The sequence below is a fragment of the Aquarana catesbeiana genome, linkage group LG10, assembly GCF_042186555.1.
Source record: "Aquarana catesbeiana isolate 2022-GZ linkage group LG10, ASM4218655v1, whole genome shotgun sequence".
Taxonomy (NCBI): domain Eukaryota; kingdom Metazoa; phylum Chordata; class Amphibia; order Anura; family Ranidae; genus Aquarana; species Aquarana catesbeiana.
In genome coordinates this window covers 111,866,167-112,010,345 of record NC_133333.1, presented here as the reverse complement: position 1 = coordinate 112,010,345, position 144,179 = coordinate 111,866,167, and the positions used below count along the sequence as shown (strand labels likewise).

At 45.0% G+C, this 144,179-nt stretch overlaps 3 protein-coding genes across 4 annotated transcripts; 2 read left to right on the top strand and 1 right to left on the bottom strand.

The window, feature by feature from the left end:
* The first annotated feature begins 13,695 nt into the window (after positions 1 to 13,695).
* On the top strand, positions 13,696 to 18,502 carry RPS25 (ribosomal protein S25). The gene is made up of 4 exons (XM_073602452.1): positions 13,696 to 13,840; positions 16,890 to 16,985; positions 17,688 to 17,871; positions 18,360 to 18,502. The coding sequence occupies exons 1-4, from the start codon at positions 13,838 to 13,840 to the stop codon at positions 18,452 to 18,454; spliced, it is 378 nt and encodes a 125-aa protein (XP_073458553.1). The 5' UTR covers positions 13,696 to 13,837; the 3' UTR covers positions 18,455 to 18,502.
* An 11,153-nt stretch (positions 18,503 to 29,655) lies between these two features.
* On the top strand, positions 29,656 to 47,165 carry LOC141110813 (large ribosomal subunit protein mL43-like). The gene is made up of 3 exons (XM_073602451.1): positions 29,656 to 29,916; positions 36,506 to 36,612; positions 46,589 to 47,165. Exons 1-3 carry the CDS (start codon positions 29,786 to 29,788, stop codon positions 46,819 to 46,821), a joined length of 471 nt encoding a protein of 156 aa, XP_073458552.1. The 5' UTR covers positions 29,656 to 29,785; the 3' UTR covers positions 46,822 to 47,165.
* A 7,371-nt stretch (positions 47,166 to 54,536) lies between these two features.
* CENATAC (centrosomal AT-AC splicing factor) lies at positions 54,537 to 118,527 on the bottom strand. 2 transcript variants are annotated; one of them, XM_073602448.1, is made up of 11 exons: positions 118,338 to 118,526; positions 118,092 to 118,258; positions 106,240 to 106,338; positions 94,761 to 94,827; positions 94,602 to 94,664; positions 75,512 to 75,576; positions 73,786 to 73,876; positions 61,545 to 61,575; positions 60,256 to 60,345; positions 57,552 to 57,684; positions 54,537 to 54,827 (listed from the first exon to the last, which is right to left on the bottom strand). In XM_073602448.1, the coding sequence occupies exons 1-11, from the start codon at positions 118,455 to 118,457 to the stop codon at positions 54,764 to 54,766; spliced, it is 990 nt and encodes a 329-aa protein (XP_073458549.1). In that variant the 5' UTR covers positions 118,458 to 118,526; the 3' UTR covers positions 54,537 to 54,763. The 2 variants fall into 2 exon arrangements, with proteins under 2 accessions (XP_073458549.1, XP_073458551.1); XM_073602450.1 differs by lacking the exon at positions 106,240 to 106,338 and having other exon boundaries at positions 118,338 to 118,527.
* Between the last annotated feature and the right edge of the window lie 25,652 nt (positions 118,528 to 144,179).

Sequence of the window (144,179 nt, the reverse complement as noted above, 5' to 3'; positions counted from 1 at the left end):
ATTTTGTCACCAAAATCACTAAAGATATCATTTATAAAAAACAAAACAAACTTTCTAAAGATAGATTAGCCTTCATGGATGGTTTCGCATATCACTGGCAGTCATCTGCTCAAAAAAGAGGGTCTAGAACCAGAAACCGTACTGTGAAACATCAAGATAATACATTATATACAACAGATGATGATACTGAATCTGATTCCTCTCTCTTTTCTTCACAGCCTCCTTCCAAGAAAACCAACCCCACGACTCATCACTCACATCTAGGAGCACGTAAGCGGGATCTTGGTGGTGGGTCTTTCACTCCTTATGTCAAAAGACGTCCTCCGTTTGATAACTCTTCTGCTCACAAAAAACCCTCATTAGACACCTCTCTGAACACTGACACGAATACACACCCATCTGGCAAATACCTGGGAGCTACGGCCCTACAGGCGATCCAGCTTCTAAACTCACAACCACAATCACATAACTTGTCGGTAACTGCGACTTCATCTTCCATAATCAGTGATATGGGCAGACCCCCTACACAGGGGACCACTACTGTGGAAAATATACTACCCACACCTTCAAACACTCTTGGTATTAATACACCAAATACACAACTCAGACAGAGCACACTAGATCCACACATTTCACAAATGAGGAATCCTTCACAAAATTTTCAGGTGTCAGAGCACAAACTGCCACTCACGTAAATACCAACTTGAATATCTGTAATCTAACCCCCTACTCTTTGAACACTCAGCAAGTAGAAGTTCTCCAGCTTGGTTTAAGCTTCTGTCCATCTGCTGAAATAGACAAATACGAAACCATTAAGGATCTATACTTATTCTCTCGGAATCTTACATACAAATTCTTATTCGATAAAGATCGGGTGCGATCCATACAGGACAAACAGATTTCCGAACAAGTCAAACACTTTACGATGGAGGACTTTAGAGCCCTCCGAGATTTGATGCTACTGCTAGACGAGAGTGACCCAACAAACCATGAAGAGACCTCTGTGACTTCCAACTCTACATTCACAGAAATCCCTCTAGTCAATCGATTCAGGGCTAAATCTCAACGTTTCCCTGACCTGATGACCAATCCTAGTATCTGGGCCTTCCTGATGGGCACGGTCAATGACGTCAAGAATATGATTGTAACATCTAAACACAAAAATTTAACTAAAGCTCAAACATTAGCAATTAAGCAATTACAAAATCACCCTGATTTGGTGATAAAACCCGCCGACAAAGGCGGTAACATTGTTCTCATGACCAAAGCCGATTACAAACAGATGGCCATGAACATTTTATGTAACAAGACCTGGTACAAACAAATTGAGTCGAGAGAAATCGATCAATATAAAGCAGAATTTCTTGACGTCATCGGCTCTGCCCATCAGGAGGGCCTCATTGATCAGGACCTCTATAATTTCTTGAATGTGCGCCATCCTAGGATGGCCACATTCTATGCACTCCCCAAAGTACACAAAAATCAGACTACACCTCCGGGTAGACCAATAGTGTCAGGTATAGGGTCTCTAACAGAAAATGCCAGCCGATTAGTGGACTCAATTCTTTTACCACATGTACTGGCCCTACCCTCATATATCAGAGACACAATGGACCTATTAAAACAAATTGAGGGGATGGTCGTGCCTCCTGATGCCCTGCTCGTGACCCTAGATGTCGAGGCTCTTTACTCGAGCATCCCTCACGAGCAGGGCGTCGGGATAGCACGTACCTTCCTTCGTGAGCAAACGCATCACCGTTGGGAGTATTGCGAATTCATCTTGAAGTTGTTACATTTTATTTTGACGCATAATTGTTTTACGTTTGACGGATCCCACTTCCTCCAGGTACAGGGTGTGGCTATGGGCACTTGTTGTGCACCCACTTATGCCAACCTGTACCTGGGGGGGTGGGAACGTTCAATTTTCTCAGATGACAGCATATCACACTTGACTAGTCAGGTGATGTGTTGGATGCGCTTTATTGACGACATCTTTATCGTTTGGTCAGGGTCTATGGAAAATTTGAACACTTTGGTCAATAAACTTAACTGCAACTCGTTCAATTTGAAATTTACAGTATGCAGTGACCATTCAACCATTACCTTCCTTGACCTTACAATCTGTAAAGATAATGATGGTAAACTGGCCACCTCTTTGTTCCGCAAAGAGACAGCAGGGAATACTCTGCTACATGCGGAAAGTACCCACCCATATACTCTGATACGCAGCATACCATATGCCCAGTACCTCAGACTCCGGAGAAATTGCACCTTTACAGAGGACTTTAAACTACAAGCTAAAGCACTCAGTGAGCGTCTAAAAGCAAGGGGATACAGCAAATCATTACTCCGTCGTGCATACAACAGGGTATTGCGTCAATCTCGTAACACTTTACTGTATCAACAAAAAGCTCCAAAAGTAAACACGATGGTTAGATACATCACAAAATACTCCCAACAACATGTTGAAATACGGAATATCTTATTTAAACACTGGTCGCTATTACGCGAAGACCCGATCCTGGCCAAATACACAACCCCCACTCCCACCATTACTTTTCGAAGAAGCAGATCCCTTAGGGACAAACTCACATCCAGCCATTTCAGTTCTACAACACAATCCCACCCGATGGGAATGACCAGATGTGGTAGATGTTCATTCTGCCCCTGGATCCGTACAGGGACCAGATTCCAACTTCCCAATGGAGAAACATTTACTCCTCATTTTCATGCCAATTGCGAAACTCAGGGCCTAGTTTATCTCATGACATGTGAGTGCCAAGCCTTCTACGTCGGAAAAACTATCCGACATTTCCGTTCACGTATCAAAGATCATGTGTATTACTCTGGAGGAGGAAAAATGATCACATCTGTTAGTAGACACTTGGACCTCTACCATAAATTTGACACCTCGGTGGTCTCTTTTTTTGCCCTTGCGGTTATTCCCAAAAGCCCTCGTGGTGGCGACTGGGACAAACAAATTCTAAGGCAGGAAACCTTGTGGATAGAGCGTTTAAATGCGACTCGGGCCCCTGGCATTAATGAATCACAGTCTTATAAACCCTTTTTGTAACTTCCATTGGGTTGCTTTTTGGAAGCGTATGCCCCCTCTGGCTAATCTGAACAGACCTATACGGGCCCAAAATCCATCTCAGAGACATAGAGGTCAGTGTGAAGGTCCATATACAGTTCTGTATAGAGCAGATATATCAAATATAAATATGGAGGTATTTATATGCAATAATAGAAATTTCTGTATTGCTCCATTGTAACTTAACATATGTTTTGAATAACCCTCCCTTTTTTAAGGTACATGTGTATAATTTTTCTTTGTGTGCTTAGCTCTACGGATGACGGTGTGCGTTGGCGCCACCTGGTGGTGCATTCTTGATTGCTATGCGGCCGCCCAGCGCCGCATTGGTCCCCTCCGATGCGGCGCGCGCATCGGCTGGCTATTCTAGCCGGCGGATGCAGCTCGCGGTGGGCGTGCGCCGCCCTCTTGCTGGAGGCACCGTTCGGTTTGACGGCCCTTCCGGCTGGTGGGGGCGCATGCGCACGGAGAGCCCTTGGCCGGTCTGGATGACGTCACGTCGGCGGTTGCCGATTGGACGTCGACGGACGGGACGGGCACACAAATAGGACAGTGTCCTGACTCAGTGTGCGTTCCGCTCCAGGATCAGGAGGACTATACATGCTACAGGCTCCCCCTTCTCCATATTCAGGTATTCTGTTTGACCACGGCATCAATTGGATTATGGCATATACTGCTGGATGGTGGCTTTATATTATTAACCGAGGTTCCACTCTCCCCCTCTCTTTTCCCTCTCTGTTTCTTTTTCTTCCTTGTGCTCCTGGCTCCATTCATATTCTAGGATTTATACCTAAGCTCACACTGGGTATTACAACAGTGATACTGCGTTCTATGCCTGCTTGTACTCCATGGTGAAACTCAGAGGCACATAGACTACAATTCTCGATTTGTAAGACTAATAGTGGTGAGTGTCTCAGACCACAGCAAGGAAATAGGTTACTTTTAGCACATATATAGATATATAAATACTTATGTCTGATACATATATATAAAAAAAAAAAAAATCTTTCTTTTCTTTTTTCTTTTTTTTTAAAAAAATGCATTACCTTCTCTACTTCAGGAACAGGCCCATATACATATATAAGAAAATAGCAAACATACTGACTCGGATACGTAAAGCTCTACTATATGGTCAAGTCACTTGGTTTTTTCTTGCTAGCGGACTAATACCCCCCTTTAATATTTCATATTGGTTTTAAATGTAAGTATCTTTTTCATAATTTACCTTTATTACTTGTCTGTGCCACTAGGGGGCTACCAATGCTATACCCCCCCACTCTCTTCCTCCTCTTTTCTCTTTTTCCCTTCCCCCGCCTCCCATTTCCCTTCCCCCCCCTTCCCCCCCCTACTTCCCCCTCCTCCTACTTTCCTTCCTTTTCCCCCCCTTCTTCCCCCCCCCCTCCCTTCTCCCCCTTCCCCCACCCCTCCCTCCCCTTCTTCCCCTTCCCCCGTTTCCCCCCCCTTTTTCTTCCCCTCTTATCCCCTCCCCCCCCCTTTCTTTTTCCCCCCACCCTCTTTCCTTTTTTTCTTTCTTCCCTCTTTTCTCCCCCCCCCCTCCCCCTCCCCCTTCGTCTTTTTCCCTTCCTTAAATACCTGACCGGGGTTACAAACTTGAACACATTGTTTATACCACCTATAATTATGTTGTGCACGCCCCCATAGCAGTCCTTTAGTATCGCTTGGACGTTGGCGCCCACCACCACTCCGTTATGAGCAAGCACACAATTGTTCTTTTTGGTACTAGATATGTGGCGCCCCTGTAGACGCCTGCTTTCTATCTATGTGTATATGTACTGATAATTAACTGCAATGTTATATACCTTGATAGCTACATCATATACTACTATTGCTCTTGAGGAAGCGTAGTCCATACGCGAAACATGTCGAGCATCGATCAATCTCAACATATGAACTGACTATGGAACTGCTATACAGCCACTTCTTCGGACTGATCTACATGGGAAGCTATTCCTCCTAAATGCCCGAAGAATTTCATACTGTAGACGGTGCTGTATAGCAATGATTCAAGTACAGACACATGTTGTGTTTTAAACTATACTATTTTTGTTTTGTTATGTGTGTTTTTTGATATCAAATAAAATAAGGAATTTTTATCTACTATTTTGTGGTGCCTAAAAAGTCCATAAGTCCCTTCTCCCCCTGTTTTTGGTATACGTAATTGATAGGACGCGGCACGGTATTACTTTTAGTGTATCCACGGCACCACTCCGTGTGATGATACACATTTTCATACATCTTTCCCAATTATGTAATGCTATCCATCCTCTGCAGAATGGGTGTGCTTAGCACTTTTAAAGATCCTTTTCTTCTTTTTTGCTCTAGTGTGCACCATCAAAGGGGACCACTAGTTCTCAGCTTAAAGCCTTTGACTTTGGGGCTCAGCCAAATCGTTCAGCTGGCTGATGGTATGCACAATTATAATGTTGTGCTGCTATCCATCCTCCGCAGAATGGGGGTGCTCAGCACTTTAATCGATCCTTTTCTTCTTTTATGCTCGAGCGTGCACCATCAGACGGGACCACTAGTTCTCAGCTTAAAGCCTCTGACTTTGGTGGCTCAGTTGACACATTCAGCAGGCTGATGTTGCTACAAGGCTAGATTCATGACCCAGCTGTAAGCCCTCCTCCTTTCTCAACTCGGACTTGGGACCGGCCACGGTGGAGTTACCAAAAACACTGTACACTGAAAATGATTCCCTCTCCATCTTCTTTGCCCTCTTTGTCCATCGCACCCCGCAGCACTTTACTAGTCCATTTTCTTCTATGCTCGAGCGTGCACCATCAGACGGGACCACTAGTTCTCAGATTAAAGCCTCTGACTTTGGTGGCTCAGCCAACATGTTCAGCTGGTTGATGCTGTGTACAATTATAATGATGTGCTGCTATCCATCCTCCGCAGAATGGGGGTGCTCAGCACTGTAATAAATCCTTTTCTTCTTTTATTCTCGAGCGCGCACCATCAGACAGGACCACTAGTTCTCAGCTTAAAGCCTCTGACTTTGGTGGCTCAGCCAACACGTTCAGCAGGCTGATGTTGTGCACAATTATAATTATGTGCTGCTATCCATCCTCCGCAGAATGGGGGTGCTCAGCACTTTAATAGATCCTTTTCGTCTTTTATGCTCGAGCGTGCACCGTCAGACGGGACTACTAGTTCTGAGCTTAAAGCCTCTGACTTTGGTGGGTCAGCCAACACGTTCAGCTGGTTGATGCCATGCACAATTATAATGATGTGCTGCTATCCATCCTCTGCAGAATGGGGGTGATCAGCACTGTAATAGATCATTTTCTTATTTTATGTTCGAGCGTGCACCATCAGACGGGACCACTAGTTCTCAGCTTAAGGCAGGCTGACATCCGTACACTGATTGCTGCAGCCGTTTGTTCCTATCATTGATGCATGCTGTTTTAAGCTTCAACTGATGACTACATGCCTGAATGCCTAATTCTGAAGTGACCATTGGGAGATGTTTATATGTGAAGGAAATCCCACAGATGTTGTGGTCTGATGAGGGGTTCCAGTGGGCTGGATTTTCTGGATGCTATTGAGAATTTATTATCTATGCCTAATCCTTAACACCTTCTGGTAAGCAGACTACATTACCACATGGTGACGAGTGACTCTTTCTGCATCTGCACAATATATTTGGTGATTGGATTCCTCCCACTCTTCAATTTCATTTTGAACTTTTCAGCGCCACAATAATTTTTATGCAAGTTCTCAGCTTAAAGCATCTGACTTTGGTGGCTCAGCTGACACATTCAGCAGGCTGATGTTGTACAAAATTTTAATGATGTGCTGCTATCCATCCTCCGCAAAATGGGGTTGATCAGCACTTCAATAGATCCTTTTCTTCTTTTATGCCTGAGCATGCACCATCAGATGGAACCACTAGTTTTCAGCTTAAAGCCTGTGACTTTGGTGGCTCAGCCAACACGTTCAGCTGGTTAATGCTGTGTACAATTATAATTATGTGCTGCTATCCTTCCTCCGCAGAATGGGGGTGCTCAGCACTGTACCATCAGACGTGACCACTAGTTCTCAGCCTAAGCCTCTGACTTTGGTGGCTTAGCCAACACATTCAGCAGGCTGATGTTATGCACAATTAAAATGATTTGCTGCTATCCATCCTCCACAAAATTGGGGTGATCAGCACTTTAATAGATCCTTTTCTTCTTTTATGCTCGAGCGTGCACCATCAGACGGGACCACTAGTTCTCAGCTTAAAGCCTCTGACTTTGGTGGCTCAGCCTACACATTTAGCAGGCTGATGTTGTGCACAATTATAATAATGTGCTACTATCCATCCTCTGCAGAATGGGGGTGATCAGCACTTTAATAGATCCTTTTATTCTTTATGCTCGAGCGTGCACCATCAGATGGGACCACTAATTCTCAGGTTAAAGCCATTGACTTTGGTGGCTCAGCCAAAACGTTCAGCTGGTTCATGCTGTGCACAATTATAATTATGTCCTGCTATCCATCCTCCGCAGAATGGGGGTGCTCAGCACTGTAATAGATCCTTTTCTTCTTTTATGCTCTAGCGTGCACCATCAGGCGGGACTACTAGTTCTTCGCTTAAAGCCTCTGACTTTGGTGGGTCAGCCGACACAGTCAGCTGGTTGGTGCCATGCACAATTATAATGATGTGCTGCTATCCATCCTCCGCAGAATGGGGGATGATCAGCACTGTAATAGAGCCTTTTCTTATTTTATGTTCGAGCGTGCACCATTAGACAGGACCACTAGTTCTCAGCTTAAAGCTTCTGACTTCGGTGGCTCAGCCAACACGTTCAGCTGGTTGATGTTCTGCACAATTATAATAATGTGCTGCTAACCATTCTCTGCAGAATGGGGGCGCTCAGAACTTTAACCACTTGCCGCCCGCCATATAGCAGAATGCAGAATGACAGCAAACTAGGTATGATATCCTGACCACAAAGAGAGAGAGAGTAGCGCCTCTAGTTAAAACTGCTTTATTCAATGCGGTAACAAATACAGTAGCCACTTACATATCAGCAAGGAAAGATGCTCTCTGTGAGTCAATGGCTAGAGACAGGCTGCAGATGGAGCACAAGCTGGTGAGAAGCCGGTATTCCGTGGCTGCAAGCGAGGGCAGAGAACCGCAGAGAATATTTAGTGTTAAAGAGGGGACTAAAATGGGGGAATAGTCGAGTGTACTCAGAAAAAATATGCGGCAAGAGATTATAAAATAGTGTTAATCTCAAGTTCCTCATTTAAGCCATTAGGGGCAAGTGTTGAGGTTCAGATTAACACTATTTTATAATCTCTTGCCGCATATTTTTTCTGAGTACACTCGACTATTCCCCCATTTTAGTCCCCTCTTTAACACTAAATATTATATAATAAACAATAATTGTCCTCATATTTCCCCTACATGTTGCTGTTTCACACATGGTGAATGCGGGTACCTGCATACCTACATATATTGAATTTATTTTAAAAATATTACTACTCATAAATTCATATTGTGCACCTAGTTGCCAGCTAGAGGTTTGGTCTTCAGCCAAAATTTCTTTGGTCATCCCAATTATATATTGTCTTATCTAGCAATGATTAATTATTACATCTTATTTTATGTTAATTTCGTTCTTAATATTAATTTTACATTATTATCAACTATTGTTATTTATTTTATTCACTCATACTTTTATTTTTCACTTATTATCTTTATTTAGATTAATCTTCTATTTTGATTATGACTTTGATTCCTCTGTATATGTTCACAATATGTGTATCAACGTTATGTTATTTTGGGAAGGTCAGTGAATTCCCTGTCATACTTTTAATATTAATTTTATTATTACTGTTATTTTATTTTTATTGTCACCGCCATATTTTTAATCTCTATTCTACAGTTATATCTTGTTATAGATAATTGGTTTTATCACACCCTGTAACACCTAGATTTGTTAATGCCATACTTAGAGCTCTTTTGGTTTAGCCACTAGTGCGTTGTCTTGTAGCCGGCGCACACACATATAAGCTCTCCCGTCTATGTCCTATCATTACACTTGAGAAAGGAGCGCGCATGTGCCCCACGGCCGCTGCACATGCTCTGAAAGGCGTTGTGTTTCCATCCATCCGGCTGACGTCACACGCTGATTCAGCGAGCTGCCCGTTCCTTCCCTGCATGAGCGGCAGTTCTAGCCATTAACTCACAGAGAGCATCGTTCCTTGCTGATATGTAAGTGGCTACTGTATTTGGTACCGCATTGAATAAAGCAGTTTTAACTAGAGGCGCTACTCTCTCTCTCTTTTTCTCATGGATGACTCCAAGTTTGCTTCACTCCGAAGAAGAGCTGCCCTGTGCTGACTGCGATACTACCTTCTTCCTTACCAGCCATCTACAGCTTTTAAAAGACCTATCTATGGACCCATTGTTTTATGCACCATTTTAGAATGTCCTAGAGCTGTTCCTGCCTGACTGTTGTGGCCCGTCAGGTATTCCGAGCGCCTTTCTTATATGTTTTTTTATGATATCCTGACCGGACTTTATATGATGTGATCAGGATAGCACATATTTGGCGCACGCTGGTGGGGGTGCGTATCTCGGCGATCGGAAGTGCTGTATGTCAGTCTGCACACCGCAACTCCGATCGTGGTATAAAGCCTCTGACAGAGGCTTCTTTTTATGTGATCAGCTGTGACCAATCACAGCTGATCATCTCATGAACCAGGAAGTGCCGGTAAAGGTCTTTCCTCGGGTCACGCTGACAGGGAGAGCCGATCGGCAGCTCTCCTTGTCAGATGGGGGGGGGGGTATGTGCTGATAATCAGCACATTGATTATCAGCATAGCCCCCATCAAAAGGTGCCCTTCAGCTGCCAATCAGTGCCCAACACCTGCCAGCCTGTCCCCATAATAAACGCCTGTCAGTGCCTACAACAGTGCCAATAAGTGTCACTCAATAATGCCTGTCAGTAGCTCCTCATCATGGCTGCCTATCCAGTGCCACCTATCATTGCCCATCAGTGCCGCCTATCAGTGCCCATCAGTTTTTGTTTTTTTTTAAATTGTCAGTCTTTTTTCCTTCATAGCGCAAAAATGAAAAACCCCAGAGGTGATCAAATACCACCAAAAGAAAGCTCTATTTCTAGGAAGAAAAAGATAAAAATGTGATTTGAGTACTGTGTTGCATGACCGCGCAATTGTCATTCAAAATGTGACAGCACTGAAAGCTAAACATGTTATTCTTTCAGTAAGTGAATATACATATACATACAATAATCCTCTAAGTATTAAAAAAAAGTTCCATAATTCTTCAATATACAAATAAACATATAATATTAGTTTCTTGACTTTGCCTATAACCTCCTGCGCTAAAAGAACATCTTTAGTCAGCCATGGTTTCTCTCCACTAGGGGCACTGCAATCACCCCTGGCGCTCCACTCACTGCCGAACTGCAGACTGAAGCTTCCTCAGTGCAACCCTCTTCATTATCTCTCGCTCTGTGGTCGGCCAATCAGCTACGAGCACAACAGTCGTCAGAGCAAGCGCCGTTTCTTAAAGCGGAGTTCTGCTTAAAAAAAAAGAAATTAAAAGTCAGCAGCTACAAATACTGCAGCTGCTGACTTTTAGTAATCGGACACTTACCTGTCCCAGGGTCCAGCGATGCGGGAGTATGAAGCCCCGATCGTCTCCCCTTCCGCACAGCGGTGCCGGCATTGTAATTGTGGGCGCCCGGCTGTGGCTTCACAGCCGGGCACTCACTGCGCATGTGCGAGCCGCGACTTTGCGCGCAATCATCTGGGACCTGTGCCATGTCCCAGATGATTGCCTAGAGGGAGGGGGGAGAGGTGATCTCCCTTCCGGCGCCGAGGGAAGTGACGTCAGGATCCCAGACGCTGAAGGAGGCAGATTTTGAGGGACCACATAGCAACAGGCATAAAAAGGTAAGTAAAAAAAAAAATTTCTCCAAATGTTTTTTTTTTTTTTTATTTATTTGATGGGCATTAATGACTTTTTTTTTTTTGGGTGGAACTCCACTTTAATTGTATGTGTGCGGCCCCGCCTCTCTCCAGCTGCAGGCCCGCCCCTTCAATCCCATGTGTTTGTTAGTTTAGCAGGGTGCGATCTCTTGGTCCCACCCACTTCCCTGAAAACCAATCTTAATTTAATGTTTATCAGGTAGGAGGAGCAGGCATATCTCTAGCTGGAGCCGGCCCCACCCCTGAAGTCTTATTGACTACCTTTTGCTGTAGAGAATTCAAATGCATTGTAATTATCGCCTGATATATTGATAATAGGATGATATGGGGTTGGGTGTCCTTCTATCCCTTATTACAGATGTCTGCTCTCTCCTCCAAAACACTATATCCACCTTCTCCCCTTTGAGCAGTTGGACGTGTTGTACACATAAATCTGGGCTCAGCAGCCTATTACATTTCACGGAGCGCAGACACACTGAACCGCTCCTGCGGGTGGCTCTCTGCCTACTGATCGCTCTCTGAACTCAGTGCGCTTATACCCACTCTGCCCCTCTGTGACATCACTCACATTCTTCACCCTTTAACTCTAGAATATTTAAACATAATGTGTCATCTAATCATCGCCTGCTATAGGCTAACATGATGTTATGGGTGTGGTTTTGTTACGTATCTCACACCAGCTTTGCTTTCCCTTCTTCCATTACTGTAAATGGCCGACTTGGCTTCAGAAGTGCCTGCCGCTTCCCTCGGAATCTCTTAGTAACGATTTGATAATTTGACATGTCAGATGAGCAAACCCGCTGTTTCATAACATATGGCGACCCATCACATTTGGCTACCCGCTGGAGTGCGCATGCGCGACGCCGCCATATGCGTTTCAACACTTATAAAACTTTTGTCACTTTTAACACTTTTTTAAAAGTGTTTAAAAAAAAATAAATAAAAAGTGTTAAAAGTGTTTTTGTCACTTTTAAAACGTAAAGTTTTATAAGTGTTGGAACACATATGGCGGCGTTGCGCATGCGCACTCCAGCGGGTAGCCAAATGTGATGGGTCGCCATATGTGACAAAACATTGCCAGGTAAGAGAACGTGCTGCTCTATAAAAATAGAGCCAGCTGCAGCCCCACCCCTTCAACCCAATTTCTATGTTAGCTTATCAAGTGGCGATCGCTCGGCCCCGCCTCTCACTCAACCTGCCCATTTCTCTAAAATCCAATCATGATTTAATGTTTATCAAGTAGGCGAAGCAGACACGCCTCTAAGTGAAGCCGGTGTTCTGCCGAGAAGGTTCCCCCCGGCGGATAAGAACTCCCCTGTACTGCGCATGTGGAGCGCTTGCGCAGTACGAGCTGCCGAAAAGAGCCGGAGCTGAACAGCTGAGAGTCAGCTGTACACGGCGCCTGTGACAGGGTCCCTCGCTTCGCTCGCCACACTTCGGGCATGGCCTCGGCATAGTTTTATTCAGACTCTGTGTCCACTTGAATGGTGGGGCTTGAACCGGGACTCAGGTGCCGTGTAGAGCTGACGATCAGCTTGTCAACTTCCGAGTATTTCCATAGTCGTTTGTACTGCGCAAGCGCAGTACAGGGGGGTCCTTATCCACCGGGGGAACTTTCTCTGCAAGACATCGGCCCGCTCCTAAAATCCTATCTCCCACCTTTTGCTGTAGACAGAGAATAATAAATATAATGATGTAATGATAATACGATGATATGCAGGGTGTCCAGATCCGTCATGTTCCTTCTATACTTCATCAAAGATGTCAGCTCCCCCCTCTTTATCCCGCAAACCGCTATATCCGCCCTTTTCCCCTCTCAGTAGTCGGACATATTGTTGTACACATTAATCTGGGCTCACACTGTTACATGTCACAGAGCTCACACACACTAAACCGCTCCTGTGGTCCGCTCCCTGCTTACTGCTTGTTCTCTGACCTCAGCGCGCTTATATCCGCTCTGCCCCTCTGTAACGTCACCGGTTTACCTCCTTTCAGCTCGAGGCCCCGCCCCGCCCAGTCCTATTCTTCTGTCAAGGGTTTGCGCATACACAGTGCGTAGGATGCATTTTTCGACGGGAGGCATTATTCGACAGAACACCGGGAGTTATAGTTCAGTTGTCGGAGGGCTGTACCGTCTCTTGCACTCTCTAGGCATGCCAGGAGTTGTAGTTCAGTGGGGGGGGCTGTACCGTTGTTCTGCCGAGAAAGTTCCTCTTGGCGGATAAGGACCCCCTCTACTGCGCAGGCGGAAATAGCCGAAGCGAAATAGGGAAGAAATCAGCTGTACACGGCGCCTGTAAGAGGACCCCTCGCGGGCTCGCCACGCTTCGGGCACGGCCTCGCTGCGCTCTGCACTTTTTTATTCCCCCTCTAGGTCCACTTGAATGGTGGGGCTTCAACCTGGACCTAGGGCGCAGGCGCCGTGTACAGCTGATTGACGTTTTTCAGCTTCGGCTATTTTCGGCGGCTCCTAGTCCTTCGTACTGCGCAAGCGCAGCGCTTGCGCAGTACAGGGGGGTCCTTATCCGCCGAGGGAACTTTCTCGGCAAGACACCGTCTCTTGCACTTTCTAGGCATGCCGGGAGTTGTAGTTCAGTGGGGGGGAGGGCTGTACCGTCTCTTGCACTCTCTAGGCATGCCGGGAGTTGTAGTTCAGTGGTGGATATGCTGTGTTCCGATGTTAGGCGGAAGTTCACGCCCTCTATGGGGTTTCCTGAGCTGTTCTGGAGGGGCCTCTTCCTTTCTGTCCGACATCTTTGAGACAGCAGCAGCATGGTGAGGCTCCGGGTCCGGGGTGAGCGGTGTGGGTTGGATTGAACGGGCAGACTTCTCTCCGGGGTGGGGGAGGGGGGTGTGCCGCACTGTGTGTATTATGGGATGGATCTGCACACATCCCGGGGAGAGGTCCGGCCGCTCCTCCGGTGTGTGTTGTCCTCCTGTATGTCGGTGTGCTCGGTTGGTTGGATTTGGTTTAAGCAGGGCTTTCCTTGTGCCTGAGTGGAGACAGACTGCGGATTATAAATAAAACAAACCTTACTAATCCTTTTATATCTTTTGGTTTTGTAGTTGGATGACAGTAACGTGTGAATGAGCCGTGGTGGGATCTTGTGTTTCCACAGTCATTATACACTTTTTTTAAGCTTAAAAAAAAAAAATCCCCCCCCTCCCCCTCCCAGGGTCAGAGAGTCTCTGGTGACGTCACTGCGCTGCCTCCTATTGGCTCCAGATCTGTGAGATTGGAGCGATCCAATGGGCACTGAGCGCCGGTTCCCCCTGGAGGAATGGGACCTCATCTACACCTCCGGGGGGGGGGGGGGACTGAACTGTCCTTTTTGGTTGTCTCGGGACAGTGGAGTGGGAAGGGTAAAACCATTGTCAGATTTGTTGTCACTTCCTGTCTTGCCAACGCAAAAGGAAGTGAAAGTAAATCTCCCCAAAAGACATAGGTGGTTGTCAGAGCAACAAGTGTCCCCATAGGAAGATTCCCATCAATTCCTGTTCTGATGGTAACCTGGATTTTATACACAATACATATTTTTTTTGGTCATTTCCATTAAAGTCATGAGGCTAAAATGTGCTCCACACCACCAAAAAAAAGCACCGACACCATTTAAAAGAATGTGATGGGAATGGGCACTATAGAGATGAATGTAACTTCCATTGTCATGTAGTACTATTGGGAACGTACTCATGTGAACGGGGGGCTAAGGGGCACACAAGACTATAGTGAGACCCCAACAGTGATCTGTCCTGTCTGTCCCAATCTGTACTAGAACATTTGCCTTCAGTTACACTTCAGTGACTCCATTGCTGACATAACATGCAGTCTGGTAAATGCTAAATAATAGTCAGTCCTATGTGAGTTCAGTTCTGGCAGCTACAAAGGGTGCTGAGATCTTCAACATCCAAGGCCCCTTTCACACAGGAGGACCAATAGGGGGTCTGCTTGTCAGGGGTGGGTTTTTTTTGTTCTGTTTTTGTACCCGATCAGACCTTTCATTGCCCTCTTTGAAGCTACGGGTGTCAACAGATGTGTCCTGTGACACCTGCCAATATCCAATCCTATCTGCTAAAAACCAGACAGATGGGAGATTTGTTTCTCATCCGCCAATCGGAAGACAGTTCGATGGAAATGAACAGGCGGTCTGTTTCCATCCAACTGCCCATAGAGGAGCGCAGTCTGTGTCCGCTCTACATATACGTGGAGCATACACAGACCTGTCACCCGCCTGCTCAGTGGAGATCGGTGGATGGATTCCTCACGGACAGACTATGGAAGTGTATCGCCCGTTCAATGTGAAAGGGTCCTAACACTTTATGGTGTCCCCCAACTCCTCACTATGGTCCACAGCCAACTGCTGTCATTAGTGTTCCCTCCCCGGACACACCAGTGATGTAGAGACCGGTGTTAGGAGCCCAGTGTATTGTGGGGAATGTTTTCAACCTTTGTGTCTACATAGAACATCAGAGTTCAGTAAAGTGCATCTAACGATTTATATCAAAATAAATGTTGACAAGGGATAGAACCCCCCTTAGAAAAGTCTCCAGGGTTTTCAGCAGTCACTGGAACAGAGTGGAAATGGATCTCCTCACTTTCTGTTGTGACCCAAAGCAGGAAGTTGAAGAAAATCTCCCCAAAGGGACACGGCATTTAAACATGTCCTTTCGCTATCTGAAACTGGCTTTCGTGTTGTGTTTTTTTTTTTTTTTTTTTTTTACACTTTGATCAGTAGCCTTGAATCAAGAGAGGAGCAATAAAGCACAATGATTTTATGAAACATTTGGTGCATACGGCATTTTGCTGATGGGGGTTGAAACGGCAAAGGTATGAGACACTAATACATTTTCTTCCATGTGGACATGGCATTGAGCCCCTGTTCACATCGGTGCGATTTGACAGGTCAAATCGCATGTTCAATCAGAGCCTATTGCCGGCAATAGGAGCGTCCCAAGTGGTGCAACTTTGCAGCGCTGCACCACTTTCCAAAAGTAGTTCCTGCACTACTTTTGGCGATTTCAATAGACATCTGTACATGAACCCGTACAGATGTTTTTCAAGTTGCCCCCGAAGTCGGCCTAAAATGCAGCCTTAAAGGGGGTTGTAAACCCTTGTGTTTTTTCATCTTTATGCATTAAGGGGAAAAAACTTCTGTCACGGACTAGCCCCCCCCCCCCTCCGGGCCACTGGGTGTACCTACTCCTGCAGTCATCTGGACTCCCTTGGGAAGATTCCCTTTTAAAGTGATACTAAAGGCTCGATACTAAAGTCTCATGTTTATTTTTTAATGGAAAGAGAAAAAAAAAATTATACTTGCCTGCCCTGTGTAGTGGTTTTGCACAGAGCAGCCCAGATCCTCCTCTTCTCGGGTCCCTCTTCGGTGCTCCAGCCCCTCCCTCCTGTTGAGTGCCCCCACAGTAAGCAGCTTGCTGTGGGGGCACCTGAGCCGAGCCATAGGTGTCTGTGTCCATTAAGACACGGAGCAATGGCCCAGCCCCACCCCCTTTATTTCCTCATTGGCTCACTGTCTTTGACAGCAACAGGAGCCAATGGTGTCGCTGCTGTTTCAGCCAATCAGGAGGGGATTCCCAGGCAGCTGAGTCTCTCGTGCAACATCACTGGATGGAGATGGGGCTCAGGTATGTATGAGGGAGGCTGCTGCACACAGGGCTTTTTCTCAATGCAAAGAATGCATTAAGATGTAAAAGAAAAAAAATCTGCCTTTACAATCGCTTTAGGATTACTGAAAGTAAAAAAAAATAGAAATAACCTTTTGAAAGTCTAACTTTCAGTACAGCCTATTAAATGTATTGTTCTCTTATCCAGCCACCTAAAGACGACAAGAAAAAGAAGGATGCTGGCAAGTCTGCCAAGAAAGATAAGGACCCAGTCAATAAGTCTGGAGGCAAGGCCAAAAAGAAGGTAAACGTCTGCTCATTTGTCTTTTTGTAAACAGATTGGGCAAAAATCTGCCAGTAAGAGAATCAGTACATTATAGGAGTGTAAGGGGCTTGGTGCAGTGTGCTTGTATAGGATGAAGACCCAAATATTTTTCCCAGCTTGAATGGATAGAGCATACCACCTGGATTGGTAATGGAAACACTTAATCAAAAGACAGCAATACCAAATGTTTAACTTTATTTCTTAGATCATGTGACCCAGGGCTGGGCCGCAGGGATTACCTCTCATAGCAGTATACTTAAAGGATAAGTTCGCCTTTTGTAACATATTACAAATGTACCAGCCCCCCGCTGACAGGTATCGCCTTAGGAAGCTGAAGTTCTCCTGGTCTGGTGGCCTGTTTTGAAATGCAGCTGCTTTGCTTCTCCCTGGCCTCTGCATGTATTCAGTACTTCAGGTTGGTCAAATGACCTCCTCCCCAATTCCCTGCAGTGACTCCTTGTGGTGACGGTCACTTTAAGCAGTGTTCTCTTCTATTACACTGTTTTGCATTAATCATTCTTGGACGTTTGTGGTTCTTCTATTCAGCTGAAGCAGTGGGAGATGCCAGAAGACTTATTTTCATTATAAAATTGAGTGTAGGTAATAACTTTGATCAAGTGAGTTAAGGGCTTAATGATAAAACTGCATATGACCTTTTTTATTTTTTTTTTCCTCAAGTAGAAGTGGTCAAAAGGAAAAGTGAGGGACAAGTTGAACAATCTTGTGCTCTTTGACAAAGCCACTTATGACAAGCTGTGTAAAGAAGTTCCCAACTACAAACTCATTACTCCAGCTGTGGTGTCTGAGAGGCTGAAGATTAGAGGCTCACTGGCCAGGGCTGCCCTCCAGGAGCTGCTCAACAAAGGTAAGCATTGGACTGCGTTGTGTTAAAGAGCTATCGAGATTATATTTATATTGTTTGCTTATTTTGTGCTATAAGTTGTAAAGTATAAAGAACGAAATATAAAAACGTAATGTCCTCTTCATAAAACATTGAACTTGCAGGGCAAACCGACAGATTCTTTGATCCTGTGCATACTTGCTCCTCCTTTTGCTTTATATTCTACAGACGCTCTGCATGCTTTTCCACATTTAAGACCCCCTCAGTCATACGTAGCCTTGTGATGTTGCTCATCACCTCTACTTTTAACGTATCTAGTGAGGAAACCAGTCCCTTTGGGCTAAACCCACAGCTGTCATTATAACCAGTACAGTTTTGGTACCAATATCCGCCCTCAATGAATTTTGCAGAACTGTTCGTGAGCTGTTTATCTTTTTGTAGTAAAATAGGTCAAGAAGCCTTCACACGAGATTGAAATTCATTCACCTTTTATGTAACTTTTCTCTTCGAAGGTCTGATTAAGTTGGTGTCCAAGCACAGAGCCCAAGTCATCTATACCAGAAACACAAAGGGTGGAGATGCACCTGCTGGAACTGAGGAAACGTAGGTTGTGTGTGTCTGTGTGGTGTGTTCCTCACCCCCCCCCAATGTGTTCTGGGCTAACTCCCAGCCAAGACTTCAAATTTGGGAAGGGTTGAGCTTTGGATGTTTCCTCTCTCACTGAGATAGGAAGTGAGGAATCTGATGTCAGGTTTTTGCTATCTGTGACCCTTGCTGTCCTGGTGATACCCTGTATGCCAGAGTATGGGCACAAATAAGGTGACACTTCCGATGGGGACAGATGGCAACAAAATACCAGAAAAAAACATGGGCTAACAACAAAATGCAATGTTTTATTAAACATAATGTTATCCATTATGACTGGTCAGATGGGGATATTTGGCATGAAAATGTTTTTTCCTTTTTAGGGCACCCTATAGTTCTGCATTTTAAATGCTTTTGTTCCATTGTGTGTAAATTTTGAGTCATTGGTTGTATAAACAGGCCCTTAGAACAGAATGTTTTTGTTAAAGTGGATGTAAACCCTCCTATTTTCAGTCAAGGAAGCTGCCATCTTGGCCTCTGTTTAATCTTCAGCTGCCATGGTTCTGCACATGTGATCAGTTATGACACCAGCCATTGGGATGGTTTGCAGTTTCGTTGAGAACACAACCAATGTGACAGTTGCATTCCTGGCACGTGCCAGAAATGTAACTGTTTTTTGAAACTTAAATCTATGGGTTTGCTTACGCTTTTTGGCCCCTTTCACACTGGGGCAGTTTGCAGGCGCTATTGCGCTAATAGTGCCTGCAAACCGACCCGAAACAGCCGCTGCTGTCTCTCTCCAGTGTGAAAGCCTTGAGGGCTTTCACACTGGAGCGGTGCGCTAGCAGGATGGGGAAAAAAGTCCTGCTAGCAGCATCTTCGGAGGGGTGTATACACCGCTCCTGCCCATTGAAATCAGGAGAGGCGCTTTGCGGTGGTTTTTAACCCTTTCTCGGCCGCTAGCAGGGGTAAAACCGCCCTGCTAGCGGCCGAATACCGACGGTAAAGCACCGCTAACAATAGCGGCGCTTTACCGCCGACCCCGCCCCAGTGTAAAAGGGGCCTTTGTGTAACAATGGATAGATTTATTTGAAGGAGAACCAAGTTTAATTTTTATTATGGCAGCAAGGCATGTCACAGCTAACGAGGAGCCAGTCATAGAAATATGGAAGCTGTCCTTCCTGACACTTGACCCTGGCTTGTTTGTTTTCTGTTCAGTTTCCCACCAGCTAATAAGGGGTGAATAAAGATGTCTCCCGACTATGTGGCTTCAGAAACCACAGTGGCTGCTTCCCATATCCTGATACCTGTCTTTTTTTTTTTTTTGACTTACCTTTACACTTAAATGTATGTTTAACCACTTCCAGTCCTTGACTTTCAGTGGGGATATCTGCAGCTACAGGCATCATTCAGATATATATGCTGGTGATTCTGTGCACCATAAGAATGATCATAGCAGCATTTCAGCCACTTGATCGTTCTTACAGGCGAAGGGAGGGGACATCCCCTCCGGTGCTTCTCCGGGCTCTCCTGTGCCATCGGGGACCCACTGGATGAAGAGCATAGAAACTTCCAGGGACCAGATGGTCACCAGTCATCTCTATGACTGTCAGAGGCACGGGCATTTAAAAAAAATAGTTGCGCAAATACCGTGCAACATAAAGTTGCAATGACCTATTACCTAGGGTGTTTGCTAAAAAAATATATGTTTGGGGGTTCTGAGTAATTTTCTAGCAAAAAATCATGATTTTTACATGTAGGAGAGGAGTGCTAGAATAGGCCCAGTATGGAAGTGGTTAATACAGCGACAAGAAAAAGTATATGAACCCCCTTGAAATAACTGGTTATTTGCCATAAAATGTGATATGATCCTCTAAGTCACAACAATAGATACACAATGTACTTATACCACAAACAATTGAGTTTTTTTTTTTTTTTCACATCCTTGAACACATCCATTAAACATTCAGTGTTTGAGGAAATTGTAAGTGAACCCTCAGAGTTATTAGCTGGTCAAACCTCCTTTAGCAGCAATGACTTCAAGCTCAGACCTGCACAATGTTCAGGAGGAATTTTTGACCAGTCCTCTTTACAAAACTGCTTCAGCTCAGACACATTTGTAGGATGTCTGGTGTAAACGGCTTTCTTGAGGTCATTTCACATCTCTATGGGGTTAAAGCGGAGTTCCAATAATAAAAAAAAAAAAAAAGTCAGCAGCTGCTGACTTTTAATAATCAGACACTTGCCTTTCCCAGCCCCACTCGTCTCCCCCTTCTCTGCGGCGCTGGCATTGACACTGTGGGCGCCTGGCTGTGGCTTCACAGCCGGGCATGCACTGCGCATGCGTGAGCTGTGTTGTGACTGGCTGGGCAATCATCTGGGACCTGTGACATGTCCCAGATCGCTGAGAGGGAGGGGGGAGAGGTGATCTTCCTTCCGGCGCCACAGGTGTGCCAGGAAGAAGTGGGATCTGGAACCCTCTAAAAAGAGGGTTTCCACTCTCCCCAGAGTCCAGACCTTAAAGCGGAGTTCCACCCAAAAATGGAACTTCCGCTTTAAGAGAAGGTGACCCCACCCCCCACCCCCCCAAAAAAAGGTATGTCGGGGGGGGGGTCACCTTCTCTTAAAGCGGAAGTTCCATTTTTGGGTGGAACTCCGCTTTAAGGTCTGGACTCTGATTGAATCACTCTAAAAGGCTCATTTTCTTTTTCTGAAGCCAGTCTGGTGGATTTACTTCAATGCTTGGGGTCATTTGTGCTGCTGCATGACTTGACTACTACTAAGCTTAAGCTAGCAGACCACTGCATACATTATCCTGTAGGATATTTTGGTAAACTTTGGAATTTTCCCCCTCAGAGATGGCAAGTGGTCCAGACCCTGAGGCAGCAAAGCAAGCCCAAATCATAATGTACCCTTTTACCATTGGGATTTGATTTTGTAAGCTGTGCCCTTTATGCGCCATACATAGTACTGTTCTTCCTGTACAATTCAAATTCAGTTCAGGGAGCTCTGAGAACCAATCGATCGTCAATGTTCACTCAGTTCTCAGTATTTGAGGCTCCAGGGGACAGATGCAGCATCGACTTGGTGCTGCACCCACCTAGGCGAGTGTGATTCTTAAATGAAAACCCATAAAGTGGTTGTAAAGACAGAAGGGTTTTTTTTTTTTTTTGCATGAAGATAGTCTTCTGTGTGCAGCAGCCTCCCCAGTACCCCCTAATACTTACATGAGCCCATCTCGATCTAGCAATTTTGCACGAGAGACTCTACTGTCCGGGACTCTCCCTCGTTGGCTGAGACTGCAGGGAAGTGCTATTGGCTCCCGCTGCTGTCAGTGGGCCAATGAGGAAAGAGAGAGAGGGGGGGGCGTGGGCTGCGGCTCCGTGTCTGAATGGAAACACAGAACTGGGGTTCGGGTGCCCCCATAGCAAGCTGCTTGCTGTGGGGTGGGCCAGGAGCACAGAAGAGGAACCCAAGAAGGAGGATCTGGGCTGTTCTGTGCAAAATCACTACACAGAGCAGGTAAGTATAACATGTTTGTTATTTTTAACAAAAACACTTTAAGCACATTGTGATTTATGATGTGGACCAAATCCCATTTTATGCAAAAATGCTTCAGAAAAAACAGTGGTTCACATACTTTTTCTTGTCACTGTCATGGGTGTCTTTTGTATAGTGAATCTTGCATGCATGGGAAGCCTGACTGATCACTGATTGGCTGTCTGTGCTCATGTGATCAGGAGCCCAGCTGAATCTAAGACTAAGCAAATTTTAATGTTAAGAAATAGAACATCTTGCCTTAAGTTCTCTATCATTTAAGGATATTGATCTCCAAATGGATCTGTAAGCATTAATACATGTTCTTTCATTGCAGGGCCTAATGGAAGGATCCAACTTTTCTATGTACATTAACAGAAATAAATCCGTATAAAAAAAAACCTGTGTTCTATTTTTTTTTTTTTTTTTTTTTTTTTTTTTTGTTACTTTTAAAGGATACGCTTTACAGCCAAAAAACCCATGGGACGATGTAACAATATTTTAAGGAAAGTCAACTTTTAAATATCTAAACCTAAAAACGCATATATTACTGCTAATCAGTTCTTGGACACACCTGCCATTCGGCCATCTGTATCCGAACAAAAAACTAGATGGGATTACAGAACCCTGCCCTTTTTTGCTATTGTTGCTAACCTAAAGGGGTGTGGTTCTGTAGTCCTTGTCTCACGGTCTTTCCAACAAGATCAGTAGGTATATTTTGAACTTGTTGAGCATACATAACCAAACCTTTTTCAATTTAACACCAAAGTACCAAATGGGAAGTCTATTGTTAGTTTGCATGATTACTTTTGGCTTGTTGTAGCAGTAAAGTGTCTTGGGGATTTCTTTAAAGCGGGGATCTCCAAACTACGGCCCTCCAGGTGTTGCTTAACTCCCATGAGGCATTGTAAATCTGACATTCACAAACATGACTAGGCATGATGGGACTTGTAGTTTCTGAACAACTGGAGGGCCATAGTTTGGAGACCCCTGCTTTAAAGCATATCTAAAGCAAGGTAAAGTGTGTGGGCTTTTTTTTTTTTATTATACGTAGGGGATGATGAAACCACCACTGCCTCCCCCCACTCTTCCTTTGACAGTTATCATAGGCACAAGTGTTCCATCAGAAGATTTTCCATTCTATTACTGTTAAGTTGGAATATCAAACCCCTCACTTTCATTCTTGGAGTTATTGGTAATCAGGACAGTCAGAGTGATTGGATCTACTAATAGGGGACACAGGCTGGTTTCTGACAGTGGCTCGAATACCTCCCTAGTCAAACTAAAAAAAAGTATGCCTTTCCAAAGTCAAGGATTACTAAACTTTCTCTGACTTTTTGTAATGCCTGTTTTGGGTCACTAAATGGATAAATGAAATTTGTCAGTGTTGCCTGCATACATGGTTCTATGGGAGTCAATCATTGTACAATTGCCTAGTTGTAGTTTAGATGTAGGGTGTTGATTCAAAATTCATAAACAGATATGTGAAGCAGTGTGAGTGTTATTTTTCAATGTCTCACAATGTACCACTTGGTAATGAGATTGTTTGTTTAATAGATCAAATATAAACAAATTACCAGCTAGCCTGCAACAAACCTGAATTGGTCCAGTCTAACAGTTCACTTTAAAAACAAGGGGTTTAGTTGTGCACATTTGCAAAGGTGTGTAAGCCACGGTGGCCATGTCAGGACACCCCAGTTTTCTGTGGTCCTAACTATCATTTTGAGTCTCCCTAAAATTGGAGCACATATATAGCATATAGATTAACTGCTTCCCGCCCGCCATATGACGTTCTTGAATTTAAGCGGTGATAGCTGGATGATGCCTGCAGTTACAGACATCATTCAGATATCATCTTTTTCAGCCAGTGATTCCCTACACCCTAAGAACAGGGATCTGCTGACCATAGAGCTTTTCGGTGGACCAGATGGTCCCCGGAGACTATCCTCATTCAGGCAATGTAATGCGCAACGTCACACCCAGCCTCTGCATTCGAAAAAAATGCTGCCGCCTTGGCTGGGTATCTGAGATTGTGTTTTTTTTTTTTTTTTTTTTTTTGTTATAAATATTACAGGCTTCCCAGCCTAGAGGTGGGGACTTACTGACCCCATATCTCACTGTAAAAAGGACCTGTCATGCTTATTTATATTACAAGGGATGTTTACATTTCTAGTAATAAAAGTGGTAAAAAAAACTGTCAAACTAGTAAAATTAACAATAAAAATTTAAGTGTCCCTGCGTGTGCAGAAGTGAACACAAACGTAGGTTGTGCCCACATATGTAAACTGTTCAAATCACACAGGTGAGGTGTCACCGTGAACGTTAGTACCATGTTTTTTTTTTTCTATAAGAATAACAGACTTTACAATCACTTTAATGTGTAAGTTCACCTTTACAGAAAAATCTGTAAGGTGAAATTACACAGGACCCCCCCCCCCCCCCCCCCCCCCAGTCCTGCTGGACCATGCCAATCTCCCACTCTGAGCCCTGGTATATCTCCATCAGGAGCCAGGGCTTAGAAATCCCCTCAGCTGATCGTCCAAAATGTACCTCGTCACATGGGTGGTGCCGACCAGTCAGAAGCTGCATAGCCTGTCCTGTCTTCTGGGAAGAAGACGCGTGAATGCTGAGGGGATTTCTAAGCTCCGGACTCCTGCCGTGGATATACCGGGACTCGGAACAGGAGATTGTCGCAGTCCAGGTCTGTGGGAATGGGGGATGGAGAATGAGGAGGGGGTCCTGTGTAAGTTCACCTTACAGATTTTTCTGTAAAGGTAAACTTACCCTTCAAGATAGAAAGCCTTCAATGTGCAGCAGCCCCTCTTTTACTTACCTGAGACCCCTCTAGCCAGCGATGTCCGCAAGTGTTGTGGCCATCCAGGACTCCCTCCTGATTAGCTGTGACACATCAGTGGTGCCATTGGCTCCTGTTTCTGTCAAAGTCAGTTAGCCAATCGGGAGAGAGAGGGGGGGGTGCGCGACCGAACCAGGCCTCCGTGTTTGAATGGGCACAGGGAGCTGCGGCATGGCTCAGGCTGCTTGCTGTGGGGGTACTCAACAGGAGCGGGACCTGAGGAGAGGAGGATCTGGGCTGCCCTGTGCAAAATCACTGCACAGAGCAGGTAAGTATAACATGTTTTCTGTTATTTTTATAGAAAAAAAAAAAAGGATTTTACAATCACTTTAAAGGCCTGAGAGGACAAACTATCATCTACTGTATTTCAACAATCGCCCAACTGTAGGAGGCACAAGATGGAGCCAACAGGTGAATTAAACTGAAGCCTTTGCCCTGCAGTGTCCCCTAGTGGCAGCAATGCATATTTTTCTTGTTAAAGTACATTACATGATTTGCTTGTCTGACTTCAGCTGAGCCTGCAGGAAGTTGCAATAATTTAAGACTTCACATAAAGTCTCAGATCTTTCATTAAGGCCTTTATATTATATAGTTTGAATACCATGATAGATATATTACTTATTGTATTGAACCAAACTGATCAGAGGTATGGAGGAGCTCACAGAAGTGGGCCATATAATGAACTTGGTGTTGAGTTATTCACTTTATGGTCATCACAGAGGAAGAGATTTAATCTCCAAATTTGTAAAGGTTTCTTCACAGTAAAGGCCCATACACGCGATAAGAAAATCTGAAGTAAATTTTCATCCGATGAACCATCTGCTGACTTTTGGATCGCTAGTATGGTACTTTCAACAGCTGATTCTGAATTTTCGGGTTGCAAAAACTGGATGTGCAGGCTATAAAATTTTTGTTGTATGTGAACACAATGTCCGATTTTCGTTTAATCAGTACAGTTTTTGTCCGAAAAAAATCGTAAGAGCAAGACTACGCATGCTCAGAAACGAAAGAATACATACAAAACAATTTAACACATTACATCACTTCTGAAGTTGAATTCGGTCGTACGAGAATTTTCATATGTTGAGTAACCGCTTCACTTTCAATATTGAGACTAGCATGCAACAAAAAACCTGACGAAAATTTGTCTGATAATCTGATCGTGTGTAACAGGCTTCAGAGTTATTAAAATGTGGCATAGGCTCCCTCAAGAGCTGGTTCTGTAACATATTCCACCCCCTCCTTTTTTTTTTTTTTTTTTTTTTCCAGCAAAAAAACGGCTTTGTAAAGAAACTGTTTTTTCCCTGGCCTCCCATCTCTAGGTGGACCTAATCCTGGGGTAACCTAATTGTAGGTGTTGGTTCCTTTTTAGAAGGTATAGAACAAACACTCCTGGAGCAGGTATGGTAGTTTGAGCCGGGGGTAGCCATGCCTTCTATACTGTACCAATGGACATGTTGCAGTGGAGCAGCTAAGTTCAGGGTATGAGGTAAGGCCTCAGGTACTCACAACCCTGACAGCCAGTCAGTAAGGTTTAGATGGCTGGAAATTACTGTAGATGGGCAGTATATACTATTTATTTAAGGTATTTATATAGCACCGACAATTTACGCAGCACTTTACAAATATATTGTACATTTACATCAGTTCCTGCCCTCAAAGGATCTTACAATCTAAAGTCTCTAACTCACATTCATACATATACATACAAAGGCCAGTTTAGACAGAAGCCAATAAACCTACCAGCCTGTCTTTGGAGTAGATACAGACTGGAGATTAAAGTTCCTTGTAGCCCTTTGCAGGAACAGTTTACCCATTGTTGAATGACAGAAAAGAGAACGTGTGACACTCCACCCAACCGATAATGTCAGCACTCAGGCCTTCAGCATTAACCTCTTCAGTAAAACCAATGGAAAGTGAGGAATTCAAAGGCATGCAGTGGTACAAACAATGCGCTCTTGGAGCTCAGCCCAATTGGCCCACTTACAGCGTTAGGCACAGTTTCTGATTTCAGGCAAAAATTTGGACCTGAAACTGGGACGCACCGAACACCCTGCTGTGCCCTGTGGTCGTACATAGTGTGAACCCGGCCTGAGTCTTTGGGGACAGGGCAAGCACTGAAGTCAATGCCAGCAGCTCTAGACTTGGGAAAGTGCTCTGTTATAACGTGTTATGAAATAACAAGAAGAGCCCAATGTGCAATCCAGTGCCTGAAGGTCACTTCCAGGCTAGCCCTGCAGTGCCCAATCCAGTGGAATCTGGGTGATGATCAAGAAGTGATGTAGCAAAGAATCTCCATTGAGAAAATAAACTATTCACAATAGGGCTAAGGTGTCCTTCCTCCTAATATTCTAACAAAAAACTGAGAATCCCAAATCCTACCAGAATGTACTGTAGCACAGAGCTGGAGCATTTCCTGTTCTGGGATCTTTAACTTTCCAGGAATCCTGTAGTAAGACCCAAGGACATCTCTAGAGAGCCTATAGGAAGCAATTGAACGCTGGGGTCTACGTTTTTTTTTTCCCGCTGGTTTATGTTTCTTTTTTGTTTATTCTCTCTTTTATTATGCAAACAAGATACAAGCAATAAAACTCTCACTGCAATATCCATATTATATTTTTACAATGTACAATTATTCTCCCCCTCCCCCACCAAAAAAAAAGGGCAACCCCCCCTCTCTCCTCCCCCTTAACCCTTAGACCCTCAAATTGCTCCAACCCTCGGATTAGGTTTATGTTTCTTTAATGTTTTCTCTTATCAATTTGTTGAGCCTGCACTGTGCTCTATGAGTTAGTTTGACACTTGTATGGGTTGGGAATGCTGCTCTTTAGTCAATGTACAGGGGTGCCATTAATTCTTAGTGGCACGATATGAATCAGGAAAACTCCTGTGATTTTCACACACAAAACCACATGGTGCTGCAGCGGTATGCGATTCCATGCAGGGTGATCTTAAAAGCAGGATCCTGGACTTTTTTACTAGTGTTTCTATGGTTAGGACAGCCCTCTGAACGCGCTGCTCTACTTGCAAAACACGGGTTGCATCAATGAAATAGAGCATTAAAAGAGAAGTTTGGGATTTAAAAAATAAAAAATAAACATTTACACTTACCTAGCTAGATGCACCATCAATCCGATGCTGCATCTGTTCCCCTCCGCCTCTGCATTGAGAACTGAGTGATCAAACACTGCTGATCGCTCAGTTCTCCCCTCCACTCTGAGCAGAGAGTCAGGACTATCAGTCATCGGCTTTCTGCTCTCCCCTCCAGTGATCACTGGAGTGCAGGGCTGTGGAGGGGGCAGGAGGGGCTGGCTCAGGCTCTCGGCGGATCACTGACAGACTGGGCCAGGTGCCAGTCCAAGCTTGTGGGCGGATCCTGACCGGCTGAGTGACATCTGCTGAACTGCCCTCCTGTGAACCATAGGAGAGGTATAACCTAAATAGCTTTGGCCATACTTCTCCTTTAATTCAGCAGATGCACAATCATTACTAGGATTTGAATGTTTCTGAATTCGTCCCCACTAAGGTTTTCTTGGCACTGACATAAAAAAAGCAATATTACTGGACCATCATATACATTGAAGTACCAATAGAAGCACATCACTCATTTCTAGCTATAGCAGTTCCCCGACGCCTGGCCTGTAGAAAACTCAGACTCCCCAGCTAGTGGAGCATATTGAACATACGCAGTGCGGGCCTGAGAAGCGGGAGCGTGCACACAGGCACTTGATGTACTCAGGGATTTTCAAGTTCTATTACAACGCTCTAGGGGGGTGTTCTGTCAGATTAGGCGACCCATCAGAATTGGTAACAGAAATTAAGTTTCGTTGCCATCTTGCTACACCCCGCACTCCTCCACAGTAACGATACACCGAGAAGGGGGTGTAACAACATATTCGGCGACCCATCGCAGTTTGCTATGGACGTGACGTTACGTCACGTCGCCGCCATCTTGCTACACCCCACACTCGTCCACAGTAAGGATACACTAAGAAGGGGGAAAGCGGACATGTTGTTACACCCACCGGAGCTTTGCATTTTACGTGTATTTATAACAGTAAAGTGAGTTTATATAGTGAAATACAGTGCTTACAACTCCGTCTGACTACTTAGATCTTGAATTTAAAAAGCAGCGGCAACCCTGCTCATCTCACAGGTTTGCTAATCTGACAGAAGTTCGCTGCTTTTAAAATGCAACATCTAAGCAGTCAGATGGAGTTCTAAGTACTGTATTTCACTATAGAAACTCACTTTACTGTTATAAATACGTGTAAAATGCAAAACTCCGGTGGGTGTAACAACATGTCCGCTTTCCCCCTTCTTAGTGTATCCGTACTGTGGACGAGTTTGGAGTGTATCAAGATGGCGGTGACGGAACGTCACTTCCGTAGCAAACTGCGATGGGTCGCCGAATATGTAGTTACAGGGGCAAGTGGACATCTTGTTACACCCACCGGAGTTTTGCATTTCTCAGTTATTTATAACAGTAAACTAAGCATATATGGTGAAATACAGTATTTGGAAATCCATCGGACTGTTTGCATGTTGAATTATAAAAGAAGCGTTGTTCTGTCACATTAGCAAAACTGTGAGATCAGCAGGTTTGCCGCTGCTTTTAAAATTCAACATCTAAACAGTCCGTCCGATTTCTAAATACTGTATTTCACCTTATAAGCTCCGTTTTCTGGTAAAAATAACTGTGAAATGCAAAACTCAGGTGGGTGTAACAAGATGTCCGCTTGCCCCCTTCTCGGTGTATCCTTACTGTGGAGCAGTGCGGGGTGTAGCAAGATGGCGGCGACGGAACGTCACTTCCGTTACCATTTCCGACGGGTCGCCAAATCTGACGGAACACTGGTCTACAGAGGAACTAGTGACTTGCCATTACACAACATGGCGGCGGTGTGACATGCTGATAGTTGTTGCCAGGTCACCCCTGCGAAGGAGAGGCGCTCGATCACCATGACAGCCCGAGGTACCCCCAGCCGCTTCCTGAAGAGTGTCCTGCAGAATGGAGTGGGTAGATATGTGTGCCAGCTCAAGAGACTCACCCTTACCTTCAGCAAGGATGCCCAGCCTTCCCGGGGAGCCAGGTAACCCGCTGTGTGCACCCTGGGGGGGGGTCATAGTACATGTGGAGGAGTGCCCAGGGCTTACACATCATACTTCTCTGTATATATAATATATATGTTCTATTACTCTGTGCACATCAGTGGATGTATCTGCTGCACTCTAGAATTACTTCTGTTCTGACACTCACACCTTCCTCACCATATAACCCAACATTATACTCCTCCTATCAGCCATAACATGATGACCACTGACAGGTGATGTGAGTAACACGAATTATTATCTCATTAGAATAGCATGTAAAAGTGAGTGGGGTAGATTAGACAGCAAGTGAACATGTTGTTCCTGAAGTTGATTTGTTTGAAAGCAGAAAAATTGGACAAGAGTAAGCCCCGGTTCACACAGGGGCGGCACGACTTGCAGGTCGCCTCACTGAGGTGACCTGCACACGACTGCCACGGCGACTTGCAAAACGACTTCTGTATAGAAGTCTATGCAAGTCGCCCCCAAAGTCGTACAGGAACCTTTTTCTAAGTCGGAGCGACTTGCATCGCTCCTATTCATTGTACAGAACGGGAGGCGACTTGTCAGGCGGCTAGGTCGCCTGACAAGTCGCCCCTGTGTGAACCGGCACTAAGGGTTTTAGTGATTTTCACAAGGGCCAAATTGTAATAATTAAATGACTGGGTCAGAGCAACCCTGAAACTGCAGCTCTTGTGGGATATTCCCGATATGCCGTGGGCAGGACTGACCAAAAGTGGTCCAAGGAAGGAAAACTGGCGACAGGATCATGGCCAGCCAAGGCTCATTTAATGCAGATGGGGAATGAAGACTGGCTTGTGTAGTTTGATCCAATAGAATAGCCACTGTAGCTCAAATTGCTGAAAAAGTTAAAGGACACGTTCATCTTTCGTAAAACATTACACCCATATTCAGGGTGTATTATGTTATTGTTGCAGCAGCCTCCGCACTCCTTTCCTGATCCTCTGTTGTAACAGAGAGTGGAGGGATCTTCTCCCCTCCCCCCCCCCTCGCTGTCACAATTTAAAAAAAGGTGGCCATGCGGGGCTCCACCCACCCGGCTGTGTCATTTCATTTATTCAGAGATCTGTGAATGTGACCACAACAAGTACCGACTGCCTCGTCAGCTTGTAGTCCTCAATGAACTACCAGGGCACTGTTGAGCGCTCTAGGTAGTTCATTGGCTAAAGGTATGAGCAGACGGCTTATACTGACAGTCTGCAAGAGCGCGGCATTAAATCTGTGATATGCTGATCGTGGGTGCAATGCTTTGCAGGCTCCTAGTAAAAATAAATAAATGCATCTTTTTACAGGTAAAATAAATGTGCCTTTATTATTTTTTTTACTCTACAGCCTGTAAGGCAATGCACCTCCCTTCAGAAGATCATGGGTGCAAGGAAGGCTAGGCTTCTGCAGACTGTCAGTAATCTGTCTGGCTGTACCTCTGATACAGACAGGCAGTTACTGAATAGCAGGAAAAACCAATGAACTACAAGAACGCTCACCAGTTGCCTCGCAGTTCATTGAGAACTACAAGCCATCACCTGCGGTAGCTGACTGTACTTGTAGTTCATTAACAGGACTCTGAATGACAAAGCTGTGTGGACAGAGCCCATCATGGCCGTATTGTTTTTAAATTGTGACAGCAGATGCGGGGAGAGAATTTCCACCTGCTGTTCCATGTTCCAAAGGTGAACTTAACCTTTAATGCTGGTTTCAGATAAAGGTGTCAGAATACACAGTGCATCGCAGTCTGTTGTGTATGGGGCTGCATAGTCGCAGACCGGTCAGGGTGCCCATGCTGACCCATGCCCACAGCCAAAAGCGTCTACCATGGGCACATGAGCATCAGAATTGGTCCATGGACAGCCTGGTCTGATGAATTCAAGAATGGTTAGAAGGACACAACGTTTGAGATGTTGACTTGGCCTCCAAATTCTCCAGATTTCAATCGAATTGAGCTACTGTGGGATGTGCTAGAAAAACAGTTCTGATCCATGGAGGCCCCACCTCACAACTTACAGGACTTGTATGCTACTGGTGGCCTGGTGCCAGATACCACAGCATACCTTAAGAGCCCATTCACACAGGGACCGCCTGACAAGTCGCCTCCCGTTCTGTGCTATGGAACCGTTCTAAGGGGAGCGACGCAAGTCGCTCCGACTTAGAAAAAGGTTCCTGTACGACTTCGGGGGCGACTTGCATAGACTTCTATACAGAAGTCGTTTTGCAAGTCGCCCGGGCAGTCGTTTGCAGGTCGCCTCGCTGAGGCGACCTGCAAGTCGTGTTGCCCCTGTGTGAATGGGGTCTTAGAGATCTAGTGGAGTCTATTCCTTGAAAGGTTATGGTGGGCGGTCGTAATGTTATGGCTGGTTGGTGTATATATTAATCAAACAAAATAACAGGATGTGTCACTTGTTGCAGTATTGCAGTCTCCTATAGTGTCCATGTATACCTAAACTACTAGCAAGTCTCACTTTTTAACCACTTTCCGACCATACTATAGCTGAATGACGGCTACAGTGCGAGCTTCCAGTGTCGGGAGGGTGCCAATAGATGTCCCCTTGTGATCGCACTGCTCATGTGCCCCCTGGGGAGCACACTGAGATCACTGAGTCCTTTGGACTTGGCGGATCACAGAACAGGGTAAAGGGGCAATCACAGCGGGCCCTTTACCACGTGATCATCCAATGACAGCTGATCAGGAAGTTAACAGGAGCCGTTTACCAGATTTTTTTCTTTTTCTCCTCATGATCAGCGCGAGGACAAAGAATAAAGCGTCTGTTAAGGGACATCAGTCCCGATCTGTGCTGCTAATCAGTGCCCATGAGTGCCACCTTTCAGTGCCGCCTCATCAGCGAAGGAGAAAAATTACCTGTTTGCAAAATTTTATAACAAACTATGAAAAAAATAAATTTCAAAATTTTCGGTCTTTTTTTGTTTCTTTAGCAAAAAATAAAAAACCCAGTGGTGATTAAATACCACCAAAAGAAAGCTCTATTTTGTGTGAAAAATTTTTTATACAGTTTAGTTTGGGTACAGTGTTGTATGACCGTGCAATTTTCATTCAAAGTGCGACAGAACTGAACGTTGAAAATTAGCCTGGGCAGGAAGGGGGTTTAAGTGCCCAGTAGGCAAGTGGTTAACATTTTGCAGAAATGTAATACCTGCTCCCATGTTAATAAAATAAAAAATAGCATTTATTCAATTTTTGCATTCAAGCCAGCAGAGCATTGCAAGCACAGTCAGGTGTGTTGTAGGTCTAATGCACAGGCTCCTTCTGCATTGTTTACATCCCGGGTCTATACAAAGGTAAGGACCTTCTATCCTGTGTCTGGAGGAAGTACACAGTGGGCTATAAGTGGAGTGACATCACTCCCAGTGCAGTTCACATGGCCCTGTGCCTCAAGACAGATGGGGCAGAAGTCTTGACTATCACATATCGTCCTTGTGAATGGATGATGCGTCAGTCATGGCCACACTGAATGCAAATATCTAAAAGACACTCCAGGGAAAAGCATTTCGGGTGTCTGGGCAGTTTGAGGTGGGGGGTTCAGGAATTTGACTATATTACAACCTTAAATATGACTAACATGAATCCTGATCAGAAAAATGCACTAAGCCTTTAAAAAGCAGAGCTCCAACCTTGCCCATAAACAAAATGACTGCCACATCCCCCCAGCATATGTAGAATACAATGCTCTTTTTGTCTAAGAGGAATTTAATGCCAAATATTTATTTTCTTAGTCCATGGTCCTGCAGTCCTCACTTGACTGGTTCAAGTTGTGTTGATCAGTCCCCTGAAGACTATCTTGCTGATCATCGGGGACAGTTTAAGTCGCGGAAGGGAGTTTAACAAGACTTGTGACCACTCATTAAAATTAGAAGAAAATTGGTTTAACCTTAAACTATGTAGAGGGTTCTTTATTGTAAGAGTGGCAAAGATGTGGAATTCCCTTCCACAGGCGGTGGTCTCAGCGGGGGGCATCGATAGTTTCCAAAAACTATTAGATAAGCATCTGAACAACCACAACATACAGGGATATACAATGTAATACTGACATATAATCACAAACATCGGTTGGACTTGTGTCTTTTTTTAACCTCACCTACTATGTAACTATGTATTGTGTGAAGTCACTAATGATGTAGAACAACCGCCATGCTTACAGCTGGCAGAAAGCAGGTACTTTAGCCAGCCAAAGCTTCGGATTACAGGACAGTGATGGTGTCTAACACTCCCTCAAATCTGTTGCCCCCATGTGACAGTGGTCGGGCCTGAGGGACAGTGATGTGGGTCACCCAGGTGAAGCCATGAAACTGGAAGGTGGACTCCTTAAAGCAGAGGAGGGATAGGTGCACACAGCAGAAACTAATACTTTGCCCCAAATAAGCAGGATTCAAATCTATACTTGCCTTATGTCTTCTTTCCTGTCTGTTAGCATGAGATGTTGGCTCTTTCCATATTTGTGTGTATATTCACACACCGATAAATGGTAAAAGGCAAAAAAAGGATCAGAGGATTGTAGTACCTGATAACCTGAATCCTGCGCTTCTAAAATAGAACTCAAGTTCACCCATTTTTTTTTTTTTTTTTAGTTTCCCCACCGTATGCTTCTGAATTTGTATTGAAAGGCAGTGCAGCAGGTACACTTCCCGTGTTGTGCACCGCTTCCCACAAGACCAACTGACTGTCATGGACACTCCCCTAGGGCAGCTGAAGGAGTCAGTCACTGCTATGTTCTTTGTGGTGCATAGAACTTCTTCTATAGAGCCAATTTCATCTGAATGAGAAAGGGTTAGCTGCAGAGCCTGCCGCTTCCCTGGGCATACGGATTCATAGGACTCAGATACCTGTGTTTCATTTGGTATGTTGCTCAAATCAGAGGGTGTGTAGTTTGATGCATGTGCAGGATCTTGTTTATACAGATGAGAAAGGGTTGTGCCAAGATCCCCATTCTTCCTACACACTGAAGTGCAGAACTCTGGAACTCCTCTGCAGCTGACAGTGTACTGTATGGCGTTGCTATGTATGAATGCAGTATTGTTTATCAGTGAGCATTATAGCTGACTTTGGGCTTGTTCACAACTGACATGCTGAAACACTGCAAGCTGGTGTCTGTTGTGAATGCATCATACAGTTCCTTTTTTTTTTTTAAACTTTAGTTAGCTTCACAAAATGAATCCATTCAAGTCTGTAGCATGGTGAGTTGCAATGCATAAAAGCACATTATTGTTCAGCACACCACACCTAACTACAGTGTTGTCATATGAACAAGGCACCTAGAAAACAATTGTTTTCTATGTCTACATAAAGCGAGCCATAGATGGATAAAATTTCACATTTTTTTTTTTTAAAAAGTCCTAGACCACCAGAATATTTCCTTCAAATGCCTCCTTTTGAAGTGTCTTGCATGCATCAGAAACGCCATTATTTACATGCAATCAAACAAGCAATGGAGGATATCGCAACATAAACAATATTGGAGAAAAGATGCATGCGGGATATGGGTTCAAGAGGAGGCATCTCAGCGCTATACCACCTGATTTCCACACCACCACATCAACTGGCATGGGAAGTGGAATTAGAAACAGAAATATCTGAGGAGGACTGGTCAACCAGGACATATAAAGGGATGCCCAGCACAACTTTAATAGAAGCAAATTACAAAATGTTATATCCCGTTGGTACCTAGCCTCGTCAAGGATTGTTTGAGATCGAGGAAAATTTGTGTGAAAAGTCTTAGAACGTTTAAATGTCGCTTGATAGTTTTAGTTTGCATTTAACACTTGATTTTGGAATGAATCAGACTTTACTGTTCGAGAGAGGTTTTCCATACTGCTCCTTTTGAACTTCCTCTTCACTGCGGTCAAAAACAAATATCAGTATGACCCACTAATGCTTAGAAAAACTAACAAACTTTTTCTTAAATTCTTTTCCCAAGAATTTTTATTCAAAATTCTACCCATCTATGGCCAGCATTAGCGGTGAGATTGTGTTCATCAGTACAGCTCAGTGTGGATGGTGTGAACGAGCCCTTAATGTATAAGGTGATAATGTGAGCTGTATTATCCACTTTCACATGATCAGTAGGAAGTGGAACTCTTGAGTAGTATGCTATGAAGTGTGATCTGCAAACATAATAACACACAGCATGTCGTTTTCTATCAGGTACTGATCACATTTAGCCAAAGCATTATGTATTAGTTTAGATGATGCAATGTCTGCAAAACGTCAATCATTGAGGTAAAATATCAGTCATGATCTGCTCGCTCCACCCGACGACTCCTTTCAGCCAGTGCAGAATAAAAAAGAAGCGTGGATGGTTGTGACCCTTATTTATTTTCAGTTTGGGGGTAGAGAACCTCAGATACTTTGTAAAAACAAGTGCGCAAGCTGTGAAGTGGGTGGGGTGGAGCAGAGCATTAAAAAAAAAAAAAAGATTGCTGCATAGAGGAGTTCTGTTTTTTATCTTTTAAGTTTATGAAGCGGGGGGGGGGGCCTTGGGGGGGCTGGGGTAGTTCTGGATAATGGATGAGACAAGTTGAAAACCAATTTATTGCCTGTATTTTTTCCATCTCTGATTTTAGGGAGTTTATTGAAGAAAAGATAATCGACTTTGCCAAGCAGAATCCCAGTGTTGTTTTGTATGTGAATCCCAAGCCATGCAGAGTACCCAAACTGGTGGGGGAATACCGTAAGTACTGATAAATACATTGTTTATGCTGTCAGTAAAAGTCAGGGGTGTCTTATGAATCCTAGCAGATTCAGTTTAACCACTTAAGGACCAGCCTCGTTTTGGATTTTAGGTGTTTACATGTTTAAAACAGGTTTTTCTGCTAGAAAATTACTTAGAACCCCCAAACATTATATATGGTTTTTCTTCTAACACCCTAGAGAATACAATGGCGGTCATTGCAATACTTTTTTTTGCACCGTAATTGCGCAGCGGTCTTATAAGCGCACTTTTTTTGGAAAAAATTCACTTTTTTGAATAAAAAAATAAAACAACAGTAAAGTTATCCCAATTTTTTTTTATATTGTGAAATATAATGTTACGCCAAGTAAATTGATACCCAACATGTCATGCTTGAAAATTGCGCCCGCTCGTGGAATGGCGTCAAACTTTTACCCTCAAAAATCTCCATAGGCGACGTTTAAAAAATTCTACAGGTTGCATATTTTGCGCTACAGAGGAGGTCTAGGGCTAGAATTATTGCTCTCGCTCTACCGGTCGCTGTGATACCTCACATGTGTGGTTTGACCACCGTTTTCATATGCGGGCGCTACTCGCGTATGCGTTCGCTTTTGCGCGCAAGCTCGTCGGGACAGGGGGGTTTTAAAAATGTTTTTTTTTATTTTTATTATTTAATTTACAATATTTTATTTATTTTTACACTGTTTAAAAAAAAAAAAAATGTGTCACTTTTATTCCTATTACAAGGAATGTAAACATCCCTTGTAATAGAAAAAAGCATGGCAGGACCTCTTAAATATGAGATCTGGGGTCAAAAAGACCTCAGATCTCATATTTACACTAAAATGGAATAAAAAAAAAAAAAAAAAAAAAAAGTCATTTAGAAAAATGACATTTGAAAAAATATGCAAAATATGCCTTTAAGAGGCGTGGACGGAAGTGACGTTTTGACGTCGCTTCCGCCCAACAGTGTCATGGAGACGAGTGAGCGCTATCTTGGCCTCACTCGTCTCCAGACACACCACAGAGGAGGACGCGATCGCCTCCGCCGCCGGCTCCGGTAAGCGGCGGAGGGCACCCTCTCCCGCCACCGATAAAAGTGATCTCGCGGCAAATCCGCCGCAGGGACCACTTTTATCTGAAAGCCGGCCGCCGCACGAAAACGGGGATACCGGGGTTATGGCAGCTAGCTGCTGCCATAACAACGATATCCCCGTTCAAACTTAGGACGTACATCGTCGTGCGGCGGTCGGGAAGTGGCTAGAGAAAGTCACAAGCAGTTCTAGGCTTTTATGGGCTGCAGCCCATGCTATCCACTCTTATGCCGCGTACACACGAGCGGACTTTTCGTCAGACTGAACTCCGAAGGACTTTTCAACGGAGTTCCGATTTGACTTGCCTACACACGATCACACCAAAGTCCGATCCTTTCGAACGTGATGACGTATGACCGGACTAGAATAAGGAAGTTCATAGCCAGTAGCCAATAGCTGCCCTTGCGTCGTTTTTGGTCCGTCGGACTAGCATACAGATGAATGGATTTTTCTATAGGAATCGAGTCCGTCGGAAAGATTTGAAACTTGTTCTATTTCTAAGGTCCGTCGGATTTTTAGACAGAAAAGGTCCGATGAAGCCCACACACGATCGAATTGTCCGACGGATTTGTTCCGTCAGACCTTTGATGCCAAAAAGTCCGGTCGTGTGTACGCGGCATAAGGCTCGATGCACATCTATGCATGTTGCTTTTTAGCGTTTCTGCAGTGCCTGCCTCGTTTTTGGACACTCGTTTTTACTGCGATTTTGTGGGGTTTTTTTTACACTGTATATAGCTGGTTGCTGAGGGGGGCGGGAAGCCAGCCACTGCGTCCTTAACAACCGATGAGTCATCAGTTGTCAGCGGGCTTCCCACTGAATGTAAAAAAAAAAATTGCTGGCTAAAAAAAAAATCAAGAGAAAAAAACAGCGTGGGGTCCCCCCCCCAGGTCCATACCAGGCCCTTGGGTCTAGTATGGATGCGGGGGGGACCCCCAAACACCAAAATTTTAAAAAAATTGCGTGGGGGTCCCCCCAAAATCCATACCAGACCCTTATCCGAGCATGCAGCCCGGCAGGTCAGGAAAGGGAGAGGACAAGTGATCACCCCCCCACCTCCTGAACCATAGGGGGCCGCATTCCCTCAACGTGCCCTCTGCGCCCCCCACCCCAAAGCACCTTGCCCCATGTTGATAGGGACAAGGGCCTCTTCCCGACAACCCTTGCCCCGGTGGTTGCCAGGGTCTGCGGGCGGGGGGCTTATCGGAATCTGGAAGCCCCCTTTAACAAGGTGGCCCCCAGATACCGCCCCCCCCCCCCATGTGAATGAGTATGGGGTACATTGTACCCCTACCCATTCACTAAAAAAAGTAGTGTAGTGTTAAAAAAATATAGTAGACCATTTTTGACAAGTCTTTTATTAAACATCTTCTTCTTCTCCGATTCTTCCTCCGGTCTTCTCCTTCTCCCCTTGCTTCTTCTTCCGTCTTTGTCCGGTGTTCTTCTTCCTCTGCCGCCGCTCCAGCCGACGACCCTCCTCCGATTCTGCATCCCGCTGATCCGTCGGCGCCGATGTCCTGCATTTCTTAAATAAAGATGGAGGCGTGGCAATCGGATTACGTCATCCGGAGGCCATGGACCCATCATGCCCCGGGCGGTGATGTCACAAGGGGGTGTGGCCTCTGGATGACATAATCCGATTGCCACGCCCCCATCGTTATTTAAAAATGTAGGACATCGCGCCGACAGATCAGCAGGGCGCTGAATCGGAGGAGGGTCGTCGGCAGAGGAAGAAGAACACCGGACAAAGAAGACAGAAGAAGAAGCAGGGGGAGGAGAAGACCGGAGGATAAAGATGCGGGAGAAGATGGAGGAGGAAGCCCCATACTCATTCACATGGGGGGGGCAGGACCTGGGGGCCCCCTTGTTAAAGGGGGCTTCCAGATTCCGATAAGCCCCCCGCCCGCAGACCCCGACAACCAGCGGGTAAGGGTTGTCGGGAAGTGGCCCTTGTCTCCATCAACATGGGGGCGAGGTGCTTTGGGGTGGGAGACACAGAGCCCCCACTGCCCCAAAGCACCCATCCCCCCATGTTGAGGGCATGCGGCCTGGTATGGTTCGGGGGGGGGGGGGGGGGGGGGGGGGCTCGCTCGCTCCTTCTAGTTTTTTAAACTATAAACGTTTTAATATAGTAAACACCTTGTTCTACGGATTCACGCTATGAGGTTCCATCTTTTCCTATATACATTTGGATGCCCGTTGATTTTTTTAAAGTCGCATTATTGAGGTGGAAGGTGATTGAAGACCACATCAGAGCTGTGTGAACCAGAGGGAAATCTCGGCACGGGGGATATTTCTAGTTGGATACAACTATTACCCCTGCAGGGGTAAGGCGCTCTGGTGAGTGCAGACATAAGAGGGGGATACTGAAGGAGGGGAGCACTAGCAGTCACTTTATTTTACACCGCACTGATCACTTTGTATAGACTGTTATTCATTTCAAACTACACACTTACTATCTAAATCTGTTTTCTTTTGGATTTAAAAGGTCGTGATTTTTTTGGGACTAATTTATGCATGTTTGGAAATAGCACACATCATTTTAGGTGTATTTTTGGATACAACACATGTCATCTTATATTTTGCACTATTGCTCACGGACTTTGTGGGCATATTTTACACTTTGCTGTATTTTTACATATGATTCATATTTATTTTTGTATACACATCTTACTACAATAGGAGTATTTGTATTGCCTAATTTAGGTCATAACGTATACCCCATTTTCACATATAGATTATATATATTTTTTATCACAGGATTCATTGAAGTTTGACACCTCTGAACAGCGCCAGTTTACATATCCACTGAATTATATTACATGCAGAACGCTGCATTTTGTGGGAAAAAAAAGTCCCCGACCCTTTCCAAAAATGCAGAGGCACAAAAATGCATTGATGTGAACATGTTCCATAGGAACCCATGTTAAAAAATGTCCCTGCGTTTATGCAAAATGCATCAAAAAATGCATTGGTGTGAATGGAGCCTTAAGCTGGCAGCACGCTGAAGATTGGGTCTCTGCTCTCGCACAGCACAGTGGTGTGGATCTCCAGCAGTTCTACACAATGCTCCAATCAACAATAGTCAGGGAGTGTGAGTATTGTCAATTGGAGCACAGTAGTTGTGACTGGACAGGTGCATGTCAGATACTGGATATGTGGACTTCTGTACTCTGTGTGAGGCACTGGGGAGTTCAGCATGGGCTGCAGCGTTGACAACTAAAAACATCAGAAGCATGCTTTCATTTTTAGTCCACCTGACTGCATCACAGTAATAGAAAACAAAGGTTTAACTGGGCTTTATTAGTTGTGTTGTTATTGAAAGCATGTGTGTTTGTTTTTTTAACACAAGTATGTTATCACTACCCTGAACTAAACCTGTGGTTTGTGCATGCCTGGAAAAGCAGGTTTAATTTGATGACCAGCATCACATAGTTGTGTGACGAGCACTGGTGATTGGACATTTAGTCATCTAGCATTGTCCCAGGGAACAGCCCTGCGTGATATCCAAGTCACAATTTTGGAACAGTGTACACAGGCATTTAAGATGGTAATGCAGTTGGATTTTGCAAAAATAATTTAAAACTGTTTTTCGTAACAGCTTGTTACAAAAGTTGTCTGCAAGTACCAGGGAGAACTGTACAGTAGGTTTTAGGTGACAAAGTAAAGGGTTGTCAACAGAATTTATTCCAAATGGGCTACAGTTTACTGTTGTATTTCGCGCTTATAGCAGATAAGTCAGGGAAAATAGATAGTTTTACATCAGTTTACTTGTTCCCAGGGCCGCCATCAGGGGGGTACAGGCAGTACTGAAGTAAGGGGCCCGAGTGTCCCAAGGGGCCCAGCTGGCCAGGGCCCACTCCACCTACAACACAGCAGCACATTTATCTATCAACTGCACCCCCCCGGCCGCTATAGAGAAAGAAGCCTCCTTTCAATCGCATCCTCCCCCCCCCCCCCCCCCACCCGTGATCGCGGGCAGCACTAGCTCCCCTTCTTTCCCTGCTGAGGCAGAGCCGACTGCCTGCTGCTGGGTTAGTTTACACTGTGATTGGCCAGGACAAGGTCAGGGGGTGTGGTCAGCACGGTGACCCAGCCCTTAGCCCTATCAGGTGCATGCATTGCAGATACCAGAGAGCAGCATGGAGGGTAAGTCACAAAAGTTGTGTGTGTGCTGCTGTGCCCCTGTGCTAGCAAGCTGGCATGATTGAGTTGAATTGTAGAAAATAGATGAGGATGGCTCTGGGTGGAAATGAGTTACATTGTTTAGAACCTCTTCATTATGTACCTGTAACTTATCCCCACCCAGAGTCATCCTCATCCATTTTCACAATGCAACTTAATCATCTTCATCCATCCCTCTCCACCATGCATCCCCATCCAGCACCATCTATTCATCCATCCCTCTCCACAATGCATCCCCATCCACACCCAGCACCATCCATCCATCCCTCTCCACAATACATCCCCATCTACGCTCAGCACCATCCATCCATCCCTCTCCACAATACATCCCCATCTACGCTCAGCACCATCCATCCCTCTCCACAATGCATCCCCATCTACGTCCAGCATTAAAATAGTGTTAAAATAAAAGTGGGTGCACCAAAGGACTCGGGATGGCCAGTGGGCGGATTCGGTGGAATGGACAGTGGGCGGGCCCTGAGGAATGTTGGTGGTCAGGCCCCAAAATTTCTGATTGCTGCCCTGCTTGTTCCAGGTCAGCATCAGCAATGGCTACCACCTTGTGTGCCTCATAATAAACATCCTTTAAAAAGCAGGACATTACCTATAAATATTTAGTAAGAACGTACATCGATCACACTGCCAAAAGTGTGTGCTGTAAGACCCCTTTCACACTACAGCGCCGTGGATTTTAACTTAAAAAAAAAAAAAAAAGTATTAAGTCCCATTTTGTGGCGCTTTGGAAGAGCTGCCTATTAATTACAATGAGCAGGGGCATTTTGGGAGAGCTGTTTACAGCGCTCCCAACCTGCCCCAAAGATGCTGCTTGCAGGACTTTTTATAACGTCCTGCAAGGGCACCCAAACCCATACATTTAATGGTTTTAAAAAAAAAAAAGTTACATTCTTCGAATTGCTAACGGTCACATTTGCTTGTGTCCTCAACCAAACTATGGCTGGTGTTAGAACTGATCACATGTGCAGTACCATGGCAGTTGCAGATCAAACAGAAGCAGCTTCCTTGGCTGTAAAGAATAGGAGGGTTTAATTCTGCTTTAAGGCTGTCAGCCTCTACAAACTCAGTAGTGCCTAAAAAAGAGAGCAACTGAGCATGTGCAGAGCAGGGTGAGACAATGTATTACTGGATGTTAAACAGTATAGACACTTATTTTTAATGGGGGCCAGCCTGAAGTGATCTAGCAGGATTTCATTTTCTGACAAAAGTTGCACTTTAAATCTGTCCTGACTTATGATTTTGATCTCCCCTACCCTGGTCCTGGACCTCCTTGAAGCGGGGTTCGGAGCCAGGGTTTTATCAGATCATTCACACTATTGGATCACCCTCCGTCCCTCTGACTCGCATATGGAGGCTAAACCCATTCTGGCTCACACTCCTCACGGACTTGGAGGCCATACAGCGTAAATGGACCCACTACCTTCTCTCCAATGCGGGATCAGCTTCTGTTGGGTTGGTGTGGGAGGCATTCAAACTACATGCCCGCCCAATCCTTTCTATAAGGGTGAACAGACACAAGGCCTCCTCTAAATTAATCCTGCAGCAGGCTGAGGGAAGACTTGGCTCCCTTGAGCAGGTTTTCCTTGCAGACCCCTCGCCCTCCAATTGCACCCAACTTCATCAACAATCTAGGCTCACAGACCATCTACACTTCGAAAAAGCCAAAAGAGGCATATTCTTTAGCAAACAAAAAACATTTGAGCATGGCGAGTGGGCTGGGAAACTACTGGCATGCATGGCCCAATTGGCTCATAGCCCCCTTGTGGTGGTTCAACTCCGCTTGGAGTCTGGATCCATGCTTACAGATCCTGCACAGGTAGCTCAAGAATTCAGGCGATTTCTATTCTGACCTATACACCTCAAAGACCAACTGCTCCCTGAACAAACTGTGTTCCTTTCTGCAGAGCATAGACTTTCCTTCCCTTACTGATCCCCAAATAAAGCTTTTAGTTTTATTCCCAATTTCAAGAGGTTATTCTCCCCAAGCTACAGGTCCTTTATTCCCATATTTTTGATTCAGGCATCCTCCCACGCTCCATGGGTGAAGCCCTTATCGTCCTCATCCCGAAACCAGGGGAGGACCCCTTATACCCTGAATCATATCGCCCCATCTCCCTCCTACAATTAGACGTAAAAATATTAGCTAAAATTCTTGCCCTAAGACTCAATAAAGTGATATTAAGCCTTATCCATGCCGATCAGACCGGCTTTATGCCTAACAAAAACACAGCATTTAACCTCAGGAGATTGTTTATGAATCTTCAAGCCACGCACGACAATGTTGGGTCCAGGGTGGTGGTTAGCCTGGATGCCGCTAAGGCATTTGATTCAGTGGAATGGGGCTACCTGTGGGAATGTCTCCACAGATTCGGCTTCGGTCCTAAATTCATCAGGTGGCTCCAACTCCTTTACCAGGCTCCCACCGCCCGGATCCAGGTCAACGGCAAGACATCCGATCCTTTCCCCCTGACCCGCGGTACCTGCCAAGGATGCCCCATATCCCCTTTGCTATACGCACTAACTGTAGAGCCTCTAGCTATCACCATTAGGGCACATCCTGACATTAAAGGCCTCCGCTTGGGACAGGTGACCGAGGTGCTCAACCTCTATGCAGATGATATGCTCTTATATTTAGAGGATGCAGGTCCCTCCTTGACAGCGGCATTACACCTGATCCAGTGGTTCGGCACCTCTTCAGGACTGCAAATTAATTGGGCCAAATCTCAGATCCTCCCCATAGACCTCTCTGTCCCCACGGCTGAAGAGGTGGCCCTCCCCTTGGTGAGAACTAGCAATTTCAAATACTTAGGCATACAGTGCTCACGTTCCCTTACCGAATACGCACCCCTTACTATAGAACCGATTTACAACCTCCTTAAAAATAAAACCCAAGTCTGGTCCAGACTCCCCCTTGGAATTATGGGCCGCATTAACTTAGATAAATGATTCTTTTTCCCAAATTACTTTACTTATTCTGGCACTCCCCTCTATACATTCCTGCCCACATATTCAGATCTATGGAATCTATCCTTAACACGTTTGTGTGGGGCTCCTCCAGGCACAAGCTGTCATGGCGTCCTGTACATTTAGGGGGCACTGCCCTTCCCGATCTAGCAATGTACTATATAGCTTCTCAGCTATCCAACTTTTATTACCTCAACTGACATGACAAGCTCCGCTATTCTACATTGGTGTGCATATCGGCTACTGATGTTGTGGCCCACCCCTTCCAGATACTCTTTTGCAGGCATTGGGGTCCCTCCCGCTCAAGTCATAGATGCCCTATGCTAACCCACGACTGTAAAACTTGTCAAATATCGCAAACCATCATCGGGGCTGCCCCCCTACATGCCCACACGCTGCTCTGGGATAACCCTTAACTACCTGAATTGATGACTATCCCCGATCATAAGATGTGGGTAACCGGGAGAATTATATTTCTATCCCAACTAATTGCTGGGGTGAGAAGAGGAAGAGTTCAACCTCCCCAACCATATGTTCTTCCGCTTCCTCCAGGTCCGCCATGCCCTCCAGTCCCAATTCGGAGCCTCAGTCCCTAATCTAGAGTCAGTTACCCTGGCAGGTGTGATCCTCGGCGAGGACCCTAAGAAACTAATCTCCACACTATATAATCAACTTCTTCTGCCATCGGTCACCTCACATGCATACCAACTAAAATCAAAATGGGAGGGGGATCTGGGGGGGTTGGAGGATGAAGAATGGGAGGAAATTTTGAGTTCTTGCAAAAGAGTATCCCCTAAACTTTCAGACCGCCTTACTCACCTCTATATTCTCCACAGATCATACCTCACTCCATCTCGCTTATGCAAGTATAAGCAAGATACCAACCCGACGTCCCAGATGCGGAAACGCAGACAGTACCTTCTATCACTTAATTTGGACCTGCCCACCTATTCAACAGTACTGGTCGCAAGTTGTTAAATTTCTCCACGACTGCATGGGCTCTCCTCTGACGTTATGCCCACGCCAATGTCTACTTGGAGGAGGAGAAATATTTGTCAACATTTCTACGGGAAACACTAATTTACAGCTAGAATGCAGATAGCCCGTCTGTGGCTTAGAGCCACCTCCCCTACCATACAGCAATGGAAAAGGGCTGTCAACCTCACCCTCCCATATAAGAGTCCTCTACTGTCATCGAGGATGCCTGGGTAAATTCCACAAGATTTGGAATAGATGGGTTGATGATTCCTCCACTTGTACGGACTAAGTTTGAATGCATTTTGTTAGCTCGCTATGTCTGCCCACTACATGGCTCCCCTATCTGCACCCACTGTGAACATATGAAGCTATGCCTCACTTGTATTAAGCCGCATAAATTAATGTCAATACCACTACAGCATGTCAGACAAAGTTTTTCTTCCTTTTCTGGTTTAGTTTTGTTTTCTGTTTGATGCTAATTGCACCACATTTTCTGAATGTAACCTCCTGTATGGTTGTTTATATTCTAAACTTTATTTCTGATTAAAAAAAAAATCTGTCCTGACTGCATTGTAACCACCAACTGGAATATGACAGTGGAAATCTTAATGATTCAATCTTGTGCCTTTGGTATAACAGACAGTTTTAAATTTCAAGACTCATTGTTGTATGTGGCAAGTCCATGCAATCAGATGAATATTGTTCTAGAATAAATATTGAATGCTTTTGTTCCTTCTTTTAGTGAATGGGACTGTCAGAGAAGAAGCCATTAACAGCAAAACTGCAGAGCAAATAACAGAGCTGGTGCAGAAAATGGCCAACCAGTCTGGTCTGGAGATCATCCGCATCAGGAAACCTCAACACACAGACAACCCCAGCATTCAGGGACAGTGGCACCCCTTTACCAACAAACCATCTTCCATAAACATACACTTGTTTGATGCTGTTAGCCAACAGGCTGAATCCCAGCCATAAATATTAACCTTAACAGAATATTGTCATTTCTTATAGAACTGGTCTATACACAGCCTAATCCTTGCAAGTGACACTTAGTTTGGGCTTTCCTGGGGTGGAAACAGCCATGAGCAGGTTAATGCACTTAGAGAATTTCCACTCTTTTAGGACATCTCTGTGAAAAAGGTGCTTTTGGACAGATAGCAGAGAGTCTAGTAGCACAGGGATATGTAAAAGAATAGACAGATAATGCCTACTGTTCTCAAGAATACCTCTGTGCCTGTCTACTTTTGTACAACTGGACTAAAATGTTGAATGCATAATGTTACAGGCATGTTTGTGTATAATAAAATGTTCATAATACAGTGTGTGTTATATAGTATGCATTTATGCAAATTAATTTTGCCATACAAATAATCTGAGCCTGCTGTGCTGGCATTCAACCAATGCCAACTCAGACTTTCTAGATTTGAGTTTCAATGACATCTCCAAGCAATATTTGCTATTTGCAGTGTACAGATTGTGGTGGTGACTGCAAGCTAAAAATATTGAAGAATATGCACAATAGCTTAATACACTAAACAAATTATTCCTGCACAAAATTCAATCATAGCTGATGGATTTGCATGTTTTAACAATGGCATCCCTGCCACCCTTTAAGTGGAATTTAATGTCCATGAAGCATTGTGGGTTCTGTATCCTGGGATTAGCTCTCAGCAGTCACATAATTGGGAGTCCATTCTGCACAGTTCATATAAAAAGGTATCTTTAACCACTACCCGCCCGTAGGATGTCATATGACGTTTCTTAGGTTGAAATGGTGATATCTGGATAATGGCTACAGGAATCATCCAGATCTGTTTGTTTTCAACCAGACATTTCCCCCTCCCCTCCAATGTGATTGGGAAGCTAAAGATCTGATGGTGGCGCTGGTTTACCATATAGCTTGGCATGGACCGGATGGTCCCCGGTCATCTCTATGACCCTGAGAGGCCGGAAGTGATGTCATGACTTCATTACCGGCTCTGACAAATGTAAACATTGACTGTTTTTTTTTTCCCCTGGAAAGCAGAGATTGATTGTTTTTTTTTTTTTAAATCATGTTTTTCAGGGTAGAGATGTCTCTGATCCCAGATGTCTCCATAAAGAGGACCTATCATGCCTCATTTCTATTACAAGGGATGTTTAAATTTTTTGTAATAGGAATAAAAGTGAAAAAAAAAAGTGTGACATTAAAGAACCCCCATGCTCACATGCAGAAGCACCTGCATATGTAAACGGCGTTCACACCACATGTGAGGCATCACTGCGAACGTTTATAGTGAGAGCAATAATTCTAGCACTAGACCTCTAACTTTAAACTGGTAACCTGTAAATATTTTTAAAGCGTAACCTATGGAGATTTTAAAGTCCTGAACTTTGGCGCCATTCCATGAGTGTGTGCACTTTTAAAGCGTGACATGTTAGGCATTTGATTAATCAGCCTACGGTAACATCTTTATATAACCCAATTTTTAGTAAAATATTCATGAATTTTAATGCTAATAAACTGTAGTTTCTCAAGTCATCTTCCAGGACGGCACACCTGAGAGATGAGAGGCTCCTCCCCACAGGAAACACAATCAATCAACAGCTGTTTTAAGTCCACACCCTTCCCACTGATCCTCAGTTTTTGATTGTGTTTCTCCCTACACGGCGAAACTGTTTGTTTTTTTCCAAGTGACCGAAGCCTGGGGCTGGTGGTCTCCCCCTGGGAGCCGGACCAAATGCCTGGGAAGCCTCTGGGTCTGGCGGGATATATTTATCCTTCCCGGGGGGGTTCCCCTATCCTTTCCTCATGGGGGGGGCAGCAGAAACTGGGAAAGCCCCCCTGAGAGCTGAAGGCCCCTGGGTACAGTGGTGTCCCCAGAACTTCAGGGGCCTTTATCCTGTCTCCCCCCTTACCTGTCCGGACGTCCGTTCAGACGGGGGTGCTGGCCGTCGGTTCTTTCCAGGGGGATCGTATCCCCTGACTCCTGGGTCCCTGGTAGCTCGCGTGGGCTGCTGGGGAGGGCACCGCCTGAACGACCCGCGTTCTTACCCAGAAGGAAAGGCTGAGAGTCAGCAGGAGCAGGCGCCCACATCCTCCCTTCGAGGAGGCACCAGTTTACTATGGTGAATGTCTGCCTAAACCACCTCATGGGAATGAGGAACGTACGGCATTGCCCCCCCCCCCCCCCCATGTGTATATACTGACTGGACAGAGCAGGACACAGCCTAACCTTGCAGCTCCCTAAAGGGACAGCAGTTGTGGGGGGGGGGGGCACTTTGGCGGCTATCCTCCTTGCGTGTGGACCATAAGGATGGAAAAGCAAGCCCGGTGGCTGTGGAAAAAGGGGAAGACGACAACGGTGAGTCAAAAATCCCCAATCCCAGCCAGATGGTTTCTGGGCATTTGAGATAATCTCCCCTGGGGTCTGGATTCAAATAGCCCAGAAGCTTTTGCTAAAGACACCAGCCACAGCTCCCTCCTACATCAGAGATGCTGTATGGTGGACAAGTGGTGCAGAGGAGCGAGTGTGCCTAAACCACCTCAGATGGGAAAGAGGTAGGTAAGGCATTTTTTCCCCTTCCACCTGTATTTACTGAGTGGTACAGTGGAGGACCTGGGGTCTCCATAACAAAATAGCCCAGAAGCTACTGCTAAAAACCACCAGCCACAGCTTCCTCTTATAGCAGAGACACTGTGGTTATCACAACAGTAGGTTGCCAGCCTCTCCCTACATACCCGGTTGTGGTACATTAGTAGGGGTGAATACAGCAAAGAGGGTGACCTGGTAGAACAAAGAGTTCCTTACTGGCCAGGTATACCACTGAACAAGTTATTAATGGTGCAATGGTTGAAGGATTCAGGAGTAAGCTCCCTTGCTCAGCAGGTGCACTAGGTTATCTGGCCCTATTAGCCCAGCTGCTAGGAATCTGCTTAAAGTTGCTCCAAGATGCTTAAAAGCTGACCTAACTTTCAACAATGTGGCAGGGACCAAGCTTCTGTGTGGCACAGTAGGGGTTCCCTTGTGACAGATCCTCCTTTTGGGGGTTGCTTGCTATGGGTAACTTTTCATAAGCTCCAACCTCCCACTCCACTGTTACATTGTGGTTATATTTTAATGCAGGGGGTAAGAAAAACCTTATTGTTGGTTTGGGCTACAGTCCACTCAGTGACAGATCTAAAAGCGATTTACCATAAATCGTTTTTCCTATATCCTTTGATTAAGGATTTTCTGTGCAAACATATGCAAGAGCTAGATGGCTATATGATTGCTTCTTTAAGGGCTGCAGGTGGCTATTTACCTCCAGGCTAAATTGGTAACCACCCTTTTTAGAGGTCTTATATTGGTCTCTAGGGCTGGGCTCATTGAGACTTTAGTTACTGATCAGCCCCACCTGTTTATGAGCTGGCTAGCGTTTGCGCAATCTACGGAGGTAAGGTAGGACAACAGCTACTATAGTAAGGTGTCCAACCATTTTAGGATTGGTTCCTTCACTGGTGGTGAAGGATTAGTATCTACAGCCCAGGCTATGCCTATGAAATAATTTGCTCCTGTTTGGTTATTTCATAAAGGGATACACCATGACTCCTTCTTGGCTGCTCACCAGTAGACCTCAGTAGTGAAGGTTTGTCCTTGCTGGGGTGTTTGGTGGCACAACTAAAGTACACATTGAGATTTGTGACATCTCTGCTGAAGATTGTTGGGTGTCCTTTATATCCTAAAGGTAATGCTTTGTTTGGCTACAGATCAGAAAATACAACAGGGAAGGTGGTCTGTACTTTCTGGTTTTGTGCCGCACGCCAGAAACGCACATCATTGAGTCTGGTGATGACATTGCTGCACATCAGACCTACACAAGATTGGGGTCTGTCTGTGGGGTTTTTGTGTCCTGTATTACTGCCTTATTGGTTGCTTATCAGAAAGGCAGCAGGAAAGATTGATGGCAGGGGTAGTACATATACTGCCTTTGGTAATCGGTACAGCACCACAAGGTGGCATCGTGCTGATTCAGACAGTGCTATTAACGGCAATAGCTGCCGCTTTTAGGCATGCGATTTGACATGTGAGTCGCATGCCAAATCGCTTCAATATGGATGTGCTATCTCTATTCAGAATTGTTAGATTGTTGCACATTAGAGAGATACACGATTGAAGTTTGTCTGTGGGTCCTCTATTACTGCCTTATTGGTTGCTTATCAGAAAGGTAGCAGTGAAGATGGATGGTCCTGATTTTGTTGGAAAATACAAAATTGAACCTGTGCCAGGGGTAGTACACATACTGCCATTGGTAATCAGTGCAGCACCACAAAGTGGCCCGGGCTGATTGACAGTGCTATTAACGGCAATGGCTGCCAATTTTTGGCATGCGATTTGACATGTTGAGTCACATGCCAAATCACTTGAATATGTATGTGCTATCTCTATTCAAGATTGTTGTTGCACATCAGACACATACAAAATTGAAGGTTTACTGCCTTATTGGCTGCATATCAGAAAGGACACAACAGTGAAGGTTGTTTGTCTTTTTCTGATTTGTTTTTGCTGCTCAGCAGGGAGACACATTGAGGGTAATGACATCTCTGCTCAGTATTGGTATATGCTACACATCAGACATACACAAAGATTGAACATTGTTTGTGTCCTGTATGTCCTATATTTACTGACTTATCGTCCGTATATCAGAAAGGCACAGCAGTAAGTGGTGTTTCTCATTGATCTTCCTTGCCGTTTCTTAGGTATACACAGTAGGGGGTTGTTGGCTGCACTCCTCCAGGGAGCCACAGCATGGGGACCCCTTGTTTGTTCGACCCGAAAACTGCTTTTCCTGCGACCTGTGTAATCTTGAGGTCTGTGGTTCCGTAAGCAGGGACTGCTGGATACGCTGCGACCTGGAGTCGCACAGTCACAAATGATACCCTTTGGAAGCTATAGTATGACTTCTCATGCGTCTTGCAGTCCCAAGTGGCAGGTTGGGTCGCACGGGTGTGGGAACCCTAAGCTTATCTGTCCCTTCTGGTTCAGGTTTTGCAGTGCTGCAGGAATACTCATTGTGGAGTTATTGCCTTATTTTGCAGTAGACCAGAAAGATCGCAGCTGTAAAGGCTGTCTGTTGTTTGTTTTTATGTTGCTGCACAGCAGAAGTACTCAACATTGAAGCTTGTTGGTGCTTTCTGTTTCATATTGCCTTACCTTATGGCACTTCAGAAAAACACAATGCTGTAGGTTGCTTGTGTTCTTTCTCTGTTGGTTCTATGTAACTGCACTACAGAACTGCATAACAGGAAGGATTGTCTTATAACTGTACTTGGTGGTTCATCATAAATACGCAACATAGAAGTTTGGGTCTTTCTGTCTTCTCTTTATAGCCTTGTTTTGCTGTACATCAGTAAAACACCACTGTAAAAGGGGGTTCCCGTCCTTTCTGTATTTACCAGTTATGACCTAGCTAGCTGCACTTCAGAAGTGCGCAGCATTTAAGGTGTTTGTGTCTTAATGCTTACATATTGGCCGCACATCAGAAAACCAGACTGTGAGGTTCAGATTTGGGTCTCTACCCATATTTGATATTTTGGTTTAGCTAGTCACACTCAGATACACAACATTGATGTCTATGCTTGTGTCCTTTCTGTCTAAATCTATTGTGCTATGTCCACAATCTATGATTTTTTTTTTTATTTGCGATATTAATAATACATGTATCACCTTTTTGTATTTCAGCCTTCTCTTCCGTGAAAGGGCCAGGAGTTCTGGTGCAGATGTCACATGTCAGAAAGCCTCGACCCCTTACATTCAGGGATGCCAGAGCCATTTCCTAGGGTTGAAGCCCAGCAGAGTTATGGGTCACTGGAGGAAGGCGATAATGAATCGCCCTGTTTAATAAGAACTTAGGAAGTTCGGTTCAGAGGAGTTTTATGGCCTGAAGATGAAGTATAAACATGTATACCCGACCAAATAGGTTACAGCTCGGTGCATGGCCTTCATTTTGCCCTTCTAGCAAAACTAGATGTAGCAATATGAGTGTTCTTCTCCTGCTATAGATGTTAATCTCCTGAGTAGGCTCTCAGGCGTAAGTAAAACTATAGATTGGGCATGCCTTAAACCCAGGGATTAAGTTTGTTAATCTATTTCCCTTAAGTAGGTTTCCCTTCAGTCTTTGCTGACGTAAAGCTAAAAATGAACAAAAAGGGGTTGTCTGTCAGGGGCCCCCCCTTTTTTGGCAGTTTTATTTCCCTGGACAGGGTTGTGTTAAGACAGGCCCCCTTATGGATCAATGTAGTGTCCTTGTCTTACAACACAGGTCTCCGATTAATCTTTTTAGTGGTTCTAAACAGCACCTATAGGCAGAATAGGCCATTGTTGGTAGATGTGTGACAGGCAACATTGATAACCTACAAGTTTAAAATGTTTTCTGATTCCATCTTTAAGAGCCCACTCCACCTAGATCCTGCATCTGAAACAGAGAAGGCAGAGACACCGGTGGAGTAGACCGGCAGATCAGCCGCATGATCCAGCTAAGATACCTTCATCAAGCATATGGAGTAAAGGTAAAGCTTACTGCAGAACCGAGGTTCGCCAAGAGTCTTGCAGTGGTCCCACCCTAAGGTAGGCCTGAGGTACTTGATTATCCTCTCAGGTGTGCCGTCCTGGAAGATGACTTGAGAAAAGTACTAGTTACTTACCGGTAACTGTCTTTCTGGGAAATCTTCCAGGACGGCAGGCCTACTTCCCACCCGTTGGAGGAGGGAAAATTTTAGAACACTAGAAGGTGAGTGCCTATGAGGAATGATTTCCCTTGTGAACCAGGTTCAGGAGTTACTTCTCTACAAACTGAGGATCAGGGGGAAGGGTGTGGACTTAAAACAGCTGTTGATTGATTGTGTTTCCTGTGGGGAGGAGCCTCTCATCTCACAGGTGTGCCGTCCTGGAAGATTTCCCAGAAAGACAGTTACCGGTAAGTAACTAGTACTTTTTTTCCAAAAAAAAAATTTTTTTGGGCGCGGGGTCCCCCTTAAAATCTATACCAGACCTGAAGGGTCTGGTATGGAATTTAGGGGGACCCCCACATCTTTTTTTTTGGTTCGGGGTTCCCCTGTGGGGAATTCCCATGCTGTTTTTATCAATGAACTTCTATGTGTATTGTCGGACCGGCAATGCAATAGCCGCGAGTAGTTTTAAATGGCTTTTTTCCTTTGAAATATCATTTTGCTGTCAGACTGTTCTAAACACAGGGAACATGCGCCCCTTTACAGGCATACTATAGACACCCCCCAGCTACAAAATTTAAAGGGATATTACACTTTTATTGTTTGACTTTAAGCATTATTAAAATCACTGCTCCTGAAAAAACAGCCGTTTTTAAAAGTTTTTTTTGCATTGATCCATGTCCCCTGGGGCAGGACCCAGGTCCCCAAACACTTTTTATGACAACTTGCATATAAGCCTTTAAAATTAGCACTTTTGATTTCTCCCATAGACTTTTAAAGGGTGTTCCGCGGCATTCGAATTTGCCGCGAACACCCCAAATTGTTCGCTGTTCGGCGAACTTGCGAACAGCCAATGTTCGAGTCGAACATGAGTTTGACTCGAACTGGAAGCTCATCCCTAGTTCTGAGTAATTTTATAGCAAAAAAAATATTAAACATGTAGGAGAGAAATGCTGGAATTGGATTGAACATCTTGTGTGAAAAAAATTAAATACCCATGATCTAGAAAATAAAACATTTATCAAGCTTACTTTTTCACAAAATGTACAGACACATGACAAGAAAATAAATTTAAGAATCTACTGGAAAATTCCAATGTCGGCACTGGATTTTGTAACACTTTAAATTAAAGAAGTATTTTTACAATGCAGTTTGCATCCTTCTAATATTCACATCACATTTACAATTAAATACAGGTCACACAGTATCAAATAAGGAGTGTCTTGAAATTTACATATCTTCATTGCGTTTCCTTTTTGTGCCAGTATTGCCAGACTCTTTTCTGTATTGATGCCTGGGAGACAGAAAGAAGTCAGAGGTATGGAGTTAAAAGCGCATAACAAAAGATCTCACATTAATTGTGGTTTTGCTCTGCTTTATGTGTATGCTCACAATATTCTCTATGGAACATGGATGATTTTCAGCTAGCTTCTGTGTGCCAGAAAAACCAAGAGCAAAATATGGTGGAATTGCTTAAAAAATGATTGTTGCCTGGCTGTGCTAAAGATTACCATACAAACCAGTGCAGTGAGCAAAACATGAAAATTACACCTTTCGTTAAATTGGAACTAAACACTGCAGTCCACCACAAATCAATCTGAAAGTATATATGCCCTAAACTATGAAGAAATGCTGGAAGCATGAAGATGGTTAGCCACATCATACAGATGACCACAGTTCTCCGTAAACATTCTCCCATAGAAGCTGGTATCATCTTGGATACAGTCATATGCATAAGTTTAGGAACCCCTGACAATTTCCATGATTGTCATTTATAAATATTTGGGCGTTTGGATCAGCAATTTCATTTTGATCTATCAAATAACTGAAGGACACAGTAATATTTCAGTAGTGAAATGAGGTTTATTGGATTAAAAGAAAATGCGCAATATGCATCAAAACGAAATTACACAGGTGCATAAATTTGGGCACCCTTGTCATTTTGTTGATTTGAATACCTGTAACTACTTAGCACTGATTAATTGGAACACGCAATTGGTTTGGTGAGCTCATTATGCCTTGAACTTCACAGACATGTGCATCCAATCATGAGAAAGGGTATTTAAGGTGGCCAATTGCAAGTTGTTCTCTTTGACTCGCCTCTGAAGAGTGGCAACATGGGGGCCTCAAAACAACTCTCAAATGACCTGAAAACAAAGATTGTTCTACACTATGGTTTAGGGGAAGGCTACAAAAAGTTATCGCAGAGATATAAGCTGTCAGTATCCACTGTGAGGAAATGGAAGACCACAGGCACAGTTCTCGTTAAGACCAGAAGTGGCAGGCCACATAAAATATTGGAGAGGCAAAGGGAAGGATGGTGATAACGGTCAAAAACAGCCCACGGACCACCTCCAAAGACCTACAACATCAACTTGCTGCAGATGGTGTCACTGTGCATCCTTCAACAATTCAGCATACTTTGCACAGGGAGAAGCCTTTTCTGCACACACGCCACAAACGGAGTGGCTTGAGGTATGAAAACGCACATTTGGAATAAGGTGCTGTGGACTGGTAAAACAAAGATTGAGTTATTTTGTCATAACAAGAGGCGTTATGCATGGCGGCAAAAGAACACAGCATTCCAAGAAAAACACTTGCTACCCACAGTAAAATTTGGTGGAGGATTCATCATGCTGTGGGGCTGTGTGGCCAGTGCCGGTACTGGGAATCTGGTTAAAGTTGAGGGTCGCATGGATTCCACTCAATATCAGCAGATTCTTGAGAATAATGTTGAGGACTCAGTCACAAGGTTGAAGTTACGCCAGGGCTGGATATTTCAACAAGACAACGACCCAAAACACTGCTCAAAATCTACTCGGGCATTTATGCAGAGGAACAAGTACAATGTTCTGGAATGGCCATCCCAGTCTCCAGACCTGAATATCATTGAACATCTGTGGGGTGATTTGAAGCAGGCTGTCCATGCTCGGCAACCATCAAACTGGAGATGTTTTGTAATGAGGAATGGTCCAAAATACGTTCATCCAGAATCCAGACACTCATTACAGACTATAGGAAGCATCTAGAGGCTGTTATTTTTGCTAAAGGAGGCTCTACTAAATATTGATGTGATTTTTCTGTTGGGGTGCCCAAATTTATGCACCTGTCTAATTTCGTTTTGATGCATATTGCGCATTTTCTGTTAATCCAATAAACCTAATTTCACTACTGAAATATTACTGTATCCTTCAGTTATTTGATAGATCAAAATGAAATTACTGATCCAAACACCCAAATATTTATAAATGACAATCATGGAAATTGTCAGGGGTTCCTAAACTTTTGTATAAGACTGTATATCCCAGCATCTACTTCCTGCATAGATTCTCCCATCCACCATGGATCCAATGTTGTTGTGGGGCTAAAAGCTCAGTGACATTGCTAATCACATGGGAAAACAGCCAACAGGCTGGCACTGATGTCAAAGGGAGGGTAAGATTTCGGCAAGGCACTGATCTTGGCATAGTAAAGATGCTGTGAATGCAGTATAGACTATGCATGCACAGATCTGCATTATCATCTGATGTAAAAATGACATCTGAAATGGTAAGATTTCTGAAACCTTGGCAAGTATAGTTTGCTATTATGTCGGATGCTTGGTACGGGACAAACATTGAATAGGGAGTTTAGTTCCTCTTTAAGATGTACCACCTTTGGTTAAAACTCAAACTGCTGCTAGAGAGAACAACGAGATTACAAACAAAAAACTGTCAATTAATTTTAAGGATGGACAAAAAAAAAAAAAAAAAAAAAATAATAATCATGATCACCACAAATGCCGATCTAGATAAAAGGTAATACTGATAGGAGAGCGAAATTATTTTTTTTGTGACTTTATAGGTAGCACATTTATAAAAACTGTAAAAAAAAAAAAACAGCAGTATGAAAATTATATATATATATATATATATATATATATATATATATATATATATATATATATATATATATATATATATATATATATATATATATACACACATACACATACACACACACACACACATATATTCACCTGGACTGCCACCTCCTCCCACTATTCCACACCCTACCAAAGGAGGGAAGCCAGCCCTCGTCAGTTGGGGTATTGTGATCGAAGTTTGCACCCACTCTCTTTGGAGGGAGTTTCTTCAGCGCCATCTTCTCTTCTGTTAAGAATATAGAAAAATGTGACAAATTTCTGAGGACCCTGAGAGGTATAGTTAAGATCCATTTTAATTCAAATAAAGTACACTTTTAAATTAAATGTATTCATTACTAGAGGTCTACATTAATTTGTATCAGTTATATCTGTCTAGTGTTCATCTTTAAATGTGAATGCATTGTGCACAATTCTGTTAACAGGGCCTATTGGAGATAGCATAGTTTAGAATAAATTAGGATTTTCAGTTTACCTGTAAAATACTTTTCTTGGAGTACATTGCAGGACACAGGGATCACGCCTCTCTTGCTCCTCATTGCTTACTACAAAACTGAGGCTTAGCTCAGCTGGGAAGGGTTATGCATGGACAGGGAATCCTACTTTTTTTTGGCTGCATAAACCAAGTATTCATGCATATGAAGTGACCTGTGTCCTGTGATGTACTCCAAGTAAAACGATTTTACAGGTAAACCAAAAAGGAAGTTTGACATTAAATTAGAATTTTACAGCAGGGAAAACATTGAAGTTTTACTAGATCTCCAAATAAAGGAACTTTTACCTACCTGTAAATTCCATATCTTGGAGTACAGTTACAGGACGCAGGATTTGTAGTCCTAGACCCATAATTTATATGCAGATACCTTAACGTGAATGACCACTGGCAAAAGATTTGCTGGAAACATCCCCCAGTGCACCCCTCATAACCCCATCCACTCTGTGGGACTCCAGTTTTGTAGCAAGCAATAAAGGAGAAACCTGTGGCCTGTACGATCTTCCAAGATACAGATTTTACAGGCAGGTCAAAATTCCCATCATCTTACTCGTACAGTACAGGACAGAACACAGTCTATAGACCATGGAACAGCTCTAAGCAGATGACGATTTGATGTACCTTGTGACTAAAGCTTGCATTAGCAGAGGCATTGAGATCCACCTGATAAAACTGAGAAGGTAGTAACATAAGATGAGGTGACAGCTTTATAGAACTGTGAAACAAATGCTTGATGCTGAAAAGACCAAGAAACTCAGACAGATCTAATAGAATGAGTCCCAGTAGGAAAACAAGGAACCCCTTTCCCTTTTTATAAGCTCTGAAAATGAGCTGCCTGAGCCACCTAGCAATGGTGGAAGAGAAAGCAAATACAAAATCTGTGCATTGCCTCAAAACTAAATTGGAATATACAAATCTAATAATAAACAATATTAGAGCTGCAGCAGACACTAGTAATATGGTAGTAAAAACAGCGTTGTGCTAATCACAAATGCACGTAAAAGTGCCTTACACTTCAATACTGAGAAGTTATACCAATTATTGGAATTAAAACAAAATAATTAACCACTTGACAACTAGCAACATACTAGTACGCCGCTGGACTTCAAGTGGTTATATTGGGATGATGCCTGCAGCAAGAGGTTGAGGTTCAGGGTAATACTCCTGAATAGATTCAGGTGGTAGAGGCAGAAGAGCGCCGTTGAGCCCTGGAGACTGAGGGTTCTAGAAGTGAAGAGAGTTTTTCAAAGAAATCAGGCATGCTTGCAGTGAAATCTGCCTTAGTCAGATAGGCTTTCTATTTCAGGCCTGAGAGGGATCTGGCGTAGGGAAACTGCTGACTGATGTTCTATTGCTGTGTCCCTGGAAGGTAGGCAGTCGGAGATCAGTCAGCATGCTCCTTGCAGTCTCAGGGGAAATGGCTGGTGGAAGTGCTTCAGCTGGAAGATGGATTGCAAATACGTCACCACCCAACTAGCAAAGCTGAGTTAGAAACCTGCCAAATTTAAACAGGTGAACATTGGAAAAAGATTACCTACCGCTTTAAGAACACCCCACATGTAAAAACAGAATTGGATCAAAAACTACAGAAAAACCCAGTAGAACTTTATCCATGATGCATGTTCCTGGGTGGGAAACGAAACTTCACCCATCATGGTGGGCATACAGCAGAAGGGATCTTTCAGGTATGGGTACCATAGGCATGAAACATGGCCCTAAGCCTGTGTAGCCCTCTGCGGCTAACTACATTTGATGCACCATGTGCCAAGGTGAGCGCTGAATGCAGGATCCAGTGGCCGGGTCCAGTTCGCAACATGTACATCGAGGACAACCAATCAAACAAACTGCTAATTAGCCCTGAGGCAATAAGCAGTTGGATATTGTGTAATTCGAGGAGGTGAAGAACAATAAAAAATAGTTATAAAAGCTTCTCTGTAGGAAAAGGGGTTAATCACCTAAGGACATCGACAAAAGAAACTAGAGTCCCATTGAGTGCATGAGGTATTATGAGAGTGTACTGGGGATGTTTCTGCAAAGCTTTTTTCAATATCCAGTCACCTGAAGGTAGTGGCATATAATCCATGGTCTAGGTTTACAAGTCCTGTGTCTTGTACTATACGATTAAGACATTAAAACATTTTATTTATCCCAACACTCACCAAGTGAATGTTTTCCCCCATAATTCCGTAACATATGCACACAAATGTAAAATTTCTAAAAAAAATTTTTGCTATATTAGAAATAAATTACCTTGTTTTAGGAAAGCCTATATTTAGAAATATATTTTACTGCATTAGGGATACTTACTGTGTTTTAGAAAGCCTTCTAAAGCTGGTCCGATCTCTTGTTGTTTTATAGTGTCCTTTTCATCACAGATCATCCATGGAGGGACAGCACCTTAATATTAAGAACACGATATTATGACATACTGTATATGCTTTTTAGAATTTCAACCTGAAAAGGATTCAGTGAATACCAGGTTCCCCTAAAATTTACATCGGTAACATAATGTTCAGTGTGCTGGTAGAAATTAAAACCCACAATTCCACTAATATACTTTAAGCTTTTAAGTTTTAGTAATTGTACATTATTATTTTCTATTGTAGGTCTGCTCACTTTTTGCATTCCATGCAGTTGGATATACAATATTTAGGTTCGCCTTTTGTACCATGTTACATATTCGGGATGTAACATGTTACAGATGCACTGCCCCCCTCCCCCCGATCCCCACTTTTGACAGCGAGCGGGGATCTTCTCCCCCCGCTCGGTGTCACAATCTAAGAAAAGCTCAGACGGGTGGGGCTCCAGTGTTCTATAAAATGTGAAAACTACAAGCACTGACAGCCTTTGCCGCTGTCGGCTTGTAGTTTTCAATGAACTACCATGGTGTTGTTGAGTGCTCAGGTAGTTAATTGAGCTTCCTGCCAGAGGATAACCGTATGCCTGTATCAGAGGTATGGGCAAACAGCTACAGTCTGCAGGACCATGGCATTACACTCACAATCTGCTCGTCATTGGTGCAATGCTTTACAGGCTCCTGTAAATAAATAAATGCAAATTTTTTTGGATTTATCATTTTTTTTTTTTGTAAAGGTGAACTTATCCTTTAAAGACCTACTAAACCTTATAATTGTTTTAGTTTTTTGATAGGGTAGGGAAAGATTTAAACCTCGTCTGATTTGGGGATTAGCGCATGCAGACTGCTTGCACAAATACTTGTGTGTGGTCTCTGGATCCTGGTGGCACATCTCACTGGTTGCAGGATACTGATGAGTAAGATGTGTGTGTATCTCACTGGTGGTATGGTTACTGAGAAGCTGTGTGTACTGGAGTGCAGATTGTATTGGTGAAATAGATATAAGGTAACGAGCTGTGAGTACTAAACTGTAGATCTCACTGGTAACAGATACTGAAGTCAGCTGTGTGTCCTGGAGTATAGAGATCACTGGGAAGTGAGCAGAGTATGTGCTGAGGCTGAACACTGGGGAAACAAAATTTGTCCTAAATCAATGTTACTACTATATATAAAATAGGAAAGAATATACAAGTTATGCACAGAGTACACACATGCCTACACCCCTATCCAATCTCCTCACCTGTGTGAACGTTGCCCTCATTATGAGCCACCTATAGGAGGAATGACAGCAGATTAATATTTTAGTTGAGCAGTTACATTTTTTCCTTTTAAATTTCTATTTTTAAATTTTGTTAATTTCCCCCCCCCCCCCCCCCACATTTATCGTTTCAGCTATTATAATGGGGTGAACAAGCCCCTTTGTGATAGCTTTGGACAGTGACAGGTACTCCTTATGGAGACATCAGGGACATTAGACCCGATATCTCCCCTGCCCTTCAAAGCATCTGATCAATACACAGATCAGGTAGCTGTACAGTGCTGTTAAAGTGATTGGGCGGCCAAATCACTTTTACTAGAAAGCTGGCTCAAAAAAAAAAAAAAAAAAAAAAAAAAAAAATTGTACTGGGATCATTCGCTTTAGTCTGCTTTACAGATTCTAATTTCTTAAACATTTGAATTTCATACTACAAAAAGTATTACTTTTGCTGTCCTAGAAAGAAGACCCTAAAAAGGATTCTGTACAGTGGAATAACGGTCCGGATCCAGACTGAGTCATTGTCCCATCCGGACCCACTGCAGTTGCGCCACTTAACAGCCAACCCCCCCCCCCCCCACCAATACTCTCATTTTCACAGCAGAGTGGAGAGTGGGAGGCAGGACAGTTCTGCTCTCTGCAAGAGCAAGAACTGCCCGGGTTACCCTTTCACATTAGCCAGCTGGTTATTGGTTGCATGGTGGCCCTAGCGACCAATCACCAGCTTGTTAATATGAAAAGTTAACTCCAGCAGCTCCTGCCCTCTGTCTAGAACTGTCCTGCCTCCCGCTCTCAGCTCTGCATGAGGTAGAAAAGTGAAGGGAGCGCTAGGACACTGGTGTGTGTGCGTCCGCATGATGTGAAGGGAGCAGAGAAGAGGGAAGTTGTGATGCAAAGGAGCTGTGATGGGGGGGGGGGGGTTTGCTGAGCACACTGATGTTACAATGGGGTTAGTTAGGATACAAGAGGAGAGGGGGGCTATGACTTTAAAGATCCGAGTCAAACAAGCAATTCAGGCCTCTGCTAAAAGAAAATTTTACTGATTGGACGTCCATGAATTTCAATACCCCTACTGTACAGGGTTGGCCCAAACCAGGTTTGATAGTATTCAATGTAATCATAGGGTGCAGCAGCTCTCTGGAGTGCTGGAGAAATCTACAACTGGGTGCTCCTTATAAAAGTGTGCTTACTATGACAGAAACTGAAGGGTAATCCCTATTGCTATAGCAAATTAGTTGATTCGGGAAAATCTTCCAATAGACAGACTTTGGATCGATTTTCATACCATAAAATAGTAGTATAAAGATGCCGCACTACCTCTTAAGTGATTACATAAAAGATAATTACATCAAACACCATTCGATGCAAGCTGTAACCCATCATTGATGTCACACTAAAGTGAGTACACCCATCACATTTTTGTAAATATTTTGTTATATCTTTTCATTTGACAACACTGAAGAAATTACACTTTGCTACAATGTAAAGTAGTGAGAGTACAGCTTGTATAACAGTGTAAATTTGCTGTCCCCTCAAAAAAAACTCAACACACAGCCATTAATGTCTAAACTGCTGGCAACAAAAGTGAGTACACTCCTAAGTGAAAATGTCCAAATTGGGCCCAATTAGCCATTTTCCCTCCCAGGTGTCATGTGACTTGTTAGTGTTACAAGGTCTCAGTTGTGAATGGGGAGCAGGTGTGTTAACTTTGGTGTTATCGCTCTGATTCTCTCATACTGGTCACTGGAAGTTCAAAATGGCACCTCATGGCAAAGAACTCTCTGAGGATCTGAAAAAAAAAGAATTATAGCTCTACATAAAGATGGCCTAGGCTATAAGAAGATTGCCAAGACCCTGAAACTGAGCTGCAGCCAAGACCATACAGCTGTTTAACAGGACAGGTTCCACTCAGAACAGGCCTCACCATGGTCGACCAAAGAAATTGAGTGCACGTGCTCAGCGTCATATCCAGAGGTTATCTTTGGGAATTAGACGTATTTTACTGCAGAGGTTGAAGGGGTGGGGAGGTCAGCCTGTCTTTGTTTAGACCATACGCCGCACACTGCATCCAATTGGTCTGCATGGCTGTTATCCCAGAAGGAAGCCTCTTCTAAGGATGATGTACAAGAAAGCCTGCAAACAGTTTACTGAAGACAAGCAGACTAAGGACAAGGATTACTGGAACCATGTCCTGTGGTCTGATGAGACCAAGATAAACTTATTTGCTTCATATGGTGTCAAGTGTGTGTGGCGGCAACCAGGTGAGAAGTACAAAGACAAGTGTGTCTTGCTACAGTCAAGCATGGTGGTGGGAGTGTCATGGTGCTGCATGAGTGTTGCCGGCACTGGGGAGCTACAGTTCGTTGAGCGAACCGTGCATGCCAACATGTACTGTGACATACTGAAGTAGAGCATGATCCCCTCCCTTCAGAGACTGGGCTGGAGGGCAGTATTCCAACATGATAGCGACCCCAAACACACCTCCAAGAGGACCACCACCAGGCCTTGCTAAAGAAGCTGAGGGTAAAGGTGATGGACTGACCAAGCATGTCTCCAGATCTAAACCCTATTGAGCGTCTCTGGGGCATCCTCAAACAGAGGATGGAGGAGCGCAAGGTTTCTAACATCCACCAGCTCCGTGATGTTGTCATGGAGGAGTAGAAGAGGACTCCAGTGACAACCTGTGACGTTCTGGTGAACTCCATGCCCAAGAGGGTTAAGGCAGTGCTGGAAAATAATGGTGGCCACACAATATATTGACACTTTGGGCCCAATTTGGACATTTTAACTTAGGGGTGTACTCACTTTTGGTGCCAGCGGTTTAGACATTAACCACTTACCAACCGGCCCATAGCCGAATGACGGCTGCAGGGCGGTTGGATAACTCTGGGTGGACGTACTATGACGTCCTCCCAGAATTCCCCTCTCGCGTGCCCCCTGGGGAGCGCACCCGAACACATCCGTGACCGGTAATCCCGGTAAATGGCCGCGGCCGTTTACCATGTGATCGAGCCGTCAAATGACGGCGCGATCACATGTAAACAGACCGGCGTCATCTGATGACGCCGGTTCCTCTCCTCCCCTCCTGTGTACCGATCGGTACACTGTGAGTGGGGAGGGGGATGGATGGATGTCTGCAGCGCTGTGGGCTGTATGTGTAGTGCCCACAGCGCTGCACAGAGACATCCATCCATCCATGCTCAGCCATCCCTCACTACTAATGCTGTGCAATACTCTGCAATACCAGCACAATACAATACTCTGCCATGCCCCCCGCCATACTCTGCCATGCCCCCCGCCATACTCTGCCATGCCCCCCGCCATGCTGAGCCATGCTCAGCTGTACTCGGCCTCTGTATGTGACCAGGCTGTGGAAGTCTCACACATGGGGTATCGCCGTACTCAGGAGGAGCAGGAGAATCTATTTTGGGGTGTCATTTTTGGCATGTACATGTTATGTGGTAGAAATATTGTATAAATGGACAACTTTGTGTTAAAAAAAAAAAAAAGGCGTTTTAACCACTTCCCGCCCGCCGGCCGTCATACAACGTCCTTGACTTTGTGCGGAGATATCTGAATGATGGTTGCAGCTACAGGCATCATTCAGATATCAGCTTTTTCAGCCAGAGATTCCCTACACCATGAGAACGATCATAGCAGCTGTTCCACTGCTTGATCGTTCTTACGGGAGGCGAGAGGGGACGTCCCCCCTTCCCGCCGCCTTGCGGTGCTCCTACCGACTCACCGCTACGATCGAAGCCAGGATCTTTTTTTTTTTAATTTCAGGCTTCCCAGCCTAGAGGTGAGATGTGGGGTCTTATTGACCCCATATCTCACTGTAAAGAGGACCTGTCATGCCATATTCCTATTACAAGGATGTTTATATTCCTTGTAATAGGAATAAAAGTGGTCAAAAATTTTTTTTTTTGGAAAAAAGCATCAAACTAAAATAAATAAAGTAAAATGAACAATAAAAAAAAAAAAAAAAAAAAATTTTTTTAAAGCGCCCCTGTCCCTGTGTGCTCGCATGCAGAAGCGAACGCATACGTAAGTCCCGCCCACATATGAAAACGGTGTTCAAACCACACATGTGAGGTATCGCTGCGATCGGTAGAGCGAGAGCAATAATTTTGGCCCTAGACCTCCTCTGTAACTCAAAACATGTAACCAGTAAAAAATTTTAAAGCGTCGCCTATGGGGATTTTTGAGTAGCAAAGTTTGGCGCCATTTCACAAGTGCGTGCAATTTTGAAGGGTGACATGTTGGGTATCTATTTACTCGGCGTAACTTCATCTTTCACATTATGCAAAAACATTGGGCTAACTTTACTGTTTTGGTTTTTGTAAAGCACAAAACATTTTTTTTTCCAAAAAAAACGCGTTAAAAAAATTGCTGCGCAAATACCGTGCGAGATAAAAAGTTGCAACGACCGCCATTGTATTCTCTAGGGTCTTTGCTAAAAAAACATATATAATGTTTTGGGGTTCTAAGTAATTTTCTAGCTAATAAATGATGATTTTTACATGTAGGAGAGAAATGTCAGAATTGGCCTGGGTGCTCCAGAACGCCTGAAGGTGCTCCCCTGCATGTTGGGCCTCTGTATGTGGCCACGCTGTGTAAAAGTCTCACACATGTGGTATCACCATACTCGGGAGTAATAGCAGAATGTGTTTTGGGGTGTAATTTGTGGTATGCATATGCGGTCTGTGAGAAATACCCTGCTAATATGACAATTTTGTGGGAAAAAAAAAAGTAAAAAAAAAACCTTGATTTTGCAAAGAATTGTGGGAAAAAATGACAACTTCAAAAAACTCACCATGCATCTTTCTAAATACCTTGGAATGTCTTCTTTCCAAAAAAGGGGTCATTTGGGGGGTATTTGTACTTTTCTGGCATGTTAGGGTCTCAAGAAATTAGATAGGCCGTCAGTAATTCAGGTGTGATCAATTTTCAGATATGCGCACCATAGCTTTTGGACTCTATAACTTTCAAAAAGACCAAATAATATCCACCGATTTGGGTTATTTTTACCAAAGATATGTAGCGGTATAAATTTTGGCCAAAATATATGAAGAAAAATTACTAATTTGCAAAATATTATAACAGAAATGAAGAAAAATGTATTTTTTTTACAGATTTTTCGGTCTTTTTTCTTTTACGGCGCAAAAAATAAAGAACCCAGCAGTGATTAAATACCACCAAAAGAAAGCTCTATTTGTGTGAAAAAAAGGACAAAAATTTCATAAAGATACAGTGTTGCATGACTGAGTAATTGTCATTCAAAATGTGAGAGCACCAAAAGCTGAAAATTGGTCTGGTTAAGAAGGGGGTTTAAGTGCCCAGTGGTCAAGTGGTTAATGGCTTTGTGTTGAGTTATTTTGAGGGGACAGCAAATTTACACTGTTAGACAAGCTGTACACTCACTACTTTCTATTGTAGTAAAGTGTAACTTCTTCAGTGTTGTCACATGAAAAAATATAAGATATTTACAAAAATGTGAGGGGTGTACTCACTTTTGTGAGATACTGTATATGTAATATTAGAGCACAAGTGCTAGTGCAATAGTACTGGTAGTGGTAATAGTAGCATTGGCTATAGCTACACTTTAACCCTTTAGCTGCCAGAACAGTTTTTGCATGTTTAAAAAAAAATCATTTTAGATCTGAAGTTTACCGAAAACCCCCAAATATTATATATTTTCTGAAAGCAGACAAACTGTAGAATAAAATGTTGGTATATATATATATACACACACACACACACACACACACACACACACACCTAAATGCCCTTTTAACTTATCTTAAACTGCAGTCACATGAAGCTCTAGTCATGAGTTTTATCCCCCTTTTATTTACATAAGGCAGGGTCCATCCTTGGGTATCCACATCACTGCCTGCATGATGTGGATACTTCCTAATGGCTGTCCAGCGACAGGGTTCTCTCAGGATCCAGAAGAGAAAAGTGACATCAGCAGAGAGGACTGCCCAGTATTCAGCACTCAATTAGAAGTCCCCTGCACCAGGAAACAGCACCATTGAGAGACCCCTGCAGATTTTGTAAGAATACAGTTGTGCTCAAAAGTTTGTATACCCTGGCAAAAATTGTGACATTTTGGCATTAATATTGAATATGACTGATCATGCAAAAAATCTGTCTTAAGGATAGCAATCACATGAAGCCATTTATTATTGGGAATGCTTTAGCAGTCCCACTACTGTTATTCGATTTTATTTAGTGGGACTGCTTCAGCAGTCCCACTATTGTTATTCGTTTTTATTTATTTTTAATTTTATTATTTAATTTTATTCCGTATGTTTTTTGGCTCTGCGTAACTTCTGCATACTTTCAGCTATTAAAACCATTCAACTATTAAAATGTTTGTCTCTTTCAGCTGATCATGAGACTTTTTCAACTTTTTTTCTGCTATTTATACTTTTTAAAACATTAAGCTTTTTAACACTTTTTTTAACATTGAAGTCAATGGGAGCATGCTTCAGATCCTTAAAATCTTCTTCCGCTCCCAAAAGTTTCAGCTCCATACTTTCACCTACAGACACCAAACAAACTTTAAAATGTTCACAAAATATTCAGCTATCTGGCTATATCTTTTCGGTTTGATATCTTTTACAGTTTTTGTGAAAAAGCTGTTTGTTTAGTGGTCATTTCAGGAAATTTTAGCCATTAAACAGAGTGTACTGTGTTGCTTTTGTTGCCGTGGTTACCAAAGCTTCTGTTATACACAGGGGGAGGTGGCTGAAGCATCTCAGCTCTGATTACAGAGCCCGGGGAGGGGACAGACACACCATGTACTGATTTATAATAAAGGAATATGATGGGGCAGTTTTGATGGGACAATTCTAATGGGGCAGTTTTGATGGTGGCAATATGATGGGGCAATTCTGATGGGGAAGTTTTGATGGTGGCAATATGATGGGGAAGTTTTGATGGCGCAATTCTGATGAGGCATTCCCACGCATTTTCCCCAGGAAATGCATTTTCTAGTTAGTGGGACTGCTTTAGCAGTCCCACTATTGTTATTCGATTTTATTTATTTTTAATTTTATTATTAGTGGGAATGCTTTAGCAGTCCCACTATTGTTATTCGTTTTTTTATTTATTTTTAATTTTAATTTTATTATTCCGTATGTTTCTTGGCTCTGCGTAACTTCTGCATACTTTCAGCTATTAAAACCATTCAACTATTAAAATGTTAGTCTCTTTCAGCTGATGGGACTTTCAACTTTTTTTCTACTATTTATACTTTTTTAAAATATTAAGCTTTTTAACACTTTTTTTAAAGTCAAGTCAATGGGAGCATGCTTGAAATCCTTAAAATCTTCTTCCGCTCCCAAAACCCAAAAGTTTCAGCTCCTTCATACTTTCACCTACAGACGCCAAACAAACTTTAAAATGTTTACAAAATATTTAACTATCTGGCTATATCTTTTACAGTTTTTGTGAAAAAGCTGTTTAGTGGTCATTTCAGGAAATTTAAGCCATTAAACAGAGTGTACTGGGCTGCTTTTGTTGCCATGGTTACCAAAGCTTCTGTTATACACAGGGGGGAGGTGGCTGGAGCATCCCAGTTCTGATTACAGAGCCCGGGGGGAGGTGACAGACCCACCATGTACTGATTTATAATAGAGGAATATGATGGGGGCCGTTTTAGCAATTCAGCTATTCAGCATTCCCACGCATTTTCCCCAGGAAATGCATTTTCTAGTTTTTATTATTAGTGTGAATGCTTTAGCAGTCCCACTATTGTTATTCGATTTTATTTATTAGTGGGAATGCTTTAGCAGTCCCACTATTGTTATTCGATTTTAATTTTATTTTTAATTTTATTATTTAATTTTATTCCATACGTTTTTTGGCTCTGCGTAAAGTTTCAGCTCCTTTATACTTTCACCTACAGACGCCAAACAAACTTTAAAATGTTCACAAAATATTCAGCTATCTGGCTATATCTTTTCAGTTTGATATCTTTTACAGTTTTTGTGAAAAAGCTGTTTAGTGGTCATTTCAGGAAATTTTAGCTATAAAACAGAGTGTACTGGGCTGCTTTTGTTGCCATGGTTACCAAAACTTCTGTTATACACAGTGATGGGCGGTGGGGGAGGTGGCTGGAGCATCTCAGCTATGATTACAGAGCCTGGGGGAGGGGACAGACACACCATGTACTGAATTATAATAGAGGAATATGATGGGGCAGTTTTGATGGGGCAATTCTGATGGGGGCAATATGATGGGGCAGTTTTGATGGGGACAATTTAATGGAGTAGTTTTAAAGGTGGCAATTTGATGGGGGCAATATGATGGGGGCAATATGATGGGGCAATTCTGATGGGGACAATTTTAATGGAGTAGTTTTAAAGGTGGCAATATGATGGGGCCAATATGATGGGGCCAATATGATGGGGCCAATATGATGGGGCCAATATGATGGGGCCAATATGATGGGGCCAATATGATGGGGCCAATATGATGGGGCCAATATGATGGGGCCAATATGATGGGGCAGTTTTGATGGGGACAATTTTAATGGAGTAGTTTTAAAGGGGGCAATATGATGGGGGCAATATGATGGGGGCAATATGATGGGGGCAATATGATGGGGGCAGTTTTGATGGGGGCAGTTTTGATAGTGGCAATATGATGGGGCAGTTTTGATAGTGGCAATATGATGGGGCAGTTTTGATAGTGGCAATATGATGGGGCAGTTTTGATGGCAGTATGATGGGGGCCATTTTAGCAATTCAGCATCCCCACGCATTTTCCCCAAGAAATGCATTTTCTAGTTAGTGGGACTGCTTTAGCACTATTGTTACTCGATTTTATAACTATTGTTATTCGATTTTATTTAGTGGGAATGCTTTAGCAGTCTGCAGTCTGTTGCTGATCCTGTCTCCGCCAGTATCCAGGGGTCGTGACCCACCACCTCCACCTGCTTCTACAGTCCAGTTCTTCCAGTGGATCAGCTCTACTCACCTGTATCAGCTACTACGGATCTTACAGGCACTCCTACCTCACTGCGCTCTCGTAACCACTGTTGCAACCCCAGTGGTCCCTGAGCCAGGGCTGTAAGAGAGGTCTCTTTCTACTGTTGGGCTCTGATACCAGGTATGTGACAGTTTGGCCTTGGTACAGACACCGAAGGTTAATTTCCCACATTTGTGGCTTTTTAAATCACAATTAGTGTCTGTGTATAAATAGTCAATGAGTTTGTTAGCTCTCACATGGATGCACTAAGCAGGCTAGACACTAAGCCATGAGGAGGTAGAAAAGAACAGTCAAAAGACCTGCGTAACAAGGTAAAGAAACTTTACAAAGACGGAAAAGAATATAAAAAGATATCCAAAGCCTTGAATATGCCAGTCAGTACTGTTCAATCACTTAAGAAGTGGAAAATTTGGGGATCTCTTGATACCAAGCCAAGGTCAGGTAGATCAAGAAAGATTTCAGCCAAAACTGCCACAGGAACTGTTCGGGATACAAAGAAAAACCCACAGGTAACCTCAGGAGAAATACAGGCTGCTCTGAAAAAAGATTGTGTTGTTTTTAAGGAGCATAATACGATGATACTTGAACAAAAAAGGAGCTGCATGATCAAGTTGCCAGAAAGAAGCCTTTACTGTACAAGTTCCACAAAAATGCCTGGTTACAGTATGCCCAACACTACCTTGACATGCCTCACTGGCTTTTTTGTGGCATTGGCACAGTAAAGGCTTCCTTCTGGCAGCTCTACAATGCAGCTCTTTTTTGTTCAAGTATTGTTGAATTGTGCTCCTTAAAAACAACCACACCGTCTTTTTGAAAGCAGCCTGTATTTCTCCTGCGGTTACCTGTGTGTTTTTCTTGAGCAATTCTTCCGCCAGTTGTGGCTGCAATCTTTCTTGGTCTACCTGACCTTGGCTTGGTACCAAAAGAGCTCCTAATTTTCCACTTCTTAATAAGTGATTAAACAGTACTGACTAGAACAAATCAATAAACTTGAAGTCCTAATCCTAACAGTACGGAACCAACAAGAACGATATTCCAAGACAAGGTCACTTTGAAACATGTTTGTCTATTCTGTGGAGGGTCGCAATTTGGAAGCTTGATCTCAGACTAAAAAGTAGTAGTACGACAATGTCGTTCATGTTAGAGCTGGACAAATTGATGTCTTACCACCTATTTTCTTTCCTTTTCCCTGTTGTATTGCTTCTTGTAAGTTCTGTACACATTGATACAATGTTTATTTTATGTCAAGGGTCCATGGACCTCTCCCTTTGATTAAATAAAAGATTTGTAAAAAAATAAACAGTACCGACTGGCATATTCAAGGCTTTGTATATCCTTTTCCATCTTTGTAACGTTTAATTACATTGTTACGCAGGTCTTTCGTCTGTTCTTTTCTACTTCCTTATTGCTCAGTGTCTAGCCTGCTTAGTGCATCCATGTGAGAGCTAACAAACTCATTGACTACTTATACACAGACACGAATTGTGATTTAAAAAGCCACAAATGTGGGAAATTAACCTTTAATTGCCATTTTAACCTGTGTGTGCCACCTTCTGTGTCTGTACCAAAGCCAAACATTCCAGGGTATGTAAACTTTTTATCAGGGCCATTTGGGTGATTTCTGTTATCATTATGATTTAAAAAGGATCCAAAAAACGATGTGATAATAAATGGCTTCATATGATTGCTATCCTTAACCACTTCCGGACCGCCCGCCGTCGTTTTACGTTGCTACTTTGAAGAAGAATACCGTTGTTATGGTAGCAGCTAACTACCATAACCCCGGTATCCTCTTCTTTAGCAGGCTGTCTGCTTCAAGATAAAAGTGGCCTCTGCGGCGGATTCGCCGCAAGATCACTTATCGGCGGCGGGAGAGGGCCCCCCTTCTCGCTGCTCTCTGGTGCCCTCCGCCGCGGCGGAGGCAAACGGATCCTTTCCCTAGCCTGACATGGAGACGAGTGAGGGGAAGATGGCCCCCACCCGTCTCCATATCATTGCAGGGCAGAAGCGACGTCAAAACGTCCCTTCCGCCCAATGCTCTTAAAAAGGGACATTTTTTATTGCATTTTAGTGTAAATATGAGATCTGAGGTCTTTTTGACCCCAGATTTCATATTCATATTTAAAAAGTCCTGTCATGCTTTTTTCCCCTATTACAAGGGATGTATTGTATTAGGAATAAAAGTGACCCCCCCCCCCCTTTTTTTTTTTAAAAGAACAGTGTAAAAATAAAAAAAGTAAAAAAAAAAAAGATAAAATAAGAAAAAAAAAAAAAAAGTTTTTTTAAACGTGCCCCGTTCCGCCGAGGTCGCGTGCAGAAGCGAACGCATACGTGAGCAGTGCCCGCATATAATAACGATGTTCAAACCACACATCTAAGGTATTGCCGCGATCGTTAGAGTGAGAGCGTAGTTAATTCTAGCCCTAGACCTCCTCTGTAATTTGTCCCCATTCCACGAGCGGGCGCAACTTTGAAGCGTGACATGTTGGGTATCAATTTACTCAATGTAAAAAAAAAAAAAAAAAAAAAAAAAAAAAAAGGAGGGCTAACTTTACTGTTCTCTCATTTTTTTAATTTTAAAAAAAATTATTTTTTTCAAAAAAAAAAAAAAGTGAACTTGCAAGACCGCTGCACAAATACGGCATGACAAAAAGTATTGCAACGACCACAATTTTATTCTTTAGGGTGTTATTCTTAAGGAAAAAAATATATATAATGTTTGTAAACACCAAATCTTAGAAAGAGGCTCGGCCTTTAAGTGGTTAAATAAAAGACAGTTTTTTGGCATGATCAGTCATATTTTCAATATTAATGCCAAAATTTCACAATTTCTGCCAGGCTATGCAAACTTGAGCACAACTGTATATCTTGCTTCACAAGAAAAGAGATGGAGATGGGGTTTCATTTTGATCAGCTACTGTGCTAGCTTTAAGCTGCAAAAGTACACTGATAATACTGATCAAAGACAGGGGCACAACTGCTTTTTATATGCATGAACTGATGTTAAACTATTTTCTACAGAAGGGAAAAAAAAAAAAAAAAAAAAAAAAAAAAAAAGGGATTTTTTTTACCCTCTCTCAAAAAGGCATTACATATAATAGAACAGAAAAGAAAATAAAAAAAGCTCCAAATATATATTTAGAGAAAAAACACTGAGAAACGTCTAAAAACGGTAAATACTGTATTTACAGAAATGAAAAAAGGGCGAGAGAGTTCAGACTACCTGTTGACCGATGTATGTGAGTGATGTAGATGGCATCACAGATGGGTTTTCAAGTACACTGGATACACTGCCGGAACTGGATGCTGTTGCACTGGTGAGACATAAATCTATTGTCACTGTATTGTCATTTTGCCGATACTGGAGTCATCACTAATAATTCTAAACAGGACACTTTAAAACACCGTCTATCCCTTTTTTCATTGTAGTACAGTCTATTTTAATTATTAAAGGACACCTCAATAACAACCTATTAACATTTTAAAAATACAAACATTTTAAAATTAAAATATTGATGCATTTGTAAACATTAACGTGATTATTTTAACAAGTGTTACATGCATGCAAAATGGTACCAAAATGCAATGCAATGTACACTAAATGCATATGAAAATAAACATTAAAATTGATGCGTTTTCAAATGGTGTTTTTTTTCCATTAGTGGTACAATGAATTTGTAGTGAAATATAAATTAAGTTGTATATACTAGAGTTTAATCCCCTTACAATGGCATAACACATAATGTGACATCCAGGAGGTGCGATATAAATCTGGGCACTGCATATATATGTGTTCTTCTATTTGTGCTGGGAGCACACCCGATGGCACACTTCCAGCACTGAGACTAGACTGTAGGCGACAGCCCCAGGTCTCTTACCAACGATTTGGACACGAGATTCAATCACATGATCGCTGTGATAGCTTCTGGTTGGCGATCACAGTGATCATTATATTCTATAGCCCTTAGGGTGGAACATATAACATGTTCCAGCTCCTGTCTTTTCTGCCCCCCAATCCCCCCTCCCTGTGACAGTGGGTGGGGGATCCTCTCACCGCACCAGCTGTCACAATTTAATAACCGCATGGTCGTGCGGGGCTCTGCCCACTTGGCAGCATCATTTATTCACAGTTTCCTGTGAATGAATGCCTACAAGTACAGTCAGCCATTGCGGCTGATGGCTTGTAAGTTCTCAGTGAACTGGAAGGGCACTGGTGAGCACTCTCATAGTCTATTTGTTCTTCCCGCCATTCACAAAGTGCCTCCTGTAAGAGGAATGGGCAGACAGGTTACTGCCTCTGTCTGCAGGAACCAAGCATTGCACCCACAATCTTCTGAAAGCGGGTTCAACGCCTTACAGACCGCAGTGAAAAAAAAAAAAAAAAAAAGAAGGTTTCAAATTTATTTTGCAGGGTTTTTCAGTGGTGGTACATAGTAATGGCAAAAAAATAAACAACTAAACTTTTTTTTTTTTAATTATAGATTTACGATTTTGGGTCAGTTTTCCTTTGATAATGCATTAAAATCGGGATATATCCATACCACCAAATGAAAGCCTAATAATATGTCCTGACAAACAAAACATGATATAATCCACCTGAAGACACTAATTGTAACTCAACCAAGACTTTACACTTTGGATAGATTGAGGAAGGTTTTTCCCTTTGCTTTTGTTCCCAGTAACATTACGGTCAGTGAGATTAGTAGCGAGGAAAAACTGAGCAGATAAAAAGTGGCTTTTTATAATGTAAGAATTAACTGAGGTTTGCTCAGTGGCAAGCTTTAAAATCAGACTCGATAATAACTTACAGGTATTGGAAACTTGAAAAAATTAGATTGAAAACTTTATAACCATTTCAGATTCATGACCACAGTAAGACAATTCAAGTCATATTTTTTTTTAGGTAAACCACCACTGTTAAAATAGCCACAAGAATGGAAAGTCCTTACCTGCATTGCAAATACACACTGTTGTCCCAAGACTCCTCTTCAGCTCCTTCATCATGTTGTATTGGCTATGCGATTCAGGAAAATGTTAACAGTTTCATTTATTTAAAAAAAATAAGTTTTATATTTTTTAAGGTCTATCTAGAAGTATCAGGTCTTTCTATGTAAAACACATGTACAAGCAATAAGCAGAGCATTGACAAGAACAGAGCAAAGCAAACCATACATTTTTCCTTGGTAGATAAGTAAAACGTAAATACTGTTAGTAGGGAAAACAAAAGAAAACAACCCCCCTTTTACCCGGCTCTCTCTCCTTTACTCCTATCTGAACCCTTGCAAATAGTTGTTTCAAAACACTATTTGATACTTTCAGGGTAAAGGAATATGTTCCATAAACACATTTGGGGGGCAAATGTGAAAAGTATTATAACAGTCCAGAGTAGATCATTTAAGTGCATTCAGTTCTGAGAAAAATAGTTCATAGAAATCCCTGCACATCCCTCTAGCACTGAAAATGTAAAGAGACTCCTTCAAACTGTTAGGAGCGATATTCCTAGCTGTAAACTATCACTGGACTACATCCACAGTAGTATCCCTGAGGTCAAATGTTGAGTGGAAGGCTTTATGATAGATGAGAAACTAACCAACATACTAACAGGTTCACACTCAAAATTTCTTAAAATTATGGCAATTCAGTGTCTAATATGCTAATCTATAGTTGTGCTCATAAGTTTACATACCCTTGTAGAATTTATGATTTCTTGGCCATTTTTCAGAGAATATGAATGATAACGCTAAAACTTTTCTTTCACTCATGGTTAGTGTTTGGCTGAAGCCAATTATCAATCAACTGTTTTCTCTTTTTAAATCATAATGGCAACAGAAACTACACAAATGACCCTGAACAAAAGGTTTACATAGCCCAGTTTTTAATACCGTGTATTGCCCCCTTTAACATCAATGACAGCTTGAAGTCTTTTGTGGTATTTGTGGATGAGGCTTGTTATCTTCTCAGATGGTAAAGCTGCCCATTCCTCTTTGCAAAAAGCCTCCAGTTCTTGTAAATTCTTGGGCTGTCTTGCATGAACTGCACATGCAGAGTGGCTCGATGATATTGAGAGGTCAGGAGACAGATGGCCACTCCAGAACCTTGACTTTATTCTGCTGTAGCCAATGACAGGTTGACTTGGCCTTGTGTTTTGGATCTTTGTCGTCATGTTGGTTTCTGGGTAGCTTTCTGGGTGATGAATGCAAATGTTCCTCCAGTATTTTTTGATAACATATTGCATTCATCTTGCCAACATTTTTGACCAAATTTCCTGTGCCTTTGTATCTCACACATCCCCAAACCATCAGCGATCCACCTCCGTACCTTTTATCATAGGCCTTGTTAACTCCTCTCCAAATGTAGCGTTTATGGCCAAAAAGCTACATTTTGGTCCCATCACTCCAAATGACTTTTGCCAGAAGGTTTGAGGCTGGTCTCTGTGCTGTTTGGTGTATTGTAAGTAGGATACTTTGTGGCATTTGCGTAGTAATGGCTTTCCTCAGGCGACTCGACCATGCAGTCCATTTTTCTTCAAGTGCCTCCCTATTGTGCATCTTGAAACAGCTACACCACATGTTTTCAGAGAGTCCTGTATTTCACCTGAAGTTATTTGTGGGTTTTTGTTTGCATTCCGAACAATTTTCCTGGCAGTTGTAGCTGAAGATTTAGTTGGTCTACCTGACCGTGGTTTGGTTTCAACAGAACCCCTCATTTTCCACTTCTTGATTAGAGTTTGAACACTGCTGATTGGCATTCTCAATTCCTTGGATATCTTTTTATATCCCTTTCCTGTTTTATACAGTTAAACTACCTTTTTCCCACAGATCCTTTGACAATTCTTTTGCTTTCTCCATGACTCAGAATCCAGAAAGGTCAGTGCAGCACTGAATGAAAGATGCAAGGGTCTGTCAGGAGTCCAGAAATGCATTGACCTTTTATACACACACACACACACTAATTACAAGCAAACAGATCACAGGTGAGGATGGTTACCTTTAATAGCCATCAAACCCCTTTGTGTCAACTTGTCTGCATGTTATCAGGCCAAAATCACAAGGGTATGTAAACTTTTGATCAGGGTCATTTGGGTAGTTTTTGTTGCCATTATGATTTAAAAAGAGTAAACACAGTTGATTGATAATAAATGGCTTCAGCCAAACACTAACCATGAGTGAAAGAAATGTTCTTGTGTTATCATTCATGTTCTCAGAAAAATGGCCAAGAAATCATAAATTCTGTCAGGATATGTAAACTTATGAACACAACTGTATATTTGGTCATTGCAGACTCCATGGTAGCCAGAGTTCCTAACATAGGTAAGTAAGCTCATGTTCAGAATTAGTAAACTTGTTTACTGTCCCCTCTCACTTTTTTCTTCATTCTGAAGAATCCGTGTTTTAGGTTAACAACTAAATCACCTCAGGTAATCAGCCAGTTTTCCTGGCTTCTAAATCTAGATTAAAATATTGCATCATATTTCAATGCCGAAATTCACCACACAAGGGGAAGCTGCCAGCCATTTTAAAATTAAAAAGGTCCTGAATAGAAGCATGTACCATAAGCTTAAACACCAAGGCTAGGTTCACACCTATGTGAATTTCACCACATCCAATTCACTTAGCAGGAGAATATGACTGGCTCTCTATGGAGCCAGTTCATGTCCCCAGGGCGCCTGCGGAGTGCACTGCATAGAAATGCTGTGCGTCTTTACCTCTGTTTCAGGACCGAATTCAGGCAAAGATTCTGCCCCGATTCGTCCATGAAACGGAGAACAAGGACGGACAGCGTTGCTGTGCGATCCCCGGCCGGTTTAGTTGTGAACCAAGCCTTACTCTAGGTTGGGAATCTCATTATGGAATGAGTACCAAACATCCTGTCAATTTAGTTCAATATGAGTTGATCAGATACGGCTTTAAATAGGCATTGTAATCACATAAGCCATGTTCTGATATACAGAATTTTTTTTAATTCGTGTTTATAAATTGATATCCATGTGTACTTTAAGGCTCTGAAAATGCTGCATGCATGACTTGAATGCACACTGCATGAAACTGAATTTGTCATAATGTGAAAAACAAATTAGAATATTAAATCAAAATATGTAGAACAGAAATACTGAATGTTAAATATAAACTCCCAGGTGCTGTTTTTCTTCCCACGCATGCATCAACAGGTTTTTCATGCTTGTACTCTTAGCCTAGATTCGCACCAGTGTTATTGCGTAATTGTGTTTTTCAGTGCAATTTTAAATGACTTATTATAAAGCTTTATGCTTTTTATTTTTTGTAGCAGGTTCTAAAGGCAGGTTTTTTTTTATCTTACTGCAGTCTATGCAGTAAGATAAAAAAACCTTCTGTGCTGCAGCCCCCCCGAATACTTCCCTGAGCCCCATCTTGGTCCAGTGACAAGGTGGATTAAAATTGATGACCAATTTTTTTTTTTAATCAATTTTATTTTAATTAAATGCTTTTGGAGTAAAAATCTATCTAAAGATAGTTTTCTAATTAAAGATACATTAATAATTTAGTTTATTCAGCATGAAATGGAGCTTAGTTATGTAGCATGAGGCTGTATATTCTGCAATAATTACATTTTTGGTAAACTCATTCAATGAATCCAAGCCTTGCAAGCTGAGATAACATGCACTGCATTGATGCATTCACGCAATTTCACAGTAGCCATGAGATAAAACAAAGTTCAGGAATATTCCTTTATCCCATTGTTTTGCAAATCTATGTACACCACAAACTGTGCAATTGTTTGATGAGAAATGCACATGTACCAGGCTCTAAGCGTGAGGAGGAAGGGCAAGCAGTAAAAATTAAAGTGAAAACTTCTAAGCAGCTTATAAACCTTGTGATATTTCTGCACATAGCTTGAAGTGCTTTATTTCTCCCTTGAGGAGCAAAATGGCAGCAGGCTGCAAAAGAGACAGTTTGGGAATATTTTAATGAAGTTCCTCTACCTATGGGTAAAGCAGGTATGCGTGCAAAATGCAAGCAATGCAACAAAGGGATGCAAGGCCTGGTGGCCCGAATGAAACATCATGAGAAGAAGTGCAGTGAGGAAAGTACCAGGCTTGAAGTTTTTTTATGTGGACCCAGCTGATATATTTAAGTTCTTTTGTTTGCTTTTTAACCACTTCAGCCCCGGAAGAATTTGCCCCCTTAATAACCAGAGCATTTTTTTGCGATTCTGCAATGCGTCGCTTTAACTGACAATTGCGTGGTCATGTGACACTGTACCCAAACAAAATTGACGTCCTTTTTTCCCCACAAATAGAGCTTTCTTTTGGTGGTATTTAAACACCTCTACGTTTGTTTTTTTTGCACTATAAACAAAAATACCCCATCAATTTTGAAAAAAAAGATACGATTTTTTCGTCACACTTACCTGTAAAATCTTTTTCTTTGAGTACATCATGGGACACAGAGTCAGGCTAATATTCATTACCCGCTGGGACGTCCCAGAGCAATGGCCTTGAGAAGAGGGAGACACCCTGCCAAACAATAGCCATCAGAACTTATACGGCAGCCCGCAGTACACTGAGGCAGAAAGCCGAATCCTTGGCTGCTCAAACATCCACTTGGTAACATTTTGTGAACGTATGCATTGAAGACCAGGTAGCAGCCTTACAAATTGGAGCCACAGATACCTGATGGCGAAAAGCCCAGGAGGTTCCTACACCCCTGGTAGAATGAGCTCTCACCCTAAAGGGAGGAGCTTTACATTTCAAAACGTAGGCCTGAATGACCAGTTGACAGACCCAATTTGCAATGGAAGCTTTGGAAGCTGCCTGCCCTTTCTTGGGTCCTTTTTGTAAAACAAAAAAGGAGTCTTATCCTCGGATCTCTGAAGATCTAGACAAAAAAACCTTGACTGCTCGGACAACGTCCAAGGCGTGCACTAGTGATTTTAATGAAAGGCTGACACCACTTTTGGCAAAAAGGATGAAACAGGTCGTAACACGACCCTGTCGTGGTGAAGGATCAAGTACAGTTCCCTGCATGAGAGGGCCGCCAACTCCGACACCCTTCTAGCCGAGGTGATAGTCATCAGGAAGTCTAGCTTGCGTGACAGCAAGTCTAATGGAATTTCCGTGATAGGTTCAAATGGTGGTTTCTGTAACACAGACAGCACTCAAGTCCCAAGGACATATAGGTGACCTAATGAGGGGAAGCAAGCAAGTTGCCCCCTGCATAAAGGTTCAGACCAGTGAATGGGAGGCTAAAAGCCTTTGGAAGAATACTGATAGGGCAGAAACTTGACCTCCGATTGTACTCAAAGCCAATTTGATTTCCTCAGCTGACTGTAGAAAAGAGAATTCTCCCAATCACGTATTTCCGAGAATGCCATTTTTTGGCTTCACGCCAAGCAATACAAGTCTTACAGACCTTATAATAGATCTTCCTAGTGACAGCTTTTCCAGCATTCACTAGGGTAGACACCACTGGTCCTGAGATGCCACGGTCCTTTAACACCCTGGCTTCAATAGCCCTGCCGTCAAATTTAGAGACTGTAAACTGGGGTGGAATATAGGACCTTGAGGAAGAAGATCAGGCGATGTGGAAGCGTCTATGGCCTGTCTATTGTCAGTCTCACAATCTCTGGGAACCAGGGCCTTCTGGGCCAGGCTGGTGCCACCAGAATGACTGGAACCCCCTCTCTATGAATCCTGCGCAACAAATGTGGAAGGAGAGGGATCAGAGGGAAAGCATAAATCAGGGAGTACTGGCTCCATGGAACTACCGGAGCATCTGCTCCGATTGCCAGAGGATCTCTTGTTCGGGACACAAACTGCTGTAGCTTGTTGTTGAACCTGGATGCCAGTAGGTCAACCTCTAGCCATCCCCAACGTTGGCAAAATTTCCTGGAACACCCCTGGGTGTACAGACCATTCTCCGGGCAGATCTGCTGGCAGCTGAGATAATCTGCCTTCCAGTTCTCTACTCCCGGGATATGGACTACCGATAGAATCAGCACATGTCCCTCTGCTCAGGCTAGTATGTGGTTCACCTCCTTCAGAGCTGAACGACTCCTGGTACCGCCTTGGTGGTTTATATAGGCCACTGCAATGGCATTGTCAGACTTAACCCTGATAGGGTAGTCCTGAAGCTCCACCGTCCAGGACCGTAGGGCCAGTCGTACTGCCCATAATTCCAGGACGTTGATGGGCAGGATCTGTTCTTTCCTTGACCATTTCCCCTGAGCTTCTAGGGATGCTCCCCAGCCTGAGAGACTGGCATCTGTAGTCAGTACTCTCCAAGTTACCGGGAGGAAGGATCTTCCCTTCGCAGGTTCTGATCCTGGAACCACCAGTTTAGGCTTAAGCATGCCTGAGGAGATAAGAACATTGGATAATCCAGGGCTTGTCCTCTCCTGTTCCAAGCCAACAAGATATCTTGTTGTAGAGGAATGGAACTGGACATAGGGCACCATCCTCCCTAGAAGACTCATACAGAGCCAAATGGAGGGTTGTCTGGTGCCCCTTATCTGACGCACCTGATTCTTCAGGGCACGGATCCTTACGGGTGGCAATATTCTTGCTTGCACCGTATCTAGGATTAGACCTAAATACTTTAGACCTTGAGCTGGTTTCAAGGCTGACTTTGGTATTTCTGATCCAGCCTAAGCTTTTCAAATACCGCACTGTGCATGTTATACTCTATTCTAGAGCCTGTAATGAGTGATCTCTGAGCAGGAAGTCATCCAGATACCCAAGCACCAGGATCCCCTGGTGCTAGGACCCTTGTGAACACCCGGGGAGCTGTAGCAAACCCGAAGGGTAGAGCCACAAACAGAAAATGACGTTCCTCTACTGCAAATCACAGGAACCTCTGATGAGGCTGAAAGATAGGTATGTGTAAATACGCATCTTTTAGATCGATGGAGGCTAAAAAGTCTTCCATCTGGAGCGAGGCTACAACTGAGCGGACAGACTCCATCCGAAAGGACTGGATTAATAGATACTGGTTCAGGGATCTTAAGTCCAAAAATGGGCCTTGTGACCCAGTTTGGTTTTTAAACCATAAAACAGGTTCGCTCTTTCGGATAGAGGAACCTGTACAATCACTGCTTGATGCACTAAATGATGTAGTGCCTGAAGCAATAAGCCTCTTTTTGGAGGATTCGAGGGAACGCTGGATCATAAAAATCTGATGGGGAACCCCCCGCAACTCCAGCTTGTAACCGCGGAATATAATTGAGGTGACCCACTCGTCCTGAATTATCGTTCTCCAAATGTCAGCAAAGTGCAGCAGCCTTCCCCCCCACCCGATGGAGTGGGGGCATCTCCTCAAAAGGAGGGCTTGGTGCTGGGTTTAGAAGAATTTTGAACCCAGGGCTTTTTCTGGCCCTGGCCTTGCAGCTTGCCCCTGGCCCCAGCGCCCTGTTGGTGGCGGAACTGCCTTGGCACTGAGACATTTAAGGAAGCAGTCCCTGAAGTTTTAAATGAGACGCCTGGTGCTTTTCTTCACAGGAAGTAGAGAACTCTTCCCTCTGGAAATCTTTTGGATATATTTGTCCAAATGATCACCAAATAAACGTTCCCTATGAAAGGGGAAATCTGCCAATAAATTTTCACAAGGAAGCTCGGCTGACCAGTTCTTAAGCCACAAAAGTCTGCGCATATGTACAGACAAGGGAGCCAAACAGGAAACCTGCTGTATTTAACCCTTTTAAAGGCGTCAACAGCAAAAAACACAGCACTCGAGGAATATGTCTTTTTTTCAGGCAGATCATCCTCTTGGCTAGGCACGTCAGCCCTTTTGACCTGATCCTCTATGGACTGGCAGATACCAATTGCTGCAACAGCTGGCTGAATAGCTGAACTGGCCAAAGAAAAGGAGGCCTTTAATAATAACTCCAATTTCTTGTCAACAGGGTCTTTCAAGCCCTGTGCGTTATCTACTGGACAAGTTAAGTTCTTGTTTAACCACTTCAGTCCCAGAAGATTTAGCTGCTCAATGACCAGGCCATTTTTTGCGATACGGCACTGTGCGCTTTAACTGACAATTGCGCGTTCATGCGACGCTGTACCCAAAACAAAATTGACGTCCTTTTCCCACAAATAGAGCTTTCTTTTGGTGGTATTTGATCACCTCTGCGGTTTTTATTTTTTGCACTATAAACAAAAGAGCGACAATTTTGATAAAAAAAAACAAAAAATATCTTTTACTTTTTGCTATAATAAATACACCACTCCTCAGTTTAGGCCGATATGTATTCTTCTACATTTTTTTTTTTTTTAAACCAAAAATATCGCAATAAGTGTATTATTGATTGGTTTGCGCAAAAGTTATAGCGTCTACAAAAATAGGGGGATAGATTTATAGCATTTTAATCATTTTTTGTTTTTTCACTAGTAATGGCGGCGATCTGCGATTTTTATCGGGACTGCGATATTCCGGCAGACAAATTGGACACTTGACACATTTTTGGGACCATTGAGAATTATACAGCGACCAGTGCTATAAAAATGCACTGATTACTGAGAGAGAGAGAGAGAGAGAGAGAGAGCGAGAGCGACTCATACGATCTGTCTCTACTCCCCTGAAAATAACAGGATTTGTGTGTTTACACACACAGTTCTTGTTTCTCGCTCTGGCATGAGCGATCGCACCCGCAGGGCACACGCTGCGGGCATGTGCGCTCTCCCGTAGTGGCCAAAAGGCGAAGCGACGCAAGGTAACGTCATTTTGCCCAGCCGTGCCATTCTGCCGCAGTAAAACTGCGGCGGCTGGTCGGCAAGCAGTTAAGGAAGAGACTGCTGCATCTACGGCTGGCATGCTCTCTTTTTTAACAAACTTTTCATCCATCGGATACAAAAAAGTGAAAACCTCTTAAGAGGAACAAAATCCTGTCAGGATGTTCCCAATCTGCATACACTGCCTGTTCCAGCAAGGAGGTGTAGGGGGAAAGCCTGTGTGGCCTGAAGAGGCCTCAGGGATCCCAAAGAGGACCAGGGGGGCTCAGTCACCTCTGCAAGAGGCAACTTAAAGGCAGAATGAACCATTTTGGTCAGACTCAGTATGAAAAGCCTCTGCGACTGAGGCAGACATCAACTAGATATCTTCTTGTCCAGATGACTCAGAAGCAAACTTATCCGCCAGGCCCTCCACAGAATCCTGAGCTTTTAGCTCTTTCCCATTCTCAAACCATTCCTGCTCCAAACTAGGAGGCTCCAGGGAGGGGAATCTGTCACGCTTCTTGCCACCCTGCGGGACGGAGGCCATCATGCCAGCAATCTTGTGCGCTAACCCAGCTAGGACCGATGACAGTTCATCCTTGGTGATAAAGGGTGAAGCAGCAGCGTTGACTGTAAGCACAATACCAGATAGGCGCAGCGGCTCAGATTGCCTGGAAGCCTCTGGTCTTTCAGGGGATATAACACTAGGGTTACGACTAGGTTCATCAGGAACTACTGATGACATAGGTGTGCCCTTCCTTGTAGGTGTTAGTCCTGCTCCTCTTTTTTAACCTCCCTGGCGGTATTCCCGAGTGTGGCTCGGGGTTAAAATTCAGTACCATTAGCGGTAACCCCGAGCCACACTCGGGATCGCATTGCAGGATCCTGGGGCGGCTTTACTTACCTTGTCCCCGGGATCCTGCGATGTCCCCCGCAGTGTCCGAGGGCTCCGTCCTCCTTGGAAGCCTCTCCTTGCCAGGCTCCGTTCCCTGCGAGCTGCGCGACGCACGGGGGCGGAGCCTGGCGGCAAATTCCAAAAAATTTCAAAATCATAACACATACAGTACTGTAATCTTACAGATTACAGTACTGTATGAAATTATTTCACATCCCTTTTGTCCCCAGTGCTCTGGCCCATGCCCTGCATGCAGTTTTACATGATATACACTGTTCTTTCTGCCTGGAAACTGGAGATTGTCCATAGCAACCAAAAAGTGTCCCTTTACGTCAAAAGTGGCTTTAGACCAGCTAGAAAACAGCGATAGTAAATTAGAACACTTGCAGAATTGAGCGATAGTGAATTGTGGGGAAATTTATTTTATTACTATTTTTTTTAATTTTTTTAAATTATTTATTTTTATTATATTATAATTTATGTTTTTGTGTTTCAAACTATCATACCCGGGATATCTACTAGACTCTGGTTTGGACAGATTTAAGTGTGTTATTGTTAAGATTTACAGACCTACAATATAAAACGCCAAATTTCCATGCAAAATAATTGTACCGCTTTCAGCACCTAAAATCCGAAAGAATCATACCGCCAGGGAGGTTAAAGACATTTACTAGCCACAAAGAGAGTACTTGGGGTGTAGTATCAAAACACCACAGAAGGGAGACCCCTTAATAGGGCTCACCAAGCCCCTATGCAACAATACTGCTAAGCACCTTTAGCCTGCCAAGCAACACTTGGTGACTCACGTGACCCGGGTAAGGAGAAATGAACCGCTGCAAGTGCCTGTTCAGAATCTGCTCTGTGTCCCACAGTTGCCTTCTGGAAGCAGTGCATGCTTGGTATGTACAGCTTAAATAAGCTGGCTGTGCGCCGGAACGTTCTGTGCATGCGTGCGCAGTCCCGGCGAATAGGAGTGGCTGTATTCACGTATGGCGCGAATCTTCGTACGCCCAGATAAAGGCTACTGCGCATGTGCGGCAAAGCCGCATGCGCCATGGCAGCCAAACCAACTGCTAAGTCCAGCAGCGCACTTGCGAATGCCTAACGCCAAATAAACAACTGCTGAGCACAGCGGCACTCTTGCGAACGCATGTGCGCCATGGTGAACCAAGGCTAAATGGCGCACCGTCGTGGTACAGGTAAAAAAACAGCCAGACACAAGCAAAAAAGGTACACTTTGCAAACACCCACAGCTAGCCCAAAACTCCCCCGTAAGGTTACTGCACACAGGTGTCCAGCCTCTAGCTAGCTTGACTGTTACAATCACTGGGACACCCCACAATAATAAAGGGGTTTCACTTACCCGTCCAGTTGCAGGGCAGTTTAGAAACTAAGAGCCCAATCTTCACCCTTCACAGCGGGTTCCTGTCACTTGAGGACCTTCAAGGACTGGGTACCCTTTTCATGTTTAGGGTCCACTTCCTTGGACCTGTACAGCACCCTGCAGAAATGCCTTAGCGCTGTGGTGTCCAGGATTCCAGTTCGCAGGGTCCAGCGCCCGAGGCTGCATTACAGGCAAAACCTCACAGGATCTTGAGTCTTCTTTGTGAGGCTCGGGTACCATCTAAGCATATAATGCATGTGTCAAATGGATCCGATCGGTCAAACTCTTGATTCATTTAAAGCGGAGTTTCGCGAAAAATTTTTTTCTAGATGTCAGCAGCTGCAAATACTGCAGCTGTTGACTTTTAAAATAAGGACACTTACCCGTCCCGGGGTCCAGCCATGTCGGCACCCGAGACCGAACCGTCCCTCGATCCTCGGGTGCTGCCGCCTCCATTCTCACTGAGGGAATCAGGAAGTGAAGCGTTGCGGCTTCACTGCCCTGTTCCCTACTGCGCATGCACGAGTCGCGCTGCGCGTCTACACTGGTCCTCGTTGTGTTGTGGGAACTGTGTATTTCCCACAACACAACGGGGGTGGGCGGGGGGTTTGCGGCTAGCTATACCCGGAAGTGGGTGCAGATACCTGTATTATACAGGTATCTGCACCCCCCTCCCCCCTGAAAGGTGCCAATTGTGACACCGGAGGGGGGGAGGAATCCGATGAGCGGAAGTTCCACTTTAGGGTGGAACTCTGCTTTAAGAACCGTTTTTGGTACTAGAGACCTGGAGTTCAGAGAGCTTAAACAAGCTGTGCCATCCACCTTGCAGACACTGGTTAAAAAAAAACTGAAGTACTTCCTGTATGGGAGGGGTTATATAGGGGATCACTTCCTGTCTAAAGACCTTTGGTCTACCAGTGTCCATTCACCTGGAGATGAAGTATAACCCAGCAGGTAATGAATATTAGCCTGACTGTGTCCCATGATGTATGAAAAAAAAAGGGCAATATTTTTTACTTTTTGCTATAATAAATATCCCCCCAAAAATTAAAAAAAATTAAAAAAAAATGTCCTCTCTCAGTTTAGACCGATATATATTCTACATATTTTTGGAAAAAAAAAAACGCAATAAGCGTATATTGATTGGTTTGCACAAAAGTTATATCGTCTACAAAATAGGGGATTTATGGCATTTTTATTATTATTATTATTTTTTATTTTTTTTTTTTTTTTACTAGTAATAGCGGGACTGCAACATTGCGGCAGACACTTTTGACACTATTTTGGGACCACTGACATTTACACAGCGATCACAGCTAAAAATAGCTGATTACTGTATAAATGTCACTGGCAGAGAAGGGGTCAACACTAGGGGGAGATCAAGAGGTTAAATGTGTGTTCACTCAGTGTGTTCTAACTGTAGGGGGGATGGGCTCACTAGGACATGACAGAGATCACTGTTCCCGATGACAGGGAACAGAAGATCTGTCATGTCATTAGGCAGAACAGGTAAATGCCTTGTTTATTTCCCCGTTCTACCTCGCCGCAATCGTTGGCCACTGGTGGACATAGAGACCACGGGACCCACGGGCACACTACCGCTGTGTGCGCAGGCCTGCTAGCCTGCTCTGAAGGAGGGATGTACGGGTACGTCCATTTGCCCACCCTTGCCATTCTGCCGACGTACATCGGGCACGTTTTGCGATTCGGCACTGCGTCACTTTAACTGACAATTGCGCGATCGTGCAACGTGGCTCCCAAACAATATTGACGTCCTTTTTTTCCCACAAATAGAGCTTTCTTTTGGTGGTATTTGATCACCTCTGCGGTTTTTATTTTTTGCGGTATAAACAAAAAAACGATCGACAATTTTGAAAAAAATGCATTATTTTTTACTTTTTGCTATAATAAATATCTAAAAAAAAAAAAAAACCCTTTTTTTCCTCAGTTTAGGCCGATACATATTCTTCTACATATTTTTGGTTAAAATCGAAATAAGCATATATTGTTTGGTTTGCGCAAAAGTTATAGCGTCTACAAAATAGGGGATAGTTTTATGGCATTTTTTTATTAATATTTTTTTTAACTAGTAATGGCTGCGATCAGCAATTTTTATTGTGACTGCGACATTATGGCGGACACGTCGGACAATTTTGACACATTTTTGGGGCCATTGGCATTAATACAGCGATCAGTGCGATTAAAAATGCATTGATTACTGTAAAAATGTCACCGGCAGTGAAGGGGTTAACACTAGGGGGCAGTGAAGGGGTTAATGTGTGTCCTAGTTTGTGTTCTAACGAAGGGGGATGGGGACTGTGCAGGGAAACAAACAGATCGCTGTCTGTCAGTTCTCCTCTCAGAAAACTGTGTGTTTACGGTTCTCTGCGTGCCCCGAGCGATCGAGGGAGCCCGGCGGGGTGATCGACACCCCTGGGCACTCGCATCGGCCACAGGGTGAAGCGAAGTTACATAACGTCGTTACGCCCAGCCGTGCCATTCTGCTGCAGTACAACTGCAGCGGCTTGTCGGCATGTGGTTAAGCAAATACAAGAATATGTAATATAATGTTAATGTTTCAATTAAATAAAAGAATTTGACTAGTTCAACTATGTGCGATTAACCTATTAACCTAAAATTGGTACCGATATTGCTGTTTTATTAATCTAACAGCTTATTATTCTAAATAGGAAACCTTAATTTTGTTTGTAAATATTAAAGATGCTAACTACCAACAAGAATGAGTCCTTACACTTAGGCCCCTTTCACACTGGGGCGGTGGGGGCATCGGCGGTAAAACAGCGCTATTTTTAGCGCTGCTTTACCGTCGTTTTTGCAGCGGTATTCAGCCGCTAGCGGTGCGGTTTTAACCCCCGCTGGCGGCCGAAAGGGTTAAAACCGCTCGCATATCGCGGCTATAGCTGCGGTATTGCCGCGCTGCCCCATTGATTTCAATGGGCAGGAGCATTGAATACACCGCTCCAAAGATGCGGCTTGCAGGAGTTTTTTTTTTTACTTCTCCTGCCAGCACACCGCTTCAGTGTGAAAGCCCTCGGGCTTTCACACTGAACAAACAGTAGTGGCTGTTTTGGGTCGGTTTGCAGGCGGTATTTTTAGCGCAATAACGACTGCAAACCGCCCCAGTGTGAAAGGGCCTTTAAAGAGCACCTGTCATTTCAGATCCATCACGGCAGCACCTGGTAGCGGGCATCCACATCCCTCACCTTGTTGTGTCACTGCTGCATCACCAGCCGTCCCATTAAAGTACATGTGACCGTCGATGAGTCAACAGCGGGTCAGAGGAGGAGCCGCTGCGGGACAAAGTTGACAGTTGCTCTTTAAAAATGATGATTTAAAATCAAGTTGATTTAAATCAAGCCTTTTAACTAGTGATTTAAATCGTGATCGAGGGACCTGAGAGGAAGATCGAGGGACCTGAGAGGAAGATCGAGGCTGGTCTGTGCAAAGCCATTGCACAAAGCAGGTAAGGAGGACATTTTTTTTTTTTTTTTTTTAAATAACAAACACAAGACTTTAAATATTACTTTAAAGTGACTCTAAAAAGGTTCAATTTTTTTTTTTTTTTTTAAATAACAAACATGTTTTGCACAGGGCGGCCTGGATCCTCCTTTTCTTGGGACCCCGGCGGCACTCCTGGCTCCTCCTCCGCATCGAGTGCCCCCACGGAGAGCCGCATCCATGGGGGCACTCGTGTGGGCACGCTCCCAAGTCCTGCTGCTGCGTCCATTGACAGAGACAACAGGACTCAGCCCCGCCCCCCGTGTCACTGGATTTGACTGACAGCAGCAGGAGCCAATGGCTCCTACTGCTATCAATGTATCCAATGAGAACCCAAGACAGCGGCTGGAGCTGCTGGGCTCGTTCTTGTCACTGGAAAGATCGGGTTCAGGTAAGTAAAAGGGGGGCAGCTGCAGCACAGGTGGTTTTTCACCTTAATGCATAGAAAACCACAAGACTTTACAACTCCTTTAAGCACAAAACTCTGCCAAAATACACTGGAATTCATGTATATGCATTCTTCAAGAGCTCCACTTAAAGTCTATGGGGCCAAAAACACAGTAAAGAAGCACCTGCACCAACACACAAATAGCACTGCACCATGTTGCAATAATGTGAAAGGGCATCAGAGAATAATGTGATTTACAATGTTTTGCACAGTAAATGCAGAGAAAAATCGCACTAGTGTGAATGGGACCTCAAAGAGGTACTAAACCCCCCAAAAAAATATTTAAAGCATACCTCCACTTTTGTTGAGAAAAAAAAAAAAACAAAAAAACATTCCCCTCTGGGTGATCCATGTACATTGCACGGATTTTATCAAACTTTGTTGCAGATTCCCACCTTTTGTTATTCTGAAGAAATCACTATTTGTTCCTCTGTGTCCATGAGTGAGTCCAATGGGAATGGTTTCATAAATTAGTAATCAGCTGCTGCAGAATCAGGGCTCTAATAAGCAGAATTGCAGGGTCTGCATCCCTTTAGATGTTATTTCCTACTGGGAGTGTCTTACCAAAAATGTGACTTGTATTTTAGTGTAGACTTCTGGGAAAATTAGTAAGCCAATCACACAAGCAGGAAATTATGCTTCTGGGGGGTATCCTAAAAACATTCTGGTGTACAGAACACCTTCAGGTAGCCATATTGAATTGTACTGTACAGAAAATTACAGGAGGTGCAGATTGAAAAGGATAGGCAACTTTTAATAACATTCGATTACAATATGACTTGTGTCACAATTGTATAAGCTATATCATTTTTTTTTTTATTTGCTATTTTTTTTCCCCATGAAAGTGGAGTTACCCTTTAATAAATTGCAGCTTATCAATTCTTAGATGTGGTGGCTGAATTTGTTTTCTTTATTTTTTTTAGGCCATTTCCCTTTTTTCTCAGCCTGTAAGTCTGTTATTTTTCAACTTCCTTGAACAGACAAAGCTGTCCAGTCAAAGTAGTAATTAGAGGGTTGAGACAAACCATTTAACACTGGCAGGGGTATATACACAATGGTCAGCTTAACTTCTTTTATGTAAAACCTTTATCCCAAAAGGAAAAAAAAACTGCTTGATGTAACTGCTTATAAAAAAAAAAAAAAAAAAGCGTTAGCTGGAGTTCAGCTTCAATTTGTTAGTCAAGTCCGTCTAAACCTGCTCGTCTAAGCTCGCTTTCACACTCATGTGGTGCTGTTTTTCCGCATTGTGGGTACAGCGCAATGTACCTGCCGGTTAGCATGCGCTTTGCCATAGATTTTTTTTATGTCCTGAGGTTTTGGTTCACTATCTGAAAGCACACCAAAACTCCTGGAGGCTGGACTTTTGGTGTGTTTTCAGAAAGTGCACCAAAACTGCAGGATATGAAAGAAGTCTTAGGCAAAGCGCAGCTAACCTGCAAGAAAACCACAGGTACACTCCGCTGTACCGGCAGTGCAGAAAAACCACACTGCATCAGTGTGAAAGTGCCCCAACACTAACTTCTCCCCAGATGGACAAGGCTGCTGTCCAAAGATGCCTGCTTTACCCTTTCACTGCCAGAGTTGTTTTTGCATATTTTTTTTTCCGTACACATGCTTAAAAAATAAAATTTAGGCCTGAGGATTACATAAACCCCCAAAAACATTTTATATTTTCTGGAAGCAGACATCCTAAAGAAAAAAATAGAGGTAGTTCCAATTTTTTTTCACACGATATTACCACAAAGCTCTAGGAAATGCTAAATGTCAGTAAAAAATACACTAAAGTTAATTTTAGGGCATACAGATGCAATAAACTACCCATTTTTCTGGTAAAATATAAGAGATGAGGTGGCACAGAGTAAACAGATACCCAACATGTCAAACCTTAAATTTGTGTGCACCCGGGAAATGTCGACAAACTTCAGTAAAATGTAAGAAGGAAGTGCAGCGCTAGAAAGTGGGTAATAACTGACATTGGTTCATGACATACAATGTAAATATATATCCCAAAAGTGTACATGGGTATGGTTAAAAAATATACAAGATTAACTTGGTTTGCAGATATTCTTAAATGACACACTTATTGAAAAAGGAGTCCTAAGGACATCCACTTAAAAGTGTATATATCTAACACAAACCGGTGTGGAAAAATAAGTCCATGAAACATCCGCTGAGGTATATGTATCTCTAACACCAAGAAGTGTGGAAAGGTAGTATAGTGTTGATAGGAGGTCCACCACCGTATGTAAAAGTGGGGGGCTTACCAGAGCAATTGGACACAGATGGGTGTACACCCACTGTGTCAAATAGGCTTGTATAGATGAAGATCCCAGGAGATGTAATGAAGGTGACCAGGATACTTGTAGATAGTATGTATGACAAGGGCGAATCCAATCTACAAGTATCCTGGTCACCTTCATTACATCTCCTGGGATCTTCATCTATACAAGCCTATTTGACACAGTGGGTGTACACCCATCTGTGTCCAATTGCTCTGGTAAGCCCCCCACTTTTACATACGGTGGTGGACCTCCTATCAACACTATACTACCTTTCCACACTTCTTGGTGTTAGAGATACATATACCTCAGCGGATGTTTCATGGACTTATTTTTCCACACCAGTTTGTGTTAGATATATACACTTTTAAGTGGATGTCCTTAGGACTCCTTTTTCAATAAGTGTGTAATTTAAGAATAGCTCCAAACCATGTTAATCTTGTATATTTTTTAACCATACCCATGTACACTTTTGGGATATATACTTACATTGTATGTCATGAACCAATGTCATTTATTACCCACTTTCTAGCGCTGCACTTCCTTCTTACATTTTATTTTTTCACAGGTTTAGATCACTTGTTTGTGCTAGCTGCTCACGTTTTCTTTGACAGCGCGATATTCACATATATAATTGTTTGACAAACTTCAGTACCCTATATTTTCCACAACTAATTCCGCGTATACACGACCGGACTTTTCGGCATCAAAGGTCCGACAGAACAAATCCGGACAATTCGATCATGTCTGGGCTTCATCGGACCTTTTCTGTCTAAAAATCTGACGGACCTTAGAAATAGAACAAGTTTCAAATCTTTCCGACGGACTGGATTCCTATCGAAAAATCTGTTGTATGCTAGTCCGACGGACCAAAAACGATGCAAGGGCAGCTATTGGCTACGAACTTCCTTATTCTAGTCCGGTCGTACGTCATCACATTCGAAAGGATCGGACTTGTGTGATCATGTGTAGGCAAGTCAGTTTCGTCGGAACTCCGTCGAAAAGTCCTTCGTAGTTCAGTCCGACAAAAAGTCTGCTCGTGTGTACGCGGCATGACACTTTAAACGCCCCCTATAGGTCATCAGTTTAGGGTTACCGAGGTGGTCTAGTGCTAGAATTATTGTTCTTACTCCGGCATGCATGCCGATATGCATATGTGTAACGCAATCAGCGTTTTTATGTGTAGGCACCCCCAACACGTGCGTGTACATTCATATGTGCATATATGCGGTGGTGGCTTTAATAAAGAAAAATTGGGGGAAGGGGGGATTTAATGTGCTTGGGTGCAACTTTAGTTCTTTAATAGTTATATTTTTTCCCATCTCAGGGGGTGTGTGGATGCAATGATCCGTCGGCAGCACAGCGAATGCTTCCATATGACAGGCAGGAGTTGTCAGATTTACGCACAATCCCACTGGCTACGTGTGTAAAAAACCCTCACTGTCAGGTCCGAAATGATGTATGGACCTGGCAGCGAAAGGGTTAATACTTTATTTACCTTGCAGATATACTAAGACAGGAAAGTGTATTACTGGCCAGATCACCAGGCAAAAGAAAAAAAAAGCCTAAAAGAGAAAAAATGAATGCAGCCGCCACATCTAAGACTTGGTAAACTGCAATATATTACTTTTTTATTTTTGGGTTTAATACCGCTTTAAGACTGGCAGCTGTTGACTGGCAAGCACATTAGTTACTTGTATCAATTTCTAAGAATATAAGCAAAAAGAAACTTCACTTTATGAATTTAACTTTTACATCTGGTACACCGAAACAATGTTGTGTAACCATTTTGGTTTGTGGTGGATACTGTTCTGTAGTTCTTTTCCAACAAACCTCTAGGGTATTCTGTAATATCTCCTGTCTGCTCTCCTCTACCCTCTGAATCTGATCAGCCATCTGTGAATAGGAAGCAAAAAGAAAGAAAAAATCTCAGGTCGTCAAGAGACAATACACACTGAAACAGAACTTTAGGCTTATAATAAATATGCCAACCTGTTTAATAAACACGTCCTCCAATTCCTCATAGCCTTCTAAAGCTTTGGTTACTGAAGATTTGAACCTAGAGGCAAATAGTGTTCAAGTGACTTTATTAGCAAAACTTAGTACTTGAAAAGAATGTTGGAATGTTAGGGGGAGGCATGCAATGGAACATATTTATGAACGCATACAATAAATATATTGAGGATTGATAAGTGAGAGGTCATCTTCAATGGGAATACAGACGGCAACGAAAAGCTAAGAGAGTTTCTAGCCAACTAATATAAAAAGTTTGTATTACCATTGCTGCGTCACTGCTAGGGTCATTTCTCCTCATTACTTCTACTGGTAAAACTATTGTCACCAGGGCATGAAGCGATTTAAAAAAAATTCCCATTTAAGAGGCCCAAGACAAAAAAAAAAAAAAAAAAAAAAAAAAAAAAAAAAAAAAGTACCAGAACTGTTGCCAGGTTATGCACATACAAATATTTTCATACTCCCAACAATTAAGCTTTTAAACAAACCTTCACAGACCTTGGTAACTGAAACTTTTCAGTTTCAATTTCCCTTAGCAGCTCAGTATAACCCACCCCTACACCTTCCACCCCACCCCAATTTAGGGTGATACCTGTCCCCAGCTGTAACCATGCATGTTCAACTAATGCAACCATGGAAGTTTATGGAAGGATCTTTGGTGGTCAGATCATCCCTACACATCTGACCATAATAAAAACGTCTGTAAGTAGATGAACCCCAGGTTGGACAAAATGACGCAGTTGGATTTTAATAACAATGTATTCTGTAGGGCTGAAACAACTAATCAACATAATTGATGAAAATAGTTGTCAACTATTTTCATAAATGGTTTGTTGGTCAGCGGATTAGTTGGCCTGCATACAGAATGCATTATTTGTTTACATATCAGAAAATACAGTGCAGCACACATACAGCTCATTACGCCATCCATCCAGTACCTGAGAACTGTGAATGTGTGAGGAGCAATGCCTCATGGGACATGTAGTGCTGCGCAAGAGAAGGAAGTGAGTGATTTTTAAAAAAGGTAGAAGTTTTTTTTTTAACCTTGCTATAGGGGCACACTAAAGGCAGTAGGAGCCAGAAGTGCCAGTGGGGGCCCCAGAAGAGGAGAGTCGGAGCTGCTCTGTGCAAAACCTATACACAGAGCACATAAGTATGACATGTTTGTTGTTTAAAAAAAGTTTACAATCAATTAAGGTCTCTGTGCAAGAAAGATCAGCATCCGTACCCAGAGAAGCTGGAGGCTGATAGACTGTAGGTAATATAAAGCATTACAATTACATTCACAGTAAAAGTTTACAAGTATTGTGCATTATATTTAAAATTATTATATCCATGAAAAAAAAAAAAAAAAAAAAGTCTCAGCCTTTAGCACTACTTTAATATAAAAGATTTATATTCCCTCACTCCATCCTTCATGTCTGACTCCCAGTTAAAATACCCTGTGTATGATAGAGATAGATAATAGGGATAGAGAGACACACACGCGCATCTCAAAAAATTAGAATATAATCAAAAATGTAAATTTAGTTCAGTAATTCAAATCAAAAAGTGAAACGCATATATTATATAGGATTCATTACACACAGAGCGATTTTAAGCATTTCTTTCTTTTCATTTTGATGATTATGGCTTACAGCTAGTGAAAACCCAAAATTCAGTATCTCAGAATTGGAATATTATTACATAAGACCAATAAAAAAAAAAAAAAAAAAAAAAAGGATTTTTTAACCACTTGCCGACCGCCGCACGACTATATACGTCGGCAGAATGGCACGGGCAGGCAAAAGGACTTACAGGTACGTCCTTGCCTGCCCGCGGGTGGGGGGTCCGATCGGACCCCCCCCCGGTGCCAGCGGCGGTCGGATCGAGGTCAGGGTCGATCGGAGGTGAGGGGGAGGCCACTCATTCGTGACTCCCCCCTCGCGATCGCTCCTGGCCAATGATGTGCTTCCTCGGCTTCTGTGAATGTAAACAGAAGCCGAGGAAGTGATGTCATCTCTCCTCAAGACGGTCTTTTCGTCCGGCGCCGAGGAGAGAAGACATCCAAGTAAGTGCACCAACACTACACATTCAGTAGAACACGCAGGCACACTTGTCACCCCCCTGTCACCCCCCGATCACCCCCCTGTACCCCCACACATACTGACACCAATAGCAGGTTTTTTTTTTTTTTCTGATTATTGCATTGGTGTCAGTTTGTGTCAGTTATAAGTGTTAGGGCAGTTAGGTTAGCCCCCTTTAGGTCTAGGGTACCCCCCTTAGGTCCAGGGTACCCCCCTAACCCCCCCTAATAAAGTTTTAACCCCATGATCACCCCCCGTCGCCAGTGTCACTAAGCGATCGTTTTTCTGATCGCTGTATTAGTGACACAGGTGACGCTAGTTAGGGAGGTAAGTATATAGGTTCGCTGTCAGTGTTTTATAGCGACAGGGACCCCCATATACTACCTTCTAAAGGTTTTAACCCCTTGATTGCCCCCTAGTTAACCCTTTCACCAGTGATCACCATATAATTGTTACGGGTGACGCTGGTTAGTTGGTTTGTTTTTTGTAGTTTATTATAGTTTATTACAGTTTATTATAGTTTTAGGGCACCCGCCGTTTATTACCTTATAAAGGTTTAACCCCCTAATTGCCCGGCGGTGATATAACTTAAGTTTTTAGGGTCAGCTTAGGTCTGCGTCGCCCCAGGCAGCGTCAGGTTAGCGCCAGTACCGCTAACACCCACGCACGCAGCATACACCTCCCTTAGTGCTATAGTATCTGAGCGGATCGATATCTGATCCGATCAGATCTATACTCCCCAGCAGTTTAGGGTCCCCCAAAAAAACGCAGTGTTAGCGGGATCAGCCCAGATACCTGCTAGCACCTGCGTTTTGCTCCTCGGCCCAGCCCAGCCCACCCCACCCAAGTGCAGTATCAATCGATAACTGTCACAAAACACTAAGCACACATAACTGCAGCGTTCGCAGAGTCAGGCCTGATCCCTGCGATCGCTAACAGTTTTTTGGTAGCTTTTTGAATCAGTCGCTGACAGTCAGGAGCTTTTTTGCCTGTGAGTCTCACTAGTGTACCCCTAAATTTAGAGGCCAAAATGGCAAATCGAAGGTACACTAGTGAAGAGGCCTACACGTTTCTGAGTATGACAGATAGTGAAGAGGAAGTCACTCATCTGTCAAGTTCAGGCTCAGAATACGAACCTGTAGAGGACAGCGGCTCCATGACAGATAGCTCTGACGACGGAGTTGTGGTCCCTGCTAGGGTCAGGCGTACCAGACCCCGAACTTCTTCTTCTGTCCTTGAAGTGCAAGAACCGCAGGTCCCTCGTATGGAGCAGAGCAGTACTAGTGCCGCTACTCCTTCTGGTGAACTGGCAAGCACCAGCGGCCTAGTACACCCTGGTCGTACATCCAGCACTGCAGTATCACGTGGTGACGTGGCGAGTCCCATAAGTGCAGTTCAAGCTGGTGAGGTGGCAAGCACAAGTAATGTCCCGCTGCCACCAAGAAGACAAAGACAGGCCCGTCGTGCCCATAGTGCCCTTCCTGCTGCATTGGCCAATCCGAATTGGGTACCCACCACTTCTGCAGCACCCGTATTGCCCCCATTCACTGGCCAACCCGGAATTCAGGTGGAAACAGTTGATTTTACGCCACTGGATTTTTATTCACTGTTTTTCACCGAAGATCTCTATAGATCTATTGTGGACCAAAGCAATTTGTACGCTGGTCAACACATCGCCACTATTCCCCAGTCCTCCCTTGCCAGAGATTGGAGACCAATTACGGTCTCCGAATTTAAGGTCTTTCTGGGCCTTTCCCTCAACATGGGCATAACCAAAAAGAGTGAGTTGCGGTCATATTGGTCCACTGACCCAATTCACCATATGCCCGTGTTCTCTGCCTCCATGGCCAGGGCACGATACGAGCAGATTTTGCGGTTCATGCACTTCAACGACAATGAACTCTGTCGTCCTCGTGGAGACCCTGGATACGATCGGCTCTACAAAATTCGGCCCCTCGTAAACCACTTCAACCAACGTTTTGCAGACTTGTTTACCCCCCATCAAGTTGTCTGCGTTGATGAGTCCCTGATTAAATTTTCTGGCCGCTTGTCATTCAAACAGTACCTTCCCAGCAAGCGTGCCAGATACGGGGTCAAGATGTATAAGCTCTGTGACAGGGCCACAGGCTATACATGTAGATTTATGGTTTACGAGGGCAAAGATAGTCACGTAGAGCCGATCAACTGCCCTGACTACATAGGAAGCGCTGGCAAGATAGTGTGGGACTTGGTGTCACCCTTATTCGGAAAGGGGTACCACTTGTACGTGGACAATTATTACACGAGCGTGCCACTTTTTAGTCACCTTTTTGATCATCAAATTGGAGCATGTGGCACCGTGCGACCTAATCGCCGGGGCTTTCCTCAGCGGCTTGTAGATTCCCGTCTTAGGCTGGGGGAGAGAGCCTGCTTGCAGTGTAATAATTTGCTCGCTATGAAGTGGAGGGACAATAAGAATGTTTTCGTTCTTACCTCCCTTCATGCAGACACGACGACCCAAATTACTACGGCGACTGGTGTTGTGGAGAAACCCCTCTGTGTCCACGAATATAACCAAAATATGGGAGGGGTGGACCTCAACGACCAGTTGTTGGCGCCGTACCTAATTGCCCGTAAGGCCAGACGCTGGTACAAAAAAGTGTCTGTATACTTATTTCAATTGGCTTTGCTGAACGCTCATGTGCTATACAGAGCTTCAGGACGGACTGGATCCTTCCTTAAATTCCAGGAAGAGATCGTCAGAGCCCTTCTGTTTCCAGACGGTGCTCCACCTCACCTTCCCCAACCAAATGCAGTAGGCCGGCTGCATGAGAGGCATTTTCCTTATGTCCTCGAGAGTACCCCTACCCAACGAGCCCCCCAAAGAAAATGTCGTGTCTGCAGCAAGCGCGGATTTAGGCGTGACACCCGGTATTATTGTCCCTCCTGTCCTGGCAATCCTGGTCTTTGCATTGGTGAATGTTTTGAACGCTACCATACACTAGTTGAGTTTTAGCGTAGGGTACAGCACTGCACAGACTAGGACACACTTTCACAGGGTCTCCCAAGATGCCATCGCATTTTGAGAGACCCAAACCTGGAACCGTTACAGTTTTAAAAGTTAGTTAAAAAAAAAATGTAAAAAAAATACACAAAAAAAATATAAAATAAAAAAACCAAAAATAGTTGTCGTTTTTATTGTTCTCTCTCTCTATTTTCTCTCTATTGTTCTTCTCTTTTTTACTGTATTCTATTCTGCAATGTTTTATTGTTATGTTTTATCATGTTTGCTTTTCAGGTATGTAATTTTTTTATAGTTTAATGTGTTTTAACCATTTTTTTGTTTTCAGGTACGCCATTCAGCTGCAGCGCGGATTTATTTATCTTGACAGCAACAGCGTTTGCTCCCACGATACATAAAGCCGTGACTCCAGCGCTGTCGGAGGTGATTTCACCACCACAGTTACATACTTCAGCATATATGCCGAAGCGTGGGGGCAGCAGTGGGTGGAGGAGCGATTTGCTCCTGCCTTTTGTGGGAGGATGCCCCCATGCTTCGGCATATATATATTTTAGGTAGGCACAGGTTGTGTTAAATGTTTTATTTTTTACTATGTTTTTTTTTTTTGTATTTGCTTTGCAGGTATGGTAAGTATTACTGTTATACTGTAATGTTACTTTGTTTTTTGTTAACCATCATTTGCTTAGCAGGTACGCCATTCAGTTGCAGCGCGGATTTATTTATCTTGACAGCAACAGCGTTTGCTCCCACGATACATAAAGCCGTGACTCCAGCGCTGTCGGAGGTGATTTCACCACCACAGTTACATACTTCAGCATATATGCCGAAGCGTGGGGGCAGCAGTGGGTGGAGGAGCGATTTGCTCCTGCCTTTTGCGGGAGGATGCCCCCATGCTTCGGCATATATAAAACGGTGCATGTATGCCCATCATTAGAAGTGGGTGGATGAAGGGAGGTATTCTAATGGTGGGCATACCCACCGATCAAGATCTTTTTTTCGTTCAACCCACAGGCTGCATGAAAAAAAAGTTTACAATGTATGCCCAACAAGGACCAGCAATGTACTGGTATGTTGCTGGACTTTGAGTGGTTATACCAGAATGATGCCTGCAGGTTTAGGTATCATCTTGGTATCATTCTTTTCAGCCAGCGGTCGGCTTTCATGTAAAAGCAATCCTAGCGGCTAATTAGCCTCTAGACTGCTTTTACAAGCAGTGGGAGGGAATGCCCCCCCCCCCACCGTCTTCCATGTTTTTCTCTGGCTCTCCTGTCCCAACAGGGAACCTGAGAATGCAGCCGGTGATTCAGCCAGCTGACCATAGAGCTGATCAGAGACCAGAATGGCTCCAAACATCTCTATGGCCTAAGAAACCGGAAGCTACGAGCATTTCATGACTTAGATTTCACCGGATGTAAACAGCGCCATTGGGAAATTGGGAAAGCATTTTATCACACCGATCTTGGTGTGGTCAGATGCTTTGAGGGCAGAGGAGAGATCTAGGGTCTAATAGACCCCAATTTTTTCAAATAAGAGTACCTGTCACTACCTATTGCTATCATAGGGGATATTTACATTCCCTGAGATAACAATAAAAATGATTAAAAAAAAAAAAAAAAAAAAAAAAAAAAAATGAAAAGGAACAGTTTAAAAATAAGATAAAAAAGCAAAAAAATAAGGAAAAAAAAAAAAAAAAAAAAGCACCCCTGTCCCCCCCTGCTCTCGCACAAAGGCGAACGCAAGCGTCGGTCTGGCGTCAAATGTAAACAGCAATTGCACCATGCATGTGAGGTATCACCGCGAAGGTCAGATCGAGGGCAGTAATTTTAGCAGTAGACCTCCTCTGTAAATCTAAAGTGGTAACCTGTAAAGGCTTTTAAAGACTTTTAAAAATGTATTTAGTTTGTCGCCACTGCACGTTTGTGCGCAATTTTAAAGCATGTCATGTTTGGTATCCATGTACTCGGCCTAAGATCATCTTTTTTATTTCATCAAACATTTGGGCAATATAGTGTGTTTTAGTGCATTAAAATGTTAAAAAGTGTGTTTTTTCCCCAAAAAATGCGTTTGAAAAAAAAAAATGAAACACCCACCATTTTAATCTGTAGGGCATTTGCTTTAAAAAAATATATAATGTTTGGGGGTTCAAAGTAATTTTCTTGCAAAAAAAAATAATTTTTTCATGTAAACAAAAAGTGTCAGAAAGGGCTTTGTCTTCAAGTGGTTAGAAGAGTGGGTGATGTGTGACATAAGCTTCTAAATGTTGTGCATAAAATGCCAGGACAGTTCAAAACCCCCCCAAATGACCCCATTTTGGAAAGTAGACACCCCAAGCTATTTGCTGAGAGGCATGTCGAGTCCATGGAATATTTTATATTGTGACACAAGTTGCGGGAAAAAGACTAATTTTTTTTTTTTTTTTTTGCACAAAGTTGTCACTAAATGATATATTGCTCAAACATGCCATGGGAATATGTGAAATTACACCCCAAAATACATTCTGTTGCTTCTCCTGAATACGGGGATACCCCATGTGTGAGACTTTTTGGGAGCCTAGCCGCGTACGGGACCCCGAAAACCAAGCACCGCCTTCAGGCTTTCTAAGGGCGTAAATTTTTGATTTCACTCTTCACTGCCTATCACAGTTTCGGAGGCCATGGAATGCCCAGATGGCATAAACCCCCCCCAAATGACCCCATTTTGGAAAATAGACACCCAAAGCTATTTGCTGAGAGGTATAGTGAGTATTTTGCAGACCTCACTTTTTGTCACAAACTTTTGAAAATTGAAAAAAAAAAAAAAAAAATACGTTTTTCTTGTCTTTCTTCATTTTCAAAAACAAACGAGAGCTGCAAAATACTCGCCATGCCTCTCAGCAAATAGCTTGGGGTGTCTACTTTCCAAAATGGGGTCATTTGGGGGGGGGTTTGTGCCATCTTGGCATTTTATGGCCTTCAAAACTGTGATAGGTAGTGAGGAGTGAAATCAAAAATGTATGCCCTTAGAAATCCTGAAGGCGGTGCTTGGTTTTCGGGGCACCGTACGCGGCTAGGCTCCCAAAAAGTCCCACACATGTGGTATCCCCGTACTCAGGAGAAGCAGCAGAATGTATTTTGGGGTGTAATTCCACATATGCCCATGGCATGTTTGAGCAATATATCATTTAGTGACAACTTTGTGCAAAAAAAAAAAAAAAAATTGTCACTTTCCCGCAACTTGTGTCAAAAAATAAAATATTCCATGGACTCAACATGCCTCTCAGCAAATAGCTTGGGGTGTCTACTTTCCAAAATGGGGTCATTTGGGGGGGTTTTGTGCCATCTTGGCATTTTATGGCCTTCAAAACTGTGATAGGTAGTGAGGAGTGAAATCAAAAATTTATGCCCTTAGAAATCCTGAAGGCGGTGCTTGGTTTTCGGGGCCCCGTACGCGGCTAGGCTCCCAAAAAGTCCCACACATGTGGTATCCCCATACTCAGGAGAAGCAGCTGAATGTATTTTGGGGTGCAATTCCACATATGCCCATGGCTTGTGTGAGCAATATATCATTTAGTGACAACTTTTTGTAATTTTTTTTTTTTTTTTTTTTTTTTTTGTCATTATTCAATCACTTGGGACAAAAAAAATAAATATTCAATGAGTTCAACATGCCTCTCAGCAATTTCCTTGGGGTGTCTACTTTCCAAAATGGGGTCATTTGGGGGGGGGTTTGTACTGCCCTGCCATTTTAGCACCTCATGAAATGACATAGGCAGTCATAAACTAAAAGCTGTGTAAATTCCAGAAAATGTACCCTAGTTTGTAGACGGTATAACTTTTGCGCAAATCAATAAATATACGCTTATTGACATTTTTTTTACCAAAGACATGTGGCCGAATACATTTTGGCCTAAATGTATGACTAAAATTGAGTTTATTGGATTTTTTTTATAACAAAAAGTAGAAAATATCATTTTTTTTCAAAATTTTCGGTCTTTTTCCGTTTATAGCGCAAAAAATAAAAACAGCAGAGGTGATCAAATACCATCAAAAGAAAGCTCTATTTGTGGGAAGAAAAGGACGCAAATTTCGTTTGGTTACAGCATTGCATGACCGCGCAATTAGCAGTTAAAGCGACGCAGTGCCAAATTGTAAAAAGTGCTCTGGTCAGGAAGGGGGTAAATCCTTCCGGGGCTGAAGTGGTTAATACAGAAAATTGGGTTACAGAAAAGAATGTCCATGTACAGTATAGTATGCACTCAATACTTAGTTGGGGCTCCTTTTGCATGAATTACTGCATAAATGCAGCGTGGCATGGAGGCAATCAGCTTGTGGCACTGCTGAGGTGTTATGGAAGCCCAGGTTGCTTTGATAGCGGCCTTTAGCTGGTCTGCATTGTTGGGTCTGGCCTCTCATCTTCCTCTTGACAATACCCCACATATTCTCTATGGGTTTAGGTCAGGCGAGTTTGCTGGCCAATCAAGCACGGCGATACCATGATCGTTAAACCAGGTATTGGTACTTTTGTCAGTGTGGGCAAGTGCCAAGTCCTGCTGGAAAATTAAATCAGCATCTCCATAAAGCTGGTCAGCAGAGGAAAGCATGAAGTGCACTGACTTTGGGCTCGATAAAACACAGTGGACCAACACCAACAGATGACATGGATCCCCAAATCATCACTGACTGTGGAAACTTCACACTGGACCTCATGCAACTTGAATTCTGTGCTTCTCCACTCTTCCTCCAGACCCTGGGGCCTTGATTTCCAAATGAAATGCAAAATTTACTTTCATCCAAAAAAGAGGACTTTGGACCAAGTCTAAGCAGCAGTCCAGTCCTTTTTCTCCGTAGCCCAGGTAAGACGCTTCTGACGTCTCTGGTTCAGGAGTGGCTTGACACAAGGAATGCAACAGTTGTAGCCCATGTCCTGGACACGTCTGTGTGGTGGCTCTTGAAGCACTGACACCAGCCGTAGTCCAATCCTTGTGAATCTCCCCCAAATTCTTGAATGGCCTTTGCTTCACAATCCTCTCAAGGCTGCGGTTATCCCTGTTGCTTGTGCACCTTTTTTCTACAACACTTTTTCCTTCCACTCAACTTTCCATTAATATGCTTGGATACAGCACTCTGAACAGCCAGCTTCTTTAGCAATGACCCTTTGTGACTTACCCTCCTTGTGGACAACTGTCAAGTCAGCAGTCTTCCCCATAAGTGCATAACCTACTGAACTAGACTGAGAGACAATTTAAAGGCTCAGAAAACCTTTACAGGCGTTGTGTTTATTAGCCGATTAGAGTATGACACCATGTGTCAACAATATTGAATTTTTTCTCACTATATAAATTTTCTGAAATACAGAATTTTGGGTTTTCACTAGCTGTAAGCCATAATCATCAAAATTAAAAAAAAAAAAAAAAAAAAAAAAGGAATGCTTGAAATATATGACTGCGTGATGTATGGATGTATGTATGTATGTATGTATGTATGTATGTATGTATGTAGTTTCACTTTAATTTAATTACTGAAATAAAAATACCTTTTTGATGATATTCACATTAATATATTTATTAGTAGTGATTCTATGAGGTTTTTGTTCTATAAAGGGCTATTTTTACTTCTTAAAACCCCACAAAACAGGTGATTGAAAAAAGCATGCTGCTGTGAATGATGGAACAAGTACCATCTTCTGCCACAGAAGACAGCTTGTAGTTCTCAATGAACTGCCACGGCATTGATGAGTGCTCTTGTAGTTACGAGAGGTACCGGCAGCCAGCTATACAGAGTTTCTACAGGAGCATGACATTGCACCTACGATCTGCTGATGCAGTTACAATGCTTTACAATCTGTAGTGTAAAAAAAGTATATATATTAATAATAACTGCACTTTACCTGCAAAATCATGTGTATGTATTATGTTTACAAAAGGTGAACTTTTACTTTAAAGTGTTCAGGTAGCAAAATACTAGACAGCCTTCAAAAAAACTGGGGATGCAATTACTGCTTCAATCAAGTTATATATAAAACCGCTTCCACTGGATGGGTGATTATGCATCTTGTTATTTGGTGAATAAACATTTTTTTATTTGGTTTTCATTGACTGTTTCTGTATTGAATCTGTGAGAATCAAACACTATAATAGAATCGGTACTACAACCCCTGGTGTGTTATTTTATTATTCATCGCTTCTCAACCGCATGCTTGCTTATTATACAGAAAAGAAAAGAAAAAAAAAACAAGTATAAATAGCAGAGGAGGGAATCAATTAGGTTAGGGTTCGAGTGACTACACCAAAACCTAAATACTTTTGGACTTGGCAACTGTATTAACAAGCAGGCTCAAGAAAATTTGATAAAATTTAAGATAAAGTAGAACTCACATTTAAAAACTGGAGACTCACAAGCTTACAATAACTTACCTTTCAAACTCTTCTGTGGAAAGTAAAAAACGTGCCTTTAGTTTCCCATCCGCCTGGTGTGTCCACCAAAATTTGTTTACTGCTTTCTTGTGTACTGGACTGTGAAACATGGAAAAAATAAATAAAAACAAATTTATATATAATCTCACTATTTTCTGATACAATATTTTTATTAAGGCAAATAGACAGGGACATCCACAGAAATCCCATGCTGAGGATACAAACAGTAAGCACGATCAAGAACCATAGAGAGCTACAAACAGAATGTGCTCAAAAGGTGTATTATAGCAAACTAGAATGTCCTCCAGGGGACAACACAGGGTGCCTGGGCCCTCATGGTCCAGGGGATGGACTAGTTGGGGGGGGGGGGGGGGGGGGGGAGTATACAAGAGTCTGAAGACCCTCAACCAGAATCCCACCAGGCTGGGGCAGGACCACCAAACATGGATTTCGTCTCCTAGTTGGCTGCAACCCCAGAAACATCTGTCACTGTATGATGGGTTCGATTTGGCAATACGGGCCGGGACACAGTACCATTCAAAGAGGACTTTGTAGGCTGCCTCCAGAATGGTTGTATTAAAAAAGAGCACTTGGCTATGTTGGACCAGGCTTTGTTCCATTCCGAGAGGTCAATAGGGGACAGGTCTTGTTCCCATTTGGGCACATAGGAGGGTGAGGGTGAGGGTGAGGCTGGGGCACCACTGGAATTGAGGGAGGAATAAAGCATAGAAATGGTGCCAGGGGCACCTGGGGAGTGCAAGTACATATGTTCAAAGGCCGTTTTCTGGTACGGGAAGGTGTTGTGTCGCCTAAGAGAGAGCTTATCCGGTGTCGCAACTGGATGTAGTGGAAAAATTCCACTGAAGGGTCTTCATGAGTATCCTGGATTGAGGACCACATAGGAAAGGTACACGTTCCAAAAAAGTGGCAAACCTGCGAGAATCTGTGCGTGGGCCACCACGAGAAGGCATGGGGTTGCTAAACTCCCAGAGGGAACATAGGGTTGGGCAAAAGGGGAAGAAGGGGGAGGAAGGGCGACATGAGCCTGCCCGAATACCAGAGTATTAGGCTATGTGCCATTAAGAGATTGACAGAAGTGGGATGCATTTTGGGCATAAGCCATAGTAGACCAGAAGCCGGAACCGGTGCACAGTAAGGAATTTCCAGAAGGACCCAAAGAGGGATGTCCATCGTAGCCTGGAACATGGCGAGTGGAGCAATTTGCACCGCCAAATAATACCGTGCAATATTCAGAACACCTAGTCCCCCTTGCAATCTATGGAGTCTGTTCTGGAGCAAGCGTAGATAGAACAAAGGGACCCTGCTGGTAAAGTCTGGAAAAAATATAGGATCTTTGGAAAAATGGTCACCTTGACGGCGTAGATGCAGCCGATCCATAACGTAGGGAAGTGCCAAGAAGACATGAGCGTCATAATGGAACGAAGGAGGGGGTAAAAGTTGGTGGCAAAAATGGGAGGAATAGGAGGGAGTCAGTTTAATGCCCAAGTAATCCAGGTAAGAGCTCCCCCACCGGTATGGAAAATTCTAATGCATGTGTGAGGCCAAGGAATTGGGAAGTGAGATGTCCACAGCGGTCATTTTGTGTGGGTTGACTCGGAGCCCGTAAATGGCCCGCAAAACAGGTTAGGAGGGCCTGCAAATTGGGCAGGGAAACAATCGGGTTGGCAAGAGTCAGGAGGGCATCATCGGAGAACAAATTTACTTTAGAACATTCGCCCGCATACGAAATTCCATTAATGTTGGGGCCTGCTCGTAGAGCAAAATCGCCAGGGGTTCAAGGGCAAGGATAAAGAGGACAGGGGGCAACCCTGCCTTATTCCTCTGTGTATAGGGAATGAAGGGGAGAAGCAACCAGGAGTAGCGGACCGAGACTCAGGGGGGCGAATAAAGGGCCTCTAACCAAGTGAGGATCGAGTCCCCAAAACCCCAACGTTGTAATACGTATTGCAGGTAATCCCAGGATAGGGAGTCGAAAGCTTTTTATATGTCAAGCGAAAGGAGGAAACCAGGGATTTTGCGATGTTGCAAAAGGAGTAATCAGGTGGACTACTTTCCGGACGTTTTTCCCAGGTTGATGTCCTGGCACGAAGCCCACCAGGTCTCTATGAATCAGGGATCGCAAGTATTTGTTAATGCGGGAGCACAGTTATTTCCCTAAGATTTTCATGTTTTCGTTCAGTAAGGAAATTGGACGGAATGCCTGGGGGTCATGGGCCTCTTCGTTTGATTTGGGTATCATGGAAATAAGAGCTTGTAGGGAGTCAGAAGAAGGCAAGTCTCCCTGCTTCATGCTGTTAAAGTACGCCGTCAGATGGGGAGAGCAGAAGAGGTGATAGTTTGCAGTAATACAAGCCGGAGAAACTGTCCGGACCTGGGTCCTTCGATGGGCGAATGCCCTTAATGGCCTGGGCTACCTCCAGGGTGGTAACATGCTGTGCTGGCCTCTGAGGATAGAGGAGAGTGGTGGAGATCAGGAAAAAAAATTGTTTGCCAAGTCAAGAGGAAAAAGGAGTAGGTTTACTATAGGAGGGATGCTAAAAAGTCGGTGAAGGCCGTAGCGATTTTGGACGGGTCACAGGTGAGATCTCCGTTAGTGGAGCGGAGGCGAATGGGTTTATGGGCTCGACCCAATGTATTCAAACTTCCTGGCCAGCATGGTGCCTGGCTGGTTAGCACAGGAATAGAACTTGTGCTTGGTCCAACAAAAGGCTTTCTCTGGCCTTTTGGAGGCCATTTTTCTCACTGTTTCCAACAATTTACCATCTTTTTCTCTTATGTTTTTGTATTTAAAACCATTAAAAAAATCTTCTAATGGGGACAGCTGTTCTTAGGACAACTGCCCAATAGAGAATTTCTCCTCACTTTGTAAATATTTAATCCTAATTCTTGTTTCAAATTCCAGGACCGGAAGTTAAAGTGGTTGTAAACCTCAGACATGAAATATGGACAAAGCATATTGCTCTAGTGTACTTGTCTCAATTAAGAGCAACAAGTGTCACTTTTGTCTGCTGCCTCATTCCTCTACTATCAGCATGAATCACTTCTGACAAGTTTTCCTGACATCAAGAGAAAAATGTTGACGGGGGTGGGATCTCCAACATACTGACAGCCTCAGCTCTGTTCCTGTGTGAAGGAGGCTGTGCCCCTTCCCTCCAATCAGCTCTCCACACTGAGCTCTACAAAGTGTAAATTCAGCTCTCTGCACCATTTTCTGACAGCTCAGACAAGCGTTATAAATTCTGGACTTTGAACGGATGTAGAGAAGACTGCAAATAAACAGGTACAACTTATGTAGGAGGATTTGTTATATCTGTGTGTATCGCCTGAGGATAGTCTCTTCACTGGGTACAGTGCCTTGAAAGGGTATTCATACTCCTTGCAATTTTCCACATTTTGTCATGTTACAGCCAGAAATGTAAAATGTATTTTATTGGGATTTTATGTGATAGACCAATACAAAGTGGCACATAATTACGAAGTGAAAGAAAAATGATGAATGGTTTTAAATTTATTTTACAAATAAATACCTGAGTGGCGTGCATTTGTATTCAGCCCCCCTTTCGTTTAACAATGGCTTCTTACCACTCTACCATAAAGGCCAGATTTGTGGAGTGCATGACTAATGCCCTCTACACACGATCGAACTTTCCGACAACAAAACCATGGAATTTTGTTCGAAGGTTGTTGGCTCCAACTTTTCTTGCATACACACAGTCACATAAAATGTTGGTCAACAATTACGTTCGTAGTGACGTACTACGTGGTTTTTCAGCTCTTTAGCACCACCCTTTGAGCTCCATCTGCTAATTTCGTGTTAGTAGAAGTTTGGTGAGTGTTAATAAGCGCTTTTCTTTTTCTGTTTTTCATTTAGCACTATTATTTTATTCTTGATATCACTTGAAAAAAAAAAAAAGGAAGAAAAAAAAAACACCTTTGAAAATTTGTTTTCAATAACCATCAGTATCACCAGCAAAGCAGCTTCATTATTATCCCATTAAAGAAGAGAATTGTGCGCTGCATTTTGGAGATTTCCTAATTTGCCACGTCACGAATGTTAATTCTCCATTACAAACGCTAGTTTACAAGACCGGCCGCTTCTGCTCCTGAGCATGCGTGAACTTGTGTGACGGACTTGTGTACACACGATCGGAAATTTTGACAATTTGGCGGAAAATTTGAGAACCTGCCAGCCAACATTTGTTGTCAGAAAGTCCGACAACAAATGTTTGATGGAGCATACGCACGGTGGGAGCTCACATCCAACATTACCCGTCGGAAAATCCGATCGGGTGTACGCGGCATAATAGTTGTCCTGTGGAAAGATTCTCCCACCTAAACTGTGGATATTTGCTGCTCCTCTAGTTACCATGGGCCTCTTTGCTGCTTCTCCGATTAATGCCCAAGCCTGTCAGTTTAGGTGGACAGCCATGTCTTAGTAGGTTTGCAGTTGAGCCATGTTCTTTCCATTTTCGGATGATGGATTGAACAGTGCTCCTTGAGATGTTCAAAGCTTGGGATATTTTTTTATAACCTAACCCTGCTTTAAACTTCTCCACAACTTTATCCCTGACCTGCCTGGTGTGCCCCTTGGCCCTCATGATGCAGTTTGTTCACTAAGGTTCTCTAACAAACCTCTGAGGGCTTCACAGAACAGCTGTATTTATACTGAAATTACATTACACACAGGTGAACTCTATTTACTAATTAGGTGACTTCTGAAGGCAACTGATTCCACTAGATTTTAGTTAGGGGTATCAGAGTAAAGGGGGCTGAATACAAATGCACGCCACAGTTTTCCGTATATTTGTAAAAAAGATTGAAAACCATTTATCATTTTCCTTCCACTTCACAATGTGGTGCCACTTCATGAAGACGTCAATTAGAAGAAACGTGCGTAGAGTGAGGCAGGGACGCTGACGATATTGCGTGTTGAGTGGTCGGAGCCCGTGTTGTGTGATACGACCGGAGCACAAATGACCAACTGAGCTGAGCGTGTTATCCTTAGTGCCGGACGGGCACTCAGAACATGCGAGTGGAAATATAATTGTTTTTACAAATACCTATCGGAACTGTTTTACGCTATGAGAAGTATCTCTCCTTCTTTCTCCTCACTCATTATGTACTCCATGGCAAGATGTGCCTTTGATTGAGAAACACAGCGGAGCAGTGATTGGAGCTTATTGGAAGGTTCACAATCTCAAACAGCAAATTTATCTTGGTGAAATTGGTAAAGGACTCACGTTTTTGTTTTTTTGTTTTTGAACACTGGGTGTTTAATTGGCCTTAAGAGCCATCATAGCAAAGGACCACATCACACAATTGTAAATATTTATTGTTTAATTGTTGAAACATTACAATATTGATTCACTTCTTGTTGCACTTTTAGGTTTAATTCAATAATCTGATATTTGTTATTTGGGATTTTTTTCAAATTTTGTTTATGCACATATACACTTTGCACTTTATATGGCTCCGTCATGTCCTCTCTGCAATCCCGTGAGAGTACAGACCCATTCAGAGTTTCCTGTTTACACCACCATGTAACTTGCAACATCACAAGGGGTGAACCATCTGTGCATAGCATGGGACAGGAGCGAGCAGGCCACCTGACAGGGTTGCCACGGTAATCCGGAACGAAAACAAGGCTTGGCTAAAACCTCACTGGGCATGTGTGAGATTATGGCAGGGAGAAAAAGAAAGGGCAGAACCTTACACCTTTGCTGTCTCGGAAGACCATATACAAGATGGCACTGGCTTCAGACATGAAGGAAGAAAGTAGAAAAACACACCAAACAACAGTAAAAAACATCTGAAGGGATCACTAATTAGGCAGAATGTAATGGAAAGCTTTAATATACTGGCTATGTATAAAAAAAACGGGTTGTCCTTATCAAGACTGAAAGGAACCAGAGGACCAAATAAGCGACACAGCATACAATGTATGGGAAAATAGAAAGTGATTGAAAATTTATCGATAGATAAAAATAGTTATAAAACTCCTCAATGGGAGATTATAATGGGGACACTGAAAACTTGACAAACAACCAGAGATGCCAGCATCAAGTAACCTCTGGGTGTGGCCACAAAACAGCACAGGACAAGGACAAGACACACTACAGTACAATACAAATAAACAATTGTCCGGACGCCAAGAATATATATGGGGGAGCATACCACATCAATTGTCGTATAAAGTTAAACACAATTATGTGAGTGACCAGGCATGGGCACCCATATAGTGGTCCCTGAAAGGCTCGAGCCCACGAAAAAAATGGGAAAGGAAAAGAAAAGGGAAAAGATGCTGAGCCTCGAGAGGCAACGGTCGGTAATAAAAGGGAACCCCCGACAGAGTCAGTATCTGATGGTTGAAAAATTTAAGTGAAGAACAAAAATGTTGCACCAGAAAAACCGTTGCTACTGAAGTTTAAAGGAAAATGTCCGTAGTTATTCCTGATAAAAGGCCGGAAGCAATGTCCTGTACAAAAATAATGGGGATAGCACCCCTATGGTGGCCAAAGGAATGAGGTTGGGACCCGACCGTGATACACCTGGTTACCAAGGACTTTGAGCAATTATAATTACAATCACTTCCTGGTATACTCCTGCAAAATGGTGTAACCTTGACAACAGTCCTATGTGCTGGTGTATAGCGTAGACATGTAGGAATTTCAAGTATCTACTAGCAACAATCCCCCTCTATTTTGCACAGTGTCACAAGCAAGCAGGAGCATGGTGATCAAACATACTTGATACCCTCCTTTGGTGATGCTGTATGTATCAAACCTGCATCCAAGGTACTGCTTGATGTCTTTCATCCAAGATGCTTGTAATCACTGCACATAGCATGATAAAAATGTTTGGTGCGTGCTGCTCCTCCAGGTATAGACTGTATAGATGGTCTTCACAATTAGACAGCAACTATCGGGTTCCCCCAGCCTCTCGTGCTCACCGTGGGCCTGCTTCTGGGACACGATGGAAAGGAGGCGTCACGTGACGCTGGTGACGTCAATGCGATTCGCAATACAAATCACGTAGCTTCGGCTGGACATCCAATTAGGCAGCATGTAATGGAAAGCTTTATTATACTGGCTGCATTGAGAAGGAGCACTTGAGGGGAAGAGTTTACTATACCTTTAACGGGTAATTGCATGGTCATTCAATGCTGTACTTAAACAAAATTTATATATTTTTTTTTCATACAAATAGAGCTTTCTTTTGGTGGTTATTTGATCACCATGGTTAAGATGCCCATCTAACAGTTTTTTTTTTTTAAACTATCGATGCTCCGTGTTGATACCACTGTTTGTGGAAGAGAATTCCACATCTTTACTGCTCTGACAGTAAAGAACCCTTCACGCAGATTAAGGTTAAACCGCTTCTCTTCCAATTTTAGTAAATGGTCGCGTGTCTTTTTAACCACGTCCGGACCAGCTCACGCCAATATACGTCGGCACTTTGAAGAGGGATATCGTTGTTATGGCAGCTAGCTACCATAACCCCGGTATCCTCTTCTTCAGTGAAAGGTCCGGTTTCAGATAAAAGTGGTCTCTGCGGCAGATTTGTCGCAAGATAATTTTTATTGGCGGCTCTCCGGTGCCCTTCGCCGCTTACCGGAGCCGGCGGGTAGCGGTCGAATCCTTTCCATAGCCTGACACAGAGACGAGTGAGGGGGAAGATGACCCCTACCCATTTCCATACCATTGCAGGGCGGAAGCGACATAAAAAACGCCCATAGCTCTTAAAGCAACTTTTTTTAAATTGTTTTTTTTTTTTATTGCATTTTAGTGTAAATATGAGATCTCATATTTAAGAGGCCCTGTCATGCTTTTTTTCTATTACAAGGGATGTTACATTCCTTGTATCGGGAATAAAAGTGACACCATTTTTTTTTTTTTAAAGAAGTGTAAAAATAAAAGGTAAAATAAATAAGAAAAAAAAAAATTGTAAACACGTCCCCTCCCGCAGAGCTTGCGAGCAGAAGCAAACGCATACGTGAGTAGCGTCGCATATGAAAACGGCATTCAAACCACACATGTGAGATATCGCCGAGATCGGTAGCATGAGAGCAATAATTCTAGCCGTAGACCTCCTCTAACTCAAAACGTGCAACCTGTAGAATTTTTTAAACGTCGCCTATGGAGATTTTTGGGGGTTACAAGTAATTTTCTAGCAAAAAAAAAAAAAAAAAAAACTGTTTTTTCACTTGTAAACACCAAATCTCAGAAAGAGGCTCGGTCCTTAATTGGTTAAACTTCCTTTCACTGAAAAGTTTTCCCTATGCTAGGGTCACCAGGTATTTGTATATCGCTATCATGTCTCCTCTCAAGCGTTTCTTCTCCAGGGAGAATAAGCTTAATGCTTGTGGTCTTTCCCCATAGCCGAGGTCTTCTAGTCCCTTTATTAGCTTTGTTGCCCTTCTCTGAACTCCTTCCAGTTCCAGCACATCCTTCTTGAGAGCTGGTGCCCAGAACTGGATAGAATACTCAAGATGCAGCCAGACCAGAGTCTTGTAGAGTGGGAGAATTATCGTTTTTATCTCTGGAGTTTACTTTCTGCTATAAAACATATCCAATTTTAAAAAGAAAAAAAAGAAAACTCATTTTGCTTTTTAAAATTCTAAATTTTGGCCAAAATGTATTCTGCTACATGTCTGATTGGTCTGCATGAAAGTTATAGCATCTACAAAATTTTGATAAAAAAAAAAAAAAAAAAAAAAAAAAAAAGAAGGGGGGGGGGGGGTTCCGGCACTCCGCAACATGTGATGTCTAAGGTAAATAGTACAATGGTAGCTATAATAGCACATTAAAATAAGGCAGGTAAATTCTAGAATGAGGAGGCAGCCATCCTCAGAGGGTGTCCATTATCTCTGTTGATAATCAATGTTAAAAAAAAGGAGGGGTGTGGAGGCGCCAACTGTGGTAGCTTGTTTATGCAAAAATAAAAGTTAGTGTAACAATTACACTTACTGGTTCGCAGGGTGGAGGTGTTTCTTTGAGATGCAAAAGTGTCCTGGGATGTGCTGTTATCTTGTTTCCGGCTCAGATTTCATTCCTTCAGGCGTCTGGGTGTGGAGTCTGTACACAGGCTGAACCACTGCATCCAGTGCATGGAAAGCTCCACACTGACCACTCTGGAGTGCAGAAGAGGAAATGACGTCACTGAAGCACGGCAAACGTCCAGGCTGGTGTTGGGGATTATGCAGGGATAGTACAGGCTACGCGCTCGGGGCTCACAGCTCCTTCTACTGGCCTTTAGAAGTGCATCAGTGACATCATTTCCTCTTCTGCACTCCAGAGTGGTCAGCGTGGAGCTTTCCATGCACTGGATGCAGTAGTTCAGCCTGTGTACAGACTCCACACCCAGACGCCTGAAGGAATGAAATCTGAGCCGGAAACAAGATAACAGCACATCCCAGGACACTTTTCCATCTCAAAGAAACACTTCCACCCTGCAAACCAGTAAGTGTAATTGTTACACTAACTTTTATTTTTGCATAAACAATTACACTTACTGGTTTGCAGGGTGGAAGTGTTTCTTTGAGATGGAAAAGTGTCCTGGGATGTGCTGTTATCTTGTTTCCGGCTCAGATTTCATTCCTTCAGGCGTCTGGGTGTGGAGTCTGTACACAGGCTGAACTACTGCATCCAGTGCATGGAAAGCTCCACGCTGACCACTCTGGAGTGCAGAAGAGGAAATGATGTCACTGATGCACTTCTAAAGGCCAGTAGAAGGAGCTGTGAGCCCCGAGCGCGTAGCCTGTACTATCCCTGCATAATCCCCAACACCAGCCTGGACGTTTGCCGTGCGTCAGTGACGTCATTTCCTCTTCTGCACTCCAGAGTGGTCAGCGTGGAGCTTTCCATGCACTGGATGCAGCAGTTCAGCCTGTGTACAGACTCCACACCCAGACGCCTGAAGGAATGAAATCTGAGCCGGAAACAAGATAACAGCACATCCCAGGACACATTTGCATCTCAAAGAAACACCTCCACCCTGCAAACCAGTAAGTGTAATTGTTACACTAACTTTTATTTTTGCATAAACAAGCTACCACAGTTGGCGCCTCCACACCCCTCCTTTTTTTAACAAAATTTTGATATAATTATAATATATATATATATATATATATATATATATATATATATATATATATATATATATATATATATATATATATATATAAATGGGACTGGGGCGGGCTGACACTAACTGATCCGGGGAGGGGGGACTGACTGACATTAATACAGTGATAATACTATACACTGTCACTGTACTGATGACACTGGCTGGGAAGGGGTTAACATCTAGGGCAATCAAAGGGTTAAATGTGTGCCTAACTGTGTAATGTGTGTACAGTGTGCTGCTTTTACGAAGATCTCTCAGTTTCTCATCCCTGCCTCCTACTCCCCCTAAAACAATAACCTGACACCTCTCACAATCCACCGCTGTCCCTGCCGGCAGCCCTGTTCTCCCCTCTTCCTGGATACACAGGCTTCACTGAGAACAGCGGAAACCATAGGCTGCTATCAGTCAAATCCTGTGAGGAGTGAGCAGGGCCGATGGACACAAAACCTGGCTCAGGAGTGCGCCTGTATGCGAGCCCCCTAACAAGTAGCTTGCTATGGGGACACTTGGAGAAGGGGGAAGAGTGGTCAACGCTGATGGGGGACCAAAGGGGAGACAAAGGACTACAAAAGTGTTACACAGAGGAGGTAAGAATAACATCTTTTCTATTTTAATTTATAAAAAAAACAAAAAAAAACAAAAAAAAAACACACACACACACACACACACACACACACACACACACACACACCTTAGAATTGAACCGCTTGCCGACCACACAATAGCAAACTGACGATAAACAGGTAATTTTTCTCCTTCACTGATGTGCGTCAATTGGTAGCACTGATGGGCACTGTTGGGGCTGCACTGATAATTAGGACACTGGTTATCAGTGTAGATGTCCCCTTTCACAGTAGCTCTCTCCTCTTCTCACGCTGTGACAGCTTGAGGAAAAGAATTCCAGTAATCGTAAAGTGTGTTTACATCGTGATCAGCTGTGATTAAACACAGCTGATCACAGATCTGGGTAAAGAGCCAATCACAGCTGATCACGATGTAAACAAACTTGCTGTATTGGCATTCCTCTGTGACAGTGTGAGGAGAGAGCCGGTAACCGGCTAGTGTGAAAGGGGACATTTACACTGATAATCAATGTCCTGATTATCAGTGCAGCCCCAACAGTATCACATCATCAGTGAAGTAGAAAAATTACCTGTTTGCAAAATTTAACAGAAACTAAGAAAACCTTTTTTTTTTCTCGAAATTTTTGGTCATTTTTCATTTGTTTACCAAAACAATAAAAAACCCCAGTGATGAATAGGGGGAGCGGGTACCTGTTTTTGACAGATACCTGCTCCCACTTCTGAGTGATATGGCCACGGCGAGATCACCTGGAAGTTCGCCCCCCTGCTGCCAGGCCATTCACAAAGGGAAGCGCGCTTCGCACATGAACAGTAGGGAAGAGGCTGAGAAGCCTGAAGTCTTTAATTGCTGAATTCCCTTACAAGCAATGGTGGCGGCAGCACCGGAGAGGTGATGGGAAACATCGGCCGGGGTGCTGACATGGCGGGATCCCAGGACAGGTAAGTGGCCATATATTAAAAGTCAGCAGCTGCAGTATTTATGGCTGTTGACTTTTATTTTTTCTAAAGGAGACTGGAGCTCCGCTTTAAAGGCTTGGCACAACACTGCCAGTACTGTGAATGGGCTTTTACACTAAACAAAGCCTACACCTCTCCAGAGCCCTGAGGGGGTCAGTTCTGTACCTGCACATGTGTTCCAGCATTCCTCCGTACAGCACCGTCACATTGCCGTCACTGATGTGTCTCCCCACCTCCTTCTCACAGCAATGACACCAATACTTCTCCTCGTGTTCCCGGGGATTGAACTTCTCCACCACGGACACCGCAATCATCCTCCGGGCCGCCTCCACCTGAGGAAAGACGTGTACAGCCCTGAGCTCCGGTACACGGAGAGCTCCGACCCCCTCCCTCACCTCCCGATCCCGTTACCTTGTCGGAGAAGGCTCGGAGCAGAGCCTGCAGCCTCTCCCGGTGCCCCTTCTCATAGACATGTTTCCTCCGGCCATAGAACGCCGTCTTCCGACACACCGTACACTCATACACCACCATCACTACCACTTCCGGGTACCGCAATATACGTCACATGACCTGCGCCAATGTTTGGTCACATGACTGGCTCCAATGTTTGGTCACATGACACGCTACCGTCTTGTAGATTGATAGTAGTTGGCTATGAACACAGCAGTGGAGAGGAGTGGGGAATTCATACAGGGGGTCCTACACACCTTTTAGAATTTCTTTGGGGCTCAGCACCAGAAGTGTCAGTTCTTAGACCCCATTCATGTACCCTCGGAGAGTGTGTGGGTGCTGTACCGAGATGCAACACTGTACCCAAACTATACTTTTCTTCCCACAAATAGAGCTTTCTTTTGGTGGTATTTACACATTGGGGTTTTATTTTTTTCTAAACAAACTAAAAAAGACCAACATTTTTGAAAAACAAAAAAAAGTTTTTCTTGGTTTGGTTATAAAATTTTGTTTTCTCATTCACTGATGGGCACCGATGAGGTGGCACTGATATGTAAAGTTGATGGGCACTGATATGTAAAACTGATGGGCACAAATAGATGGCACTGATTTCCAGCACTTGATGGGCACTGACAGGAGGCTGTGATGGGCACTGACAGGTGGCACTGATTGGCGGTACTGAGTGGCACTGACAAGTGTTACTGTAGGGCACTGATTGGCACCCACAACCATTTCTGATGGTGCACTGACTGGCATCTGATGGGCACCATTGTGGAAGCTGTGGTTGCACATCTGATGGGGCTGTGCTCTATAGTCAATGTGCTGATTATCAGCACAGACCCCCCCTCTGACAGAGAACTGCCAATCGGCTCTCCCTGTCAGTGCAAACCGAGGAATGCCGTTTACCTGTACTTCCTGGTTCACGCGATGATCAGCTGTGATTGGTCACAGCTGATCATGTGGTAAGGAGCCTCCGTCAGAGGCTCCATACCATGATCAGACTGACACACAGCACCTCCGATCGCCGCGATGCACGCCCCCGCGGGCGCGCACCTGCATGTTATCCTGCTGGACGTCATATGACCCCCAGTCAGGATAATAGGACCACCGCCCGGCTGTCATTCTGCTATAGGCCGTGTGAGAAGTGGTTAAGGAAAAAAAAAAAAAAAAAAAAAAAAAAAAAAAAAAAAAAAAAAAAAAAACTTTCAAAAGCTGCTCCCCCAGCCCCCCTTAATCACTCACCAATCTCGATCCAGCGCTGTCCCGTCTTCTCTTCCCTCTCTCTTCTCACAGGAGACTCAGGAGTGGGAGCTGTTGGCTGCTGCTAATAAAATCCTGTAAGGGGGCTTGCTATGGGGGCGCTCAGAGAAGAGGAGGAGCTAAGATCGCCAACAGGGGACCCCAGATGAGCAGGTTTGGGGCCACTCTGTGCAAAACTATCACAGAGCAGGTAATTTTAACATGTTTTTATTGTTTTCAGAAAAAAGGAAGCTTTATAACCACTTAGGCTAGGTTCAAACATGTCCGGTGCAAATTTCCCCTTAGTTTTCACTACCAATTTTCAAAGCAGCTGTTTAGCTGCGATTTAGATGCGGTTCAGATGCAAATTTTTGGAGCCGGCGGCCACCGGCATCTTTAACATTAGCTGGTTAAGGAGCAGGTCGGGAAGCTGGCCGCCACATCATTAACAATGGATGATTTAAAAAAAAAAAACAATGTCCCCCAGTGTAGATCCATCATCAATCATGATGCCTCCCGCCACTGCCAACCTGAAAAAAAAAAAAAAAAAAAAAAAAAAAAACAAGGTCTGCTTGCGCCGAAGACTCCCATCCTCTGGGGGCAGGGCCACCCAGCGATGTCATCAAAGGGTGCATGCTGGGTCGGTGATGTGATATTGCTGGGTGGCCCCGCCCCTTAGCTATTAACTGGCAGTTGCCAGTCGTCGTCCCCCCCCACCTCAACTGGCCTGCCAGGCTGCATGCTCGGATAAGGGTCTGGTATGGATTTTGGGGGGCCCCACGCCATTTTAAAAAAAAAAAAGTACTAGTTACTTACCGGTAACTGTCTTTCTGGGAAATCTTCCAGGACGGCACACCTGAGAGATGAGAGGCTCCTCCCCACAGGAAACACAATCAATCAACAGCTGTTTTAAGTCCACACCCTTCCCCCTGATCCTCAGTTTGTAGAGAAGTAACTCCTGAACCTGGTTCACAAGAGAAATCATTCCTCATAGGCACTCACCTTCTAGTGTTCTAAAATTTTCCCTCCTCCAACGGGTGGGAAGTAGGCCTGCCGTCCTGGAAGATTTCCCAGAAAGACAGTTACCGGTAAGTAACTAGTACTTTTCTCAAGTCATCTTCCAAGACGGCACACCTGAGAGGATAATCAAGTACCTCAGGCCTACCTTAGGGTGGGACCACTGCAAGACTCTTGGCGAACCTCGGTTCTGCAGTAAGCTTTACCTTTACTCCATATGCTTGATGAAGGTATCTTAGCTGGATCATGCGGCTGATCTGCCGGTCTACTCCACCAGTGTCTCTGCCTTCTCTGTTTCGGATGCAGGATCTAGGTGGAGTGGGCTCTTAAAGATGGAAAACATTTTAAACTTGTAGGTTATCAATGTTGCCTGTCACACATCTACCAACAATGGCCTATTCTGCCTATAGGTGCTGTTTAGAACCACTAAAAAGATTAATCGGAGACCTGTGTTGTAAGACAAGGACACTACATTGATCCATAAGGGGGCCTGTCTTAACACAACCCTGTCCAGGGAAATAAAACTGCCAAAAAAAGGGGGGCCCCTGACAGACAACCCCTTTTTGTTCATTTTTATCTTTACGTCAGCAAAGACTGAAGGGAAACCTACTTAAGGGAAATAGATTAACAAAAACTTAATCCCTGGGTTTAAGGCATGCCCAATCTATAGTTTTACTTACGCCTGAGAGCCTACTCAGGAGATTAACATCTATAGCAGGAGAAGAACACTCATATTGCTACATCTAGTTTTGCTAGAAGGGCAAAATGAAGGCCATGCACCGAGCTGTAACCTATTTGGTCGGGTATACACGTTTATACTTCATCTTCAGGCCATAAAACTCCTCTGAACCAAACTTCCTAAGTTCTTATTAAACAGGGCGATTCATTATCGCCTTCCTCCAGTGACCCATAACTCTACTGGGCTTCAACCCTAGGAAATGGCTCTGGCATCCCTGAATGTAAGGGGTCGAGGCTTTCTGACATGTGACATCTGCACCAGAACTCCTGGCCCTTTCACGGAAGAGAAGGCTGAAATACAAAAAGGTGATACATGTATTATTAATATCACAAATAAAAAAAAAATCATAGATTGTGGACATAGCACAATAGATTTAGACAGAAAGGACACAAGCATAGACATCAATGTTGTGTATCTGAGTGTGACTAGCTAAACCAACATATCAAATATGGGAAGAGACCCAAATCTGAACCTCACAGTCTGGTTTTCTGATGTGCGGCCAATATGTAAGCATTAAGACACAAACACACCTTAAATGCTGCGCATTTCTGAAGTGCAGCTAGCTAGGTCATAACAACTGGTAAATACAGAAAGGACGGAAACCCCCTTTTACAGTGGTGTTTTACTGATGTACAGCAAAACAAGGCTATAAAGAGAAGACAGAAAGACCCAAACTTCTATGTTGCGCATTTATGACGAACCACGAAGTACAGTTGTAAGACAATCCTTCCTGTTATGCAGTTCTGTAGTGCAGTTACATAGAACCAACAGAGAAAGAACACAAGCAACCTACAGCATTGTGTTTTTCTGAAGTGCCATAAGGTAAGGCAATATGAAACAGAAAGCACCAACAAGCTTCAATGTTGAGTACTTCTGCTGTGCAGCAACATAAAAACAAAGAAACAACAGACAGCCTTTACAGCTGCGATCTTTCTGGTCTACTGCAAAATAAGGCAATAACTCCACAATGAGTATTCCTGCAGCGTTGCAAAACCTGAACCAGAAGGGACAGATAAGCTTAGGGTTCCCACACCCGTGCGACCCAACCTGCCACTTGGGACTGCAAGACGCATGAGAAGTCATACTATAGCTTCCAAAGGGTATCATTTGTGACTGTGCGACTCCAGGTCGCAGCGTATCCAGCAGTCCCTGCTTACGGAACCACAGACCTCAAGATTACACAGGCCGCAGGAAAAGCAGTTTTCGGGTCAAACAAACAAGGGGTCCCCATGCTGTGGCTCCCTGGAGGAGTGCAGCCAACAACCCCCTACTGTGTATAGCTAAGAAACAGCAAGGAAGATCAATGAGAAACACCACTTACTGCTGTGCCTTTCTGATATACGGACGATAAGTCAGTAAATATAGGACATACAGGACACAAACAATGTTCAATCATTGTGTATGTCTGATGTGTAGCATATACCAATACTGAGCAGAGATGTCATTACCCTCAATGTGTCTCCCTGCTGAGCAGCAAAAACAAATCAGAAAAAGAAACAACCTTCACTGTTGTGTCCTTTCTGATATGCAGCCAATAAGGCAGTAAACCTTCAATTTTGTATGTGTCTGATGTGCAACAACAATCTTGAATAGAGATAGCACATCCATATTCAAGTGATTTGGCATGTGACTCAACATGTCAAATCGCATGCCTAAAATTGGCAGCCATTGCCGTTAATAGCACTGTCTGAATCAGCCCGGGCCACTTTGTGGTGCTGCACTGATTACCAATGGCAGTATGTGTACTACCCCCGGCACAGGTTCAATTTTGTATTTTCCAACAAAATCAGGACCATCCATCATCACTGCTGCCTTTCTGATAAGCAACCAATAAGGCAGTAATACAGGACCCACAGACAAACTTCAATCGTGTATATCTCTAATGTGCAACAATCTAACAATTCTGAATAGAGATAGCACATCCATATTGAAGCGATTTGGCATGCGACTCACATGTCAAATCGCATGCCTAAAATCGGCAGCTATTGCCATTAATAGCACTGTCTGAATCAGCACGATGCCACCTTGTGGTGCTGTACCGATTACCAAAGGCAGTATATGTACTACCCCTGCCATCAATCTTTCCTGCTGCCTTTCTGATAAGCAACCAATAAGGCAGTAATACAGGACACAAAAACACCACAGACAGACCCCAATCTTGTGTAGGTCTGATGTGCAGCAATATAACAATTATGAGCAGAAATGTCATCACCAGACTCAATGATGTGCGTTTCTGGCGTGCGGCACAAAACCAGAAAGTACAGACCACCTTCCCTGTTGTATTTTCTGATCTGTAGCCAAACAAAGCAGTACCTTTAGGATATAAAGGACACCCAACAAGCTTCAGCAGAGATGTCACAAATCTCAATGTGTACTTTAGTTGTGCCACTAAACACCCCAGCAAGGACAAACCTTCACTACTGAGGTCTACTGGTGAGCAGCCAAGAAGGAGTCATGGTGTATCCCTTTATGAAATAACCAAACAGGGGCAAATTATTTCATAGGCATAGCCTGGGCTGTAGATACTAATCCTTCACCACCAGTGAAGGAACCAATCCTAAAATGGTTGGACACTTTACTATAGTAGCTGTTGTCCTACCTTACCTCCGTAGATTGAGCAAACGCTAGCCAGCTCATACACGGGTGGGGCTGATCAGTAACTAAAGTCTCAACGAGCCCAGCCCTAGAGACCAATATAAGACCTCTAAAAAGGGTGGTTACCAATTTAGCCTGGAGGTAAATAGCCACCTGCAGCCCTTAAAGAAGCAATCATATAGCCATCTAGCTCTTGCATATGTTTGCACAGAAAATCCTTAATCAAAGGCTATAGGAAAAACGATTTATGGTAAATCGCTTTTAGATCTGTCACTGAGTGGACTGTAGCCCAAACCAACAAAAAGGTTTTTCTTACCCCCTGCATTAAAATATAACCACAATGTAAGAGTGGAGTGGGAGGTTGGAGCTTATGAAAAGTTACCCATAGCAAGCAACCCCCAAAAGGAGGATCTGTCACAAGAGAAACCCTACTGTGCCACACAGAAGCTTGGTCCCTGCCACATTGTTGAAAGTTAGGTCAGCTTTTAAGCATCTTGGAGCAACTTTAAGCAGATTCCTAGCAGCTGGGCTAATAGGGCCAGATAACCTAGTGCACCTGCTGAGCAAGGGAGCTTACTCCTGAATCTTTCAACCATTGCACCATTAATAACTTGTTCAGTGGTATACCTGGCCAGTAAGGAACTCTTTGTTCTACCAGGTCACCCTCTTTGCTGTATTCACCCCTACTAATGTACCACAACCGGGTATGTAGGGAGAGGCTGGCAACCTACTGTTGTGATAACCACAGTGTCTCTGCTATAAGAGGAAGCTGTGGTTGGTGGTTTTAGCAGTAGCTTCTGGGCTATTTTGTTATGGAGACCCCAGGTCCTGCACTGCACCACTCAGTAAATACAGGTGGAAGGGGAAAAAATGCCTTACCTACCTCTTTCCCATCTGAGGTGGTTTAGGCACACTCGCTCCTCTGCACCACTTGTCCACCATACAGCATCTCTGATATAGGAGGGACTGGTGCAGGGGACTCAAACTGGCGGCCCTCCAGCTGTTGCAAAACTACAAGTCCCATCATGCCTCTGCCTTTGGGAGTCATGCTTGTAATTGTCAGCGTTGCAATGCCTCATGGGACTTGTAGTTTTGCAACAGCTGGAGGGCCGCCAGTTTGAGACCCCTGGACTGGTGTCTTTAGCAAAAGCTTCTGGGCTATTTGAATCCAGACCCCAGGGGAGATTATCTCAAATGCCCAGAAACCATCTGGCTGGGATTGGGGATTTTTGACTCACCGTTGTCGTCTTCCCCTTTTGCCACAGCCACTGGGCTTGCTTTTCCATCCTTATGGTCCACACGCAAGGAGGATAGCCGCCAAAGTGCCGCCCACCCCCCCCCCCCCACAACTGCTGTCCCTTTAGGGAGCTGCAAGGTTAGGCTGTGTCCTGCTCTGTCCAGTCAGTATATACACATGGGGGGGGGGGGGGGCAATGCCGTACGTTCCTCATTCCCATGAGGTGGTTTAGGCAGACATTCACCATAGTAAACTGGTGCCTCCTCGAAAGGAGGATGTGGGCGCCTGCTCCTGCTGACTCTCAGCCTTCCCTTCTGGGTAAGAACGCGGGTCGTTCAGGCGGTGCCCTCCACAGCAGCGCACGCGAGCTACCAGGGACCCAGGAGTCAGGGGATACGATCCCCCTGGAAAGAACCGACGGCCAGCACCCCCGTCTGAACGGACGCCCGGACAAGTAAGGGGGGGGGAGACAGGATAAAGGCCCCTGAAGTTCTGGGGACACCACTGTACCCAGGGGCCTTCAGCTCTCAGGGGGGCTTTCCCAGTTTCTGCTGCCCCCCCCCTGAGGAAAGGATAGGGGAACCCCCCCGGGAAGGATAAATATATCCCGCCAGACCCAGAGGCTTCCCAGGCATTTGGTCCGGCTCCCAGGGGGAGACCACCAGCCCCAGGCTTCGGTCATTTGGAAAAAAAACAAACAGTTTCACCGTGTAGGGAGAAACACAATCAAAAACTGAGGATCAGGGGGAAGGTTGTGGACTTAAAACAGCTGTTGATTGATTGTGTTTCCTGTGGGGAGGAGCCTCTCATCTCTCAGGTGTGCCGTCCTGGAAGATGACTTGAGAAAATTAGCATGGGAGTTCCCCTCAAAATCCATACCAGACCTAAGGGTCTGAGAAAATGCACAGGACTCTTTAAATTTGCACTAAATTCGCACTGACGCTGCACCGCATATATTTAAACCGGCTCCATAGAAAGCTGCTTTGGTTCACATGTCATGTGAATCGGATGTGGTTCAAAATGCATCCAATTCGCATATATGTGAACGGAACCTTTGAATAGGGATTTAACCTCAAGGTTCCTTATTTCACAGAAAACCTGTGAAATAACCTTCAGACTGAGAGAGTTCCAAATCATGTTTATTTGTTACACAATTACATTACATAATTACGGAGAGCATACACACATAAGGCTGTCACAGCATGCTCTGAATTGCATACAGCTTTATATCCCCTTTATAAGGTGTGTTATCAGCAAGTCACCCAAGCCCAGCTGCAGAGTGAGAGTACCATGCTCGTCTGCGCTCTTTGGTATGTTTTCACGAGATAAGTACATGGCAGCATGGCACTCTCAACCAAATTTATAATCACCATCTTAGTTTCTATCTTGCTTAACCACACTTTATATAATGTTCATAACTAGCATTATTATTGTGTGTTTTGCATATAACGCTGACTATAAACGTGCTTTGCACTAAGATGTATGATCCTGTAAAGATCATCTTATAATCCTTATACACCTTGAACCAGTCCAGGGGCGTAACTATAGGGGGTGCAAGAGTCGCAGCCGCGACTGGGCCCTGTGCTGCAGGGGGCCCGTGCGGCCCCCCTTTACACATGGCCGGCGGCATCATAACTAGGAATACCAATGCGTGCACCGTGCGCACGGGTGGCTGGCTGCTGACTGGAGGTGGGGAGTGACTATCAGAGCTCTATGCTCGAGTACCGCACTGGCTGCTTTTTAGTTCTGCGTTCCCCGCATGACCTATGTCCACAGCCAGCTCCTCTGGGTCCCCCTCTCCTGCTCCATGCAGCACCACTCAGTCCGTTTTCTGTCCCGCCCCCTGAGTCGGCTCACACTGCACTGCATGCTTCTAAAGGGGCGAACAAACTGAGCACACAGAGGCTGTGTGTGCAGCCTTGTGAGAGCCGGTGTTCTGACATATAGTGTCCTCCTATCAGATAGTGTCCGCCCCGTACTGCGCAAGCGCAGCGCCTGCGCAGTACGGAGGAGCAGGAGATGCCGAAAATGTCCGAAGTTGACCATCAGCTGTACACGGCGCTCGGGCACCTGTTAGCGATGGCAGTGTAAGAGGGCCCCTCGCGGGCTCGCTTCGCTCGCCACGCTTCGGGCACGGCCTCGCTGCGCTCGGCAACTATTTATTCTAACTCTATGTCCACTTGGATAGTAGGGAATGATCCTGGACATAGGGTAAGAATAAATGCGCAGGCGCCGTGTACAGCTGACGATCAGCTGTTGAACTTCGGAGACTTTCGGCATCTCGTTTGTCCCCCGTACTGCGCCTGCGCAGTACAGGGCGGACACTTCTGGATAGGGGACTGTATTTGACAAGACACCGGCTCCTCGGAGGACACTGCAGGCTTGTCTGCCAGCCCTCCTCCCCCCCGTCATACACAGATGACAGGTCTTTCTGGGAGATACACTGATCGTCTGTGCAGCATGCTGGAGGGAGCCCAGGCCACCATGGATGAGTGCCCGGCCTGCAGCTTGGTCATGGTGAGTGAGATGACCCCATCCCCCACACATACAATCACATACCCCCCTCCATCACCCTTAAGACAGGGATCCCATCTCCCCTAAGGACAGGGACCCCATCACCCCAAAGGACAGGGACCCCATCACCCCAAAGGACAGGGACCCCATCACCCCAAAGGACAGGGACCCATCACCTCTGAGACAAGGAACCGATCTGCCCTAAGGACAGGGACCCCATCACCTCTGAGGACAGGGACCCCATCACCCCAAAGGACAGGGCCCCCATCACGCCAAAGGACAGGGCCCCCATCACCCCAAAGGACAGGGCCCCCATCACCCCAAAGGACAGGGACCCATCACCCCAAAGGACAGGGACCCATCACCTCTGAGACAAGGACCCCATCTGCCCTAAGGACAGGGACCCCATCACCTCTGAGGACAGGGACCCCATCACCCCAAAGGACAGGGCCCCCATCACCCCAAAGGACAGGGACCCCATCACCCCAAAGGACAGGGACCCCATCACCTCTGAGACAAGGACCCCATCTGCCCTAAGGACAGGGACCCCATCACCTCTGAGGACAGGGACCCCATCACCCCAAAGGACAGGGACCCCATCACCCCAAAGGACAGGGCCCCCATCACCCCAAAGGACAGGGCCCCCATCACCCCAAAGGACAGGGCCCCCCCTGTACCACTGAGACAGGGACCCCATCACCCCTAAGGACAGGGCCCCCATCACCCCTAAGGACAGGGCCCCCATCTCCCCTAAGGACAGGGCCCCCATCTCCCCTAAGGACAGGGACCCCATCTCCCCTAAGGACAGGGCCCCCATCTCCCCTAAGGACAGGGACCCCATCACCCCAAAGGACAGGGACCCCATCACCCCAAAGGACAGGGACCCCATCACCCCAAAGGACAGGGCCCCCATCACCCCAAAGGACAGGGCCCCCATCACTCCAAAGGACAGGGTCCCCATCACCCCAAAGGACAGGGACCCCATCACCCCAAAGGACAGGGCCCCCCCTTTACCACTGAGACAGGGCCCCCATCACCCCTAAGGACAGGGCCCCCATCACCCCTAAGGACAGGGCCCCCATCACCCCTAAGGACAGGGCCCCCATCTCCCCTAAGGACAGGGCCCCCCCTTACCACTGAGACAGGGACCCCATCACCCCAAAGGACAGGGACCCCATCACCCCAAAGGACAGGGACCCCATCACCCCAAAGGACAGGGACCCATCACCCCAAAGGACAGGGACCCATCACCTCTGAGACAAGGACCCCATCTGCCCTAAGGACAGGGACCCCATCACCTCTGAGGACAGGGACCCCATCACCCCAAAGGACAGGGCCCCCATCACCCCTAAGGACAGGGCCCCCATCACCCCTAAGGACAGGGCCCCCATCTCCCCTAAGGACAGGGACCCCATCACCCCTAAGGACAGGGACCCCATCACCCCTAAGGACAGGGCCCCCATCACCCCTAAGGACAGGGCCCCCATGACCCCTAAGGACAGGGCCCCCATCTCCCCTAAGGACAGGGCCCCCCTTTACCACTGAGACAGGGCCCCCATCACCCCAAAGGACAGGGCCCCCATCACCCCAAAGGACAGGGCCCCCATCACCCCAAATGACAGGGCCCCCATCACCCCAAAGGACAGGGCCCCCCCTTTACCACTGAGACAGGGCCCCCATCACCCCTAAGGACAGGGCCCCCATCACCCCTAAGGACAGGGACCCCATCACCCCTAAGGACAGGGACCCCATCACCCCTAAGGACAGGGCCCCCATCTCCCCTAAGGACAGGGCCCCCATCTCCCCTAAGGACAGGGCACCCCTTTACCACTGAGACAGGGACCCCATCACCCCAAAGGACAGGGCCCCCATCACCCCAAAGGACAGGGCCCCCATCACCCCAAAGGACAGGGCCCCCCCTTTACCACTGAGACAGGGCCCCCATCACCCCTAAGGACAGGGCCCCCATCACCCCTAAGGACAGGGCCCCCATCTCCCCTAAGGACAGGGCCCCCCTTTACCACTGAGACAGGGACCCCATCACCCCAAAGGACAGGGACCCCATCACCCCAAAGGACAGGGACCCCATCACCCCAAAGGACAGGGACCCATCACCCCAAAGGACAGGGACCCATCACCTCTGAGACAAGGACCCCATCTGCCCTAAGGACAGGGACCCCATCACCTCTGAGGACAGGGCCCCCATCACCCCAAAGGACAGGGCCCCCATCACCCCAAAGGACAGGGCCCCCATCACCCCAAAGGACAGGGCCCCCCCTTTACCACTGAGACAGGGACCCCATCACCCCTAAGGACAGGGCCCCCATCTCCCCTAAGGACAGGGCCCCCATCTCCCCTAAGGACAGGGCCCCCATCACCCCTAAGGACAGGGCCCCCCTCACCCCTAAGGACAGGGCCCCCCTTTACCACTGAGACAGGGACCCCATCACCCCAAAGGACAGGGACCCCATCACCCCAAAGGACAGGGACCCCATCACCCCAAAGGGCAGGGACCCCATCACCCCAAAGGACAGGGACCCCATCACCCCAAAGGACAGGGACCCCATCTCCCCAAAGGACAGGGCCCCCCCTTTACCACTGAGACAGGGCCCCCATCACCCCTAAGGACAGGGCCCCCATCTCCCCTAAGGACAGGGCCCCCCCTTTACCACTGAGACAGGGCCCCCATCACCCCTAAGGACAGGGCCCCCATCTCCCCTAAGGACAGGGCCCCCATCTCCCCTAAGGACAGGGCCCCCCCTTTACCACTGAGACAGGGACCCCATCACCCCTAAGGACAGGGACCCCATCACCCCTAAGGACAGGGACCCCATCACCCCTAAGGAGAGGGAGCCCATCACCCCTAAGGACAGGGAGCCCATCACCCCTAAGGAGAGGGAGCCCATCACCCCTAAGGAGAGGGAGCCCATTTCCCCTAAGGACAGGGAGCCCATTTCCCCTAAGGACAGGGAGCCCATTTCCCCTAAGGACAGGGAGCCCATCTCCCCTAAGGACAGGGAGCCCATCTCCCCTAAGGACAGGGAGCCCATCTCCCCTAAGGACAGGGAGCCCATCTCCCCTAAGGGCAGGGACTCCATACAGGGACCCCATCACCCCTAAGGACAGGGACCCATCACCTCTGAGACAGAGATCCCATCTCCCCTAAGGACAGGGCCCCCCTTTACCACTGAGACAGGGACCCCATGCCCCCTAAGGAGAGGGACCCCATCCCCCCTAAGGACAGGGACCCCATCACCTCTGAGACAGGGACCCCATCTCCCCTAAGGAGAGGGACCCCATCTCCCCTAAGGACAGGGATACCATCTCCCCTAAGGACAGGGATACCATCTCCCCTAAGGACAGGGATACCATCACCTCAGAGACAGGGACCCCATCTCCCCTAAGGAGAGGGACCCCATCTTCCCTAAGTACAGGGACCCTATACAGGGACCCCATCACCCCTAAGGACAGGGACCCCATCACCTCTGAGACAGGGACCCCATCTCCCCCAAGGACAGGGAGCCCATCACCTCTGAGACAGGGATCCCATCTCCCCTAAGGACAGGGACCCCATCACCCCTAAGGACAGGGACCAGATCACCCCTAAGGACAGGGACCCCATCTCCACTAAGGACAGGGACCCCATCACCCCTGGGGACAGGGACCCCATCACCCTTAAGGACAGGGACCCCATCACCCTTAAGGACAGGGACCCCATCACCCCTAAGGACAGGGACCCCATCTCCACTAAGGACAGGGACCCCATCTCCACTAAGGACAGGGACCCCATCACCCCTAAGGACAGGGCCCCCATCACCCCTAAGGACAGGGCCCCCCTTTACCACTGAGACAGGGACCCCATCACCCCAAAGGACAGGGACCCCATCACCCCAAAGGGCAGGGACCCCATCACCCCAAAGGACAGGGACCCCATCACCCCAAAGGACAGGGACCCCATCTCCCCAAAGGACAGGGCCCCCCCTTTACCACTGAGACAGGGCCCCCATCACCCCTAAGGACAGGGCCCCCATCTCCCCTAAGGACAGGGCCCCCATCTCCCCTAAGGACAGGGCCCCCATCTCCCCTAAGGACAGGGCCCCCCCTTTACCACTGAGACAGGGACCCCATCACCCCTAAGGACAGGGACCCCATCTCCCCTAAGGACAGGGACCCCATCACCCCTAAGGACAGGGCCCCCCCTTTACCACTGAGACAGGGACCCCATATCCCCTAAGGACAGGGACCCCATATCCCCTAAGGACAGGGACCCCATCACCCCTAAGGACAGGGACCCCATCTCCACTAAGGACAGGGACCCCATCACCCCTAAGGACAGGGACCCCATCTCCACTAAGGACAGGGACCCCATATCCCCTAAGGACAGGGACCCCATATCCCCTAAGGACAGGGACCCCATATCCCCTAAGGACAGGGACCCCGTCTCTCCTGGGGACAGGGCTCACTTCTCCCCAGAGGGCAGGGACCCCTTCTCATCTGGGGACAGGGACCCTCTTCTCACCTGGGGACAGGGACCCCATCACCCCTGGGGACAGGGACCCCATCACCCCTGGGGACAGGGACCCCATCACCACTAGGGACAGGGACCCCATCACCCCTGGGGACAGGGACCCCATCACCCCTGGGGACAGGGACCCCATCACCCCTAAGGACAGGGACCCCATCACCTCAGAGACAGGGACCCCATCTCCACTAAGGACAGGGACCCCATCTCCACTAAGGACAGGGACCCCATCTCCCCTAAGGACAGGGACCCCATCTCCCCTAAGGACAGGGACCCCATATCCCCTAAGGACAGGGACCCCGTCTCTCCTGGGGACAGGGCTCACTTCTCCCCAGAGGGCAGGGACCCCTTCTCATCTGGGGACAGGGACCCTCTTCTCACCTGGGGACAGGGACCCCATCACCCCTGGGGACAGGGACCCCATCACCCCTGGGGACAGGGACCCCATCACCACTAGGGACAGGGACCCCATCACCCCTGGGGACAGGGACCCCATCACCCCTGGGGACAGGGACCCCATCACCCCTAAGGACAGGGACCCCATCACCTCAGAGACAGGGACCCCATCTCCACTAAGGACAGGGACCCCATCTCCACTAAGGACAGGGACCCCATCTCCCCTAAGGACAGGGACCCCATATCCCCTAAGGACAGGGACCCCATATCCCCTAAGGACAGGGACCCCGTCTCTCCTGGGGACAGGGCTCACTTCTCCCCAGAGGGCAGGGACCCCTTCTCATCTGGGGACAGGGACCCTCTTCTCACCTGGGGACAGGGACCCCATCACCCCTGGGGACAGGGACCCCATCACCCCTGGGGACAGGGACCCCATCACCCCAAAGGACAGGGACCCCATCTCCCCAAAGGACAGGGCCCCCCCTTTACCACTGAGACAGGGCCCCCATCACCCCTAAGGACAGGGCCCCCATCTCCCCTAAGGACAGGGCCCCCATCTCCCCTAAGGACAGGGCCCCCCCTTTACCACTGAGACAGGGACCCCATCACCCCTAAGGACAGGGACCCCATCTCCCCTAAGGACAGGGACCCCATCACCCCTAAGGACAGGGCCCCCCTTTACCACTGAGACAGGGACCCCATATCCCCTAAGGACAGGGACCCCATATCCCCTAAGGACAGGGACCCCATCACCCCTAAGGACAGGGACCCCATCTCCACTAAGGACAGGGACCCCATCACCCCTAAGGACAGGGACCCCATCTCCACTAAGGACAGGGACCCCATATCCCCTAAGGACAGGGACCCCATATCCCCTAAGGACAGGGACCCCATATCCCCTAAGGACAGGGACCCCGTCTCTCCTGGGGACAGGGCTCACTTCTCCCCAGAGGGCAGGGACCCCTTCTCATCTGGGGACAGGGACCCTCTTCTCACCTGGGGACAGGGACCCCATCACCCCTGGGGACAGGGACCCCATCACCCCTGGGGACAGGGACCCCATCACCACTAGGGACAGGGACCCCATCACCCCTGGGGACAGGGACCCCATCACCCCTGGGGACAGGGACCCCATCACCCCTAAGGACAGGGACCCCATCACCTCAGAGACAGGGACCCCATCTCCACTAAGGACAGGGACCCCATCTCCACTAAGGACAGGGACCCCATCTCCCCTAAGGACAGGGACCCCATCTCCCCTAAGGACAGGGACCCCATATCCCCTAAGGACAGGGACCCCGTCTCTCCTGGGGACAGGGCTCACTTCTCCCCAGAGGGCAGGGACCCCTTCTCATCTGGGGACAAGGACCCTCTTCTCACCTGGGGACAGGGACCCCATCACCCCTGGGGACAGGGACCCCATCACCACTAGGGACAGGGACCCCATCACCCCTGGGGACAGGGACCCCATCACCCCTGGGGACAGGGACCCCATCACCCCTAAGGACAGGGACCCCATCACCTCAGAGACAGGGACCCCATCTCCACTAAGGACAGGGACCCCATCTCCACTAAGGACAGGGACCCCATCTCCCCTAAGGACAGGGACCCCATCTCCCCTAAGGACAGGGACCCCATATCCCCTAAGGACAGGGACCCCGTCTCTCCTGGGGACAGGGCTCACTTCTCCCCAGAGGGCAGGGACCCCTTCTCATCTGGGGACAGGGACCCTCTTCTCACCTGGGGACAGGGACCCTATCACCCCTGGGGACAGGGACCCCATCACCCCTGGGGACAGGGACCCCATCACCCCTAAGGACAGGGACCCCATCACCTCTAAGGACAGGGACCCCATCACCCCTAAGGACAGGGACCCCATATCCCCTAAGGACAGGGACCCCATCTCCCCTGGGGAAAAGTACCCCGTCTCTCCTGGGGACAGGGCTCACTTCTCCCCAGAGGGCAGGGACCCTCTTCTCATCTGGGGACAGGGACCCTCTTCTCACCTGGGGACAGGGACCCCATCACCCCTGGGGACAGGTACCCCATCACCTCTGAGACAGGGACCCCATCTCCCCTAAGGACAGGGACCCCATCTCCCCTAAGGACAGGGACCCCATCTCCCCTGGGGACAGGGACCCCATCACCCCTGGGGACAGGGACCCCCATCTCCCCTAAGGACAGGGACCCCATTCTCCTCTAAGGACAGGGACCCCATTCTCCCCTAAGGACAGGGACCCCCATCTCCCCTAAGGACAGGGACCCCCATCTCCCCTAAGGACAGGGACCCCCATCTCATCTGGGGGCATGAACTCCATTTGCCCTGGGGACTGGGACCCCATCCTTCCTAGGGACAGGAACCCCATCCCCCCTGGCAATGGGGACTCCATCTTACCTAGGGATCCCATCTTCCCTGGGGACCAGGACCCCACCTCCCCTAAGAACAGAAACCCCATCTACAGACCATAATGGCTGGCAGGGCTGGCGTCAGCCATCCTAGGGTGCCAGGATGGAGGAGGGAGCAGGACACACAGAGGAAATCTGAATCCCCAGCTATTTGGGGGGTGTACCAGCAGGGGTCACTGGACACCGGGGGGGGGGGGTACAGCAGGACCAGCGTGCGGTCACTGGAGATGGGGATGGGGTACCAGCAAGGTGTGCACTCCAGCCCCTGTGTGCTCTTTCCCAGACCTTCTCGTCGGCTCTGCCAAGTTACCCCATCCTCTCTCCTGCTGGCTGCTGCTGGGGATCTGTCAGGACGGTGAGTGGGAAATGGGCCAGTAAATGTGTACCGATCACTGACTCTGTCCATTTCATAACTGTGGCATATAGTAAACTGCGTTTACTATGCTTCAGTTTATGAATAGGCAAGAAGCTCTGTACAGAGCTATTCCTGTCCATTCATTCTATGTAGCTGAGGCTGCAGAGAAGGCGATTGGGGGCTGTATCCTCAGTCTTCCTCTTTATCTCAAAGGTGGAACATCATAGGTCTGTTTAGACCTCTGAAATGTCACCAAAGCCCCCCAACGGGGCTCCTAAAAAATTGTAAAAAAAATAATAAAAAACTACTGATACCAGTGGCAGAACTACAGGGCTCACAAAGGTCTTACCTGTAATCGGGCCCTGGAGTTCCACCACCTGACTCAGAGGGAAGGGCCCCGGCTGGGGTTCAGGGGGGCCCTTAATGGTTTCTTGCACCGGGGCCCTGAAGGTTCTAGTTATGCCACTGAACCAGTCACACTGACAGGCAGTGCCAGGACAATATCATCCAGTGCAGAGGAAGGCTAAAAACCCCAATAAAGCATGATACAATTTGTTCCAGCAGGGAAAAAATTGACAGTTACTTACCGGTAACTGTTTTTCTAGGATATCTTCCAGGACGGCACACCTGAGAGATGAGAGGCTCCTCCCTACAGGAAACACAATCAATCGACAGCTGTTTTAAGTCCCCACCCTTCCCCTTGATCCTCAGTTTGTAGAGAAGTAACTCCTGAACCTGGTTCACAAGGGAAATCATTCCTCATAGGTACTCACCTTCTAGTGTTCTACCATTTTCCCTCCTCCAACGGGCGGGAAGTAGGCCTGCCGTCCTGGAAGATATCCTAGAAAAACAGTTACCGGTAAGTAACTGTCAATTTTCTCTTAGTCATCTTCCAGGACGGCACACCTGGGAGGATAATCAAGTACCTCAGGCCTACCTTAGGGTGGGATCACTGCAAGACCCTCTTGGCGGACCTTGGTTCTGCAGCGAGTTTTACCTCCACTCCATATGCTTGATGAAGGTATTATAGCTGGATCATGCGGCTGGTCTGCAGGTCTACTCCACCGATGTCCCTGCCTTCTCTGCTTCGGATGCAGGACCTAGGTGGAGTGAGCTCTTAAAGATGGAATCAGAAAACATGTTAAACTTGTAGGTTAGCAATGTTGCCTGTCACACATCTAACAACCATGGCCTATTGTGCCTGTAGGTGCTACTTAGAACCCCTAAAGATTAATCAGAGACCTGTGTTGTAAGACAAGGACACTCATTGATCACAAAGAGGGCCTGTCTTAACACTACCCTGTTCAGGGAATTAAAACTGCAAAAAAAGGTGGGCCCCTAACAGACAACCTTTTTTGTTCATTTTTATCTTTACATCAGCAAAGACTAAAGGGAAGCCTACTTAAGGGTAATAGATTAATCGAGGCTTGATCCCTGGGTTTAAGGCATGCCCACTCTGTGACTTCACTTACGCCTGAGTGCCTACTTCAGGAGAATAAAGTTCATAGCAGGAGTATAACATTTATACTGCTACATCTAGTTCTGCTAGAAGGGTGAGATGAAGGCCATGCACCGAGCCGTAACCTATTCGGTCGAGTATACATCTTTATACTTCATCTTCAGGTCATAATACTCCTCTGAACAGAACTTCCCAAGTTCTTACTAAGCAGGGTGATTCTTTATCGCCTTCCTCCAGTGTCCTACAACCCTACTGGGCTTCAACCCTAGGAAATGGTTCCAGCATTCCTGAATGTAAGGGGCTGAGGCTTTCTGACATGTGACGTCTGCAGCCAGAACTCCATGCCCCTCCACGGAAAAGAGGGCTGAAATACAAAAGGTGATACATGCATTATTAATATCACAAATTAAAAAAAGATCATAGCTTGTGGACCCAGCACAATAGATTTAGACAGAAAGGACACAAGCATAGACAATAATGTGTATCCGAGTGTGGCTAGCTAAACCAACATATCTAATATGGGAGAGACCCAAATCTGAACTTCAATGTAGACAAACAGCCCTCACAGTCTGGTTTTCTGATGTGCAGCCAATATGTAAAAACATTAAGACACACGCAAACCCTCAGCCTTGGTTCACACTGGGACGACTTGCCAGGCGACCTAGTCACCTGACAAGTAGCGTCCTGTTCTGTGCAATGGAACCGTTCTAATCGGCGCGATGCAAGTCACTCCGACTTAGAAAAAGGTTCCTGTACGACTTTGGGGGCGACTTGCATTAACTTCTATACAGAAGTCGTTTCGCAGGTCGCCGCTGAGTCCTGTCCTGGGTCGCCTGAGGCAGTCGCGCTGTAAGTCCTGCTGCCTCAGTGTGAACTGACCCTAAATGCTGCGTGTTTCTGAAGTGCAGCTAGCTAGGTCATAACAGAGAGAGAGAGAGAGAGAGAGAGAGAGATGTATGTATGTATGTATGTATGTATATATATATATATATATATATATATATATATATATATATATACACATATATACACACACACACACACACACATACACATATATATACACATACATACATACAGGACGGGAGTCCTGTTTACGGTGGAGTTTTACTGATGTACAGCAAAACAGGGCCATAAATATAAGACAGAAAGACCCAAACTTCTATGTTGCGTATTTCTGATGAACCACCAAATACAGTTATAAGATCAATATGGCACACAAGACAATATCTTTTCTGTTACGCAGTTCTGTAGTGCAGTCACACAGAACCAACACAGAAAGGACCCAAGCAACCTGCAGCATTGTGCTTTTCTGAAGTGCAGTAAGGTAAGGGAATCTGAAACAGAAAGCACCAACAAGCTTCAATGTTGAGTATTTCTGCTGTGCAGCCACAAAAACAGACAGCTTTCCTAGCTGCGATCTTTCTGGTGTATTGCAAAGTAAGGCAGTAACTCCATGATGTCTATTCTTGTTGAGTAGCAAAACCTCAACCAGAAGGGACCGATAAAACTTAGGGCTCCCACACCTGTGCGACCCAACCTGCAACCGCAAAAACGCAAGAGAAAAGTCGAACACTATGGCTTCCAATGGGTACCATTCGTGTCTGTGCAACTCCAGGTCGCAGCGCCACCAAGCAGACCCTGCTTTCTGGATCCACAGACCTCAAGATTACACAGGTCGCAGGTAACTTGCAATTTTCAGGTTGAACAAGCGAGGGGTCCCCAATGCTGTATCTCCCTGGAGGGGTGCAGCCAACAACCCCCTGCTGTGTATCCTTAAGAAGCAGCAAGGTAGAACAATGAGAAACAGAAAAGACACCCCTCACTGCTGTGCCTTTCTGATATGCAGCCGATAAGGCAGTAAATATAGAACATACAGGACACAAATAATCTTCAATCTTTGTGTATGTCTGATGTGTAGTAATTAGAGTTGCCACCTCATCCCTTTAAACCCGAACACATATGAATTACACAGGTTCTGTGGCTAATTGAATGCACGTAAGGCACTAAGTGAGTTTAATTACCACCTTAATCAGCCACAGAACCTGTGTAATTCATATGTGTTCGGGTTTAAAGGGATGAGGTGGCAACCCTAGTAGTAATATACCAATACTGAGCAGAGACGCCACCACCCTCAATGTGTCTCCCTGCTGAGGCAGCAAAAACAAATCAGAAAAGGACAAGCAACCTTCACTGCTGTGTCCCTTCTGATATGCAGCCAATAAGGCAGTCTATGTAAGACATAAAAAGGACAGACAACCTTCAATCTTGTATATATCTGATGTGCAACAATATAACAATCTGAATAGAGATAGCACATCCATATTGAAGGGATTTGGCATGCGACTCAACATGTCAAATCGCATGCCTAAAATCGTTAATAGCACTGTCAGCCCGACGCCACTTTGCGGGGCTGCACCGTTTACCAAAGGCAGTACAAGTACTACCCCTGGCACAGGTTCAATTTGTATTTCCCAACAATTCAGGACCATCAATCTTCACTACTGCCTTTCTAATAAGCAACCAATAAGGCAGTAATACAGGACACAAAAACTCCAGACAGAACTCAATTTTGAGTATGTCTGATGTGCAGCAATATAACAAATATGAGCAGAGATGTCATAAGACTCAATGATGTGCATTTCCGCCATGCGTCACAAGACCAGAAAGTACAGACCACCTTCCCTGTTGTATTTTTCTGATCTGTAGCCAAATAAGGCAATACCTTTAGGTCCCTTTCACACTGGGGCGGTAGGGGGCGTCGGCGGTAAAACAGCGCTATTTTTAGCGCTGTTTTACAGCGGTATTCGGCTGCTAGCGGTGCGGTTTTAACCCCCCCCCCGGCGGTCGAAAAAGGGTTAAAACCCCTCGTATAGCGTGGCTATAGCCATGGTATTACCGCGGTATAGCCGCGCTGTCCCATTGATTTCAATGGGCAGGAGCGGTGAAGGAGCGGTGAATACACCGCTCCTTCACCGCTCCAAAGATGCGGCTCGCAGGAGATTTTTTCTTCTGCCAGCGCACCGCTTCAGTGTGAAAGCCCTCGGGCTTTCACACTGAACAAACAGCGGAGGCTGTTTAGGGGCGGTTTGCAGGCGCGATTTTTAGCGCAATAACGCCTGCAAACCGCCCCAGTGTGAAAGGGGCCCAAGGATATAACAGACAACAACCAAGCTTCAGTGCAGTGCATTTCTGATGTTCAGCAATATACCCCTTATGAGCAGAAATGTCACAAATCTCAATGTGCATTTCTGCTGTGCCACAAAACATCCCAGCAAGGACAAACCTTCACTACTGAGGTCTAGGGATGAGCTTCGTGTTCGAGTCGAACCCATGTTCGACTCGAACATCGGCTGTTCGCCCGTTCGCCGAATTGCGAACGATATGGGCCGTTCGCGCTAAATTCGTGTGGCGCGTCACGGCCCATAATTCACTGCGGCATCGCAGTGCATTGCTGGCTGATGATTGGCCAAGCATGCACTATGACCCGCATGCTTGGCCAATCACAGCGCCGTCAGTAGAGAGAGCTGTAATTGGCCAAAGCCAGGGTGGCTTTGGCCAATTATGGCTCAGGGGATTTAGTACACACCCCACACTATATAAAGCGCCTGCACGGCGGCCCTGTGTAGTGTGTGTTCCGGTGTGCTGAGAGATAGAGAGAGAGAGAGACAGTGTCATTTGATTTGAGTTAGATAGATTAGGCAGAACAGTCAGTCAGTTAGCTGCACTTACAGTGTATTGTGTATATATATGCATCCCAGGTGTTGCATATATATATACACTGTATTCAGTTTAGCTAGATCCGTTCCTGTTATCTTCTATCTAGACTATTTACATTTAGTGCAGTGCGTCCTGCTCACAGTGTTCAGCTAGATCCGTTCCTGCTATTTACATTTAGTGCAGTGCGTCCTGCTCACAGTGTTCAGCTAGATCCGTTCCTGTTATCTTCTAGACTATTTACATTTAGTGCAGTGCGTCCTGCTCACAGTGTTCAGCTAGATCCGTTCCTGCAATTTACATTTAGTGCAGTGCGTCCTGCTCACAGTGTTCAGCTAGATCCGTTCCTGCTATTTACATTTAGTGCAGTGCGTCCTGCTCACAGTGTTCAGCTAGATCCGTTCCTGCTATTTACATTTAGTGCAGTGCGTCCTGCTCACAGTGTTCAGCTAGATCCGTTCCTGTTATTTACATTTAGTGCAGTGCGTCCTGCTCACAGTGTTCAGCTAGATCCGTTCCTGCTATTTACATTTAGTGCAGTGCGTCCTGCTCACAGTGTTCAGCTAGATCCGTTCCTGCTATTTACATTTAGTGCAGTGCATCCTGCTCACAGTGTTCAGCTAGATCCGTTCCTGCTATTTACATTTAGTGCAGTGCGTCCTGCTCACAGTGTTCAGCTAGATCCGTTCCTGCTATTTACATTTAGTGCAGTGCGTCCTGCTCACAGTGTTCAGCTAGATCCGTTCCTGCTATTTACATTTAGTGCAGTGCGTCCTGCTCACAGTGTTCAGCTAGATCCGTTCCTGTTATCTTCTAGACTATTTACATTTAGTGCAGTGCGTCCTGCTCACAGTGTTCAGCTAGATCCATTCCTGTTATTTACATTTAGTGCAGTGCGTCCTGCTCACAGTGTTCAGCTAGAGCCGTTCCTGCTATTTACATTTAGTGCAGTGCGTCCTGCTCACAGTGTTCAGCTAGATCCGTTCCTGTTATCTTCTAGACTATTTACATTTAGTGCAGTGCGTCCTGCTCACAGTGTTCAGCTAGATCCGTTCCTGCTATTTACATTTAGTGCAGTGCGTCCTGCTCACAGTGTTCAGCTAGATCCGTTCCTGTTATCTTCTAGACTATTTACATTTAGTGCAGTGCGTCCTGCTCACAGTGTTCAGCTAGATCCGTTCCTGTTATCTTCTAGACTATTTACATTTAGTGCAGTGCGTCCTGCTCACAGTGTTCAGCTAGATCCGTTCCTGTTATCTTCTAGACTATTTACATTTAGTGCAGTGCGTCCTGCTCACAGTGTTCAGCTAGATCCGTTCCTGTTATCTTCCTACTGACAGGCAGGCTTGTCTGGTTACAGTATATAAAGCTACCTGAAGAAAATTACAGGTGTTCTATTTGATCCTATTAGTACCACGGTCAGGCAGCTAGACTATTTACATTTAGTACAGTGCGTCCTGCTCACAGTGTACAGCTAGATCCGTTCCTGTTATCTTCCTACTGACAGGCAGGCTTGTCTGGTTACAGTATATAAAGCTACCTGAAGAAAATTACAGGTGTTCTATTTGATCCTATTAGTACCACGGTCAGGCAGCTAGACTATTTACATTTAGTACAGTGCGTCCTGCTCACAGTGTTCAGCTAGATCCGTTCCTGTTATCTTCCTACTGACAGGCAGGCTTGTCTGGTTACAGTATATAAAGCTACCTGAAGAAAATTACAGGTGTTCTATTTGATCCTATTAGTACCACGGTCAGGCAGCTAGACTATTTACATTTAGTACAGTGCGTCCTGCTCACAGTGTACAGCTAGATCCGTTCCTGTTATCTTCCTACTGACAGGCAGGCTTGTCTGGTTACAGTATATAAAGCTACCTGAAGAAAATTACAGGTGTTCTATTTGATCCTATTAGTACCACGGTCAGGCAGCTAGACTATTTACATTTAGTACAGTGCGTCCTGCTCACAGTGTTCAGCTAGATCCGTTCCTGTTATCTTCCTACTGACAGGCAGGCTTGTCTGGTTACAGTATATAAAGCTACCTGAAGAAAATTACAGGTGTTCTATCCCAGCTTAGTGCAGCTACAGGCCATTAGTATGTCTGGAAGGCCAAGAAGGAGAGGCAGACAGTCACAAGCCAATAAGAGAGGGCAAGCAGGCTCTGTGTCTAGTGCTGGTCGTGGAGACGGTGCATCCTCATCAGCACGTGGCCATGGGACACGCTTGGCCTTTTTTTCGGCAGCTGGCCGTGTTGAGCCGCAACATGCGGAAGACTTGGTCGAGTGGATGACCAAGCCGTCCTCATCCTCCTCATCCTCTCTCACCCATGCCCAGGGTGCTTTGTCTGGCAAAGCAGCGGCCTCTTCCCTCAGCTCAATGTCATCAGTGACTCCTTCCCTAGCTCCACCATGTCCTCATGAGGATTCCCTCGAACTGTTTGACCACAGTGTTGGGTACATGCTCCAGGAGGATGCCCAGCGTTTGGAAGGCTCTGATGACGATACTGAGCTCGATGAAGGCAGTAACATGAGCACGGACAGAGGGGGTGCCCAAGAAGGACAGCAATCTGGCAGTCATGCTCCCCCTGCTGCAGCATACTGCCAGGTTTGCTCCAGTGATGAGGAGGGAGGGGATGATGAGGTCACTGACTCAACGTGGGTGCCTGATAGGAGAGAGGAGGAGGAGGAGGAGGAGGAGGAGGCGGCGGCACATCACCAACGAGGCAGGATGCCCTCCAGGGGCCAGCCTAAGGGCAGCACATTGACTGCATCACACCCCAAAGCTCCACATGTGCAGGGCGCTGCAGTCTCTGCGCGTTATTCAAAAAGTTCTTTGGTGTGGGCCTTTTTTGAGACGAGTGCATCAGATCGCACCGCTGCTATTTGCAACATATGTCTCAAGCGTATCTCGCGTGGCCAAAACATCTCCCGCTTGGGTACCACATGCTTGACCAGACATATGTTGACCTGCCATGCAGTTCGTTGGCAAGCGTATCTAAAAGACCCACACCAAAGAACAAAGAGGATCTCTCCTTGCTCCTCATCAGCTGAGATTTCCAACCCCACTAGACCTTCAGTCCTCTCTGAGACCTGCAGTGAGAGGAATGAAGGTGTAGAATTAGGTGTGTCACAGCCAAGTACTTGTGGGCAATCTGCTTTTGGTACACCGACGTCAGATTGTACCAGGCAAATTTCCCTGCCCCAGCTGCTGCACCGCCGAAAGAAGTTTGCTCCCAGCCATCCACATGCCCAGCGGTTGAATGCTAGCTTGGCAAAATTGCTAGCACTTCAACTTCTGCCTTTTCAGTTGGTAGACTCTGCCCCCTTCCGTGAGTTTGTGGAATGTGCGGTTCCTCAGTGGCAGGTACCCAAACGCCACTTTTTCTCACGGAAGGCGATTCCGGCTCTCTACCGGCATGTGGAAGGCAATGTCCATGCCTCGCTGGACAGGGCGGTCAGCGGTAAGGTGCATATTACCGCTGACTCATGGTCCAGCAGGCATGGACAGGGACGTTACCTAAGTTTCACGGCGCATTGGGTGACTCTGCTGGCAGCTGGGAAGGATGCAGGACAAGGTGCAGTAGTGTTGGAGGTTGTTCCGCCACCACG

What these genes read in the sequence shown, in the direction of transcription:
- RPS25 (XM_073602452.1), top strand. An exon ending in GAGGCAAGGCCAAAAAGAAG is followed by an intron (nt 16,986 to 17,687) that starts GTAAACGTCTGC and finishes TTCCTCAAGTAG; the next exon opens with AAGTGGTCAAAAGGAAAAGT. An exon ending in CCAGGAGCTGCTCAACAAAG is followed by an intron (nt 17,872 to 18,359) that starts GTAAGCATTGGA and finishes TTCTCTTCGAAG; the next exon opens with GTCTGATTAAGTTGGTGTCC.
- LOC141110813 (XM_073602451.1), top strand. Translation starts at nt 29,786, where the DNA reads ATGACAGCCCGAGGTACCCCCAGCCGCTTCCTGAAGAGTGTCCTGCAG. An exon ending in CAGCCTTCCCGGGGAGCCAG is followed by an intron (nt 29,917 to 36,505) that starts GTAACCCGCTGT and finishes CTCTGATTTTAG; the next exon opens with GGAGTTTATTGAAGAAAAGA. An exon ending in CAAACTGGTGGGGGAATACC is followed by an intron (nt 36,613 to 46,588) that starts GTAAGTACTGAT and finishes TCCTTCTTTTAG; the next exon opens with TGAATGGGACTGTCAGAGAA.
- CENATAC (XM_073602448.1), bottom strand. Translation starts at nt 118,457, where the DNA reads ATGGTGGTGTATGAGTGTACGGTGTGTCGGAAGACGGCGTTCTATGGC. An exon ending in TCCGAGCCTTCTCCGACAAG is followed by an intron (nt 118,259 to 118,337) that starts GTAACGGGATCG and finishes GTCTTTCCTCAG; the next exon opens with GTGGAGGCGGCCCGGAGGAT. An exon ending in TATTACAGAATACCCTAGAG is followed by an intron (nt 75,577 to 94,601) that starts GTTTGTTGGAAA and finishes TGAATCGCATAG; the next exon opens with CCAATACAACATGATGAAGG.